Genomic DNA, 144179 nt, shown 5'->3' on the forward strand with positions numbered 1-144179 from the left:
TTTCTTTTTATTTCTTGTTGTTGCATTTTCTAAGTGATGAACTGGCGCTGTGAATGAATCTGTCCTGCAGAGGGCGCCACTTAGTGATTATAAGGCCTGTTAAAAGCCCAGTTCAGGTTAAAATAGAGTGAGGCACATTACATTTCCAAAAGTATCCGCTCGTCTGGCTTCACACGCATATGAACTTGAGTGACATCCCATTCTTAATCCATAGGGTTTAATATGATGTCGGCCCACCCTTTGCAGCTATAACAGCTTCCACTCTTCTGGGAAGGCTTTCCACAAGGGTTAGGAGTGTTTATGGGAATTTTTGACCGTTCTTCCAGAAGCACATTTGTGAGGTGAGACACTGATGTTGGACGAGAAGGCCTGGCTCACAGTCTCCACTCTAATTCATCCCAAAGGTGTTCTATGGGGTTGAGGTCAGGACTCTGTGCAGGCCAGGCCAGTTCTTCAACACCAAACTGGCTCATCCACGTCTTTATGGACCTGCTTTGTGCACTGGTGCTCAGTCATGTTGGAACAGGAAGGGGCCGTCCCCAAACTGTTCCCACAAAGTTGGGAGCGTGAAATTGTCCAAAATCTCTTGGTGCTGAAGCTTTAAGAGTTCCTTTCACTGGAACTAAGGGGCCGAGCCCAACTCCTGAAAAACACCCCCACACCATGATCCCCCCTCCACCAAACTTTACACTCACAATGCAGTCAGACAAGTACCGTCTCCTAGCAACCGCCAAACCCAGACTCGCCCATCAGATTTCCAGACGGAGAAGCGCGATTGGTCACTCCAGAGAACACGTCTCCACTGCTCTAGAGTCCAGTGGCGGCGCTTTACTCCACTGCATTCCACGCTTTGCATTGCGCTTGGTGATGTAAGGCTTGGATGCAGCTGCTCGGCTGTTAAAAGCGATGTATGTAAATGGCCTTTGCTCTGAATGGCTGTCCTGTATTGAAAACGCAGCGTAGAGCTGAGACACTACTTAAACTGTGGTCAGCTCAAGGCACAAAATACTGAGGGTTCCTGGGCCCCTAATTAACCACTTGGAACCCCTGAATGTCTCAATCAAAATTGTCAAGGGTCCCTGAAAATAAACTTATTATGATGCTATGCTGTCATTGTTTTACTGCTTCCCCCCACAATCAGCTTCTGTCTCAGGTGGTCTTAACTAACTAGAGCTTTTTCACTGCTCTATCTCAGGGTGGCGCTGCAGCAGACTGGTTCACCCAGTTGGTCCTTCATAGCCTAGAAACCGCAACTCTGCCCGGATTCCTCTGAAAAACTTTCCAATTTGCTGCAGCAGATCTGAAAACCTGAAAACTCGCCCAGTTTCCTGAGAGTTTGAAGTGAAGAGTGACTGCTCCTCATTCCTCACGCTGAAGGCAGAAGAGGAGATGAGGAAGATCTCAGTTACTGTGAGGAAGAGAGACGTTACAGAAGAACAGATGATAAAGCAGACATTCATTGACGTTGAAGCATCAGCGCCACTATGGTGAGGGAGATAGCAGCCAACATGTGACCCCCGAATACCAGGGGGATTTCACACACTGTGTAGGTTGAATAGGCGGAAATGTAGTATGTTTGCATTTACAGCATTAATCAGGTGCTCTTATCTAGAGTGACTTACCTACAACAGTGCTTTGTTGTCACAAACAGGTCAGAGTCCAAACTGCACTCAGAGCTCAAACACTGCCAGAAAACAAAAGCTGATAACTCGACAGAAAAACTCAGAACTAAGCACAGTACTTACATTAATGCACTGTAAACGAGTGCATGTGGAAATGTGTTTTTGTGACATCACAGATACAGTGTATACAAAACTGGCTGCTAACTGTGTTGAAAGCGTGTAATATATGAACATTCATGTACATTACATATATGTTTCTTTCTATAGCTTTATTGAACTTTATTACTTAGTTTAGACTTTTTAGACCCATCGATATTTATATTATTATGATTATTATGCTGATATATGCATAAAACATACAGATACATTGTGTACACATTTTTCCTCTTTTCTATTTATATACATACATATTTATGTATATATTTACATGTACATAGGCATGCATATGTATATATACATATAGGTACGTACATGTCTGTACAATTCATTTTAAGGTGGACAGACCGGTACATGACAACTTTTTTCCTCTCTTAAGTTATATAATAAGGTATTTATTTATTTTCTTTATTCTTATAATTTTACTTGTTTTACATGTATATATATATATATATACACACACACACACACACATCTTCATCATCATACATCATGATCAGGCGTAACAATTCTGACCACCTCCTCGTTTCTTCGCTCACTGTCCACTTTATCAGCTCCACTGACCGTATAGCTGCTCTCTGTAGTTCTACAGTTACAGACTGTAGTCCATCTGTTTCTCTGATACTCTGTTACCCTGTTCTTCAGTGGTCAGGACCCCCATGGACCCTCACAGAGCAGGTACTGTTTGGGTGGTGGGTCATTCTCAGCACTGCAGTAACACTGATGTGGTGGTGGTGTGTTAGTGTGTGTTGTGCTGGTCAGAGTGGATCAGACACAGCAGTGCTGCTGGAGTACTACATAGTAAGTGGAGCTGATAAAATGGACAATAAAGCGTAGAAACAAGGAGGTGCTCGTAATGTTATGCCTGATTTGTGTGTGTGTGTGTGTGTGTGTGTGTGTGTGTGTGTGTGTATTTTTAAGGTGGACTGAGAGGCACCTGACAGCTCTCCCGAGTATCAAAGCCGTCCCGCCCTGGGCCCCTTTTTGCCCCGCCCCGGGATAGAGCCGCCCAATCATGAAGCGGGCAGCCCAATCTGGCCCCGCCCCCCACTCGTGTGCGCTCGGCCTTCGGTAACTACGTGCTTGGTTGTGAGTTTCCCCGCGGAGAGAGTCAGAGGGAGAGAGACACACAGAGGGAGAGGGAGAGAGAGAGAGAGAGAGAGAGAGAGAGAGAGAGAGAGAGAGAGAGAGAGAGAGAGAGACCCAGTGATACAGAGAGAGAGAGACAACGGCGGAGACTCCAGTGTAAAGGGAAGATGGAGAGCAGAGACTTCAACATATTGTTAGCCACCGACTCTTACAAGGTGAGTGAGCCTCGGGCGGGTGTCGTTGCTCCGGTCTGTGCGGCTCTCTGGGTCTGCCGGTGAGTGAATGATGAAGCGGGCAAGGTGGCTTCATCCTCCGAGGCCGTCGCGTCTGAGTCTGTGCGAGCTGAGCGGTGTAGGCCGGGCAGGGATGGCAGGTCAGTTTTAAAGATTTCAAAGCGCACATTTTATATTTCAGCTCGCATTTTTAGTCAGAACCGCTCTTATATTAGAGCCGGGGCGCTGAATTGCGACGAGGCTGAAGTTGGCTGCCCGTCCGCCCGCGTCCTGTTCGAATCCTCCCGTTCCACCTTAAATGGTGCAGCGGTTACTTCAGGACGCCTGGGTCTCCTGAATGTAACCGCTGCGCTGTTTAAGGTGGAACTGGGGGGATTCGAACAGGACGCGGGCGAATGAGAAGCCGTTGTAATTGTGTGAGGTGGAGCCAAGCCTGAGTGGACCCGGGGGGTGAAAGCCGGCTTACAGCCCCCCTGAAGCCCGGCGGCGGTTTGAAATCCGGCGGGTTGAAGCGTTAGCCGGTCGCGCGGTGTTAGCCGCGGTAGCTAACGATAGCTAACGGCTAACATAACGCCTCAGCATCGGATTCGCCTCGGAACCAAAACCGAAAGCGCCGCCGATTCTCTTCACTCCTCTGTCAGGAAATTGAAAGTTACCTCACAGCTTTGGCTCTGGCGGTGGAAAGAAGCCCGCTTTCCCACCAAAAAGTGGTCAAAAAGTTAAATTTTTTTCTTTATTCCGCCCAGATTAGCCGCCCGCATACACCGCTGTCCAGCCCCAGCCTTGAGTATCTGACCGCGGGCTGCTGGAGCAAATATACAACTATTTAATAACTCATAAATACTAAAAAGCCTTCTATATTTACGACATAGCGCCTCATAATAACGAGATTCTACTTACTACGTCGTAATCATCACTTAATATCTCATAACAGTCACTTACTATGTCAGTTATGCGATAAAAAGCGAGTTATTACGTAGTCAGTATTATGAGATACCAAGTCGTAAGTCTTCAGTATGATATATTAAGTCGTTATTACGTGATAGCAAGTCATATCTGGAGAGATTCGGAGTCGTAATTGCTAAAAGTAAGTCATTACTATTAGATGCGACGTCACACTTGAGATACTAAGTCATAATTATGAGATGTTGAGTCGAAATTATGAGAGAGTAAGTCGTACATATGAGAGGCCAAGTCATGGTTATGAGACACTAATGAAATCTCATTATTATGTGAAAAGAGTTCACTGTTGTGACAAAATAAGTCTTAATTGTGACATAGTGCCTCGTTACTATGAAATGTCAGTTCATAATCGAGATCTCTGTTATGATCACTTAGAGATATGAAGTCATAATTATGAAACTGAATCTTGTTATGAGGTGTAAAGTCATACTGATGAGGCGTTAGGTCCTAATTATGACGTAAGTCATTATGAGGTACTGAGTTATGATTGAGATATGCTGAGTCAGAATAATGACGTTGGAGGTTGCAATTGTGAAAATTGGCCATTATGAGATTATTGTGAGAAATTATGACGTGCCAAGTCATAATTATGAGATTGAATCTCAGTGTCATGAGAAAGTAAGTTATCACTTGGAGATATTAAGTCATAATCGTGAAACTGAATCTTATTATGAGGTACAGTGTCATACTTATGAGGCGCTAAGTCATAATAACGACATAGTAAGTCGTTACTGTGAAATGTTAAGACGTTATGAGATTGAATCTCGTTATTAGGAGATACTAAGCCGTGAAATTATAAGTCATTATGAAATACTAAGTCGTTGAGTGATGCTTATGAGATACTAAGTCACAATTGTAACGTATGGCTGTATGTTCTGAATGGCTGCGTTCCTCCGGTGGTGGAAGTGGGTTCCAGTCGGTAGACGGATCGATCTGATTAAAATATGAAGGGGGTTAATGTATCTGTGAGCTCTACTCGCCCCACGCCCGCCCAGCCGCTCAGCCGGGCTGCTGAGTGCGGGTGTGGCAGCTCCTTCCTCGACTCAAAGCGAAAGTGAATCCCGAACGCCACGTTTGTGCTCTCAGAACTGAACCCTACAGCCTCGTTAACAGCTCAGCGATTAGTCGCCTCCAGCACGTCAGTCATCACTGCGTCTACCTTTGGCCTGAAGTGCCGCCCTGATTGATGGGGGTTTTCCTCCTTGAAGCGGTGTGGAAAGGTGCGGTTAAAGAATCAGAGCTCTTAGATTTGCTCGGTCTGCGCTGCTGAAATCATTTTCATATCAAAACTTCGATTATCATCTTAGAAAGATATACACTCACCGGCCACTTTATTAGGTATAGCTGCTTATTAACACAAATAGCTAATCAGCCAATCACACGGCCACAACTCACTGCATTTAGGCGTGTAGAGGTGGTCAAGACGACTTGCTGAAGTGCAGACCGAGCATCAGAACGGGGAAGAAAGGGGATTTAAGGGAATTTGAACGTGGCGTGGTTGTTGGTGCCAGACGGGCTGGTCTGAGTATTTCAGAAACTGCTGATCTGCTGGGATTTTCACTCACAACCATCTCTAGGGTTTACAGAGAACGGTCCGAAAAAGAGGAAATATCCAGTGAGCGGTCAGTTGTGTGGACGAAAATACCTTGTTGATGTGAGAGGTCAGAGGAGAATGGGCAGACTGGTTCCAGATGATAGAAAGACAGCAGGAACTCAAATAACCAACCAGAATCTCTGAGGAACGTTTCCAGCACCTTGTTGAAAGTCTGACATGAAGAATTAAGACAGTTCTGAAGGAAAAAGGGGGTCCAGCCTTTTATTAGCAAGGGGTACCTAATAAAGTGGCCGGTGAGTGTAAGTGTGGCGGTTTAATGATTCGATCGATTCTCAAAAATCTCTGCATAATTAGGCAGTTAAGATGTAAACAGAGCCGTTCCGACTGGTTTGGTGTGAAACGTTCTGTTCTAGAGAAGCTTTCCCTGTCAGTTATTCAGAATGGCGGTGATGGGAACCAGATTGGGAAATTTTCCCAATATATGATGCGTCACTTTATTTATGTTTTCAGACATCTGATCAGCTGGAATGGAGAAAAAATGACCGAGTAGGGCTACAATTATAATGATACTATCAAAAATTGTGATTTTTATTCAATATTTGGCTCGAAATCCAGTGAATCAGGATCCAGTGCATCATTTTGCTCTCTTTATAATGAAGCATGCTGTTGGTCAGTGTCTACAAGTACTGATGATATACAATGTACATATATATACATATATATATATATATATATATATATATATATATATATATATATATATATATATATCTACACACACGATATACAGCATAATTTATCACGATAGTGATATATATTGTCTTATTGCCCAGCCCTAATATAACTGTCATGTGTTGTGACATCACAACCATGACTAACGGGCAGTCTGGTGCGCTGCGTCCGGCCTCAAGCTGGAAAAAGTGGAAGTGCTGGTGTTCTTGGCCAAAAGAGCCCCACCCACCCCCCCCCCCACACACACACACACTTCCCCCTACCCAAAGACTGTGACATCATCAGAATACACTACTCCGTTGCACGGTATGACTAATCCAGCAGCGCTATTATATCAAGCCCACACGAGCTATATTCTGCTCCCTCGCAGCGCTTCAGGGCTTCAGGGCATCTAAAGTGGGCCGGTTTGGATCTGCGCGCGTTTCACAGGTTAATAATCCTCAAACAAACCTGTTCCAACCGTTCCTTATCTTCTTTTCTGTGGTTTATTTGTTGTCAGTATTAATTGTTTTTATTTATTTTCCTCTGTGTTGAAAAGGTCAGCCGTGCTTTATGTTCTAGGCCCTTCTCGCTTGTCCCGAACCCTCAAGTCCGCACCCAGGACCGGTTCTGGGCTCGTTTGGGGGCGGGACTCGTTATCACTGGTTTGCTTTCATACGCAAGGACTCCATCGGAACTGTGGACGTGGTTCCATACGTCACGTTTCTGTGGTCAGGTTCGCAGGATGGTCAGCAGTTTGTTACGTTGGACACAAACACTCGATTTTTCACGTTCCACCTTAAATGGTGCACCAATTACGTTCTGGCGCTTATGTGGCTCATATGTTCTGCGTCGCCGATCGGCTCTTGTGCTAACTGCAGAACCCATATTTGGGCGGAACATCGTCCAGTCGTCGATACGTGGACGATCAGTCCCTTCATCTCTACTGCAGAACACTGGCATGTCATTTTTGAGTCCTGCTGTCTTACAAAAGGTGGTTCTTCAAAGGGTTCTTCAGTAAAGACAGTGGTTCTGTGTAGAACCATGGATGCTCCAAGAACCCTTTGCACGCGTGAAAGGTTCTTTGCCTGGTGAAGTGGTGAACGTGTTGTAAGGGTTCTGTATAGCATAAAGCTCGTAACAGTACAAGAACCCTTTGTGATGCTGTGTAGAACCATATACAGCACGTTCTGCCTCAGTCTGAAGAACCGTTTCACTTCATTCATGCAGACGTTTCTTTGTGTGATCATGGGTCTATATATAACCACTGTCTTTACTAAGGAACCCTTGAAGAACCGTCTTTTTTAAGAAAGTAGTTTTAACGCTCCTGCTCTGTTGTGTGTGTTGTGCTGACACACATCAGCTTGAGTTCGGCGCGGCTCTTAAAGCGAAGCTCTGTTTCCCGGCTTGTTTATGGAATGACTGGAATGAAGCGTCTCCACACTTTCATTATCTATTTTGACCCTGTTATGTCTTTCTAAAAATGGAAAAGTACAGAATCTTCTTACCGTTCTGCAGTTCAGGCACCACGTCGTCTTCTCCTCTCAATGTTTTTATATGGGTCATTAATGTGGCGTTTATTTCCCCCAGAAATAAATTAATAAATACGTCACATACACTTTATTCCCAAAAGTATTCGCTCGTCTGGCTTCACACGCATATGAACTTGAGTGACCTCCCATTCTTAATCCATAGGGTTTAATATGATGTCGGCCCACCCTTTGCAGCTATAACAGCTTCAGCTCTTCTGGGAAGGCTTTCCACAAGGGTTAGGAGTGTTTATGGGAATTTCTGGCCGTTCTTCCAGAAGCTCATTTGTGAGGTCAGACACTGATGTTGGACGAGAAGGCCTGGCTCACAGTCTCCGCTCTAATTCATCCCAAAGGTGTTCTATGGGGTTGAGGTCAGGACTCTGTGCAGGCCAGTCAAGTTCTTCCACACCAAACTGGCTCATTCATGTCTTTATGGACCTGCTTTGTGCACTGGTACCGTTCTTCTGGCAACCGCCAAACCCAGACTCATCCATCGGATTTCCAGACGGAGAAGCGTGATTGGTCACTCCAGAGAACTCGTCTCCACTGCTCTAGAGTCCAGTGGCGGTGCTTTACTCCACTGCATTCCACGCTTTGCATTGCGCTTGGTGATGTAAGGCTTGGATGCAGCTGCTCGGCCATGGAAACCCATTCCATGAAGCTCTCTACGCTGTTCTTGAGCTGATCTGAAGGCCACATGAAGTTTGGAGGTCTGTAGTGATGGGCTCTGCAGAAAGTCGGTGACCTCTGTGCACTATGCCCCTCAGCATCCGCTGACCGCTCTGTCATTTTACGTGTCCGACCACTTCGTGGCTGAGTTGCTGTCGTTCCCAATCTCTTCCACTTTGTTATAATCCCACTGACAGTGGACTGTGGAATATTTAGTAGTGAGGAAATTTCACGACTGGACTTGCTGCCCAGGTGGCGTCCGATCACGGCACCACGCTGGAATTCACTGAGCTCCTGAGAGCGACCCATTCTTTCACTAATGTCTGTAGAAGCAGTCTGCAGGCCGAGGGGCTCGGCTTTATACACCTGTGGCCACGGAAGAGACTGGAACACCTGAATTCAGTGATTTCGATGATTCATCTAACCCTTATATGTTGATTAAGCAAACTAAAAAAAGGTAATTTAGCTGTGAAATTCTAAATAAAGTAGTTTTTATTTGAAAACTTTAAAAATACAAACCATATTGCAAAATAAGGCAGCTTTAAAAGTGCTCAGTTCCTCAAATTTCAGGCAGCGCAACGAAAAACAAAGGACTTTTGTTTTGACAAGCTTTTACCAAAGAAGGTCTGGGTATTGCATCATAAGGAAGACCTCAAGTGACCTTCATGGTGCAATGCCAAGTTTGCAGATTTAGTAGTGGTTCCATTTATATCAGGTGATCTGACGTCAGGAGAACCACGGAAACATGGAATTACTAGATTTTTTCATTTATTGTGAAAGGTTGAGGGATCAAGGCTTATATGGGTGTCTAGGTAGAGGCCTGTTTGATTTGAAGTTAGTCTGAAAAGTCAGGCGGCGCAATTAGTCAGTCAGTCTGACCAGCACAGTTTAAAAACTGAAACGGGCAGTTAAAAGATTTGATAACACTCAAAATATCGAAGATAGAAAATGCATAGAGATGGAAATGCATATGTGCAGATATAAAAATGCACATTCCCTAAATATTCTAATGAGTTCCGAGGTCCCAGCTTTGGAAGTTTAGCAAGAAATCTTCGTATAATGTCAAAACCATCTGCTGTGTTCAAATCATGTAAATAAAAAGTAAATAAAAATGGAAAAAAGTTTGTTTTTGTGCAAAAGCCATTTAAAAACATTGCCCGCATCAAAGCATCACGTGTTATTAACATGGTTATGTAAGTACTGAATAAATTAATGTTAATATCTGTTTAATAAACAATATGAGGAAAATCATTATTAGAAACAAATAAGACTGGATTAATGGGCAAAGCTCAGATGTGTCACAGAGTTTGGGCACCTTGTGGTTTTTTAAAGGAGAATTCCACCAGAGGGTTTGGTGTGAACTGGTTCAGACGTCTTTACAGTGGTGGTGATGGGAACCAGACGTCGTCATGACTACAACACAGATATAGACACTTTATTTACCATCCAGAACCTCCAGAGAACCCACACGAGTCTTCTGAGTCTGTAACGTTGATGATGGAAAAAAGGGGTTGTTTTCAGCGATGAATGGATTTTAAGGCCACAGTTTTCCTAAAACAGCGTCTCGGTCATCAGGCAGTGAATTCAGAACCAGTTCATGTAGGAAGTTTCTGTGAGGAGCTTTTAGAGGAGGACGTCTGGTTCCCATCACCGCCACTGTGAGCAGCTCTGGCTGTGAGCGAAGCGTTTTGTCATCCTAGCTGTTTACTTGTGGAGAAATTTTGCGAAATCGGTGGAGTTGCCCTGTAACGCGCCAGTCTGATGAAACGTGCAGGGCACTAGAGCTGCTGGTGACTCTCGGAACAGCGAATCGCGATGAGACCTAGACTAAACGCTGCGTGACCTTCACTGCTCTTGTGTGGTCTGCAGCGTTGCGGATGTGCTGCAGCCCCTGCGCTGGGGTAGCGTTGTTGTGCGATGGCGGGTGGCCTTGCAGAGGGACGGCGCAGACGACCTTGTGTCTCGTATTCTCAGTGCGCTTAATGTGAGCCTCATGTTTTGCATCGAGCCGGTCTGATATGAGGATGTTGTCCCTGATCGGCCCTTATCGTCAGATAAGGTTCCTGTTCAAAGCCTTTTATAGGTCGGAGGTTAACCCTCATGACAAATCACTGCTCTCGGACGGCGGGGGATTAAGGACACCGTTAATAATGAGAATAATATGTTTTATTTATATTCCACCTTATATCCATTTAAAATGCAGTGGAGAGGATTCTGTGTGCGGAGATCATAAATCTGCCTGCATTATTGATACAGAAATAACCTTAACCTCCACCCTAAACCTAATCCTAACCTTAACCTCCACCCTAAACCTAATCCTAACCTTAACCTCCACCCTAAACTTAATCCTAACCTTAACCTCCACCCTAAACCTAATCCTAACCTTAACCTCCACCCTAAACCTAATCATAACCTTAACCTCCACCCTAAACCTAATCCTAACCTTAACCTCCACCCTAAACTTAATCCTAACCTTAACCTCCACCCTAAACTTAATCCTAACCTTAACCTCCACCCAAAACCTAATCCTAACCTTAACCTCCACCCTAAACCTAATCCTAACCTTAACCTCCACCCTAAACTTAATCCTAACCTTAACCTCCACCCTAAACTTAATCCTAACCTTAACCTCCACCCTAAACTTAATCCTAACCTTAACCTCCACCCAAAACTTAATCCTAACCTTAACCTCCACCCTAAACTTAATCCTAACCTTAACCTCCACCCAAAACTTAATCCTAACCTTAACCTCCACCCTAAACTTAATCCTAACCTTAACCTCCACCCAAAACTTAATCCTAACCTTAACCTCCACCCTAAACTTAATCCTAACCTTAACCTCCACCCAAAACCTAATAATAACCTTAACCTCCACCCTATACCTAATCCTAACCTTATCCCAAAACCTAATCCTAACCTTAACCTCAACCCAAAACCTAATCCTAACCCTCACCCTGGCCCTAATCCTAATCCCTAACCTTATACAAAATATACCAGATGAATGTTGTTTGATTTAGGTTTGTTCAGTTATTAATCATTGAGGCGTCCGACGCGTTTTGCTTTTGGTTGATCGTGGTTACACCGTGCTCTTAGGTGGTCCGGGACTCTTATTTTGAAGGACTCTGGGGGGCACAGGGTATTGAGCTTTAGTAGCTCAGCTGGCCAGAAGAAAACCGGAGATCCTGAGCCGCCCGTGTGTGGCGTTCCCCCTTTACTGCAGCTGTTTAGAGCTGAATTCCCATTAAAGCTGAGTTATGAGGACATAATAAAGGGGAACTCCCCCAAATTTTCAACATTTCAGTATAACTCCGCAGTTGAGATGTGAACGAAGCCGTTCAGAGTGCTTTGATGTGAAATACTTCACTGTAGAGAAACTTACCAACTCTGATTTCTTCACAGTGGTGCTGAGCTTATACGGAATGTCGATGATGGAAAATAGTGGAAAATCTGGAATAATGAGTTTTCTTTGGGGACTATTTTGCCTCACAGCGCCCTGCATGTCTCCCTCCACCATGAATGCAGTTCTGTTGTTTTGGTTGTTTTGTTGTGGCCTGTCACCCCAAATGAAGGGCGGACAGAGCGAGAGTGAAACAGTAGAAGTGACATTTAGAAGCACCCCGACCCCCCCGACCACCCCCCTGAACCCCCCACCACACACACACACACACACACACACACACACACACACACACACTGACCCTGACATGGACGGAGGGCGTCTCCTGTAGTTGACAGCAGTGACCTGGAGACGTTAAGGTCAGTCAGAGCAGCGTGTTTCTGAGGGCAGCCTCACCTGAGCGCTGCAGCCCCGTGTCCGATCACCACTCGCACCAGTGCGCACACGTGTTTACACGTCCATCTGGCGCTCAGCTGTTCCGCTGAACACACTGATCGGCATCGCCACTGCATTCCTGCGTCGCTGCGTCGTAAAGGTGACCGCTCGGTTCTGTTTAAAACAGCCCAGTGCAGATCTGTTCTTAAAGGGGAACAGACGTCTTTACTGCAGTCTCAGAGAGATGGTTCTTCAAGGGTTCTTCAATAAAGAAAATGCCTCTGGATAGAACCACTGAAAGAACCCATTGCATGACTACAGTGGTCCTTGCATCATGAAAGGGTTCTTCCGATTGTCCGATTGAAGGAGAATGTGCTGTAGATGGTTCTTAGTAGCACCCAAAAAGGGTTCTTCTATTGTATACAAGCTTGACATCCTAACAATAGACAGGTGCTGCACAGAACCAACATATGGACATAAATTGAGGTCTCCAAGGTTCTCCAAGGGTTTTTTTTTTTTTAGTGAAAACGGTGATTCTGCATAGAACCATGAACACTAAAAAAGAACCATTTGCTTGCTCGGTTCTTTGCATGGTGAAACCATGAAAATATTCAGATTGATAGAGAATGTGTTGTATATGGTTCTATATAACACCAAAAAGGGTTCTCGTGATGTGACAATGTCAAGCTTGTAACAGTCGAAGAACCCTTTTTAGTGCTTTATAGAACTTTTCTATAGAGCGGGTTCTATAGAGAGTCATATACATATGGTGAAATATGTGAAAAGGTTCTTTAGATTGACGCAGAACGTGCTGTAGGTGGTTCTATATAGCACCAGAACAGGTTCAAGCTGATATAGAATATAAGAACCTTTTTTTGGTACCCTACAGAACCGTATACAACACATCCGCCATCAGTCTGAAGAAATACTTACACTATGGTTTTATAATGGTTCTAAAGGGTTCTTCTATTGTTAGGATGTCAAGCTTGTAACAGTAGAAGAACCCTTTTGGTGCTGTATAGAAGCCTTTTTAACAAGGTTATATCTAGAACCATCTGTAGCACATTCATGCAAATTTTCCATCAATCTGAAAAGCCCGTTCATGATGCAAAGAACCATTTAATCATGCAAAGGGTCCTTTGAGTGCTCATGGTTCTCATGGCACATGCAGAACCGACTTAAACTTTCCGATAGGGAATGTAATCGGATTTAGGCGTTTACACGGATATTATTCTTCTATTTAACGGATTATTTACAGGATTACCCACATCGATCAGTCGGATAGAAACTGTATTCCGAATGGCCTCAATCGGACTAGACTATTCCGACCGAGGTGTTTACATGAACGTATTCTATTCCGATTGAGCTATTAGTCGGAATATTAACGTGGCTAGTGTTGTGATCCGAATGTGATTAGGACTTGGACTGGGACTTTTCATTATTAGGTTAAATTTTAATTTGAATATTAGGTTAAATAAGCAGCCACTGTGAGGGCTGAAGACGGCTGTGTAAAGATGATTTCTGAATGTTTTTGGTTCATAAAAGCACATGTTGTAAGTGGAGTATGGAAAACGTGGGCTATGAGCCCTTTAATGCAGTGCTGAATACGGGATATAATAAAATGTGATGTGAAAGTTCTACTTCGATATAAAAAGCTTTGGTGCCGTTTGGGTTCAGCTCTCTCCATGTTGTGCCCTTCCTGTGCTGTGCGTGCTCCGGCACCACCGCGCCCTCAGCACGTGGTCTCTCGGCCCCCTTCCTGCGCACAGACGCAGCTGCTGAGCTCACAGAGGAGAAGTTAGGAGGAGAGCGAGAGGAGAACTCCGGCCCGGCGTGTTCCGCAGTCCATCTGTGAGCGGTCAGGAGTAGCAGCTGCTCAGGGAACCGATCCTGCAGTCACAGAACAACCTCAGGCACCCCACCCCCTCCCCCCGGCCCGCCACCACCCCGGAAGAGCGCCTCAGGAGTGCTGCCAAAATGGGAGGTACTAAACACACCCATGGGACGGGAAAGACCACCACGCACTGCGCGAACAGAACCTGACGCTGTTAAAGGAGAACTCCACCAATTTTTCAAAATTCCTGCATAATTGTGGCCAGTCATGGACTGGAGGTTAGGGAACTGGCCCTGTGACCGGAAGGTCTCCGGTTTGATCCCCGTGACTGAGGTGCCCTTCAGCAAGACACCTAACCCCCAACTGCTCCCCGGGCACCCTGGATAGGGCTGCCCACCACTCGGTGGTTGTTCACTAGTGTGGTGTTTCACTGCACGGATGGCTTAAATGTGGAGGTGAAATTTCCCCGTTGTGGAACTAATAAGGGTCTCTTAGAATAATTGAGTGGTTAAGATGTAAACAGAGCGGTTTGGTGTGAAACGCTCTGTTCTAGATAACCTTACAGAGTCAGAGCCGCTCACAGTGGTGGTGATGGGAACCAGACGTCCCTCTAAAAGCTCCTACAGAAAGTTCCTACATGAACTGGTTCTGAATTCACTGCCTGATGACTGAGACGCTGTTTTATGAGAGTTTAGAGAACTTCAACTCCATTCATGGTGGAGGGAGACATGCAGGGCGCTGTGCGGCAAAATAGTCCCCAAAGAAAACTCATTATTCCAGATTTTACACTGTTTTCCATCTTCAACATTCCAGATAAGCTCAGAAGATCTTATCTTTCAAATCTTTGGCCCCGTCCTAGGGCTTCTTTTTACCCCTACCCCTTGTTTTTGAGTGTCACCCTAACCCCTTGTTACTGAGCTGCATTGAGATCTTCCCTCTGAAATGAGCCCCTCTAATAAAAGAGCATCACTTCATTATCAGCTACTAGCGCCGCTCTGTAGGCGATTAGTGATTTTTATGTTTGTTGTGAAGAAAACGACCAAAAAACCCTGAAACGACATTAAATAAAACAGATAAAACGGGTTATTGTGATTTTTTAACAGAGAAAATTCTCACATTTGTGAGTTTCTTTGGTCTCTTGTGCTCCAACTTACCGTTTTTTCTTTATTTCCTATAAATGTAAAAAATTCTCTGTTTGGGGGGTCTCAACACCTCGCCCTGCCCCTCTATCTGCTACCCCTAGACGTGAACGCCCAGCAGAGGGCTGAGGGCCGAGTGGTGAAAGGGGATTGGACCTTAGTGCCACTTGTGTAGCTCGGCACGATTTCTGTCTGATACACCGTCATTAACGTTACTGCGCCCATGTTGGCTGCTAACTCTCTCTCTCCATAGCGGCGCTGATGCTTCAACATCAGTAAACGTTTATCAGCTGTTCTTCTGTAAAGTCTGTTCTAGTGCGGTTCTGCGCTCTTCCTCACATTAACTGAGATCTTCCTCGTCTCCTCTTCTGTCTTCAGTGTGAGAAACGAGTCACTCTTCACTCCAAATTCTCGGGAAACTGGGTGAGTTTTCCGGTTTACAGATCACTGGAAAGTTTTTCAGAGGAATCCGGTCAGAGTTGCGGTTTCTAGGCTATGAAGGACCAACTGGGTGAACCAGTCTTCTACAGCGCCCCCCTGAGGCAGAGCAGAGCTGCAGCTCTAGTTAGTTAAGACCACCAGAGACAGAAGCTGATTGTGGGGGAAGCAGATAAACAGTGAGCTTCACTGAGTCTGGATTTGAGCGTCTTATTTTGCAGACGGCATAACTTCCAAATAAGTTTATTTTGAGGGACTTTTCAGAATTTTGATTTTGAGACAGTCAGGGGGTCCAAGAGGTTAATTAGGGGGTTCTGGATCCCCTGGAACCTCCTGTATTTCGCACCTTGCCCCAGTCCTCTCACTGTGTGCCGAGTTAGCCAGTTCACTGACTACAGCTGCCTAAAATTGTCTGAACAATTGGCTCGACTCGGCTCCGCCTGGTCACGCGATGCTCTGGGCATGCCTGCCCGGTGGACGCATGTAGTGTCTCCCTGCCAAAAACTGTCTGGTCAGGAAAAGGTCAGGAAGATTACTGTACTGGGTGCTTGAAGAGTCAGTACAAGCTCTTATTGCTGATGTTGGAAGAGTAGAAGGTTACAGTGCTGCTTTGGTCGGCGATACAGTGGATGGATTTGCCCATGTGTGTGCTAGATTGGGTAATTCTGAGTTATTCTGGGTAGTTACTGAATAGTTTTGCTCATTTTAGACAAAAGGATCACAATGCAGATGCTAGAGCGCAGATCGTCGCTGTCCAGAGAAAACGTGCATCTCCAAAGCAGTAACTTCACAGAAGTTTCAGTGCGAGTTGATGTAGAGAGTTTTATTCGGTGTGAATTTGGAGCATTCCGATTGGTCCATTCATCATGACATTTTCATATAATGTGAAGCACAGCACCCAATAAAGTGAGTGTAGTTGTATTTTTACTGGAAATCCTGGATTTACCAAAATTAATAGGTCTCAGGATTTCTCTAGTTTTGAGGCTGCTTGTGATTCAGACCTCACTCCTCTCACCGGGCCTTTGGATTAGCGTCTGGGCTTGGTGCATCTCTAATCTTTGTGTGGAGTTAAATCTGGGGGAATTAAGTTTGTGTGGAGTTAAATCTGGGGAATTAAGTTTGTGTGGAGTTAAATCTGGGGAATTAAGTTTGTGTGGAGTTAAATCTGGGGATTTAAGTTTGTGTGGAGTTAAATCTGGGGAATTAAGTTTGTGTGGAGTTAAATCTGGGGAATTAAGTTTGTGTGGAGTTAAATCTGGGGATTTAAGTTTGTGTGGAGTTAAATCTGGGGAATTAAGTTTGTGTGGAGTTAAATCTGGGGAATTAAGTTTGTGTAGCGGTAAATCTGGGGAATTAAGTTTGTGTGGAGTTAAATCTGGGGATTTAAGTTTGTGTGGAGTTAAATCTGGGGATTTAAGTTTGTGTGGAGTTAAATCTGGGGAATTAAGTTTGTGTGGAGTTAAATCTGGGGAATTAAGTTTGCGTGGATTTAAATCTGGGGAATTAAGTTTGTGTGGAGTTAAATCTGGGGAATTAAGTTTGCGTGGATTTAAATCTGGGGAATTAAGTTTGTGTGGAGTTAAATCTGGGGAATTAAGTTTGTGTGGAGTTAAATCTGGGGGAATTAAGTTTGTGTGGAGTTAAATCTGGGGAATTGAACTATGAAGGCCGCTTGGGGTCTTCATGTTGACTTGGTGATGCTCTTTGTTTTATTTAGTGCATTGCGTCCGTCTCTCTTCGTTACTGTCAGCTCAGTTTAACCCACAGGCTCGTTTATCTGCTGATGTTTTCGTATCCGGACTATTATCAGATGAAATATTGCCCTGAACCCACACCCTTCCGTCAGTCTGAGGTGCAGGTGGGGCATCTCCTTCCTCATCCTTGTCCTCATCCGGCTCAGTCTCATTCAAAACGAAAGTGAATCCTAACCAAACCCCTTCCCCCAGACGGCTGAGATTTCCCGCTGTGTCACTAGCGCAACGTCCCAAACCACATACATGCTCACTAAATAGTGTGGAAAAATAGTGCATATTCTATTAGAAGTGCCCTCATTAGTGCAGTAGGTGAAGTGCAGAAGTGTGTGGTTTGGGACGCGACGTTAGATCAGCCAGCGGTGTGTTCGGTGTGTTCTGCACTGTTTGTACGTCGCGTTGTCTGCGGTATAACAATAACGACATAAGGAATACCTTAATTTTAACCCGGAATACCGGATGAACCGATATATCGCAAACCGATCGGTTAGTGTTTATGAGATTTGAAGATTTGGTGGTTTAAAACAAAAGTAGTGCTGTTTTTCTGCACATACACTCTTTAAAAAGATGGTTCCTCAAGGTTTCGGTGAATTAAATTGGTTCTATGTAGAACCATGAACACTCAAAGAACCCTGCGCATGATTAAATGGTTCTTTGCGATTTGTGGTGAGAGAGTCCGTCAGATCGATGTAGATGATTCTGGATGATGTAGATGATGGTTCTTCTATCGTGACAGTGTCAAGCTTGCAAGTTAAATCGAACGTTTTCTGAAAGGCGCCGTGTAGAACCACATACAGCACGTTCTCAGCTGTTCTGAAGAACCCTTTCATGATGCAGAGAACCTTTGAATCACGCAAATGCTTCTTTGCGCTGCAAAAAAAATGATATCAAGTGGAAACATCTTGAACGTAGTTCATAAATCTAGTATTTCTCATGACCAGACTTGGGAATATGGTGATTGTTTAACTCATTTTGACAGTTTTGCCCGTTTTAAATAATTTTATCTCGTCTTACTCGTCTTCCATTTGCACATCATTTGACTTTTTTTAGTCGTTATTTCTTGAAATAAGCTAAATTATCTTCGTTATTTCTCAAAACGAGGTGATCCGCCACTTTTACTGCATAAAATGACTGAAAACGGGTGAAAATGTTGAGAAACAGGTCATATCTTTACAGCACCTCGTCTAGACGTTTGGGTTAATTTTATCTCATAAAATAGGTTTTTGCAGTGTGAGTGTTCACGGCTGTGTATAAAACCATTTCTTTTATTAAGGAACATTTTCAGGAGCATGTTTTTTGTGAGTATGTATGTTTTGTAGTTGCAGCTGTGGTTTGTTTAAGAAGAGGTATGTGCTGTTTTTCCGGGCTGCCGTGCCGCTCGGCTCCGCTGTAATGCCGTGGGACCTGCCGGCTGATCTCTACCCTGTAACTTGTGCACGCTGTACACATAATTTACTCTGTATGTGAATGTGGTGTGTTGTGTCTTGCAGGTCACACATTATAAGCAGTACCCCCCCAACACCAGTAAAGTGTACTCCTACTTCGAGTGTCGCGAGAGGAAGACGGACCCCACCAAGACCCGCAAAGTCAAATATGAGAAGACCGTGTTCTACGGCCTGCAGTACATCCTTCACAAATATTTGAAAGGTATGATCGGACCGATTGATGTATTGGTAGAGCTGGGCAATATTTGTTATGGTTGTGATCAGTTGCGTCTCAATATGTGTAGAAATTCGACCTCCCTAAATGCTCGATGGGCTAGTTATGGATCGCCCTCTCGTATGGAGACATGGTAGTACTTTAAAATGCAAAGGCAGTAATACTTTACGCGGAGTATCTATTGTTGTAAAGTAATATTTAGATTTATTTATTAACTTTTAAGTCTGTGCTCGGGCTGTTCTTCTTCTTCTTTCGGCTGCTCCCTTTAGGGATCATCTGCCTCCATCTTGCCCTGTCCACTGCCTCCTCTACTTTCACACCAACCATCTCCATGTCCACCTTCACTACATCCATAAACCTTCTCTGAGGTCCACCTCTTCTCCTTCTGCCCGGCAGCTCCATCTCCAACATTCTTTGCCCAATATATCCACTATTCCTCCTCAACACATGTCCAAACCATCTCAACCTGGCCTCTCTGGCTTCATCTCCAAACCGCTCCACCTTCACTGTCCCTCTGATCTGCTCATTTCTAATCTTGTCCATCCTGGTCACTCCCAACGAAAATCTCAGCATCTTCATCTCCACCACCTCCAGCTCAGCCTCCTCGGTCTGTTAATATCTGTAAAACGCAATAATGAACACAGACTGAAAAAACCTTTGGTCCTGCATAGACCAACAATGCAGACCTGCTCACCAGCCCTCACATCACCTTTATCGTGTTTAGTGGTCTGAATAATGAGCGTCTTCTCCGTCTTTTTTCCTGGCCTGCAGGGAAAGTCGTCACCCCCGAGAAGATTCAGGAGGCCAAGGAGGTGTACCGAGAACACTTTCAGGATGACGTGTTCAACGAGAAAGGCTGGAACTACATTCTGGAGGTAACGAGAAAATCACCAACCGAGGGCACAGGCTTGCCCCTGGTCCTCACGCCCATGTGGTAGAATCTACACTCTTAAAAAGGTGGTACTTCGAGGGTTCTTTAGTAAAGACAGTAGTTCCATATAGAGTTCCAAAGAATCGCGTGGTGAAATCGTTCTTCAGATTGAAGCACAGCACCAAAAAGGTTCTACTATTGTTACAGTGTCTAGATTGTACCAATAGAATAATCTTTTTTGGTGCTATATAGAACCATTTTCAAAAAGATTCTATAGATCTATTCTACATGCACATTCGTCCTCAGTCTGAAGAACGCTTTGATGATGCCAAGAACCCTTTAAGCATGTTATTCTGATAAAAAAGGAGAACCATCTTATTTAAGAGTGTGGATACCAGGCCCGTCACAGTTGCCTAAAGGCAATTATGTAAGCATCTATTTTCCACAGTCTTTAGAGCTCGGCGATATGGCAAAAATACAATATTGCGAAAGAAATTTTAGAAATTTAAGAAATTTTCATGATGCATGAGATGTCGCTATATTTATCCTTTCAGACGTCAGAGAAGAAGAAGCCAATAGTGCTACATTTTTCAGAAATACTATTAAAAATTGTGAACGCAGTGATTTGTATTCAGTATTTGGCACTTAGTCCAGTTAAACGGTAATTTTGCTCCCTTTATAATGAACATTGTAGTTGTTCAGTGTCTACAAGCACTGACGATGCACATGATATGATCAGAAAAGCATCCTGTGACATAATTTATCAGGAATTTATCATAATTGCCCAGCCTGAACAGTCATGTTATGTCACAACAAGCAAATTGTGAGTGTCTGCGCTGGCTTGACGCTGTTAAATACTAATTATATGAGTTTATACGGAATGTTGATGATGGAAAATCTGGAATGATCAGTTTTCTTTGGGGACTATTTTGTCGCACAGCGCCCTGCATGTCTCCCTCCACCATGAATGGAGTTGAAGTTCTCTAAACTCTCATAAAACAGCGTCTCAGTCATCAGGCAGTGAATTCAGAACCAGTTCATGTAGGAACTTTCTGTGAGGAGCTTTTAGAGGGACGTCTGGTTCCCATCACCACCACTGGGAACGACTCTGACTCTAATTTTCCCTAGAACGGAGCGTTTCACACCAAACCGCTCTGAATTGCCCTCTTTACATCTCAACCGTTTTATTATGCAGGGTTTTGTTTTTAAAAAGTGCTGGAATAATGTTTGAAAGTGGCCAGTGCTGTGTATTATAGTCACGGTTGCTAAGACGAGCTTCCCTCTTCAGCTCCTGTCCGAATTTCTGTGAATCATTCCTATATCCGTGCCTTTTATTGCATTCTGATGCTGATGCGTCTTCTTTATAGAAGTACAACGGCCACCTGCCCATCGAGATCAAGGCTGTGCCAGAGGGAAGCGTGATTCCACGTGGGAACGTCCTCTTCACCGTGGAAAGCACAGATCAGGAATGCTACTGGCTCACTAACTGGGTGGAGGTGAGTGACGGAGTGGCTGGTGATGACTTTTTTTGAAGTTCCGCAGCTAAACAAATACAGCCCCTCGCTTCGGTGTTGGGTCTGGAGCCTCACCCTCAAAACACAGACACGAGTGCCGTCTGGGATGGAGCACCGACTGCTAGTGTATCACAGGTGGACATCAGTATAGCTGATTAGGTGTCTGATGTTAGTTAATACTGAAGCTCCCAAGCCGACGTTACCCTGAGTCACTCTGACAGAGCCCTTCCTGAGAGCTTCAGGTGTCGTGGTGACCTGTCTGGCAGATTGTTTCAGATATGCCATATAAGAGCTTCACAGACTTTGCCACAGGCTACAACTACTGAACATGTTTATTTTTGAATATTATATCAGAATAAGGAAAGTTAAGCGTGTGTATTACTTCAGTGATTACACTGAAAAGGAACCTTATTACATATAAGCTTATTAACCTTAATAACCTTATTACATTCACGTACATAAGTGAATGTTTATTTATACAACATATTTAAGACAAGAACAGTGGACATTATATCATGCTAAATTATATACAGTGCTGTGTGAAAGTCTCAGGCGCACAAGACACATTTTCAAAATCTATTTGTGTAATTTGTGTTTATTTGCTGAGAAAAGTATTAATATTTGAATAAACAAAATTTATAGAATATTAATTAATAATCATTATATATATATAGTGGGCGGCACGGTGGCGCAGTGGGTAGCGCTGTCGCAGTGAGGAGGCCTGGGTTCGATTCCCCGGCCGGGTGACCGGGGTCCTCTCTGTGTGGAGTCTGCATGTTCTCCCCGTGTCTGCGTGGGTTTCCTCCGGGTTCTCCGGTTTCCTCCCACAGTCCAAAGACATGCAGTCAGGCCAATTGGACGTGCAACGTTGCCCCTGGGTGTGAGTGTGTGAGTGTGTGAGTGACTGTCTGTGTCTGTCTGTCTGCCCTGCGATGGACTGGCGACCTGTCCAGGGTGCATCCTGCCTTCCGCCCTAAGACTGCTGGGATAGGCTCCAGCACCCCCCGCGACCCTGACGGAGAAGCGGCTTAGAAAATGGATGGATGGATGGATGGATATATATATATATATGTTAGTGATGTTCTGGATGTGGGTCTGTGTGTTTACCCATCTCCAAGCCTCTCCTCCTCGAGGAAGTCCAGTATTATATGTAGTTAAAAAGCAGCTCCTGGTTTGACCAATCAGTGCTCAGTAAATTGAGCTCATGATGTAATTGATGATATTAACGAGTCTCTGTGAAGGTGTCCAGGAAAAATATGGACCCAAGAAATTCTTGTTACTTTTTATTGTTTCTATGTTTATTTGAATTATATATATATATATATATATCAAAGCTTTAGGACAAAGTGCTGTACATAAACAGAAAACATATCAAAATCTAAAAATACAGGCTAATACAATAAAAAATAACCTGATTAGTTGATCAATAAGAAAACATTAATAATAATATAAAAGTAACAGTAATTATTATATCTATTACATCTAAACTACTATATATGAATATTATATCACGACCAAAGTGCTGTACATAAACAAATATCAAAATCTGAAATTACAGGCTAATGCAGTAAGAAAACCTAAATAGTTGATCAATAAGAAAACATTAATAAGCCTATAAAAAGTAACAATAATTGGTAAGATTTTAAAACGCTAACTGCTGCCCCTTTCAAGGTGGAACCAAAAAATGTAGGGAGAAAAATGGTAAAAGGCTGTGTTGGACTAAAAGTGTTAGAGAATATTAAAATATTAAATATTAAGTTATGTATTCTATATTGTAGAGTGTCATACAAAATGCTGCATTATATACAAATATTATATCACAAAGCCTCGAGACATTTTCCTGTGCCTCAGATAAACTTCCAGTTGGAGGGCCGTGTAGCTCTAATACTTCGCCCCTCTATCTCAACAAGAATCCGGACCCCCTTAACCCAGACGTGAACACGCAACGCGGAAGGTAGGGCTGAGTGTTGGGGCGAGGGGTGAGGCGGGATTGGGCTCAGAGTTATTCGATTTTCCTGGGTTATGGTGACTAAGAGGAAATCCTGCTGAGTCACAGTAGCTGCTCCATTCAGGTGGATTCTGGGCGTCAGGGTGAGTCAGCATGTTTCACACTGAGCCAAGTCACTGTGACAGGTGGGAATATGAGCCTCCGCTCACACGACGCTCCTAACGGTTCCTCGGTTAAAGAGCCCATCACCTGGAAAAACAACACCGTTACGCAAGAGTATGTACCCCTAGTCAAATTCTAGTGAAAATAGGTTTCACGTCCTCTACCGAGACAAACATCTGCACATTTTAACACACAATTACTGTTTATTTGCTGAATTTATCGCATTGAAGAATTTAAATAAAAATAGCTTTTGCAAAAGTTTATATTTAGTTTACCTTAAAGGGCTTGTGTCATGGAAAACAGACTATTTTCTAAAGTAAGAGTGTAAAAGTTTCAAAATATACTGTTCATTCAGCAGCTCATACAGCCCATATATGGAGATGGAAAAATAACACGTTTTTAATTCTAATTTTTTGGTGATGGCCTGAAAAAATTACGCGTTTACAAATATTCCTCTGTTCATCTTACAGCCGTAAAGCTCCGCCTGTTCAACCTGAGGCTATAAGGAGTGTTTCAGCCTGGTCTGCCTTTTGAAAGAGACACAGCCAATCAGAACAGAGCTTGTTTACATATTTTGGTCTTAAAGGCACAGTAATAAAAATAGCCTGTTTCATCCTAAGGGATAAAGAGTGAACACGGAGCACAGCTGTAGGATCAGTGGTGAGTTTTTGGTATTACCAAGCATCATCATGACTTCACTTTATGGCGATGACGTAGGTTGTTTATTAAAGGTGTTCATTAAAATCAAAGTATTTGGAGCAGGAAGCGGCCGTCCCCAAACTGTTCCCACGAAGTTGGGAGCGTGAAATTGTCCAGAATCTCTTGGTGCTGAAGCTTTAAGAGTTCCTTTCACTGGGACTAAGGGGCCGAGCCCAACTCCTGAAAAACACCCACACACCATGATCCCCCCTCCACCAAACTTTACACTCGGCACAATGCAGTCAGACAAGTACCGTCTCCTGGCAACCGCCAAACCCAGACTCATCCATCGGATTTCCATACGGAGAAGCGTGATTGTTCACTCCAGAGAACACGTCTCCACTGCTCTAGAGTCCAGTGGCGGCGCTTTACTCCACTGCATTCCACGCTTTGCATTGCGCTTGGTGATGTAAGGCTTGGATGCAGCTGCTCGGCCATGGAAACCCATTCCATGAAGCTCTCTACGCTGTTCTTGAGCTGATCTGAAGGCCACATGAAGTTTGGAGGTCTGTAGTGATGGACTCTGCAGAAAGTCGGTGACCTCTGCGCACTATGCCCCTCAGCATCCGCTGACCGCCCTGTCATTTTACGTGGCTGACCACTTCGTGGCTGAGTTGCTGTCGTTCCCAATCGCTTCCACTTTGTTATAATCCCACTGACAGTGGACTGTGGAATATTTAGTAGTGAGGAAATTTCACGACTGGACTTGCTGCACAGGTGGCGTCCGATCACGGTACCACGCTGGAATTCACTGAGCTCCTGAGAGCGACCCATTCTTTCACTAATGTCTGTAGAAGCAGTCTGCAGGCCTAGGGGCTCGGCTTTATACACCTGTGGCCACGGAAGAGACTGGAACACCTGAATTCAGTGATTTGGATGGGGGAGTGAAAACCTTTGGAAATATAGTGTAGATTAGGATGAGAAAAGGGGCTAAAAGTTACAAGCATTGAGAGAAGACTACAGTACTGCTCTCGCCTCTCACTTATTTAGAGACCTTTTCCGTCTAGTCAGGATATCAAAGTCTCCAAATACTTATTTGTATAGCAGCTTCGTTTAGGCAGCACTAACATCAAACTCCCGTGTCTCTTTTGTCCAGGTGGATTGTGAAGTAACAGCCTATAAATGCTGGGCATTCAGTTCATACTGGTTTGCTATTATCACCTCTACAGCAGCATTTAAGGTGGAACGGAAAGTTTGAATAAAAAGCCGACTTCAGCTTCATCTAGTTAGCTTTCCAAAGCACTATACTGGCTCTCTGCGTGATAAAGATTTAGCTACATGATTTGCTGTGTATAGTCTAATACAGTGTCATTGTCTGATCAGACAGTGACCAGCAATGATTATTAACCCTAGAGTTTACCAGCATTACCAAGCATGGTCATGACTTCAGTTTCTGGCGATGAGGCGGGCTGGTTACTCAGGGTGCCGTCTTTCTTCATTGTTTAGATATAGATGATGAAAGTATGGCCTCATGCAAACGTTGCTTAAGGGGAGATCAACATACTAGATACAGCCTCAGTAGATCACATAGCTAAAATGACAGTTTCACAGCAAGTGAATACTATCAGCTCGTTCATCTCAGCGTGGCTGTGGTTGCTTTCAGGAAACTCGCTAATAGATATAAGCTTTAAGAGAGGGGCTGACCAGCACTGCTGACAGAGTAGTCATTTATTCTGCTGGGCTAATTATGATGACACAAAATTATATTTCACTAATTCAGAGACACTTTTTGTCTAATCAGGCTGTCCAAGTGTTCTCCAGATACGTGGTGTAGCTGCAGGGTTTGGACACAGCGAGGGTCAAACTCCCTTGTCTCTTTTGTCCGAGTGGGTTGTGAAGTTGCAGCCTGTAAACACCGGCCATTCGGCTCATACCGCTTCATACCGTATTAACAGATGTTTTTGGACACTCCTTTATACTTTATATTCTAGCAACCCCTTAGCAACCACCCAGAATAGCATAGCAACAGCCTAGCAACACCTTATCAACCACCTGGGGTGGGTTGGAATACAATGATCTAGCAACACCTTATTAATCACCTGGGTGGGATTGGAATAGCAATGATCTAGCAACACCTTAGCAACTACCTGGAATAGCATGGCAATGAGCTAGCAACCACCTTGGATAATACAGCAACATCCTAACATTTTAGCAACCACCTGGGATACCGCAGCAATGGCGTAGCAACACTTTAACAAGTACCTGGGATAACATAGCAATGATCCAGTAACACCTTAACCAATGGTATAGCAACCACCTTAGCAACTACCTGGAATAGCATAGCAATGGGCTAGCAACCACCTTAGCAGCTACGATTGAACGAGGATAGAAATCCTTTAAATAATCCGTTAAATAGAAGAAACTGGTCTGCAGAGGAGACGAAGTTCATGCTCTGATCTTTAAAAGACGGCGGTGGGACGGACGTCCAGCTTATGCGTCTCAGAGCACGACGTCTTCCTCTCGGCCTTCTTTAATAAGGACGTGTGAAGGACGTTTTCCTGAGTCTGACGTCATTTTAAAGCAGTTAAAAACACAATCACTGCTCACTGCTGCTCATCTCACTCTGACTGGAGCTCACGTGATGTTCGCTGTCATGGTAACGTCTCCTCTAAGTGGTTCTCCACACATGCGCATCATTTTGGACCTGATTACTTGTTGTGAGCATGTAAACGAACATTTTCCCTCAGATTATTGAATAGAGCGAGAATAAACACCTCAGCCTGAATCTGTAATCGGAATGTGTTCAATTGCTTTAACAAAGCACCTCCTATTATTCCTGTGGTGGTAATTTAGCTCTTGGTGAACAGAGTCTCAGTTTGTCAACATTGCCAAACATTTTATCATCTCAACCCTTCACATCTGAGCCAGTTACTCCTTTAAGAGTTGATTAATTCGCATTAATAATTGAATTAAGTATTTAAGGCATTATTTTTGTGGCGTTCACTGTCTACTGCTGGAAGAGTGAGCGGGCTGAGTCGTTCATCTCCGACGGAAGGGAGGTGGGAATCCCTCATCTGTGGGAGTCACATGATGGCATATTATAGTTGCTGGTTTTACAGGCATGTGACTGCACTGGCCTTCTGCACTAATAGGCTCTGTCAGGCAGCAGCTAATTTCCTGCTGAAGATGCCCAGCTGCACTCAAAAGTCGTGTTTGTTCAGCGGGTTCGTCGGCATCTCGGTCATCCGATCATTATGGCCAGTTATACAGTAGACACTGTTATACGGAATTATATTTTATTAACGACACGTCATACCTGCCTCTGCCATGAACTCTTTATCAGCAGCTCTTCGCAGCTGATAGAGCAGAAGTCTCACCCTGCACCTCCTCATGTTCGCTGCTTGGGCCCGTATATAATGGCTGTTGGCAAACTAAGTGAACAGATGTGACCCAGTTTTAAATCCACACTCACTAGTAGGCATTTCACAACAACAAAGGTTTTATTCTTTAAAAGCATCAAACATCCTATATTTTTATTTTTAGTCCACTGAGGCACTTTTATTAACGTTGTTTTTATGCACCATAAACAGTCAGCATTAATTTTTACATGATCATTTTTCAGCCTCTCTTTGTCTAAATTAAACTCTGTTTTTGTTACTGTACCTTTAAGACAGACGCATATGTAAATAAACACTCCTTAAAACTTCAACATGAATGGTGGGGCTAAACTGCTATAGGCTGAATGGGTGGGGCTAAGCTGCTGTAGGCTGAATGGGCGGGGCTAAACTGCTGTAGGCTGAATGGGCGGGGCTAAACTGCTGTCAGATTGCATGTTTTGTTGATTTCTAAGTAAAACATGTGTTCTGCACACTTAAATGGAAGTGTTAGTGAGTGTTAGTCCTTCATCAGTGCCCACAGGACACTGCCCACAGGACACTGCCCACAGGACACTGCCCACAGGACGCTGATGGCTGGATATTTCTGGTTCTCAGTCCAGCAGCGACACTGAGGCCTTTAAAAACTCCAGCAGCACTGCTGTGTCTGATCCACTCAGACCAGCACAACACACACTAACACACCACCACCGCGTCAGTGTTACTGCAGTTCTGAGAATGACCCACCACCCAAATAGTACCTGCTCTGTGAGGGTCCAGGGGGGTCCTGACCACAGAAGAACAGGCTATAAGGGGACTAACAAAGTATCTGAGAAACGAGTAACTGTAGAACTACAGAGGGAAACTACACGGTCAGTGGAGCTGATTGATGAGATTCCTATTAAAGTGAAGCGGTGGTGATTGTTCTGGGCAGAGGGGGCAGAGCGGGTGAGGGTAGCAGGGGTGAGATGCAGTGTGATAACATTGACCTGACTGGCTGGACTAAAACAAAGCGGCGCTCCGAGCCCCTGGCAGGCGGCCCCCCAAGCCAGGGTCCGGCTCTGGGACTGTAGTTGGGCAGCGGGCACTGTACACACAGCGTGTTGATTCTGCAGCGCTCCTGTGTGCCACGTTCCCAGCTCCCCTTGTCCACTCGAGTCGCCAGTGGGACAAAGCGAGGCTCTGGGGGGGGTCTGAGAGTGCGCTGTGGGGTCTGGACAGAGACTGGACTCCCTGTTAAAGACAACCTGCACTCAGAAATGCGTTTATAACCCTTATAGTTTGGCTTATTAGCCCCCATTCGTCACAGCTGCGGACGTTCAGATGCGATCACATGAACTTGTAATGGACGGTTTTGTTGTCCAGGCCGTAACTATACGATTAAACTCACGTCACTGTGTAAATTTGAACGTAATAGATTAACAGCCTGCTTGGGTTGCGGTTAACTAACCAGAACTATTGTCAATGTCATCTTTAATACCAATAATGAGAATTAAATTAAACATAGCAGTGATGCTCATAATTTGTGCACATGGCATTCCAGTACAAACGTATATGTCCTCGTTTACATGCATGATATATAGAATAAAATATCACTTTTCAGACGAAGAAGAAAACATCTTCCTAATTTGTAATAATTGATAATGTCAGACGATTTTGTGATTTTGAAGTGAATTTTGACCGTTTTTGTTGGTCCGTTCATCATGAAACTCAAAGACAAAGCAAAAAGTAAGTGTAGATTCAAATTGTGCCAGAACGAATGCTGCGATTTGTGCCATGATTCGTTTAAAGATCAACCAACGTGTGGTTGGTTAGTGTAGTGGGTAACAGCTCTGCCTTCTACACTGTAGACTGGGGTTCAATCCCCCACCTGGGTCAGCACCCTATACTATACCAATAAGAGTCCTTGGGCGAGACTCCCAACACCACCTTTGCCTACCTGTGTAAAAAAACGATCAAAACTGTAAGTCGCTCTGGATAAGAGCGTCAGCCAAATGCCATAAAGACGTGTTTTTAAAAAGTGTTATTTCAGCCTCTTATTCTCTGGGGTATGTTTTAGATTTCCATCTGAATTTTCGCGACCAAATTGCAAATTATTCAGTAACTGCATGAAATAAATGTACATTTTTATTTTATTTATTTTTGTTAAAGTTCCCCTCAAATTAATACGCTCGCAATTTAGTGCTGAGAGCCAAAAATCTGCGCCGCTCTTTGTGTTGTTCTCTAAAAGTGATGTTTCCAGAGCAGATCACTGAAGAGACGCCGTCTGTTTATAGTTTAGAGCCCAGATTTGGGGAAAAACGGGTCGACTTTCAGTAGAAAAACTGAGTTCAGCTTCTTTTATTATAAGGGTTTAAAATGACGTCACCGTCTATTAGACTGGAGAGAAGAGCTACAGCCTCACACGACGCCCAGCTTCTGAATGGAGCTTATGGAGTATGAACGTTATGAAGAACATGACCGAGTGCGGTTTGGACCCACCGGTGGTTGTTATCCTCAGAGTAGCTTGTTATGCTGCTTCAGCTCCTGCATGAGGCGACGGAGCTGCTCATGTTGAATCCTCTGCAGAACGGCGAGTCCCCTGTGAGTCCTTTAATTGCAGTGCATGAAAGAGGTGGAACTTCATCTCTGCTACTGAAGGAACACGTTTACTCTGGTGTTTAGAACGAAAACATGACGTCCTACTTGTTACGAAGGTTCCTGTACATTAAAAATCGCGTCTTCTGGGCTCCCAAACGCCGCAAGCGTGTGACCCTCTTATGGTCAGTGATGTCTGTAAATAATGGTGATTATCAGACTCGCTCCAGTGGCTGGACCACCTGCCAGAGTTTTTACTGAACTGGGAAAATCTGCTTTTAGTTCCAGAGCACCAGCGAACTGGACCCTTACTACAGGAACCAGTACAGCTCAGCTCGCTGGGTCACTCGGTCATTTAAGCTCTTACTCTCTGACCACCTCCACTCTGCCTCACACTGTTTTACCTGACTTTTTACCATTATTATCTTTTCATTATTTTATTATTTGTTTATTTATTATTATTCATATCCTCATTCTTGTTTTAATTATTCAGTCATTTTAATAGATTTTAGTGATTTTTACGATTTGGCTACGTTCTAATTATTCTTTTTTTATTGTATTTTTATGTTTTCTTATTATTAATGTTTCATTTTTTTATTCTTGCCTGATTTGAGTTTTTTTATTTATTTGCCTGATTTGAGTTTTTTTATTTATTTGTTGAATTTATTTTTATTATTTGATATGTTTGCACACGTTATCAGTCCCTTGTTCTGTATCAACTCGGCAACATTGTAAATGAGGGTCACTCTCAGTGTTCTCCGAGATTCATTAAAGGTCGATTGATTGAATTATTGATCATTGAGAGATTGAGAGATTGATCCCCGGTGATGCTACAGCCGTCTGTATCCGGGAGTCTCTCTGGGTGGGCAGGGTGGCCCACCGTCTCCAGCACCACTCGGGGCTAAGCGTCTCCTCCAAGCGCGTTCGGCTGTCCGATGACGACAGCAGCTTGAAAAGTTGTGGAGCTTCAGAGAACTTCGGAGGAAGCCTGTGTTTGTCTTTACTCCCCCAGAGCTGGTGGTATCATGTGATTCTGACTAGTGGGTGGAATCGGATACGAGTAATTCGGGGAGTAAATTGGTGAGAAAATTGCATCTTTTTTATTGGGAAAAGTCGTACGTCGTACATTCTGACAAGTGACGACCACCCGTAACCTGATCAGACTGGACTGGATTAGTCTGGAATCTGAGTGCGCTGTGCTTATTGATGTTTATGGGGAAACGATTACGAAGACTAGACTTCCCGTGTCACAGCATCAAGCGGCGGTTTACTTGCGGCAGATCTGTGTTACGTGGGTAAGCTGTGGGTCGACGCCTACGCGATTAAGAAACCTGTCTAACTGCAGTATGAAGTTGCCTCCATTGTGTTTCTATTGTCTTCACGCTGTCTGCACGTTTCCCCAGAATGCCTTCATGCCATTGTCTTCACTCTCTGCGCAGACTATCCTGGTTCAGATCTGGTATCCAATCACGGTTGCGACGAACTCACGCGAGCAGAAGAAGATCCTGGCCAAATATCTCATGCAAACATCTGGAAACTTGGAGGGACTGGAGTACAAGCTGCACGACTTCGGCTACAGGGGGGTTTCTTCACAGGAGGTGAGTAGAAACGTTACAGTGGGGATAGACGATGATGTCAGAGTCGTATCAGTATCGGCAGATTTCTGCTTGAAAAAATATCAGATGTTTAGATGTGATTGATGTTTAATGATGTATTTCGATAGATAGACATACGGATGGATGAATGGATGGATAGACAGGTGGATGGGTGAATAGATAGATAGATAGATAGATAGATAGATAGATAGATAGATAGATAGATAGATAGATAGATAGAGGATGGATGGGTGGGTAGGTAGAGTAGGTAGATAGATGATGGACAGATAGATGGATGAATGGATGGATAGACGGATGGATGGGTGAATAGATCAATGGATGGATAGATAGAGGATGGATAAATAGGTAGATAGATAAATAGATAGACGGATCAATGAATAGATAGATCTATGGATGAATGGATGGGTGGGTAGATAGAGGATGGATAGATAGATAGACAGATGGATGAATGGATGGATAGACGGATGGAAGGATGGGTGAATAGATAGATAGATAGATAGATAGATAGATAGATAGATAGAGGATGGATGGGTGGGTAGGTAGAGTAGGTAGATAGATGATGGACAGATAGATGGATGAATGGATGGATAGACGGATGGATGGGTGAATAGATCAATGGATGGATAGATAGAGGATGGATAAATAGGTAGATAGATAAATAGATAGACGGATCAATGAATAGATAGATCTATGGATGAATGGATGGGTGGGTAGATAGAGGATGGATAGATAGATAGACAGATGGATGAATGGATGGATAGACGGATGGAAGGATGGGTGAATAAATAGATCGATGGATGGATGGATGGATGGGTGGATGAATGGATGGATAGACAGATGGACAGATGGGTGAATAGATAGATAGACAGACAGACAGACAGATGGATGGATAGACGGATGGATGGGTGAATAGATAGATAGATAGACAGACAGACAGATGGATGGATAGACGGATGGATGGGTGAATAGATAGATAGATAGACAGACAGACAGACAGATGGATGGATAGACGGATGGATGGGTGAATAGATAGATAGACAGACAGACAGACAGATGGATGGATAGACGGATGGATGGGTGAATAGATAGATAGATAGATGGACAGACAGATGGATGGATAGACGGATGAATGGGTGAATAGATAGATAGATAGATGGACAGACAGATAAATGGATGATGGATGGATGTGAACAAAGTTGTTTTACGTTTTAAATGGAGAGATTTAACCTAAACACACAGTGTCTGGACGAATTGGACCAATCAGAAGCTGCAAAACCACAGATGTTCTGTATGTGTGACGTCACAACCATCACAGCTAGCTGGTAGTCTGGCACACTCAGCGGTCAGAAAAGTGGACATGATGCTCTTCTTGGCGAAAATCAGGCTTGGAAATTGATTAATAGAAAATGATCTCCTTTCAATTGATCAGAGAAAAAACAGGATTAGATATTTTCCCCCGTTTGTTCAGCCCTGTTTATGAGCCTGAAGAGCCGAATGTTTAGGTGACACTGAGCTGCTGCACTAAAATATTGATTGGTATCTTATAGAAATGTTATGTTTCCGTGACACTTATCCAGATGTTTTCGTCCCAGTTGATTCAGTGTATAACTGTATGTGTATCAGAATGAGCAGATATAGGCATGAAAAATATGACTCATATTCCATATTGGTGCGCTGTATATATTACAATCTGCAAGAGCATATGAGTCATTCTCACTTTGGGTTCTAGACTGCTGGTATTGGAGCTTCTGCACACTTGGTGAACTTCAAAGGAACAGACACAGTTGCTGGGATTGGAGTCATCAAGAAATACTACGGGACCAAAGACCCAGTGCCTGGGTTTTCTGTACCAGCCGCAGAACACAGGTAAGCTTTCAACAGGTAGGCGCAGGCACCATCTCCAACAGGAGGTAATGAAGCTTGAAGGGGAATTCCACCCGTTTTTCCAAATTTCTGCTATGATATAGGCCCTTCACAGTGGTTTGGTGTGAAATGGTTCAGATCTCATTACAGTGGTGATGATAAGAACCAGGCGTCGCCATGACAACAACACAGATATAGACAGTTTATTTACCATCCGGAACCACCAGAGAACCTACACGAGTCTTCTGAGTTTATATGGAGTGTTGATGATGGAAAACAGTGGAAAATCTGGAATAATGAGTTTTCTTTGGGGACTATTTTGCCGCACAGCGCCCTGCATGTCTCCCTCCACCATGAATGGAGTTGAAGTTCTCTAAACTCTCATAAAACAGCGTCTCAGTCATCAGGCAGTGAATTCAGAACCAGTTCATGTAGGAACTTTCTGTAGGAGCTTTTAGAGGGGGACGTCTGGTTCCCATCATCACCACTGTGAGCAGTATGTTTATCTCGGTATGTTTATCTAGAACAGAGCGTTTCACACCAAACCGCTCTGAATGACTTTAATCTTAGCTGTTTACTTATGCAGAGAATTTGAAAAAATGGGTGGAATTCCCCTTTAAATAAGGGCTCTTTGGGTTGTGTACACATAAACTGTGTGTGCTCTTCCTGGACTGATGATGACGCACTGCATTCTGTGGCAATTATTACTGCCCGATTTCACCCTTCACATACCCAAGTGCATTGTGGGTATAGCCCCAGAGCTGGCGGCGCCCTCTTCTGTGCAGTTCTCAGCTTTGCGCAGACTCGGCACTTATGGCTGCTTCCAAAACGTAGAATAACTCCTTACTAAGTATGGTGGAGATTAAAGAACACTTTGCTGTCGTTCTGTTTGATCTCAGTCATTCTGTTTGATCTCAGTCATCTCAGACAGGCGACATCACATCATGGACTGTGGTGCCCTCTAGTGACCGCCTTATGGAAGTTCGGTTCTCCTTTCTGAGAGACAGAAGCTTTTCTAACCGACCACAAACTTCTGCAGCCCACAAGATTTTATTGTACCAGTCCGGATCATTTAAAGTGCAAATGAGTGGCTCCCAGGAAGCCAATCAGAACGGTTAGTTTTGGGCCTGTGCAAAAATAAATACTTTCTGGCATAAGATTTGCACAGAATTTGGGACAGAAATCACTTTTAATTGGGGGGGGACTTCTTTTTGGGCTTCTATATTCAGTGTCTACAGACATTAAAACAAAATACAAATAAGGAATATTAATCCCAGTTCTCCTTTTCACCCCGACCCCTTGTTTTCGAGTGCTGCCCCTTGTTGCTGAGCTACAGGGCAGTGGTTGAGATCTTCCCTCTGAAATGAGCCCCTCTAATAAAAGAGCATCACTTCATTATCAGCTACCAGCGCCGCTCTGTAGGCGACCCTGCCCGTCTGCAGGGACAGCAGAGGAGGGGAAAGTTCAGCTCCTCACTGCTGGGCTTTAGTTACATTTAGGGATCATACGCCTTCAAAGAGGGGGGCAATTATTTATTATCACCCCCCCTAATTCTTCAGTGATATCAAGCTGAAGCTCAAAGATTCTCCAGATTCTCGTTAGAATTTTCCCGTTCCACCTTAAATCGAGCAGCAGTTACATTCTGGCGCTTCAGGCGTCAGAACTGCTGGACTATTTAAGGTGGAACGGGAAAGTTAGCTAGTTAGCTATTGAGACATCAGCATGCTGTTGTAGATTATTTATGCTTGTTATGAAGAAAACGACCAAAATTCACTGAAACGACATTAAACTAAGAGAAAACACTGGTTATTGTAGTTTTTTAACAGAGAAAATTCTCACATTTGTGGGTTTCTTTGGTCTCTTGTGCTGCAACTTACAGGTTTTTCTTTATTTCCTATATCTCTCAGTTTGGAGTCTCTGAAAAACCTCCCTTTGGAGGGTCATGTAGCCCCAACACTTCACCCCACCCCTCTGTCTCAACAGGAATTGGGACCCCTACACTTAGGCGAGAACGCACAAAACAGGGGGCTAAGGGCCTAGTGGTAGGGGCGAGGGGTGAAATGGGGTTGGGCCTTGGTGTAGCTGATAAAAAAGCAAAGGGTGTAAACCAGACACCCCGTCTTCAGAGGACTGGCGTGATATTATTGACAAAATGTTTGGAATGTGAGGAATCACCTCATCCACGAGGCTTCAGGAAAGTGGAGTATCTGTATTTTCTATATATAAATGCCCTTCATTTGTTAAAATATGTTTACTAAGTAATTTTTTCTGCTTATTTCTCTGTAACAATCAGTACTAAAAAAATAACGAAACGTTTTCTAGCTCGCCTAATGAGTTAGCCAGAGTCATTTGGCAGCTTCAGTGCTGGATGAGATGCTGAAGAACTGAAAGCTGTGAAAGGAGATCTGGCTCAGCTCAGGTTTAGATGAATATTGGTTTGGCCTCCAATTGACGGCATAGTTGTTGGGCTTCAAAGCTTCATTTAACCTTTTCTAGATCGCTGTATTGGCACCGGCACGCTTTCGTTGTTCACTTGCAGGTTTTAAAATTCATTTTTATGCATCAAATCGATTCCAGTCTGATCAAATCCAGCAATATGATGATGCAGGATACAGTTAGAAAGCTCAGAATCTCAGGATTTGATTCAGACCCTTTTATGATCCGTTATCTGTTATGATCGTCTCATTTGCAGCATCAGCGCCAGGATGCTGGTTGTGCTGTGGGTCAGTCGTGCGGAAAGTGAAGTAGGCGGAAATAAACTCCTCTATTCCAGCCGCTGTTACACTCTGTCAGTAGTTCATACCAATATTCTGACTGTGGGGGGAAAACGTGAGTGTGTCTCTTTTCCAAGGAGATCAAGGCCATGATGGTAGCTCGACGCATGTAGGAACAGTGCCCCCTTTTGTTCAGGGTATGCCGTTACAGACAAAAACTACCAAACTTGTACAGGTAAGAGGTTTAATAAGGAGCTCTGAGTGTTCAGCACAGAGCAGCTGTTACTGGTTTTCGTCTGAAGCCTGAAGGCTTTCACACACTATTTTAGGACAGCGATAATTTAGTTCAGTCACAGGTGTAACTGATAACGTCCTGCACTCCAGATGTGATTTTGCGAATTACAAAAAAAAAAACTACATTTAATTCGCACTCTGTTTGATATTTGTGAGGATTCGTTTGTCCTCCGCTTCATCACAGAAGCTGTTAGCATCTCCAGAAGTAGCTCAGGCCGAGTTACAAACATCTGATACCCGGTTTTCTTGCTTTTCTCAGTCTGAGATATGGTGGCTGTTTCACCTGTAGGTGGTCCAGCCTGGGGGTCTTTCTTTTCAAGACTCTGTTTGTAACCATTTATAAATGATGGAGAAAATTCATACAAATGAAGGGAGAAATGTTTTACTTGCACTGCAAATGTTAAAATAGCTAAGACTGATGGTTGGTATAGTGCAGTGGGTATATAGTGGTTGGTTAGTGTAGTGGGTATATAGTGGTTGGTTAGTGTAGTGGGTATATAGTGGTTGGTTAGTGTAGTGGGTATATAGTGGTTGGTTAGTGTAGTGGGTATATAGTGGTTGGTTAGTGCAGTGGGTATATAGTGGTTGGTATAATGCAGTGGGTATTTAGTGGTTGGTATAGTGTAGTGGGTATATAGTGGTTGGGATAGTGCAGTGGGTATATAGTGGTTGGGATAGTGCGGTGGGTATATAGTGGTTGGTATAATGCAGTGGGTATATAGTGGTTGGGATAGTACAGTGGGTATATAGTGGTTGGGATAGTGCGGTGGGTATATAGTGGTTGGGATAGTGCAGTGGGTATATAGTGGTTGGGATAGTGCGGTGGGTATATAGTGGTTGGTATAATGCAGTGGGTATATAGTGGTTGGTATAGTGCAGTGGGTATATAGTGGTTGGGATAGTGCGGTGGGTATATAGTGGTTGGCATAATGCAGTGGGTATATAGTGGTTGGTATAGTGCAGTGGGTATATAGTGGTTGGGATAGTGCAGTGGGTATATAGTGGTTGGTATAGTGCAGTGGGTATATAGTGGTTGGCATAGTGCAGTGGGTATATAGTGGTTGGGATAGTGCAGTGGGTATATAGTGGTTGGGATAGTGCAGTGGGTATATAGTGGTTGGTATAGTGCAGTGGGTATATAGTGGTTGGTATAGTGTAGTGGGTATATAGTGGTTGGGATAGTGCAGTGGGTATATAGTGGTTGGTTAGTGTAGTGGGTATAAAGTGGTTGGGATAGTGCAGTGGGTATATAATGGTTGGTTAGTGTAGTGGGTATATAGTGGTTGGGATAGTGTAGTGGGTATATAGTGGTTGGGATAGTGCAGTGGGTATATAGTGGTTGGGATAGTGCAGTGGGTATATAGTGGTTGGGATAGTGCAGTGGGTATATAGTGGTTGGTTAGTGTAGTGGGTATATAGCGGTTGGTATAGTGTAGTGAGTATATAGTGGTTGGTTAGTGTAGTGGGTATATAGCGGTTGGTATAGTGTAGTGAGTATATAGTGGTTGGTATAGTGCAGTGGGTATATAGTGGTTGGGATAGTGCAGTGGGTATATAGTGGTTGGGATAGTGCAGTGGGTATATAGTGGTTGGTTAGTGTAGTGGGTATATAGTGGTTGGGATAGTGTAGTGGGTATATAGTGGTTGGTATAGTGCAGTGGGTATATAGTGGTTGGGATAGTGCAGTGGGTATATAGTGGTTGGGATAGTGCAGTGGGTATATAGTGGTTGGTTAGTGTAGTGGGTTTATAGTGGTTGGGATAGTGTAGTGGGTATATAGTGGTTGGTATAGTGCAGTGGGTATATAGTGGTTGGGATAGTGCAGTGGGTATATAGTGGTTGGTTAGTGTAGTGGGTATATAGTGGTTGGTTAGTGTAGTGGGTATATAGTGGTTGGTTAGTGTAGTGGGTATATAGTGGTTGGTTAGTGTAGTGGGTATATAGTGGTTGGTTAGTGTAGTGGGTATATAGTGGTTGGTTAGTGCAGTGGGTATATAGTGGTTGGGATAGTGCAGTGGGTATATAGTGGTTGGTTAGTGTAGTGGGTATATAGTGGTTGGTTAGTGTAGTGGGTATATAGTGGTTGGTTAGTGTAGTGGGTATATAGTGGTTGGGATAGTGCAGTGGGTATATAGTGGTTGGGATAGTGCAGTGGGTATATAGTGGTTGGGATAGTGCAGTGGGTATATAGTGGTTGGGCTAGTGCAGTGGGTATATAGTGGTTGGGATAGTGCAGTGGGTATATAGTGGTTGGCATAGTGCAGTGGGTATATAGTGGTTGGTTAGTGTAGTGGGTATATAGTGGTTGGTTAGTGTAGTGGGTATATAGTGGTTGGTTAGTGTAGTGGGTATATAGTGGTTGGGATAGTGCAGTGGGTATATAGTGGTTGGGATAGTGCAGTGGGTATATAGTGGTTGGGATAGTGCAGTGGGTATATAGTGGTTGGGATAGTGCAGTGGGTATATAGTGGTTGGTTAGTGCAGTGGGTATATAGTGGTTGGGATAGTGTAGTGGGTATATAGTGGTTGGGATAGTGCAGTGGGTATATAGTGGTTGGGATAGTGCAGTGGGTATATAGTGGTTGGTTAGTGTAGTGGGTATATAGTGGTTGGTTAGTGTAGTGGGTATATAGTGGTTGGTTAGTGTAGTGGGTATATAGTGGTTGGTTAGTGTAGTGGGTATATAGTGGTTGGGATAGTGCAGTGGGTATATAGTGGTTGGGATAGTGCAGTGGGTATATAGTGGTTGGTTAGTGTAGTGGGTATATAGTGGTTGGTTAGTGTAGTGGGTATATAGTGGTTGGGATAGTGCAGTGGGTATATAGTGGTTGGGATAGTGCAGTGGGTATATAGTGGTTGGGATAGTGCAGTGGGTATATAGTGGTTGGGCTAGTGCAGTGGGTATATAGTGGTTGGGATAGTGCAGTGGGTATATAGTGGTTGGCATAGTGCAGTGGGTATATAGTGGTTGGTTAGTGTAGTGGGTATATAGTGGTTGGTTAGTGTAGTGGGTATATAGTGGTTGGTTAGTGTAGTGGGTATATAGTGGTTGGGATAGTGCAGTGGGTATATAGTGGTTGGGATAGTGCAGTGGGTATATAGTGGTTGGGATAGTGCAGTGGGTATATAGTGGTTGGGCTAGTGCAGTGGGTATATAGTGGTTGGGATAGTGCAGTGGGTATATAGTGGTTGGTATAATGCAGTGGGTATATAGTGGTTGGTATAGTGCAGTGGGTATATAGTGGTTGGTATAGTGCAGTGGGTATATAGTGGTTGGCATAGTGCAGTGGGTATATAGTGGTTGGTATAGTGCAGTGAGTATATAGTGGTTGGCATAGTGCAGTGGGTATATAGTGGTTGGCATAGTGCAGTGGGTATATAGTGGTTGGCATAGTGCAGTGGGTATATAGTGGTTGGCATAGTGCAGTGGGTATATAGTGGTTGGCATAGTGCAGTGGGTATATAGTGGTTGGTTAGTGTAGTGGGTATATAGTGGTTGGTTAGTGTAGTGGGTATATAGTGGTTGGCATAGTGCAGTGGGTATATAGTGGTTGGCATAGTGCAGTGGGTATATAGTGGTTGGTTAGTGTAGTGGGTATATAGTGGTTGGTTAGTGTAGTGGGTATATAGTGGTTGGTTAGTGTAGTGGGTATATAGTGGTTGGGATAGTGCAGTGGGTATATAGTGGTTGGGATAGTGCAGTGGGTATATAGTGGTTGGGATAGTGCAGTGGGTATATAGTGGTTGGGCTAGTGCAGTGGGTATATAGTGGTTGGGATAGTGCAGTGGGTATATAGTGGTTGGCATAGTGCAGTGGGTATATAGTGGTTGGTATAGTGCAGTGGGTATATAGTGGTTGGCATAGTGCAGTGGGTATATAGTGGTTGGTATAGTGCAGTGAGTATATAGTGGTTGGCATAGTGCAGTGGGTATATAGTGGTTGGCATAGTGCAGTGGGTATATAGTGGTTGGCATAGTGCAGTGGGTATATAGTGGTTGGTATAGTGCAGTGGGTATATAGTGGTTGGGATAGTGCAGTGGGTATATAGTGGTTGGTTAGTGTAGTGGGTATATAGTGGTTGGGATAGTGTAGTGGGTATATAGTGGTTGGTATAGTGCAGTGGGTATATAGTGGTTGGGATAGTGCAGTGGGTATATAGTGGTTGGGATAGTGCAGTGGGTATATAGTGGTTGGTTAGTGCAGTGGGTATATAGTGGTTGGGATAGTGTAGTGGGTATATAGTGGTTGGGATAGTGCAGTGGGTATATAGTGGTTGGGATAGTGCAGTGGGTATATAGTGGTTGGTTAGTGTAGTGGGTATATAGTGGTTGGTTAGTGTAGTGGGTATATAGTGGTTGGTTAGTGTAGTGGGTATATAGTGGTTGGTTAGTGTAGTGGGTATATAGTGGTTGGGATAGTGCAGTGGGTATATAGTGGTTGGGATAGTGCAGTGGGTATATAGTGGTTGGTTAGTGTAGTGGGTATATAGTGGTTGGTTAGTGTAGTGGGTATATAGTGGTTGGGATAGTGCAGTGGGTATATAGTGGTTGGGATAGTGCAGTGGGTATATAGTGGTTGGGATAGTGCAGTGGGTATATAGTGGTTGGGATAGTGCAGTGGGTATATAGTGGTTGGGATAGTGCAGTGGGTATATAGTGGTTGGCATAGTGCAGTGGGTATATAGTGGTTGGTTAGTGTAGTGGGTATATAGTGGTTGGTTAGTGTAGTGGGTATATAGTGGTTGGTTAGTGTAGTGGGTATATAGTGGTTGGGATAGTGCAGTGGGTATATAGTGGTTGGGATAGTGCAGTGGGTATATAGTGGTTGGGATAGTGCAGTGGGTATATAGTGGTTGGGCTAGTGCAGTGGGTATATAGTGGTTGGGATAGTGCAGTGGGTATATAGTGGTTGGTATAATGCAGTGGGTATATAGTGGTTGGTATAGTGCAGTGGGTATATAGTGGTTGGTATAGTGCAGTGGGTATATAGTGGTTGGCATAGTGCAGTGGGTATATAGTGGTTGGTATAGTGCAGTGAGTATATAGTGGTTGGCATAGTGCAGTGGGTATATAGTGGTTGGCATAGTGCAGTGGGTATATAGTGGTTGGCATAGTGCAGTGGGTATATAGTGGTTGGCATAGTGCAGTGGGTATATAGTGGTTGGCATAGTGCAGTGGGTATATAGTGGTTGGCATAGTGCAGTGGGTATATAGTGGTTGGCATAGTGCAGTGGGTATATAGTGGTTGGTTAGTGTAGTGGGTATATAGTGGTTGGGATAGTGTAGTGGGTATATAGTGGTTGGTGTAGTGTAGTGGGTATATAGCGGTTGGGATAGTGCAGTGGGTATATAGTGGTTGGGATAGTGCAGTGGATATATAGTGGTTGGTTAGTGTAGTGGGTATATAGTGGTTGGTTAGTGTAGTGGGTATATAGTGGTTGGTTAGTGTAGTGGGTATATAGTGGTTGGGATAGTGCAGTGGGTATATAGTGGTTGGGATAGTGCAGTGGGTATATAGTGGTTGGGATAGTGCAGTGGGTATATAGTGGTTGGGATAGTGCAGTGGGTATATAGTGGTTGGGATAGTGCAGTGGGTATATAGTGGTTGGTATAATGCAGTGGGTATATAGTGGTTGGTATAGTGCAGTGGGTATATAGTGGTTGGTATAGTGCAGTGGGTATATAGTGGTTGGCATAGTGCAGTGGGTATATTGTGGTTGGGATAGTGCAGTGGGTATATAGTGGTTGGCATAGTGCAGTGGGTATATAGTGGTTGGCATAGTGCAGTGGGTATATAGTGGTTGGTATAGTGCAGTGGGTATATAGTGGTTGGGATAGTGCAGTGGGTATATAGTGGTTGGCATAGTGCAGTGGGTATATAGTGGTTGGCATAGTGCAGTGGGTATATAGTGGTTGGTATAGTGCAGTGGGTATATAGTGGCTGGGATAGTGTAGTGGGTATATAGTGGTTGGCATAGTGCAGTGGGTATATAGTGCTTGGCATAGTGCAGTGGGTATATAGTGGTTGGTGTAGTGTAGTGTGTAACATCTCTTCTCCTTCTACGCTGTAGACTGGGGTTCAGTGCCCCGCCTGGGTAACCACCCTACACTATACCAATAAGAGTCCTTGGGCAAGACTCCTAACACCACCTTCACCTCCCTGTGTGAGCGTCAGCCAAATGCTGTAAATGTAAATGATAAGTGAGGTCAGTCTAAATATAATGTTATATAAATATAATAAATATAATGATATTTAAAGGAAACCTATTATGCTCATTTTCAGTGTTCATCATTTTCATTTTGGGCTGTATTAGAATAGATATAATAGAGTTTCAATGTTCCAAAAACACACCATTTCCCTCAGACTGTTCATCTCTATTCACCCTCTGTCTGAAACGCTCTGTTAGAGCTCCTGCGTCTTTAAGCTCCGCCTCCTGATGAGCCGAGCGTGCTCTGATTGGTCAGCTCACCCACTCTGTTCTGATCGGTCAGTCTCCAGAGCGGCTCCACCCCTCCAGGTTCTGCCCCTGTCCTGCAGTCTGCAGACAGACCCTTCTCTCCTGAGCAGCTATAACTCCACTGTGGCCGGTTCTCCAGCGGCGTCGGTTCTACCGGTTCAGTTTGATCCAGAGTGCATCCTGAAAGTCCGGTCAGTGTCTCTCCACACGCTACAGCGCTGACCACACTCTTTCTCCTCCCGTAGCCGCTGTGCGCTGTGTGAGGGAGCCGAGCTCACCGGTAGGCAGGCAGCAAGGGCTGTGTTACGAGATGATGTCATCCCATGACAAAGGAAAAGGGCAGGAATTCCAGCAAGGCGCTTCAGGCAGCTGAGAAAAGTGGGTTCTGTGGGAGAGAGTTTCTCCCTCTGGAGGGAACCCTGAGCTTTGGGACTCTGCAGAACCTTTACCTGCACAAAAAGATACAGCACAGTAAAGGAAAGGGAGAGAGTGGGAAAGCCTATTAGGCCCCTATATATATTAAAATAACACTTGTTTAAGTTTCCGTGTAGCAGCACCGCTGACCCTGATATCCACACGGTTCCTTCTTTAACCCCCCACAGCACAATCACTGCCTGGGGCAAAGACCACGAGAAGGACGCCTTTGAGCACATCATAAAGCAGTTTCCCTCCGTGCCTGTGTCCATCGTGAGCGACAGCTACGACATCTACAACGCGTGTGAGAAGATCTGGGGCGAGGACCTGAGGACGCTGGTTGAGAAGCGGAGTGCAGACGCCCCTCTGGTGGTGCGGCCGGACTCGGGGAACCCGCTGGACACCGTGCTGAAGGTAAAGCCGAGCAGTGGCCTTCAGCACTGCATTAGAAGTCATGTTCTGTTATACGATGTGCAAAACTTCCCTGGACAACATGCTGCCTTGTCTACTAGTCAAATACTGGGAAAAAAAGAAGAGAAGAATAGGCAACAACAATAATAGAAATAAAGTGTAAAATCAATAGCAGTAACGTCGTCATATCCATGATATGTGATTTGAAGGCGTACATCACCTTTTTTGTACATTTATTGAAGTGCAAAGTTCTCTGACCTATTTTGGGGTCCATTATCATTCTTTCAGATCAGCTTGATACGTTTACCTTCAAAGGCTGGCGTACTCCTTCAAATCATGTTCATGAATGTGACACATTTTGGCTCAAATCTGACTCCATAGTGTCGAGTAAGTAAAAACACAACTTGTTTCTCACGATCTCGAAAAACGGTTTCTTAAAACGATCTACTGAGGTCGCCTGTGTGATCTCGGCTGGGAAGCTGGCCCCTTTTTGGTTGCACAGAAGCAAAAAAACGACCTCGGCATCCTTTCTCTTTCGATATTTAACCTTTTAATGAGTTTTGCCGTTGCTTTATATTATGTTAATTAAATTTAATGTATAATATTTCATTGAATATGACCATCATAATCACCTCTGCTGCTGTTTTTATTGCCTGACTATAAAGCACTTTTAGCCGCCACGAGTGCTCTGTAAATAATGTTGTTACTATAATTTTTTTTTTTTTTACTTCTTGTTGACCTCTAGTATATTATGCTTTTATGAGCATATGGATTTCATCAGTACTTAAAGAACATTGATTACCGCTCACTACCTTCCATGACACAGTGAGCAGTTTCATTTTTAATGTTTAATTCGATTTAGTGCAGCAGTTTGTAAAACACTGAATAAAAATCATTGTAGATGTTTATTATTATTTTTCATTACTGTATTTTTATACGTGGCTCTTCAGGTGCTGTTCTGTCTGTTCCAACTTATTAAATCTCAGAAAAACTCGATTTCATGATGTGTGTCGTGTATCGAGAAAACGTCTTGATTTATCGTGATATATTTTTGCCATATTGCCCAGCCCTTAGAACAAGGTCAAGTAGGCAATTGGTCCTCACTCAGAAAGAACTGATGTTCTTAGGGTTCTCCGTCTGCTTATCTGGTGCACAAGAGTTCAAGTGTGGGTGTTCTCACTTGTAACGAACCACACTAACAGAGCAATCACAGTAGGGCCTGTGCAGAGTGTATGATTTAGTGGAACCTATTATGAGATATGGACTGTAGTAATAAAGCCATGTTCTCAATCAGCTGTGACTACGTTATCAGAAAACCTGACAGCCATCATAGGTTCTGCTACATGCTTGGAAAGGGAGGGGTGAGGGAGGGTGATTCAGTTGGGCGCAGTCTGCTTCCTCACCAATAGATGTCACTAAATCTTACACTCTTTTAATGGAATCAAGCTTGCTAAGTGTGAACACTCCCTTAAATGACCATCACTGTCTTGCTCCACAGGTCTTGGAGATTTTGGGGAAGAAGTTTCCTCTAATCGAGAACTCTAAGGGCTACAAAGTGCTTCCACCCTACATTCGGGTTATTCAGGGCGACGGGGTCGACATCAACACTTTGCAGGAGGTACGGCTTCATTTTCAAGCTATTATTATTGTGATTATGATAATTATTATGGTTGCACGTTGCTTTATATTATTCTTCTTCTTTTTATTCTTCTTATTTTTCTGCCGTTTCTTTGCCACGTAACTCGCCCCGCAGTTTTCGAGATATCAACACCATTCCAGTTCCATATTGTCCGGTCTGATTGTGTGATGTGTGCTTATATACAGCTTTCAGATCGGATGCACGGATTCCGTGTAGCAATGGAATTATGCAGATTTTTTTCCCTTAGAGAATGAATGGGGTGACAAATTGCATGCCAATCTATGGTACTTCTCCTTGCCCGAACGACACCATTTCACATACACTATCTCAGGGCAGTTCTCCAAGCACGAAATCACGAAGTTCCCTGATCCGCACTCGTCCGTTTGTCGTTTTTTCCAATCCCTTGCTTCTTCCAGAGACTTATTCATTTTGTCACCCCACAAAGTCTATTACTTCTTTATCTGACAGCCACCAAACTACATATCCTCACTCAGGGCAGGACCTCAAACTCTAATTCACAGCCATAGTGACCCACACTCCTCTATGTGTCGTTTTTTTCATCCCTCGTTCCTTCCATAGAGTTCCATTTATTTTCGGCCAAACCGTAGCCCTGTTTTTTCCTTTGAACAACAGCCACCAAATTTCAAGCACTCATTCAGGCCAGATCCCCAAGCTCTAACCCACCGCTTTACTGACCCGCACTCCTCTGTGTGTAGTTTTTTCATCCCTCCTTTCTCCTATAGACTTCCATAGAAACCGCTGCGCAACCATTCAGCGTTTTCTTCAGGAAATGCACATTTTTATTTATTATTATTATTATTGTTATGGGGCTTGATTGTATTATTTATTTGTCTTTTCTGTAGATAGTGGAAGGGATGAAGGAGCACAGATGGAGTATTGAGAACATTGCGTTTGGATCAGGAGGTGCTCTTCTGCAGAAACTAACCCGAGACCTTCTCAACTGCTCCTTCAAGTGCAGCTACGTGGTGACAAACGGACTCGGGGTGAGGCCTCCTTATCTTAGCGAAGCGCCTTATTTCAGTGTTGATTAATGCTTTGGTTGTGGTTAAAACCGGTTTCCATGAATTCAGTGTTGAGTTACAGTGTGGAGCTACATTATGTTGGTGGCCTTTAACCTGAAACTGAACTTCTCCCAGCCTTTTAAACTGAACGTCTGTCATTGTTTACCATCTGTAAAACTATTTATAGCGTTCTCTCCATCATTCAGCTGCATTATTATTCATTTTCAGTGGATTAAAATCCACTCAGCCTGAAAAGGAGCCGTTAGTCGATGGTCACAGTCTTTATTTCCTGCAGGTAAATGTCTTCAAAGATCCTGTAGCAGACCCCAACAAAAGGTCAAAGAAGGGTCGCCTGTCGCTCCACAGGACACAGAGTGGAGACTACGTGACTCTGGAGGAGGGGAAGGGTGAGCTGGAGGAGTATGGAGTGGTACGTGCTTTGTTTTCATCTAAATATTGTCATTTCCATCACTTCATCACACACATGACTAATCATCTGAAGTGTGATGATAGAACCATGTGAAATTTTAACTGGTGATTAAATGTCACTCAAATAATTGCAATTAACTATTTAATTGTCTTTTTTTATTCATTGGTGCAACTCTCACAGTACAAGCCTAAAGTAGTTCAATTAGCTTATTCGCTTTCTAGCTGGTCACTCAAACGTCTACAGTTACGCAGACAGATAGATAGATGGATAGACAGATAGACAGACGGATAGACAGGTAGATAGGTAGATGGATAGATGCACGGATAGACAGACAGACAGACATAGATAGATGGATAGACAGATACGTAGATAGACGGATAGATATACGGGCGGACAGACAGACAGACAGACAGACAGACAGATAGATAGATAGATAGATAGATAGATAGACAGATAAGTAGGTAGATAGACGGATAGATATACATAGATAGATAGATAGATAGATAGATGGATAGACAGATAAGTAGGTAGATAGACGGATAGATATACATAGATAGATAGATGGATAGACAGATAAGTAGGTAGATAGACGGATAGATATACATAGATAGATAGATAGATGGATAGACAGATAAGTAGGTAGATAGACGGATAGGTAGGTAGATAGATAGATGGATAGACAGATAAGTAGGTAGATAGACGGATAGATATACATCAGTATTTTTACATTACATTAAATATCTGTCTGTCTTCTCCTGCAGGACCTGCTTCACACGGTCTTCCTCAACGGGAAGATAGTGAAGACGTACACGTTCGACGAGGTCAGGGACAATGCCAGGCTGAAGGATAGCGAAGTGGAGGAGCTGCTTCACTGAGCTCCTCGTCCTCCTCCACCTTTCTCCTTCATACACTGTCCTCCACAGGGCTGGAGACTATTAGAGACCCCAGCACATTTACTGTCCCGAGCCCCTGCACTGAGAGAGAGAGAGAGAGAGAGAGAGAGAGAGAGAGAGAGAGAGTGAAATGAGTGTAGGAGAGAGAGAGAGAGAGAGAGAGAGAGAGAGAGAGAGAGAGAGAGAGAGAGAAGGAACCCTCACTGTACTCTGCGTTCTGTGTACAGAGCTGTCGTATGTTTGAGTTTGCAGACTCTATAAAGCTTCGATGTCTCTTTTTAATGTCCGATGAAAAAAAAAAACAAAAAACAAGCCTATCATGATATTTAAATCATCTAACTGCGGTAATGTAAGTGTTTATGACCAAGCGTTCGCTCTATGATCCCATCCCGGCCGGAGAGAGGAGATCTCTGTGTGTAAACCAAAAGAAGGTGCAGACTATTTTTCTTTCCTTCATTTTCCTTTCCTTGTTTGACTGTAGGAACGAGAGATAATCGTTAAATGTTGTCGAGTGTGATTGTCGTGTGTACGTTTTCTCTTATTTCTGACGATCGTTAGTGTATTCCTTTATGCAAATGAGATGGCCGATGTGTTGGGCTGGGGGGGGAGGAAAGCACTTTTTCCACTTTGTTGTTGGCCTTGCCTTTTTCTCTGACCAGTGCCCCTTTCCGTAGAGGGAGCGATCCAGCCGGTAGACGCTAAAATCATGTCGTAGACGCCTCTTCCTTAGTGCGCACCGTGTCTGTCCACACAAAACAACTCATCTTTCTTTTTGTACAAGTACGACTTCGTCTCACGCCTGTTTTCTATGATTTAGGGAACAAACGGGGTCGGTTTTATGATGTAACGGGATGGTTTTAGAGTGGTTTTAATATTTTGTATACTCACTTGTCGTCGCTTCAGTCTCCAAAAATCATTATTTTTTATGACAGAGGGTAAAATATTGCCAGAAATCTCACGGTAAATATCCATAGGTCTAAACACGGCGGCCAAAATGCCTTCTCTCTTGTACATAACGTTTGTTTATTTAAAAGAGAGCTGGTGGATTAGTGCACATAGAGATATTCTTCTTATTTTTGTCTAATGCCCATTTTATACCAAACAGAGAACTCATTTATGTTTCATTATGACTGACTTTATTCAGTCAGCCTGTTTGGGGGGAGTGGGGTTTGGGGGCTGAGTGTGAATGTGTGGATGTTTGTGTTGAAGTTCCCCGGACAAAAGAAATGATATTTGGATGCACCATTTCTTCTCTAATATTTATTTATCTATATTTAAGCCAAATTCAGAGAATTCACGCCTCCTTTATTTACCCTTTTCCATTCAGTTCCACTCGATTTTAACCAAGGAAGCACTAGAGCCGTTGATAAAGTGAAAGCGGAGAGTAAACGTTCCCAAAAGTGGAGTTACTAAGGTGAAAATCTGTCGGAGTAATTCAGGCTTAATAGAATGTCTTAATTAAAGTGTTATTAACTAGGTAACTGCACTGTATCAGCTAACTCAGATGCTTTGAGGTCTCGCATTGCTGACACAGCTTTAATCTCCATAGAAGACCATTATGCCCAATGTTCCCAGTGAGGGGTATAAAGCCCCCCCAGCATTGGGCTGTGGAGCAGTGGAACTGTGTTCTCTGGAGTGATGGAGCTCCATCCAGTACCTTTGGGATGAGTTGGAGTGACCCAGAACTGACCATCCAGCATCAGTACCTGACCTCACTAATGCTCAATCAAATCCTCACAGCAATGTTCCAGTGTTCTCAAAGCCTCCCAGAGGAGCAGAGGCTGTTACTGCAGCTCAAACTCACCATGAACGCCTTCACTTCAGAAGAAATCTAGTTTTTGATGTGTAACTTCCATTCGAAGTCGTTTTGATCCTCTTTACACGGTAAAAATATCGTTAATTTTTGCTTTTCTTTTTCTCTCCGTGAACCGATTCCCTGTTTACGATATCCCTAATCAATAAAATCGTTTTCCATGGCGTGAGTTTGGGGTAGGGTAGACGTTTCGAAGGCGTTTTCCATGCATTTAAAGCGTGTTTACGTTAAAGGAAGCAGGGCGGAGTTTTATACTGAGGAGGGTCTCACAGCTGTGTCCAGCACTGTCCCCTGTTCACTGTGAAGTGCACTATTTTAGGGTTCTACCGTTCTGTAGTTGTGCCTCAGGAAACTGAGGGGTTCGGTGTGAAATGGTTCAGAGGTCTTTACAGTGGTGCTGATGGGAACCAGGGGTCAGATACACAAACACGTTCCAAAGAAAAAAGTTCTGAAGGTTCTTAAGGCAAGTTTGTAACACTGGTCCTCGTTCTCCACCGCCTTTGTTCTTAACTGTGTTCTTGTGAAAGGTTCTAAGAAAAAGTCTTCGTCAGATTCGTGTCGTGCTCTGAAAGCGCAGAACTGTTCTCACCTCTGTGCTCTTGAGTGTGTGTGGATTCTGCTCTTACCTAAGAACAATCCCCACGTAAGAGAACATCGGAATCTTTGTGAAAACTGCGCAAGAAGAAAGTCTTTAGAACGGCTGGAGAACGAGAACCGAGGCCCAGTGTTCCTAAATACAGTTCTCATAAAAGCTTAAGAAGTTCTCAAGAAAGTTGTAATTGATTTTGTACTCACACGCTTAAAGATGGTTCTTCAAGGGTTCTTTAGTAAAGAAAATGGTTCTATATAGGACCATGAGCACTCAAAGAACCCTTTGCATGATTGATGGGTTCTTTGCGTGGTGAAATGGTTCTTCAGACTAAAGAACCCTTGAAGAACCTTCTTTTTAAGAGTGGTGGAGGTAGCGTATGTTGTGTAGACCATCACGTTGCTTTTTATTGATAACTGGAATTTTGTATTTATTTATTTGGTTGGGTTTCCCTGTTTATCCGTACAGTCTGAGACTGTCATGAGGGTAAAAAATATTTAAGAAAATGTTTAGTTTTTTTGGGAAAGCTGCGTTATTTTAATATAATTAATATAATTTAATTGTCTGAAACCACCAGGGAACCGTTCTGAGTGTTTATAAGGAATGTTGAGGGTAAAACAGTGGAAAGTGTGAAATGATGTTTGTTTTAGGGACTATTTTGCCTGAACGTATCCCTCCGCCATGCGTGAACAAATGAATACATTTATTTATTTATTTATTTATTTGGACCCTTATTAGTCCCTCAACGGGAAAATTTCACCCCCACCTTTAACCCGTCCGTGCTGTGAAACACCACACACACACTAATGAGCACACACACTCTAGGGGGCAGCGAGCACACTTGCCCGGAGCGGTGGGCAGCCCAATTCGCAGCGTCCGGGGAGCAGTTGGGGGTCAGGTGTCTTGCTCAAGGACACCTCAGTCACGTACTGTTGCCGCTGGGAATCAAACCGGCGACCTTCCGGTCACAGGGCTCCCTACCCTCCAGCCCACGACTGCCCCCCCCCCTATATATGTGTATATTTTGGGCCTAAACCTTTTCAAAACTAAACCAGTCCAGTCCAGGTGACTTATGGACTTGTTTACGTCTTCATTTTCAGCGAATTCAAGGCGAGAGAAGACCGAATATCAGAAAAGAAATGGTGCATCTGTCCGGCGAGCTGACCCACCCCTTCATTATTCATTTTCTGTACATGTTGGACGTCCCCCCAAAAATTTTTGCCTGGATATTTTCGAACTGACTTGTCATCATATTAAAATCTCACCGTCTCTTCCGCCAAGATGTTTTGATTTCTTTCCTTTCACACGTGAAGAGGTTTTAAAGTGGACGGTCAATGCATTCCCTTTTATAGCTGCACTATAATAATAATAACGATAAAACCAATAATAATCACATTTTGAAGAGTTAGGTTGTGTTAGGAACATTTATTTGTGGGACTTAATAATAAAAAAGCAGTATGTTACCTGTTGCCGTTCATTTCTTTTGCTTTTAGAAGTGTTTTTAATTCATAATCATGGACATTGCTTTCATATTTCATTCGAATGGGGCAGCTGCAGCATAAGCTCACCGGCCTTAATAGGCTGAGAGGGTTGGGGTTGGGGGAGCAGAGGAATTTTGAGAATTCTCCTTTAGCTCTGACCCAAATCATATGACTGAAATGCTGAATGGTCTCCAGCTCTGAAGGCCTCCCTGAGCAGCAGGCCTAGCGTGCTTTAAGGGGGTGGGATTAGGTGGTCCTGGGTGTTTTGGTGGGCTTAATCTGGGAGAGAGGACGCAGTGAATGGCTTAGTGAGAAGCTCTGAGGAGCAGCTCTCCCAAGGTTCCTCCTAGCCTCACTGTAGGAGGAGCAGCAGCATCAGTGAGGGGAGAGAGAGAAAAGCACCACGTCACTTCTGCCAAAGTTGGAGAGAGAAAGAGGGGGGAGCAGCTCAGCGCCTTCTTTGGTGAGATCTCGAGAAGATCAGCTTCGTGGAGAAGATGCAGACCGGATTTCGGTTCAACTTGAGCCCCGTGAAGGAGCCGCTGGGGTTCATAAAAGTTGTGGAGTGGGTGAGTCGCGGCGGTGTGGTGGAACTTTCCGTTCCACCTTAAATGGCGCTGCTTTTGCATTCTGGCGCCCAGCGCCAGAATGCAACAGCAGCGCCATTTAAGGTGGAACGGAAAGTTGGAACTAAAACTTAGTGGAAAAAGGCCTTGGATGGATTCATTTCTTTGTTTTCACTCAAATATCCATCAAATCATCTTTACCAGCTGATAAATATGAGGCTTATTTTGAAGGATGCCTAGTTTTCAGTGCTGGTACCAACGCCCACCTCACACTAACACGTCCTAGTTTGGTTTGTTGTGATATTATTGACTGTGCTGCATTAATCCACTGCTTTTCTCAGACGTGTAACGGTCTCTGCCTTCCTTAACCTACTTCAGACATGAAAAGTTCTAGCTGCTTTAATCTGGTTCCCTCCCAGATTTGCTTGCTCAGAGGAATTTGGTGTGTTGGAAGGAATTGAATTACCAGCTCAGCCTTTCATGGCCACAATTGAAAAATGTGCATATGCTCTTAAAAGAGATGGTTCTTCAAGGGTTCTTTATGAAAGTACCTTCTTTGTGTGGTGAATCGGTTCTTCAGTTTGAGGGAGAATTGTTCCATGTAGCACCAGAACACTTCAAAAAAGGGACACTTTCCATAAAGGTTCTGTAAAAAAGGATCTTGAGGGGGTTCTTTGGTAAAGGCAGTGGTTCTCTTTAACCGTTGCATGGTGAAATGGTTCTCCAGATTGATAGGGAATGTGGTATGTTGGTGATTCTATATAGAACCTTTCTGAAATACAGTGGTTCTATTAAGTGGTTCTTTGCGTGGTGAAATGGATGTTCGGATTGATGGTGAATGGTTCTACGTAGCACCAAGAAGGGTTCTGCTATTAATGCAAGCTTGGCAACAATAGGAGAACACTTTTCAAAAAGTTTCTACGAAAATGATGTTCTTCAGTGGTTCTTTAGGAAAGGCAATGGTTCTGTTCAGCCATTGCTTGGTGATATGGTTGATAGGACCAAAAAGGGATCAGCTATTCTAGTCGAGCTTGTATCAATAGCAGAAACCTTTTTGGTGCTATGGAGAACCATTCTCTGTCAATCTGAAGAACAATTTCACCATGCAAAGAACCCTTTAAGCATGCACTGGCTAAACAGAACCAATGCCTTTACTCCTTATTGAAATGTATGTACGTGTGTGTGTGTGTGTGTGTGTGTGTGTGTGTGTGTGTGTGTGTAAATAGAATGAATAATGAATTGCCAAGTTAATGAGTCAGCAAGTCGGATGCATCCTGTGTGGAACTAAAACATCTGGCAGACGTTTTCTCTGCACAGCAGGCCTCAGTTCAGCTCACACAGGCGCTTTAAAACAGCCTACCAGATGTTCAACCTGAGCTCAGCATAGTTTAAACTGAACATTAAACTGAATTATACGCCTTGAGTCGCCTTAAAGGGGAACTCCACTGATTGTTCCAAAATTCCCTCATAATTTACTGGTTAAGATGTAATCAGAGCGGTTCAGGGCGGTTTGGTGTGAAACGCTCCGTTCTAGATAAACTTCCAGAGTCAGAGCCATTCACAGTGGTGGTGATGGGAACCAGACGTCCCTCTAAAAGCTCCTCACAGAAAGTTCCTACATGAACTGGTTCTGAATTCACTGCCTGATGACTGAGACGCTGTTTTATGAGAGTTTAGAGAACTTCAACTCCATTCATGGTGGAGGGAGATATGCAGGGCGCTGTGCGGCAAAATAGTCCCCAAAGAAAACTCATTATTCCAGGTTTTCCACTGTTTTCCATCATCAACATTCCGTATAAGCTCAGAAGACTCGTGTAGGTTCTCTGGTGGTTCTGGATGGTAAATAAAGTGTCTATATCTGTGCTGTCGTCATGGCGACGCCTGGTTCCCATCACCACCACTGTAAAGACGTCTGAACCATTTCACACCAAACCCTCTGGATCTCTCTGATTACACCACAAATACTGAGTTATGGAGGGAATTTTGCAAAATGAATTTCCCTTCGACTCAGTACTTGTAGACCGTTCAAAGGGCAAGTGAACCAGTTGCGGTGCCGTAGGAGTTTGATGTAGGATGTAAACATGGAAACTAAGCTGCCTATTTTTTATTCATCATTTTTGTGACATCACAAGAACCATCACAATTTAGGCAGCTGGGAAGAACCTTTTTCTAAAAAGCTTTTCATCTGGGCTGTTGGTGTTTATTTGTTCATAAACACACACGTTACAATAATATCAATACAGTAAGGAGTGAATTTAAAGTGTTAGTTTGATCGTTTTCAGTACCTGTGTTTATGTTTATCTGCATTCATTGTGATGATAGTATCACTCCCCCAACGTCGGCCGCCCCTCGGTTTCAGCCGCATCGCCGTAGTATGTATTTCCCCTCTCTCTCCTCACAACGTGCTCTGGGAAATTCATAAAATGCGAGGTCTCGCCTTAGTACACTTTCAAAAAATGCAGGTTCCTTAAGGTTCTTTAGTATAGACAGTGGTTATATAGAACCTAAACTCACCGGCTTCAGTTGCTTGTTGACACAAATAGCTGATCAGCCAATCACACGGCCGCAGCTCACTGCATTTAGACATGTAGAGGTGGTCAAGACGACTTGCTGAAGTGCAGACCGAGCATCAGAACGGGGAAGAAAGGGGATTTAAGGGGCTTTGAACGTGGCGTGGTTGTTGGTGCCAGACGGGCTGGTCTGAGTATTTCAGAAACTGCTGATCTGCTGGGATTTTCACGCACAACCATCTCTAGGGTTTACAGAGAACGGTCAGAAAAAGAGGAAATATCCAGTGAGCGGTCAGTTGTGTGGACGAAAATGCCTTGTTGATGTGAGAGGTCAGAGGAGAATGGACAGACTGGTTCCAGATGATAGAAAGGCAACAGGAACTCAAATAACCAACCAGAATCTCTGAGGAACGTTTCCAACACCTTGTTGAAAGTCTGCCATGAAGAATTAAGACAGTTCTGAAGGTGAAAGGGGGTCCAGCCTTTTACTAGGAAGGGGTACCTAATAAACTGGCTGGTGAGTGTATATCTCTGAATCTCATGTTGAAATGGTTCTTCAGACTGATGGAGAATGTGTTCTGCTATTGTAACAAGCTTGACATCATACACAATAGCAGAACACTTTTTAGTGCTATATGGAACCATGTACAACAAATTCTCCATCAATCTGGACGCTGTTAGAAATGAAGGTTCTGTGCAGGTACATTTTTCATTCATCAAGGTAAAAACAGTGTAAATGTTCCCTCAGAGGTTCTACAGTGGGTTTAAGGTCTGATTGTGGAGCTTAAATCAGGTTCTCCAGGTGAAAAGTTGGTATTTGTTCCTTTTCATAACCGAATGTTTTAAAACAGAGCAGTAGAGTAAAAGCCTGGAGGCGAGGCGAGGCGGGGTGTGTGGAGTCAGTCCAGCTTAGAACAGATCATTTCAGTGGATTATGGTTCAGTTATGTTCCCTGACCTAAGGCACTGAGATGGAGCCTTGAGGGTTCCACCCCAGCGACAGGAGGGGTAATGACCCAGAGACAGTCTAGTACCTTTAGTTTCTGAGAATGTAGAACCATTTCACCATTCAGAGAACCAATTAATCATGCAACATGTTCATGGTTGTAGATATAACTGGTATTTATTAAAGAACCCCTGAAAAACCATCTCAGACTGTAAAGCTGGGCAATAGGACAAAATACACAATATTTCCAAAAGTTTTCACTCCCCCATCCAAATCACTGAATTCAGGTGTTCCAGTCACTTCCATGGCCACAGGTGTATAAAGCCGAGCCCCTAGGCCTGCAGACTGCTTCTACAGACATTAGTGAAAGAATGGGTCGCTCTCAGGAGCTCAGTGAATTCCAGCGTGGTGCCGTGATCGGACGCCACCTGTGCAGCAAGTCCAGTCGTGAAATTTCCTCACTACTAAATATTCCACAGTCCACTGTCAGTGGGATTATAACAAAGTGGAAGCGATTGGGAACGACAGCAACTCAGCCACGAAGTGGTCGGCCACGTAAAATGACAGAGCGGTCAGCGGATGCTGAGGGGCATAGTGCGCAGAGGTCACCGACTTTCTGCAGAGTCCATCACTACAGACCTCCAAACTTCATGTGGCCTTCAGATCAGCTCAAGAACAGCGTAGAGAGCTTCATGGAATGGGTTTCCATGGCCGAGCAGCTGCATCCAAGCCTTACATCACCAAGCGCAGTGCAAAGCGTGGAATGCAGTGGAGTAAAGCGCCGCCACTGGACTCTAGAGCAGTGGAGACGAGTTCTCTGGAGTGACCAATCACGCTTCTCCATCTGGAAATCCGATGGATGAGTCTGGGTTTGGCGGTTGCCAGGAGACGGTACTTGTCTGACTGCATTGTGCTGAGTGTAAAGTTTGGTGGAGGGGGGATCATGGTGTGGGGGTGTTTTTCAGGAGTTGGGCTCGGCCCCTTAGTTCCAGTGAAAGGAACTCTTAAAGCTTCAGCTCCAAGAGATTTTGGACAATTTCACGCTCCCAACTCTGTGGGAACAGTTTGGGGACGGCCCCTTCCTGCTCCAACATGACTGCGCTCCAGTGCACAAAGCAGGTCCATAAAGACGTGGATGAGCCAGTTTGGTGTGGAAGAACTTGACTGGCCTGCACAGAGTCCTGACCTCAACCCCATAGAACCCCTTTGGGATGAATTAGAGCGGAGACTGTGAGCCAGGCCTTCTCGTCCAACGTCAGTGTCTGACCTCACAAATGTGCTTCTGGAAGAACGGCCAGAAATTCCCATAAACACTCCTAACCCTTGTGGAAAACCTTCCCAGAAGAGCTGAAGCTGTTATAGCTGCAAAGGGTGGGCCGACATCATATTAAACCCTATGGATTAAGAATGGGACGTCACTCAAGTTCATATGCGTGTGAAGCCAGACGAGCGAATACTTTTGGATATATAGTGTATGTCATTGTGATAAATTATGTTATCATGTAACACAAATCACCTTTACAGTCAGTGCTTGTAGGCACTGACCAACTGCATGTTTCAGTATAAAGAGAGCAAAATTAGTCCTGTTTATCTGGATTTAGAGCCAAAAACTAAATGAAAAGTAGTTTTTAATAGTATTTTTTTAAATGTAGCTCTGCTGGCTCTTTTTTTTTCTCTCTGCTCCAGCTGAAAAATAAATGTTGTGATGTATCTTATATCGTGAAAATTTTTTGAAGTATTATGTTTTTGCCATATTCCCAGCTCAGCACCTTTAGCAGGGCATTAAAACTTTATTTAAGCAGTAGAACCTGAGAGGGAGTGTGTTATCATGAAATACCACCCCGGCTGTGATCTGGTGGCCGTAGATCATCCCAGCCGTGATGTTATTGGTGATCACTCCCTCCTCGAGTGCTCTACTGCTTTAATACAGCAGTTAAATAAATACAGTAAGAAATGAATAAACTGGCCGTGAACGCGGCGTTTAATATGTTTTAATGTTCAGCTCCTTCCTCCTAATTAGAGCTCCTTAACGAGCAGCTCGTTGCTACGTCAGAGTAATGAGCTCCGCCCACTCACTGCTCAGCCGGCAGTTCGTTCTCCAGATCCTTACACTAAATTCCCAAACTGTCGTCACCACTGAGCAGCTTTTCAGTCGGCAGCTGTGACAGAAGAACAGCTGAACAACCTGGAATCAGCCAGAAATGAACCCAACACCATTCACCAGACGCGTCTGATCTTCAGAGTCGGACCAAATCAGACTGAGCCGTAAAACTGACCCAATATCAGGTTCAGCTCAGTTTGGTCAGTTTGTCCAGATCAGTATTAATGTTGTTTTGTTCCAGCCGGTCTGTAAAGCTTCTTACAGCCCGTTTAGTTTGGCGAATGGTGTTGGGTTCATTTCTGGCTGATTCCAGGTTGTTCAGCTGTTCTTCTGTCACAGCTGCCGACTGAAAAGCTGCTCAGTGGTGACGACAGTTTGGGAATTTAGTGTCGTCTCGTCTTCAGAGTCGGACCAAATCGGCTGTCGGTCAGATGTGACCTTAACAGTGTCCGTTTTCTGTTTGTGGCAAAGTAAGAAGTAAAAACATTCAGATGGTTTGAGCGTCTCCTACAGCTGTCAGAGTCGTTGCTTAGCAACGCCGTCTCAGCGGAGTGATAGTGTTTGTGAAAAACCTGTGATGTTATCATGAAATAACATCAGTTAGAACGACTCTCAACCAATCAGCTCGCGTGCCCGGAACTACTTGTTGTATAATCTTGCAAACAATAAATCTTGCAGAATTGAGAGTTACAGAAAGCCCTAGGTGACCGATGGTGGACGTTATTGTGGGCCTTCATTTTAGTAGTATTATCCGCGAAATAACCAAAAACGTTATTATTCAAAAACTATTTTCTTTGAAAAGCTACATGGCGATTTTGCTTAAAATGCTTTTAAATACTGTGCGTAGGCAACTTGCACAGTACTGTATATTAGCCCCGCCCACCTCACGCTGAAGTTATAAGGAGTGTTTCAGCCAGGTCTGCTTTTTGCATGAGACACAGCCTATCAGAAAAGAGCTTATTTGCATATATCAGCCTTAAAGGAACAGTGTGTTTAACTCATGTTTAAAAATGGATTATGACTGTTTTTGCTATGCAAAGCTTCAGAAAAAAACACATGAAAATGTGTGATATGGGTCCTTTAAAGGTGCAGAGTGTAAGATTTAGCGTCATCTAGTGGTGAGGCTGCAGATTGCACCCACCTCCCTCACCCCTCCCTTTCCGAGTGTGTGGTAGATCCTATGGTGGCTGTCAGGTTTTCTGCCGTTGTCTGTCCTGATTTCATTTAGTTTTGCCATGTTTTCTCCTCTTTGACGGTGAGGATTCTCCCTCCCTCGCTTTGTCTTCTGCTAAATAACAAGTCTGATCCTCATTTTGTCAGAATTTGGGTTCTCAAACTTCTCACAGCACAGAACGGTCAGCAGCTCCAAGAGCTCCACTGATTCTTCTTTCTGCGTCCGACTGCCGGAGCTGCAGCGCCAACATATTCAAGCTGCCGTTTCAGTGTGAAAGCGTGAAAGGCGCCCCCTAGAGGCAGAGGTCGGTTTGTCTGCTCTGGGCTGCTGTAGAAACATGCCGGCCTCTGTTGAAGAGGAGCTGCTCACTGTGTAGATATGAAGCCTCATTCTAAGAGAACATAGTTACAGGTCATGATGAGAACATGGCTTTGTTACTATAGTCCATTTCTGCTAATCTTACACACTGCACCTTTAATGAGTGCTGAATGTTGGTCTCGTTCATCTAAGTCCATCTAAAGACTGGGCAGCTGGTTTCTTTCATTCATTTTGACTAGTCAGTGTTGGTCATCGTGTTGGTGTTGGATCTGTGTTTTGTAACTAGCTCACAGCGGTGTTCGCCTTCGGAAGCTGCGGCGGATACTCCGGCCGGAACGTCATTTCCCTGTTCTGCAGTTCCGGCAGCAACGAAACTCTGGAAGCTAAGTTTTCGTACCCGTTCAGGTGGGTTTTCTCAATAACATACATCTTACCTATTCTATATTTTAATATATCAGCCAATCAGCCATATCAGGATCAGTCCACCTCCTCGTTTCTACACTCACTGTCCACTTTATCAGCTCCACTTACTGTATAGCTGCTCTCTGTAGTTCTACAGTTACAGACTGTAGTCCATCTGTTTCTCTGATACTCTGTTACCCTGTTCTTCAGTGGTCAGGACCCCCATGGACCCTCACAGAGCAGGTACTGTTTGGGTGGTGGGTCATTCTCAGCACTGCAGTAACACTGATGTGGTGGTGGTGTGTTAGTGTGTGTTGAGCTGGTCTGAGTGGATCAGACACAGCAGTGCTGCTGGAGTGTTTAAACACCTCAGTGTTGCTGCTGGACTGAGAACCAGAAATATCCAGCCATCAGCGTCCTGTGGGCAGCGTCCTGTGGGCAGCGTCCTGTGGGCAGCGTTCTGTGACCACTGATGAGGGACTAGAGGATGACCAACACAAACCGTCCAGCAGCAGATGAGCTGTCGTCTCTGACTTTACATCTACAAGGTGGACCGACAAGGTAGGAGTGTCTAATAGAGTGGACAGTGAGTGGACACAGTGATTAAAAACTCCAGCAGCACTGCTGTGTCTGATCCACTCAGACCAGCACAACACACACTAACACACCACCACCACGTCAGTGTTACTGCAGTGCTGTGTCTGATCCACTCACACACTTAAATGGACCTTTATGAAATGTTTCTCAGATTAGTTTGATTTATTCTGATGTTTGGTTCTTCAGAATAAATATGAAGTTATTTATAAAATAAAATAACAACAAATTACATCAGTTCGGCATAAAATAATAAAGTAGACAATACAATAAATAAAAGAATAGAAGCAACGCAAAACTAACTCAGCTGTAACTAAAAAGTGGAAGTTGATAGTAATAATAAATGTAATAAATGTAAAACAGTAACTAAAATGGAATAAAACCGGTGCAGGTAAATCTAGAAATCGATGTTTGGTTGTGTTAAACCCCACTGTGCACAAACAAACTGTTAGTTATGCTGGATTGGAATTTGTTACAGGAATTTTTTGGGCGAGCGTCATTCAGTAGTTTAAAAACGTTCTTCAGACAGCGGGACGGGTATCGATACGATTTTATCGATAGCGATACTGATACTAATTAATTAAGTATTAATCAGTTAGTACTGATCTGCTAAAGCCGCCACCACACGCTGAAGCTAAAGCCGTGCTAAAGCTAAAGCCGTGCTAAAGCTAAAGCCATGCTAAAGCCTTGCTAAAGCTAAAGGTGTGCTAAAGGCGTGCTAAATCTGTGCTAAAGCTAAAGTCGTACTAAAGCTAAAGCTGTTCAAATCTGTCGTTCTGTGTGTATAAAAACGTCACATGTCAAAACGAAAGAAGCGCAAAGCCAGAGCACCAATCAGGGCCCAGCGGTCACTTTGTTTAGAGCTGGTTTTGACCTGTTGGTCATACCGACCCAGTGCAGCACGCGGTTCAACGTCAGCGCAGCAGCGTAAAACTTTGGGAGAGTCTGTTCAACATAAATGATGAACTAACCTAACTTTGTGTAAATAGAGCTCAATATAGAAATATGTCCACATATGCAGTCGAGACTGACGCGGCTTTTTTCTGAATTTCTACAAACACCGTTTCATTTTATAGTAAATGAGTTTGGGCTGGTTTATGTTTATGAACAGACGCCTACAGATCAACATAGTAAAGGAGCTCATCTGTGATCCTGAGTTTAAAGCCAGTTTTTATTCAACTTAAACTTGGAACTAAGTTGTAAATAAATCTGAAACTGAAACTTTGCTTGTGTGTAAAAAGTGATTTCAGAGCCACTCGGTTCTCCCTGATGGAAACTGTTTACCTTCAGTGTTTTGTGCTTCTGATCATTTTAATAGACGTCAGCGTCACTAATTAATGACGTTCTATTAAAAGACTGGTTTACCAAGAGAGACGCTGGAGGACTTTCACCTGAAATGAGTTCATGAAGCCAGTCTGGTTATAAAAATGATAACAGGACATCAGAGCCAGAATTCCTCTTTTAGTACTTTTACTTTATACTTAAGTACATTTGAAGGGAAATACTTTAGTACTTTTACTCCAGTGGAGGTCTAAAGGGAGGAACTTCTACTTTTACTGGAGGAATATTTTACCTTGGGGGTCTCGACTTTAACTCAGGTACAGGGTTTGTGTACTTTGTCCACCTCTGGTCTTCAATGCTGCCCCTGCAGTTCTGTAGCTTCTATCAGATTCCGAGTGTTTACTTTCCGGCATGATGACATCATCGTTTCTGCACTGTTATGCAGGTTAAACCAGGTGCGACTGGTCGCAGAAAATGTCACTCTGTGTAACCACACGGTGTCCGAGACGCACCTGGTGGGCGACTCTTCGTCCTCGGCCGAGTTTTTCGTGGCCGTTGCCGTCCTGGCGTTCCTCTACTGCATGGCGGCTCTGCTGGTTTACGTCGGCTACATGCACGTTTACCGGGACTCAGACTTTGGCCCAATGTTCGTGAGTAAACAAGCATTCTGATATTATTATAATATTAATAATAATGGTAATAATAACTATTTTTAATAGTTTTTGATACTTTAACTGTTTTCTTAACTTGCCTGGACCATTACTTTGTATTTGTGCTCCATTTTGCTTTTAACAAAATTGCACAAAAACATGTAAAACGTCACTGGTGTTCTTATATAATAACACGGTATGAATAAACACTTTCTCACAATAATAAACACAATGCTCACAAAGGTGACATTCATAGAAAGTGTTACCGAATAAAGTGTTGGCACCCCGGCCAAATTACTGATTTGGTTCATCTTTGAAGTGAAAGAAAAGGAAACAATGAATTATTTTAAGATACACAAATGTTCTGCAGCCTCTTCAGCTCCTCGGGACCACCAGTGGTTCCGAAACCGCTCTTCATCATGTTCTCCATAACGTTCATACTCCATAAGCTCCATTCAGAAGCTGGGCGTCGTGTGAGGCTGTAGCTCTTCTCTCCAGTCTAATAGACGGTGACGTCATTTTAAACCCTTATAATAAAAGAAGCTGAACTTTGTTTTTCTACTGAAAGTCGACCCGTTTTTCCCCAAATCTGGGCCCTAAACTATAAACAGACGGCGTCTCTTCAGTGATCTGCTCTGGAAACATCACTTTTAGAGAACAACACAAAGAGCGGCGCAGATTTTTGGCTCTCAGCAGTAAATCATGAGCGTATAGTGAAATGTGGAGATCATAAAACACACGTTCTGATAATCTGAGGAGCTTTTACTAAAAATAATTAAATAAAATAAAAATTTACACTTATTTCATGCAGTTAGTGAATAATTTGCCTTACGATTCAGTCACGAAAATTCAGATGGACAAACCAAAACATAGCCTGGAGAATAAGACGTTAATGCAGTTATTTAATATTTGATTCTCATAAAAAAAGCAAGAAAAGGAAATTACTCATCGTTGTTTGTGCAAAAGTTTGGACACCCCTCCAGTTGTAACTGAACTGAAGAAAAACATCCTTTTCACATTCTGCTTATTGTGATATTACATGAAAAATAACTTAAAAAAAAAACAAGCAAACAAATAATAACAACAACACCAAATAATAATAATAATAATGATGATGATGATGATGATGATGATGTCAGATATAGTATTCTCTGTATACTTCAGTGCACCTGAGTACACACTTAAAAAAGATGGTTCTTAAAGGATTCTTTAGTCAAAGCAATGGTTCTATATAGAACCATGAGTTCTTTACATAGTGAAATGGTTCTTCAGATTGATGGAGAATGTGTTGTGGTTCTATGTAGAACCTTTTTGAAAATATTTCTATTATAGCACCAGAAAGGGTTTTGGTATTGTGATGATATCAAGCGATATAGAACCATATACAACACATTCTCCATCCATCTGAAGAACCATTTCATCATGTGAAGAACCATGTAAGCATGCAGATGGTTCAGTATAGAACTCCCGGTTCTGAATTGTGGGTTCTTCTCTTTCAGAAGGCTGTAGTTGTTTTAATACAGTCCATATATTGAATATAATGGGATGTGACTATAATCGGCCACCTCAGCGAAGGTAAATGGCTGTTTTGTGTCTTGGTTTTATTCGGTAGGATTTCGTGGTGACGGCCGCGTTTGCGTTCCTGTGGCTGGTGTGTTCGTCGGCCTGGGCGCGAGGGCTGCAGCTGGTGAAATACGCCACGGGCAATGAGGGCATCGCCTCCACTCTGCTGCCATGCAGGGAAGACACCGTCACCTGTGATGTCACCGAGTTCGCCAGCATGCGCACACTAAACATATCAGTGGTAAGAATGATGACCGATTCTCATCAGTACCGAAGAGTCCTGATATCATTATATTGTTTACAAAAAATATTTCCAAAAAAGTTGGGATGCTGTGCAAAATCTAAATAAAAACAAAATGCAATGATATGCAAATCATTTAAACCCTATTTTTCATTGACAAATGTACAAAGACAACAAACTGAGAAATTTTATTGTTTTTTGAGAAATATTCGCCCATTTTGAATTTGATGCCAACAACATGTTCCAAAAAAGTTGGGATGGGGAACAAAAGGCTGGTAAAGTTGTGTGATGCTAATAAAACACCTGATGGTTGATTGGCAGCAGGTCAGGAACATGTTTGGGTATAAAGAGCATCTCAGAGAGGCGGAGTCTTTCAGAAGTAAAGAGGAGGAGGGTCACCACTCTGTGAAAGACTGGACCATCAAATAGAGCAACAACTCAAGAAGAACGTTCCTCAACATAAAACAGCAAAGAGCTTCTGCTTTTCATCGTCTACGGTGCAGAACATCATTAAAGACTCAGAGAATCTGGAGAAATCTCTGTCTGTGAGGGACGAGGCTGAACACCAGTATCTGCTGGCCGTGATCTTTGGGCCCTCAGGCAGCGCTGCATTAAAAACAGACATGATTCTGTAGTGGAAATCACTGCATGGGCTCAGAAACACTTCTGAAAACCACTGACTGTGAACACAGTTCATCACTGCATCCACAAACGCTGTTAAACTCTAAAACACAAAGAAGAAGCCAAATATAAACAGGATCCAGAAACGCTGCCACCTTCTCTGGGCCTGAGCTCATTTAAAATGGGGGGCATTAGTGCACATGGCATGGGTGTGTCTGTGAAGGCACCATTAAAGCTGAATGATATAAACATCTTTTAGGAAAATCTGCTGCCGTCCAGACGACGTCTTTTTCAGGGAAAGCCTTGATTATTTCAGCAAGACGATGTCAAACCATATTCTGCATGTATTACAGCAGCACTGCTCCGTATTAGAAGAGTCCGGGTACTAAACTGACCTGCCTGCAGTCCAGACCGGTCACTACTGAGAACATTTGGCACATTATGAAATGAAAAACACAACAAATGAGCCCCTGAAACTGACGATCAGCTGAAATCCTGAATCAAACAATAATAGGAGAACTTTTCACTGTCAGAGCTGCAGCAGCGTCTCCTCAGCTCCCAAACACTGACAGAGCTGTTGAAGAAGAGGTGATGAAACACAGCGGTAAACAGACCCCGTCCCAACTTTTTTGGAAATAGGGTTCTATATCGACATTGTTCTAAAGGGGAATTCTGCCAACTTGCCAAAAAATTCCTCCATATTTCAGTGTGTGAGGTGTAATCAGAAAGATTCACAGTGGGTTTGGTGTGAAGTGGTTCAGACATCTTTACAGTGGTGGTGATAGGAATCAGGTGTTGCCATGATTACAACACACACACACACACACACACTCTTAGCCGCTTCTCCCTCAGGGTTGTGGGGGGGGTGCTGGAGCCTATCCCAGCAGTCATCAGGCGGAAGGCTGGATACACCCTGGACAGGTCGCCAGTCCATCGCAGGGCAGACAGACAGACACAGACAGTCACTCACACACTGGCTGCATGTCTTTGGACTGTGGGAAGAAACCGGAGAACCCGGAGGAAACCCACGCAGACACGGGGAGAACATGCAAACTCCACACAGAGAGGACCCCGGTCACCCGGCCGGGGAATCGAACCCAGGCCCTTCTCGCTGTGAGGCGACAGCGCTGCCCATTGCGCTTCCCACCACGCCACCATGCCACCCCTTAACTACAACACAGATATAGACGTTTTATTTACCATCCTGAACCTCCAGAGAACCTACACGAGTTCTGAGCTTATATGGAATGCTGATGATGGAAAACAGTGGAAAATCTGGAATAATGAGTTTTCTTTGGGGACTATTTTGCCGCACAGCGCCCTGCATGTCTCCCTCCACCATGAATGGAGTTGAAGTTCTCTAAACTCTCATAAAACAGCGTCTCAGTCATCAGGCAGTGAATTCAGAACCAGCTCATGTAGGAACTTTCTGTAGGAGCTTTTAGAGGGACGTCTGGTTCCCATCACCACCACTGGGAGCGGTTCTTATTTTTATTTGTAGTATTTGTTGACAGGTGCATGTTTCATCACAAAGAGAGTAAAATGAATCCTGTTTAACTGTATTTAGCAACAAATACTGAATAAAAAGCACAGGTTTTGATAGTGTTTTTTAAAGTGTAGCAGTTTTATTTATTTCTTTATTTCTCTGTTCCAACTGATCAGATGTCTGAATAAATAAATATGGTGATATATCGTGTATCCTGAAAATTTCTAGTATCGCTGTTATATTTTTGCCGTATCGCCCAGCTCTAGCTTTCAACTATTTTAGAACAAGAGCTTTTTTTTTTTGCTCTCCCTGCTTCTTACGTGCCTTGTGTACCTAAAAGCTGGACGTTGATGTTGATCAGCCTGCGTCCATCACTTGCCTGTGAACATTTCTCTACTGTGGCTTGCGGTTCAGAACTGCTTTGCGTAAAAATTGTCCTCTGTTTTATTCACGCTGTATTTTTGTGAATTAGACTTCATTTATAGCTGTGCATGTGTTTTATGTATGAAGACGCATCTGTGTGGATGTTTATGACTTTCAGTCGACTTTGTGCACATCTCAACAGTTTATTATGCATATTCCCGTTTAGTGTCCGGCTCTGGACGTTAACAGGTTCTTGTCCGTGTTCCTGTGCAGGTGTTTGGCTTCTTGAACCTGATTGTGTGGGCTGGTAATGCCTGGTTTGTTTATAAGGAGACACGCTGGCACTCGCAGAAGGTCAACTCTCAACAAGCAGCGAGCCGTGGTCCAGGCCCCGCCCCCATCTAGACGTGTCTCCTAGGCAACCGCTTCACCACTCCCATCCACAACTCCAAGGAAAAGTCTTGTGTTTCCACAGGTGACCTGCGAACTTTTCTGAAGCCATATTCTCTCATTTCCACTTTGCATTAGGGCTGATTTGTTGACCGGCAGATCAGCTGAATGGCTGAATGTGTTTATTATTTTGTTTTAAGGAAACAAAAACGTCAGCTTTATCTGCTCTTTACCCAAAGCTCACACTTTACAGGCTAAATGAACGCACTGACTTAAAACGCGCCAGCCGCTCAGCACAGGTTTCAGGCACCTCTGAAAAAACTGTTTATCTGCTCGGTAAACTTTGATTTGTTCAGAAAAAAAATCAACAGTACAATAAATATGAATAACATTAATACAATGAGTAGTGTGTCAGTGTGATTTAACCATTTCCTGGCCTCACCTTGAGGAAGCCCATTGTGAACATATATAATATATATAAATTAGTCAGACTTGGTTATTATTATTAAATGAAAACAGTAATAATAACATTCTGGTCTGCTCTCAAGGGATGTTTGAACTTTGAAACCAGAAAACATCAACAAACTGTCTGAGCTGTTCAATCGGAGGTCTTTTCTTTCAGAGCTTCATCTGTAACAGTGAATCTGCATCGAAAAACGGTTAATCTGAATCGAAACACGGTGAAACTGAATCGAAACATGGTGAATCTGAATCGAAACACGTGAATCTGAATCGAAACACGTGAATCTCAATCTAAACACCGTGAATCTGAATCTAAACAAGGTGAATACGAATCTAAACAAGGTGAATATGAATCAAAATACGGTGAATCTGAATCTAAACACAATGAATCTGAATCTAAACACAGAGAATCTGCATCGAAATGCGGTGAAACTGAATTGAAACGCGGTGAAACTGAATCGAAACACGGTGAATCTGAATCTAAACACAGTGAATCTGAATCTAAACACAGTGAATCTGAATCTAAACACAGAGAATCTGAATCAAAACACGGTGAAACTGAATCTAAACACGGTGAAACTGAATCTAAACAAGGTGAATACGAATCTAAACACGGTGAATACCACATTTTGTTCTTCAATCTACACTCTTAAAAATTATGCTCCTTCAAGGGTTCTTTAGTAAAGGAAATGGTTCTATATAGAACCATGAACACTCAAAGAACCCTTTGCATGATTAAATGGTTTACATGGAGAATGTCCTGTATATGATTCTGTATAGAACCTTTTTGAAAAGGGTTCTATACAGCATCAAAAAGTTTGCTTGACATCGTAACAATAGAGGAACCTATTTGGGTGCTTTAAAGAACCATCTACAGCATATTATATATCAATCTGAAGAACCCTTTCCCCATGCAAAGAAACATTTAGTCATGCAAAGGGGTCTTCGAGTGTTCTATATAGAACCAGGAGTTTGGATCATAAGATATTTTGAACATAAGAAACTTTTTTTTTTTTCCGTTTTACTGTATTTATGTTTATTAGCTAATATTCTAATGATTATACGGTGAGTCTAAAAGCAGAAACACACTTGCTGGCAAGTTGAATGGGTTTTAAACAGTTTTTAGGTGCCTGAAACTTTTGCTCTGTACTCTGTTTTCACTGTCGGACAAAAACTTTACATCAGAAGGAAAAACGTTCTTAAATTTCCCTGTTAGTGTATAAAGAGACCGTGTAAAGGGCAGCTGGTTGATCTCCAATGAGGTCAAAAAATGAAAAGTGTGAAGATCGAAGATTTTCTTCCTAAAGCGATGATATGATCAAAAAGTAAGAGCAGCCGACGTCACGCAGCTCACTGACTTTATTTCCGTTATAAAACCGCAGCACAAATAAAAATAAACCCCATTTCCAGGTGGTTGTTAGGAGTGAATTTTCTCAGACTCCGTTCTTGCACTGCTATTCCTCGGGCTGGGCGATATGACAGTGTATATATCGTTATCATGATAAATTATGTCACGATACACTTTTCTGAACATGTCCTGTGTATCGTCAGTAGTTGTAGAAACTGACCAACTGTTTCATAACAAAGAGAATGAAATTAGTCCTGTTTAACTCGTTTAGTGCCAAATATTGAATAAAAATAATAGTTTTTGATGATATTTTTTTAAATAGTTGCAATTTTGTTTTTTTGTTTGTTCTCTGTTCCAACTGATCAGATGTCTGAACAAATAAATATGGTGATATATCATGAAAATTTCTATTATCGTGATATATTTTTGCCGTATCGCCCAGCTCTAGCTATTCTACAATATTAAAATTAGAGCAAATGTAAATTTGCCTACTTCTCTTGTGCCTTGTGTGCCTAAAAGCTGGACGCTGATGTCGGTCAGCTTCCGTTCATCACTTTTGTTTGTGAACATTTCTCTAGTGTGAATTGCAGCTTGTAAAATTTTAAATTGTCTTCCGTTTTTATTCACACTGTATTTTTGTGCATCCAACTTCATTTATAGCTGTGCATGTGTTTTATGTATGCTGACCACTTTTACACATCTGTGTGGATGTTTTTGTTCTCCTGTTGATTTTTTTTTTTTTTGGCTATATCTTGAATATTTACTCAGCCTCTCCTTTACACTCTAAAATTAATGTGTTAAATGATCACACACTTACATGTGTTGCCTCTTTTATCACTTTTTGTGTCATATTGTTTTCTGATTTAACACCTTCTGTGTTAAAGCAACACAAAAATGACTGAAAATGTGTCTCCAGCTGAACACACTTGTATGTCTAGTTCAGGGTCGGCAACATGCGACTCTTCTACTGCCCCCTTGTGGCTCCACAGCTGAATCAGATCAGTAGGTAATAATAAAATAATCCTCCTCTACAGTAAAATAAAGCTCTGCTGATCCTTCAACACAGTTTAACAGTAAATGGTCTTAAACGCTGGAGTTAATGTAGAACTGCTGATTCACCCTTTAACCCTGAAGATCAGCGCAGACGGCTGGTCACCATAGCAACACAGACGACAGTCTCGCCCAGCTAGCAGCTACGAAACGGCAAAGAGAGAGATTTAAGACGGACATCGATAATTTGGAGATGAATTGACTGATTAGTGTTTATAGTCACTCCAGCTGGTTTCCTGATACGTTTAATCTGCAACGAGAAACTGAAACACTAAAGTCAAAAAGCTGAAGTCGCTTCTCGTTCACCAGCTTCTTGATCGAATTGTCCTGTTCCACCTTAAATGGTGTAGCAGTTACATTCCACCGTTTAAGGTGGAACAGGGAAATTCGAACACAGAGCTGGTGAATAAGATGCGACTTCAGCCTCGTGAAAAGTTGAACGTTGAGAGACGTTTTACTAGAAACTGATCCACTTTTGAGGAAAAGTTTCCTGCTGGAGATGTGAGAAAAGCGGCTGAGCTAAAGCTCAAAGTAGAGCAAAGTAAAACTGAGTTTGCGTTTATAGTATATTTTTAGCCTACGGCCACTGACAGAACAAAACCTCGTATCTTAAAAATGATAACTTTACAAGAGAAGGAAAAAAAACCTGCTCTACTTTTAATGTAAGTCAATGGAACCAGAATTTTTTCCAAGTCATTCTGGGCTGTTTCTTTTGGTCCGTTTCTTTGCAAAATCTGAACACGATGTAAAGAACAACAGGCGTTTTGAAACTACGTCAAAAACTGAAAAACAACAAAATTAAAGACGCAAGGTTTTGGTCCAACATCACAGACATATTAGCACATCAGCACATACTGAGGCATATTTACAGCCAAGATGGTAAAATGGTTATAAAGTGTTTTGGCTCCCAAAGTGGTTTGATTTTCGTTGAAAGGACAAAAGGCTCTTCTTAACATTTCAATCCCTGATCTGGTTCATTTTAACACATCAGTTTTTAGAGTTTGGTGGTTTTTATGTGAATTATTGTATCTCTTTTGTTTTTTATACCAATATTATTTTTTTTAGTTTGTATTTTTCCTGATCTGATTTGTAACCTTTCATTAGTCCAAACATCAAAACGCTCCGCCCACAAGGTACAAAACCGTTAAGCAGGTGTTTTGTTCTATGATCATGTACAGCTTTTTGAATTCTGTGCAAGATGCAAACGTTCTTAGTCGATTTTAGTTGTTTTTATGTTGTTTTACACGCTTAAAGATGCTTCACGGGTTTTTTAGTAAAGAAAATGGTCCTATAGAAGGGTAAGCTTAAGATTAAGTGACCCTCATTAGTCCCACTACGGGGAATTTTCACCTCCGCATTTAACCCGTCCGTGCAGTGAAACACCACACACACACTAGTGAACACACACACTAGGGGGCAGTGAGCACACTTGCTGGGAGCGGTGGGCAGCCCTATCCACAGCACCCAGGGGACAGTTGGGGGTCAGGTGTCTTGCTCAAGGACACCTCAGTCACGGACTGTCGGCTCTGGGGATCGAACCGGCGACCTTATAGAACCATACACACACAAAGAACCCTTTGCATGAATAAATCACGAAATGGTTCTCGAGACTGTTGGAATGTGCTGTAGATGGTTCTATATAGAACCTTTTGTGACATTGGGTCTATATAGCACCCAAAAGGATTCTTGTGTTGTTTAGATGTCAGTCTTGTGCTACATAGAACCATCTGTAGCACATTCATGCAAGGGGTTCTTTGAGTGTTCTTGGCCCTTTATAGAACCATTTTCTTCAGTACAGAACCCTCGAAGCACCATCTTTTTTTTAAGAGCGTAGCTTGGCTTCTGGAATTTCTACACATCTCATCAGGCGTTTCTCTTTTTTGCACTAAGACGTGTTTTTGCTGTTTGTTTGGAAATAAAGATCAAAGCCTGAAGCACATTTTCTGAGTCGGCTCTGCTGTTTTATCACGTGGTCTCTCTCTCTGCACCCCTGAGAGGAGGAGAGATGTTTCTTCCCCCAAATAAACGTGGACCACCTCTGTGGATAATGCGGCTTTTGTGTGCCCGATCGTCCTGTGACTTCACTGACTGCCGTTTGTCTGGAGAACAAACAAAACATTATGCCGAGGAAAAGGCCCTGATGCTCCAGCGAGAGAGCGGCTTTACAACCGAAACTCTCTCAGCGCTCCGATACTAACCTACACGCCATTTCAGCTCCCGTCATTCTTTAATATGCCTGATCTATTACGAGATATCAATCAATCAATCAATCAATCAATCAGTCTTTATTTAACCTCTGAGGACATGGAGGGTGACCCTCATTCACAAAGTTGCAGAGCTGATACAGCAACAAGCGCAAGAACATATTGAATAATAATATTAATATTAACAATAAAATGCATAAAAACAGTATAAAATATAAAAATATTATTAGATCTTAGTTAATTAATAAAATCAGAAGATACATAAAACAAAAGAAAGATGAGATCAAAGAGTAAACTAAAGTTAATTAAAATGACTGAAATAATAAAATAAACAATTAAAACAACAACAATAATAATAACAATAATAATAAAAATAAATAAATAAATGGGGAAAAAATAATAAAATAGCAAAAATAATGAAAATAAGACAATAATAGTGTAAATCAGGTTGAGGCAGAGTGGAGGTGGCTATAGAGTTGAAAATGACCGAGTGACCCAGTGAGGGTCCAGCTCGCTGGTGGTCTGGAGCTCGAGGCTGATTCTCCCAGTTCAGGGAGAACTCTCGGGACCTGGCGTGTGATCCAGTCACTGGAGCGAGTCTGAATCACCGAATCACTGAAGCTTAGAGAGCTGCACAAACTAAAGGACTGGCCTTTTATACAGCAGAGCCCGATACTTACTGACCAATGAGGACGTTAATAGTGAGTATTCGCTCTCCGGCTGCTGTTTTCCTTATTTATTCATCTATTTTCTTTATTTTTTTAGATTATTTTAGTTGTGTATAATGGTCCAAAAGTATTCGGTCGTCTGGCTTCACACGCATATCGACTTCAGTGACATCCCAACAAATCAAATCACGTTTATTGTCGCATCGCATTTACACAGGAGGTGGAAAGTGAGTGAAAAACGTAGAGTCCTTATAGAATTAAACACAAAATTCATGTCATTTATATTTTATTTCTTTTTTGTTGTTGTTGCATTTTCTAAGTGATGAACTGGCGCTGTGAATGAGTCTGTCCTGCAGAGGGCGCCACATAGTGACTATAAGGCCTGTTAAAAGCCCAGTTCAGTTTAAAATAGAGTGAGGCACATTACATTTCCAAAAGTATTCGGTCGTCTGGCTTCACACGCATATGAACTCGAGTGACATCCCATTCTTAATCCATAGGGTTTAATATGATGTCGGCCCACCCTTTGCAGCTATAACAGCTTCAGCTCTTCTGGGAAGGCTTTCCACAAGGGTTAGGAGTGTTTATGGGAATTTCTGACCGTTCTTCCAGAAGCACATTTGTGAGGTCAGACGCTGATGTTGGACGAGAAGGCCTGGCTCACAGTCTCCGCTCTAATTCATCCCAAAGGTGTTCTATGGGGTTGAGGTCAGGACTCTGTGCAGGCCAGTCAAGTTCTTCCACACCAAACTGGCTCATCCACGTCTTTATGGACCTGCTTTGTGCACTGGTGCCCACTCATGTTGGAACAGGAAGGGGCCGTCCCCAAACTGTTCCCACAAAGTTGGGAGCATGAAATTGTCCAAAATCTCTTGGTGCTGAAGCTTTAAGAGTTCCTTTCACTGGAACTAAGGGGCCGAGCACAACTCCTGAAACACAACCCCACACCATGATCCCCCCTCCACCAAACTTTACACTCGGCACAATGCAGTCAGACAAGTACCGTCTCCTGGCAACCGCCAAGCCCAGACTCGTCCATCAGATTTCCAGACGGAGAAGCGTGATTGGTCACTCCAGAGAACACGTCTCCACTGCTCTAGAGTCCAGTGGCGGCGCTTTACACCACTGCATTCCACGCTTTGCATTGCGCTTGGTGATGTACGGCTTGGATACAGCTGCTCGGCCATGGAAACCCATTCCATGAAGCTCTCTACGCTGTTCTTGAGCTGATCTGAAGGCCACATGAAGTTTGGAGGTCTGTAGTGATTGACTCTGCAGAAAGTCGGTGACCTCTGCGCACTATGCCCCTCAGCATCCGCTGACCGCTCTGTCATTTTATGTGGCCGACCACTTCGTGGCTGAGTTGCTGTCGTTCCCAATCTCTTCCACTTTGTTATAATCCCACTGACAGTGGACTGTGGAATATTTACTAGTGAGGAAATTTCACGACTGGACTTGCTGCACAGGTGGCGTCCGATCACGGTACCACGCTGGAATTCACTGAGCTCCTGAGAGTGACCCATTCTTTCACTAATGTCTGTAGAAGCAGTCTGCAGGCCTAGGGGCTCGGCTTTATACACCTGTGGCCACGGAAGTAACTGGAACACCTGAATTCAGTGGTTTAGATGGGGGAGTTAATATTTCCAAAAGTTTAGTGTATGAACTTCTGCTTTTAAACCAGTAATTAGTAGTCGTGTTGTACATTGAGCTCTGCTGCCACCCAGTGGCCACTTATAAAAGGACACCCAAATTAGATCATAATCAAAAGGCCATTAACTCAGGCTGCCTCGGCCACTGAGAGAAACGATTTACTCTCCGGGCTCCAGAAGATGATGATGATAATAATAATGATAATAATAGTGACCATTATCCGTGATGAGAACTGGTGTTCAATCAAATCTCAATTCTATTTTATTCTGTGACATAATACAGTTAATATTTATATATTTATAGCAGTAACACTATTAATGACAATGAGCATTATGAAAACAGTTATTATTTTTATTAGAAGGGGAAAATGTCCCCTTTAGAACGGACGTTCATTTGCTGTAAATATAAATCACATGTGTGAGTTCATCACTTAATCTGGAACAGGTCTGATTATCTAGCACACCAAAGAACAGCTTTAAAATGGACATCTTACCCCATTATCTGGGAAAAAACACCCTACCTGGGGTAAGAAGTCCCCTTACCTGGGTTAGAGGCCCCCTCACCTGAGGTAAGAATTATTATTGTTATTATTAGTAGTAGTAGTAGTATCAATGTTAGTATTGTCACATTACTGGGTTATTATACTAGTAATAATAACCGAGAAACGTGGTCTTAAACCCTTCTGCTGAAAGAAAGAAACTGAACAACGAAATAAAATGAACAGAATAAAAAAAGAATAATAATAATAATGATAATAATAATAATTATTATTATTATACTGTATGTTATCTTTTCGTAAAGTTATGTCATGTCTCAAATGCAGAATCTGTTCATCCTCCGTCCTTAAAGCGGACCTAGCGACTCTCGATCCCTCCGTCTCTGCACCGCGTGACCAGACTGACCACCTCCGGCCTCGGCTCTCATCTGTCCGCTCGCGTCTCCTCGGCTCTCTCCGGGAAGGAGCCGAAGCCCGCCGAGCCGAGCCGAGCGTGACGTCACTCGCACCCCCGCCCCGCCCACTCCCGTCGCGCTGAAAAAAGCAAATCAACAAGAAGGAAGAGCAATGGCGACACTGGCTCGCCAACAACTCAGCCTGGACAGCGCTACGTTCTCGCCCGGATCGCGGTCTCCTCTCACCGACGCAGCGGAATCACAGCCGGCGGACGGTAAGTGCGCACCGCCGCTTCCATTCGCGCCGTTTCGCGGCCATTTCGCACTTGTTGTCCGCCAGCGTTTCTCCACCGAGATTGCGCTAAACTAGCTAAGGGTGCCCTCCGCGCATCTTTCGGGCTGAAGCGGATCAATAAATCGATCGATAAGGCCGAGGACACCAGGTAGCCCGCCCCCGGCAGCGACCCCGGGGGGATTTTCGGACAACAATCCGCTCGTTTCTGCCCGCGAACGGCTGCGATAGTTGGTTTGTTATCCGCGCCAGCTTCTGGTTCGCAGTTTCCGTTCCACCTTAAACGCTGCAGCAGTTACACGCTGGCGCCCGCACCATTTAAGGTGGAACGGAAAACGAGATGCGAGTAAGAACTTCGGCTCGAGCTGCTGTCGTGCTCTCACTTTCTCAGCCGTGGTGCAAGTCGAGTGACGCGATCTGCGTTAAAGGGGAGCTCCGACAAATTTTCAAAAGTTGTACATGATTAAGTGGCTGAGATGTAAACAGAGCGGTTCGGTGTGAAACGCTGCGTTCTAGATAAACGGACCGAGTCAGGGCTGCTCACAGTGGCGGTGATGGGAACCAGACGTCCCCCTCTAAAAGCTCCTCACAGAAAGTTCCTACACGAGATGGTTCACTGCCTGATGACTGAGACGCTGTTTTATGGCAGTTTTGACAAAATAGTCCCCAAAGAAAATGTATTATTTCAGATTTGTACATTTTTTTAACCATCATCATTACATATAAAAACTCGTGTAGGTTCTCTGGTGGTTCTGGATGGTAAATAAAATCGCTATGTCTGTGTTGTGGTCATGGCGACGTCTGGTTCCTATCACCACCACTGTAAAGACGTCTGAGCCAGTTCACTCCAAACCCTCTGAATGACTTTGTTTACATCTCAAACGAGGTTTTTTGGGAAATCGGTGGAGTTCCCCTTTCACTGTTCGCTACTACTAACCGCAGTTGCTCGTCTCCTGCTACTCCTGTCCTCCCAAGAAAGAACCGAACGGCTCTTATGTTTCTCTTTTTGGTATTTTTGGCTGAAAACGCTGAGAATCCCGGACGCTGGAAGGCGGGCAGGTGCAGGAGCTGGGTCTGCCGTGCTGGTGGGCGTTTCTGCGGCTCCTGTCACGCCGCGATAGCCGTTAGCCGAGCTGCTTCTCCTCGCTGAGGCGAATAAACAGATAGCCGTTAGCATCGGTCCCCAGAAGTTCTCGCAGCGCAGCTCGGGCTCACTTTTCACTTCTGAATCAGATGGAAAGTAACAAAACTCGCGTTCGCCTCGAGCAGAAACTCAAACCAGCCCAGTTTACCTGAAATTTTACCTCAGGTTTCGCGTGGAAAGTGCGTGCGTGCTAACGCGTGAAAAGAAACGGTCGCCCGTCAAAGCTTAAAGGGCAGGTCCACACATTTTCTAATGTTTAGAAAATTAATTCACCGTGATTAAACAGTTAAGACGTGAACGAAGTCGTTCCGAGAGTTTTGGCCTGAGACGCTCCGTTCGGGTCAGAACAGGTGGTGGTGATGGGAACCAGACGTCTGTTGTACGGTAGTTAACTTTTGTTTAATGTTTATTTTCAGATTTACTAAGTTCAGACTGAAGTAAACTCAGAGGACCCGTGTAGGCTCCTTGGTCAAATAGAACAGAAACGTGGGGTCATGATGTCTGTCACACCAGCTATAAAGAAATCTGAGTCTCTGCCATGAGGCATTTCAGACCAAACCACCCTGACCCAGAAAATGTGAAAAAGCGGTGGAGTTGCCCTTTAACGTGACGTAAACACAGTGCACGTTTGCAGAAAGAAAGGAAAAATAAAAGGAAAAGGCAACGAAGGAAAAGAGAGAATGAAACACAAGAGACAGAGAAAGAGGCGAATTAGAATGTAGTAATATTATTATTACCATTATTATTATTACTATTATTAAGACCACATTCAGCCAAACGGGCAGTTTGTTCACATTTTATCATTTGTGTGCAGAAGCTGTTCTCTCTCTTCTGTCATTAAAGGGCAATTTCACCAAATTTTCAAACTTCCTACAGAATTTATGGATTGAGACGTAAACAGAGAGATTAAGAGAAGTGGTTCAGACGCCTTTACAGTGGTGGTGATGGGAACCAGGCGTCGCCATGACTACAACAAAGATATAGACACTTTATTTACCATCCAGAACCACCAGAGAACCTACACGAGTCTTCTGAGCTTATATGGAATGTTGATGATGGAAAACAGTGGAAAATCTGGAATAATCGGTTTTCTTTGGGGACTATTTTGCCGCACAGCGCCCTGCATGTCTCCCTCCACCATGAATGGAGTTGAAGTTCTCTAAACTCTCATAAAACAGCGTCTCAGTCATCAGGCAGTGAATTCAGAACCAGTTCATGTAGGAACTTTCTGAGAGGATGACGTCCTCCAGGCTCTCCTCACTTCGGCTCCCTCCGTTTCCTCTGGCTGTCAGACGGTGAGAAAACGGGCCGCCTCTCGCTCATTCACCGGAGTGATAAGACAGTTTGGGGGAGTTCTGTGTTTCTGGCGCCGGTCCACTCCGTTCTGGCGAGCGGGCGGCTCTGTGAGCTCCTCGCTCTGTAATTTGCCTTGGCAGACGTGGAGGAAATTGCTGGCGTGCTTTTGGAAGCACGGTTTACACTGTTTTCTGCTGGTGGATAAACCGGGGGAGTCCGCTGACTCTGGCGTGACTGGGTGCCCTGGGAGAGTCTGTCCGGGAGACCGTGTTCTGACCAAGGCTGGACGTTCCCTACAGGACTGTCGCACTCTTACCAGGCCTTAAAAACTGAGAGCATCGCAGTCTTGTCGTCAGAGTGCCTTGTTGTCGTGAGGAGCTCAGACGGAACCACAAGGCAAACGGAGAGTTTAGCACACACTGAGTCTGGCCTACGAATAAGAACTCAAACTCCCAGAACTCCTCAGATCCCACGACACACACAGAGCTGAACGTACTGGGCTTGTTTGGGCTTTTATGCGCGGCGAGTTTGTGGTGAGAGGCGCTGATATTCGACTGAGAGCTGGAGGAGTTTTTCTCCACAGCCTGGCAGCTGAGCTGGAACTGTGAAGAGAGAGCTGATCTGGATCAACACTATAAACTTCATATCGGCTCTAATCTGTCCGGGTTTTACACGCAGATCCTCTGAGTCGTAAGTGTTAAACATCTCTGAGGGTCTCTGAGGGTCTTTCCTCATTTCTTGGCCCACAGTACAGATCATCTGCACCGTTGGTCGCTTCCGATCGAGCCCCGACCTGAAGAATCACTTCTGATTGTGTAAACTTGTTGCAAGGGGCAAATCTGGGTTACATTAGAGCAAATCATCTAGCGTGGGCCCAGCTTGATTGTGCTACCTTATCAAAACGTCCTCCTGTAGTGTACACTGATCGGGTATGACGTTAAGGCAACATGTATGATCCACTCGTACCAGCACAACATGCCACCACCACGTCAGTGTTGCTGCAGTGCTGAGAATGACCCACCACCCAAATAGTACCTGCTCTGTGAGGGTCCATGGGGGTCCTGACCACTGAAGAACAGGGTAACAGAGTATCAGAGAAACAGATGGACTACAGTCTGTAACTGTAGAACTACAGAGTGCAGCTATACGGTCAGTGGAGCTGATGAAGTGGACAGTGAGTGTAGAAACGAGGAGGTGGTGATGATGTCACGCCTGACCGGTGAATTTAAAGTCCATGTTAGCACCAGGGTTGAGAAACACTGGCCTAAATCACCTCAACGAAGAATCCCACCAGCATGTAACGACTCAGAGAGCATGAATCTGTATTTCCTTCTGGTCGAGTTAAACCACGTTCACATCACAAGCCTCGTTGCTCAGATCCGGCCTCTCTGACTCAACGGTTCACCCTCGTTTAGGTCAGTGACTCTAATCGGTCATTAATGTGATGAACCGGCCTGAAATGACCCTCATGAGCTCCTCCTACTCAGTGACGTTACGTGACTGAATCGCTGCATCATCAGCACAAACTAACGAGCAGAACGAGCTTCGCTGAGAAGATCATTAACTCTGATCAGCTCTCAGCTTCATTATTAGAGCCAGACGGAGGAGAAGAAGGTTCGTGTCCGCGCAGCCATGAGAACAGCAGATCCGAGTCACGTTAGGTCGAAAAATCGGAATGTGCTGCTCCATAGGACAGAGTTTTAGAACGGCGGCACTAGAGCTGGGCTATACGGATAAGGGTGGGAATCTCTAGGCACCTCACGATTACGTTCGATAAGGAAGAGGCTGCGGTGCCCACGATGCATCATAGGCCACGATTTTTATTTTTTCTGGCCTCTGGGAAACTTTTACCAAAAAAAAAAAAAAAAAAAGTACATTTATTTCATGCAGTTACTGAATAATTTGCCTTAAGATTTGGGCATGTGAATTCAGATGGGAAAACCGAAATATACCCATGAGCATAAGAGGATAAAGGTGAATTTAGGAATGTATGCAAATATCAAGAAAATGCCCTCAGAGCCCAGAGGGTTATTAATTCTGTTCTGAGTTTCTAGATCTCATTAGATTTACTGTTTAATATTTTTGGAGCTTTTATGTTTTGTGTAAATTTTGTTGAATTGCTGGGTTTTTTTTTTTTTTTTTTCTTCACATTAGAAACATGAAGGTCGTACCTGCTCACCATCCGTTTAATTTGGAGTGTGTGCTTTGTTTTGGTGCTTATGTCACAGATCCTCTGTACAGGTGTTCAGTGAGAGACCGTAGCCCATCTGTTGTCAATTTGTCAACCACCCTCCGCCCTGTTCGGCGGTGCCGCTGGGGGTTTCACCCGTGTCTGAGCCACTGCTGGGTTGGGGGTGGTCCAGCACCCAAAAATATCCAGCCAAGAGTGGCTCTGTGGTCAGAAACCTGACGGTTAATCAAGAGACTGGGAAGGGGTAATTGTACTTGGTGGCTGATACGCCAGGACTGTTTCTGATAAAGTGGCCAGTGAATGTATTTCACATGTACAGACTTGCTAACCTACATACGGTACTGTGAAAAGTCATGTTTAACAGTCTGCAACACACAGACAGTGTAACTTACCGATACTCTGCCAGCTTAAACGTCTGGGCTTGTATTACAGAAACTTCCCGAGTTCAAAATCGGATTACAGAAGCAAATCTAACCTTCATTTAGGAATCTTATCTTATCTTGTATCTTACAGTATCTTATTTCCAGTTAGGAAACCTTAACCTACTAGATCAAAGTCAACAATCAGCTGTCATGTCTTTTGCCAGGCAACCGACCACACACACACACACACACACAGCTGAAACGTAAACACCATCAAAATAGTGTTAAAATGTGAGTTAAGATGCTGTTACTGATGTAAAACCTGAAGTGTGATAAACTGTATGTAATGAATGCCTTGTGTTTAACAGAGCAGAGTGCCCCCTGCTGTTTGTCAGACCACCGCCAATCCTCAGTTTCAGTCTCCATTTCCCAAATGCTTTAGCTGAGCACGCTAACATTACTCCTCCTAATAAACACACGTTCAGCTCCCCCTCCTCATTATTCACCACCATCACTGTAATATTTCATCATCAACATTAACACAGGAAGGTGATCAGAGGGGCGATGGAGTTCAAGTCGGCGGCGTCTGAGGTTTTTAAAATGCAGTTAGAAAAGAAAAACATCTCCCAGTGAAAGCACAGTATAAATATATTGTGTACTTTGCTAAATTTCCTTTGGGATCAATAACATATCTATCAGTCTATCTTGATGTATAAAATAAAAATAAAATGGTGAAATTGTAGTGTAAATGTATGCATTCTCCATCAATCGGAGGAACCCTTTCGTGAGACAAACAACTCTCAATCATGCAATGTGTTCTTCGAGTGTTCGTGGTTCTATATAGAGCCTTTTTTAAGCCTTTACTGCCTCAATCAGCCATGTAGTTCAGGATGGAGAGTTAGAGCTCTGTTGTGTAATTGGCTGTTCAGCCTAACGGTTAAGTCACTCGTGAGAGAGCAGCGTTCACTCCCGCCGCAGAGAAGCTCTTGTTAACCTTCTATTGGTCTGTATCGATAACGTAATAACTTTTGATCTGTTATGTGATCTCAGTTCTTACTGACGCAGAAACTCCTATCGCAATAATTATTTCCAAGCTCTAATGTAGTGTTTGCTTCAGCTAACCTGATTCAGCTGATCACTTAATTGATGTTTGTAGTGTTTGTTGCAGTAAACACAATACAGGTTGAGGACTGAACTGAATTGACGTATTGTGTTTTTCTCTCTGTAGATATGAACTTCAACGGCCCGTTCCCATGTGAGGATTTCTCTCTTGTATGCAATGTCTGCACCCAAGTCGTCAAGCCTCAGGGCTTCCTGACCCATTGCGGTGAGTGTACCAGCGAGTCGGCCTCCAGACCCAAGGACTGCAGAGTGTATGACCTCCACGTTCTGTAGAGCTAATGCATCTTAACGAGTTATTGGCTGGCTGGTAGTGGAGACCTACAGTATATCCGTCTTCAGCTGGAAGATTAGAGTACCCTAATTTACTGTGGAATAGAGCCAAATGATTTGGGACAAATATTGAATCTATAGAATAGAACAGATCTGTAAAATTTTAGTCCTTTTTGTGCCAGAATTTGTACGATATTCTGGCGATAGGTCTGGGCTTGTGAAGCATTGAAGAGCTTCTTTTAAGTTCTTCATACATTTACAGCTACACTATGTAGGATCTGGGGATTTGGAGCCCTCTCTGGTGAAAATATGTAACTGCATTCTACTTGTGGAAGAATGTTTTGTAATGTCGATTGTGCTTCGGACCCCCGCAAGCGGATGAATCCGACTATTGCGATGATGATGAAAGAGAATTCGAAGACAACTCGGTGCAGCAAAAAATTCCGATCTGAGATGCCTTCATATGTGATACTGAAATCCGATCTGTATCCGATCTGCGGCAGTGCGATTCAGTCTGAACAGCCAGACCGGAATTCCTGTGACTTTTATGTCAATCCCAACTCGACATTCGTCGTCATTTCGTGCTGCTTTTGTGCCACTTGATACCAGTTTTGGTCACAAAACGCTCTTCTTCTATTAAAAGCACCCCCAACTGAAATGTTCCTTGTCCTGCTGGACGTGGCCCTGACCAGTCTGTGTGCTGTTTGCTCTTTTGAAGGTGCAGGTTGTCTATAAATATCTTTTTAAAAAGGTTCCGTTTCAGTGTGTTCTCACACTGCGAACAGAGAGCCAATTTCCAGAGCCCAGAGCAAGAACAGAACACTGCTCCTCTTCATTAAAGCTGGACGCTGGAGGAGAAACTAGAGCTGGCGGGTTTTTCTGGAGCCGCTGAGTGTCCGGCGCTGGCCAGTTTGGCGAGAACCCGGCTGCATTCCGCTGCTGAGGGGAAATTGGACATCAAGTGATTCTAATGCGGAGAACGTTGAAATGTGGAATAAACAGTGTGCGTGACGTGAGTCGAGAGGTGATCCGATTAAGACTTGGTGGAGAACATGATTAAAAGAAAGACGCACCGTGCCGCTCATGAGAAGCACGGCTCTTTCTCAGCACCCCTGCTGCCTTTTTAGTGTGTGGTTGTATGTGGTTAGCACCACAACCTGGCTTAAGTGTTTCTAAGAACAGTAAACAGTTGTTACACTGCAACGACTGCAGCCTTGAAGGTTTCCTGCGATGAGGTGCTCAGGAAGGGTTTCAGCATTTTGCACACTCAGAAATAAAGGTACTAGACGGTCTCTGGGTCAGTTCCCCTCGTCACTGGGTGGATCCCTCAAGACTCCCATCTCCGCACCTTCAGACAAGGAACATAACTGAACCGTAATCCACTGAGATGATCTGTTCTAAGCTGGACTGACTCCACACACACCGCCTCGCCTCCAGGCTTTTATTCTACTGCTCTGTTTTAAAACATTCTCCACAATCAGACCTTAGAACCACTGTAGAACCTCTGAGGGAACATCTACACTGTTTTTACCTTGATGAATGAAAAATGTACCTGCACAGAACTTTTTTTCGTGGTTGTGGTTGTTTTTGTTAACTGTGCACTTACATATACATACTTGCATATTTGAGACTGCACAACCCTTGCGATTGTGGCATCCTGCTGGTTTCCTCTCTTTCAGTGACTTAAGTGCTAAAAGCTCCTCCTAAACTTGAGTGAGCTACATCTGGGGTCTCACCGATGTGAAGAACTTGAAGGTAATGCAGCAGATATTCAGCTGTTTGATATCTAATAAATTAGAAATGTAATAAATTTGGACCAGGTTATTGTTTTTGGCATAGTGATGAGACGGGATTGGTCGGAGTTATGAATAGTGATCAAATGGTCCCAGATAGTTAGTTAGTTAGTTAGTTAGTTAGTTAGTTAGTTAGTTAGTTTTACCGTTGTAGTTGTTAATTATCATGAGGACTGTGGTCAGTTACACTGCTCAGAAAAAAACCTCAGGTTTTTGTTTCCATGTAAACGTGACGGAAGCCAGTAGTGAATAACAACACCATTCGCCAGACTAAACGGGCTGTAAGAAGCTTTACAGACCGGCTGGAACAAAACAACATTAATACTGATCTGGACAAACTGACCAAACTGAGCTGAACCTGATATTGGCTCAGTTTTCCGGCTCAGTCTGATTCGGTCCGACTCTGAAGATCAGACACGTCTGGCGAATGGTGTTGGGTTCATTTCCGGCTGATTCCAGGTTGTTCAGCTGTTCTTCTGTCACAGCTGCCGACTGAAAAGCTGCTCAGTGGAGACGACAGTTTGGGAATTTAGTGTAAGGAGCTGGAGAACGAACTGCCGGCTGAGCAGCGAGTGGGCGGAGCTCGTTACTCTGACGTAGCAACGAGCTGCTCGTTAAGGAGCTCTAATTAGGAGGAAGGAGCTGAACATCAAAACATATTAAACGCCGCGTTCACGGCCAGTTTATTCATTTCTTACTGTATTTATTTAACTGCTGTATTAAAGCAGTAGAGCACTCGAGGAGGGAGTTATCACCAATAACATCACGGCTGAGATGATCTACGGACACCAGATCACAGCCGGGGTGGTATTTCACCATAACACACTCCGTCTACTCAATCCCTATTTTTGGCTCGACTACACTGCAAATGAGGGTCTCCCTCAATTTACCCCGAGATTAAATCAGGGTTGATTTATTGATTTCTCTTCATACGTCATGCATGCTGTAGTAAACCTGGGTGTGATCGTAGACCCTGAGATCTGTTTTATCTGCATGTAAACGCAGTAAGTAAGTAGCGAAAGTAGCTTTTTTTTCTTTTGTCATCTGAGAAATAAAGTTCAGCTTTTTGATTAATTAAATAATTAAATTGGCTTGGAAAAACAAGTTACAGCCTAATGCGCAGCAATAACAGCACAAATAATGAATTTAATGTAGCACTGAATTGAATGTGGAACTTTTGTTTAAGGTGGCACTGAATTTAACGTAACTAAATTTTAATATTGGCATAGAATTTAAGGTGGTGTGCCATTTAAAGAGGCACGAAATTTAAAGTTGCACTTAAGGTGGAACTGCATTTAAGGTAGCACCTAGCAATACAATACCGTCCACCTTGGATACTGTAGCAACACTTTAACAGCCCTTTAACAACAATCAACAGCCACCATTTCAAGCCAACTTAAACCTTTTCCTTTCTAGTTTAAATTTTGTTTTAATCATGTTTTTTAATGTTTTGTTTTGTTTATTTTTTTAAACTGCTTTTTTTCTCTATTTTCTCATTTGTAAAGGCATTTAAAGGACAGTAGTGTGTGTGAAAGGTGCTCTGTAGACTGAAAAAGGTTGAGAAACACTGCTATATAGGATGATATGTCAGAAGAAAACCTCGTATCTCCAAAATGGTAACTTTACAGGAGACGGAAAAACTTTACTTCTAATGGAAGTCAATGGAACCAGAATTTTTTCCAGGTGATTTTGAGCCGCTTCTTTTGGTCCATTCACCATGAAATTGACACACCCTGTAAAGGGAAACGGGCGTTTTCACATGTTGTCAAAAACTGAAAAATGACAGAAATAATAGGAGGTTTAGTTCCGACAGCAGTGATCTGCTGTATTGTTTGAGTATATGAGCGGGCGCTGGCGTGGCTGGCGTGACGAGCTCGCCTCTGCTGGTTCTCGTGTGCTCCGAGGGCTGCGTGAGGGACGGAGCCCAGCCGGGCCGTGAGAAAGCTCGGCTCTGGCATCGGAACGTGCTTACTTTCGTTTTTGCTCCGGCCCGTTCCACTCTGCTCCGCTTGGCTCGCGCCTGCCTCTGGTCTTGTGCCCTTCCCACGTGTGCTCCTGGCAGAGCGCCCTCGGGCACGCCCCCTGCTGGTTAGAGCTCTAGTCGGTTTTGTTTTGGGGGTGGGGGTGCTAGAAGCGTCCCTCTGCTCTCCTTAATAACACTCTGGCCAAAACCGATTCCAAGAAACTGTAAATCCTCCTGGTATTCCGGGATTCCATGTTATCTGCTCTCTCTCTCTCCATAGCGGTGCTGATGCTTCAATGTCAGTAAACGTTTATCTGTTGAGTCTCTGTTCTAGTGCGGTTCTGCGCTCTTCCTTACTATAACTGAGATCTTCCTCGTCTCCTCTTCTGTCTTCAGTGTGAGAAACGAGGATCGCTCTTCACTCCAAGCTCTTGGGAAACTGGGCCAGTTTTCCGGTTTTCAGATCTGCTGCAGCTCATTGGAAAGTTGTTCAGAGGAATCCGGGCAGAGTTACGGTTTCTAGACTATGGAGGACCAACTGGGTGAGCCAGTCTGCTACAGCGCCACCCTGAGGCAGAGCAAAGCTATAGCTCTAGTTAGTTAAGACCAGCAAAGACAAAAGCTGATTGTGGGGGAAGCGGATAAACAGTGAGCTTCACTGAGCCTGGATTTAAGAACCACCCCCCTCTATATTTCACAGCTTGTCCACAGAAATATTTACAGTTAAGCCCAGAAATATTTGGACAGTGACAAGTTTTAGTATTTTAGCTGTTTACCAAAACACATTCAAGATACAGTTGTATAATCAACATGAGCTTAAAGTGCAGACTCTCAGCTTTAATTTGAGGGTCTTCACATCCTAATTTAGGAAGGGTTTAGGAATTACTGCTCTTAAATATGTGGCTGCCTCTTTTTCAAGGGTCCAAAGGTAATTGGACAATTATCTCAAAAGCTATTTCATGGGCTGCATGGGCCATTCCCTCATTAATCCGTCATCAGTTAGGCAAGTAAAAGGTCTGGAGATGATTCCAGGTGTGGCATCTGCATTTGGAAGCTGTTGCTGTGAACCCACAACATGCGGTCAGAGGAGCTCTCAGTGGAAGTGAAGCAGACTTCAGAAATCCATCAGAGACAGAGCAGAAATGTTAGGAGTGGCCAAATCAACAGTTTGGTACATTCTGGGGGAAAAAGGAGCCACTGGTGAGCTTGGGAACTCAAAAAGGCCCGGACGTCCACAGAAGGCAACAGTGGTAGATGATTGCAGAATCCTTTCCATGGTGAAGAAAAACCCTTCACAACATCCACCCAAGCTAAGAAAACTCTCCAAGAAGCAGGTGTATCAGGATGTAAGTCTACCATGAAGAGAAGACTTCATGAGAACAGATGCAGAGGGTTCACCAAAAGGTGCAAACCACTAATCAGCCTCAGAAATAGAAAGGCCAAAAAAACGACTGAAGAAACCTGGAACTTCTGGAACAGCATTCTTTGGACAGATGTAACTAAGATCAACCTGTACCAGAACGATGGGAAGAAGAAAGTATGGAGAAGGCTTGGAACGGCTCACGATCCAAAGCTCACCACATCGTGGTGGAGGCAGTGTGATGGCATGGGCATGCACGGCTTCCCATGGCACTGGGTCACTAGTGTTTATTGACGATGTGACAGAAGCAGCCGGATGAATTCTGACATACAGGGATAAACTTTCTGCTCAGATTCAACCAAATGCAGCAAGGCTGATTGGACGTCGCTTCACAGTGCAGATGGACAGTGAGCCAAGACTTACTGCGAAAGCAACCCAGGAGTTTTTTAAGGCAAAGAAGTGGAATATTCTGCAATGGCCGAGTCAATCAACAGATCTCGACCCGATCGAACGCATTTCACTTGCTTAAGACAAAACTTAAGGCAGAAGGTCCCACAAACGAGTAACAGTTGAAGACGGCTGCAGTGAAGGCCTGGCAAAGCATCACAAAGGAGGAAACCCAGCGTTTGGTGATGTCCATGGGCTCCAGACTTCAGGCAGTCATTGCCTGCGAAGGATTCTCAACAAAGTATTAAAAATGAACGTTTTATTTATGGTGAAATGAACTTGTCCAATTACTTTTGAGCCCCTGAAATCAGGAGGCTTTGAAGAAAAATGCTTGCAATTCCCAAACGTTTCGTAGGATATTTTTGTGCAACTCCTTGAATTAAACCTAAAAGTCTAAACTTCAGTTGCATCTCAGTTGTTTCATTTCAAATGCAGTGTGGTGGCATGCAGAGCCCAAATCATGAAGATTGTGTCACTGTCCAGATATTTATGGGCCTAACTGTAAATGTCCAGTGGCTTTAGTTGAGCCTTGCTTTATTGGTTGACGTCATTCTCAATTTTCTCAAACTTTAGGCTTATTTTTATTTATTTTGATTTCATTTGTACGTTTGCTGATTAACCAGTGCTTTACTGACTGTGTTCTCAGTTGTCAGGTTCCTTGAAGTTGAACGTAGGGCTCGACCAATGCGAGCGTTTTGTGACCAGTAACGATATTGATTATTCTGGTAATTGATATCTTTACATAAGAGAGATGTAGCCAGTCATCTGACACAATTTAAAACCGTCATAGTTAAAGAGTGTTTTAATTTTAATGACTGTCATTCTCACAAGTCGGCTGTGATGTCCATGCTGGGAATACTGAGCTGCTGCTTCTTGTAGCTGCTGAGTTGTTGGTGAGATGTGGTGCCGTAAAGGCTTGTGCAGTTCTGGTGAGAGGTTCTCGTGCTGCTCCTCCAAAGTTACATAGCGCTATAGCAGGAGTTCCACCAACTGTCCTCACTGTTAGGGGTCAGTGCAGCATCAGAATGATTTCATCACTATTTTAAGGCAACGTTGTTACATAATGATGCTTGAAAGGAGCAGAGAGGATAGATTTCTGTTCACACGGTTAAAAAAGCCCAAAGTTACACCGTTTTAATGATTTTGGTAATTGATCTTATACAGCATCTTATGTCCGTATCGTGTTTCCCTGCCGGACGGTACTGGCCAGCTTTTATGTCTGATATATGGGTCGGTACTCTGTTAGCCTGAGACTGGAGAAGAGGCAGCTGTCAGCCTTGCAGGGGTCAGCTCAGGGGTCAGCGACTTGCAGCTATTCAGCTCCAGAGAGACAGAGAGAGAGAGAGACACAATTTGCAGGAAGCCCTGCTGTTCCCTGTTTTTCCCTGCGTTTCTCTCTCTTGCAGTCCCTCCTGCCCGGCCTGTCAGCCTTTGGCTGGCGACGTTGGTGAATCAGAGGCGAGGCCTGGGGGTCTGCCTTGCTTTCAGTGGCTCTGCTTGTGTGTGTGTGTGTGTGTGTGTGTGTGTGTGTGTGTGTGTGTGTGTGTGTGTGTGTGTGTGTGTGTGTGGGGAGAACATGCGATGGGGCCGGGCTCGGCCGGGCTGGCAGCTGTGTTCCTGCAGTTGCCGACCGGATGTAAACAGAGACAGCTGATCTCTCTCTCTCTCTCTCTCTCTCTCTCTCTCTCTCTCTCTCTCTCTCTCTCTCTCTCTCTCTCTCTCTCTCTCTCTCTCTCTCTCTCTCTCTGCGCTCACATACACTGTTAGAAATAAAGGTTCTGTGCAGGTACAGTGTAAATGTTCCCTCAAAGGTTCTACAGTGGTTCTAAGGTTTGATTGTGGAGCTTAAATCAGGTTCTCCAGGTGAAAAGTTGGTATTTGTTCCTTTTCATAACCGAATGTTTTAAATCAGAGCAGTAGAGTAAAAGCCTGGAGGCGAGGCGAGGCGGGGTGTGTGGAGTCAGTACAGCTTAGAACAGGTCATTTCAGTGGATTATGGTTCAGTTATGTTCCCTGACTAAAGGCACTGAGATGGAGCCTTGAGGGTCCCACCCCAGTGACAGGAGGGGTAATGACCCAGAGACAGTCTAGTACCTTTATTTCTGAGAGTGTAGTCCGATGGGGAAAAATAATCGATGTATGGCTTTAAAAATTCTGCATGACTTCACAAAAACATGGTAATGAGTTTTATTTCCCGTCCTGTGAAGACGAGGCAGGTTTATTATCACAGCACGTTTCGTACCCAAGTGCAGTTCACTGTGCTATAAAAGCATAAAAGCAAAAGAAGTTAGGAAATTGCAGACGAGTGTTATTAGGGTTCAAATAAAAGCTTAAAAATGGAAATGAACCTAATTGAGGCAAAAACAGATGCTGATTAAAGGTGCGTTCTTAAAAATAGCGCAGCAGTAACAATGTACGTCTTAATGCTCGGTTAAAGAGACAAAAAATATTTTTAACCCGAATTTTAAAGAAATCGGACGTTTGAGGCACATATAAGATTTTATGTCGGGTTCTAGGGCTGAGCAAATTATTATTATTATTATTATTATTATTATTATTATGACAATGTCACGGTATGAGTTTCTAATATTATCGTGGGTAACATCAAGTCAATAAAGCAACAGGGTTTGTGACGAGTTTTGAAATATTACATTTGTGCCGTATTGCCCGGTTCTTGATGGTTCCAGTTATATTCAGCATTAAGGCCCAGTGCAGCTTCACTGGGATCCAGTAATACCAGAGCTCAGACTTTACTGGAGTTGGTGCTCAGCTGTGTCATTTAATACCTCACGCTCACCCATAAACCTTTTAGTACGACATTATAATGCTATAATTCTGAGTAAAAGGCCTGTAACCGTAGTAACCACAGACATATATAAGAGCTTTGTTTAACAACGTCGGCCAACAGACCAATCCAGCAGTAATTCTAGGAAAGTTTAAGAATTCCTGACGGTTTGATTGATGCACTGAGACGAAAACGCTTGACCGAGACCGCAGTACAGGATGCACCAACCCCAAATCCTCAAAACTGACAAAAGTAAAAATGATTTTACGTAAAATAAAGTTTCTAATGTGCAACGAGATTCAGTGTCCCGGTCAGTAGAGTGGTTGGTCATCCAAGGCAGTGAATTCCGTAATTCGTTAATTATTCTTTGCACTTTGACTCTGCAGATGGTGTCGGCTCGCAGGGACTTCCCAGCCGAAAACCGAAAGAAAGGGCTCTTTTATAGACAATTTTACGGAATGTCCTCAGGAAAATGGGAATACCAGAGCATCTCATCATTGGACACTCCCGCCACTGTTCCTCTGTTGCTTTTGGGGACCCTCAAGGGGGACCTGGGTTTTCCAGTGGAGCTGCTTTGGGAAGACGCCTGTATAAATAAACTTTGACTTGACGCTGGTCAACAAGCCAGTCAGACAAGGACAGACCAACTGTTTTGAATTGGACATCTCCACACCTGTTCAGCGTAGACGTGTATATAAAAGCGAATATATTATTATGACGCTCTCTCATGATGGGAGTTCCATGGATATAATGTGACCTGATGAGCCCAAACACGGTCGGCCACAAACGGCGCCACCCAGAGACAAAAACAAGCTTGAGCAGCGTAAATAACTCTTTTATCCTGAGTGCCACTTGCCGCCACCACACACACACACACACACACACACACACACACACACACACACACACACACACCTAAGCCACTTATCCTTCTGGGTCACGAGGGGAGCTGCTGCCTATCCCAGCAGTTGTCGGGCGGAAGGCAGGATACGCTCTGGAGAGGTCGCCAGTCCATCGCAGGGCAGACAGACAGGCATACACACTCACACCAAGTCTAATTAGTGATTAGTCTAATTAGCCTGATTTGCATGTCTTTGGACTGTGGGAGGAAACCCACACAGAGAGGACCCTGGTCGCCCGGCCGGGGAATCGAACCCAGGCCCTCCTTGCTGTGAGGCGACAGCGCTAGATTTGCAGTTTAATGCAGTTTAAATTGCGATTTTTATTTATTTCTTCATTTATTTAAGTTGAGATTCAGGCCTGATTTGTTTTGGCCAAGACGACCAGAACATCCACCTTTTTTTGCCTTGAGGCTTGAGCCCAGCCCATAAGTTGTGGTTGTGATATCACAGCACGTGGAGGTGTGGCTGCCTCTGATTGGTCTAACTCACCTACAGGTTTGCACAAGCTCTTATGAGGTTCCCTCTTAAAACTTACAACGTTTTTGCTAACGTGTGTGGTCAGTGGTTCTTTGCATTGATGGAGAATGCGTTTCTATATAGAACCTTTTTGCAACAAAGTGACAATAGCAGAACCCTTTGAGATGCTGTACAGAACCACGTACAGCACATTCTCCAATCTGTTTCTTCATTGGCGATGCCCGCTGTACCCACTCTGTCCCGCAGGGCTGTGTGGAGACGTTGGAAAAGAGCGGCTCACGTGCGGCGACTCCTGCCTTCCTTCTAACCAAAGAGCCAGTTCACTGCGACTGAGCAGCTGTAACTCCGCTGTGGCTGTTTCTCCAGCAGTGTCGGTTCAGTTTGATCCAGAGTGGATCCTGAAAGTCCAGGCAGCATCTTCTCCACACGGCTACAGCACTGACCACACTGTTCCTCCTGCAGTAGCCGCTGTGTGAGGGAGCAGAGCTTGCCGGTAGGTGGGCAGTAAGGGCTGTGTTACGAGATGATGTCATACTGTAAAAAAGGAAAAGGGCTGTAATGTTTGCAGAACGTTTACATTCACAAAAGCTACAACAAAATAAAGAGAAGAGAAAAAACAGGAAAGCGTAGTGATATTAAAACTTGTAAAATTACTTAAAACGTCCTCTTTTTCCCCAAAATTCAGTTCCGCACTGCACCCGTTATAATGACTGGAACTCCTGTCCGGCAGTGTAACGCTTCTCCAGCAGGTGGCGTATTTCGAGCGCATCATTTAGAGAAGAAACAGCTGTGAACCCACACCAGCAGGATCTAACCAACGCATGTTCTCACAATAAGACCTAGCGTATCGCTGCTGTTGGAACAAAACCTTGTATCTCCAAAATGGTAGCTTTAGGCTTTTCTCTTCTCCTTTATTCTATTTTTACTGTAAGTCAGTGGAACCGGACTTTTCTCCCCCAAGTCGTTTTGGGCCGGTTCTTTTGGTCCATCCATCGTGAAATTCGTAAAGGACTACAGACGTTTTCAGATCAAGTCAAAAACTGAAAAATGACAAACGGAGATAAGAGGTTTTGTTCTGACGCCAGCGGCAGTTTATCCTCAAAAGACTTGGAGTTGCTCGGTTTTGCTATTTCTTAAGTAAAGAGGAAACATGAGTCTCCTTTCACTTTATTCCCTGTTCCCGTGGCAGCTGTGTGGGTTCGGAGTAGTGAAATGAGTGGACTTTGGCCGCTGCAGCTGCTGCCCAGCACCTACAGACCTATTTGCACACCTGCCGCGCCGTCCCGCAGACTAATTGCAGTGGAGGTCAGAGGGCTCTGTTGTTTGTGCCGCAGCTCTGCTGCGAGACACGGTTTCCTCAGCAGAATGTGGTTCTCTCTGGTCTCTGTGGCGGAACAGAAGCCAGTGCAGCCGTTGCTCTGGAGCCTGGGATTTGGCCGAGGTGTGCCGGCAGGCTGCGAACGATGCCGAGGCTGGCACCGTTTGGGCCAGCTGCCAAGACCGGGCAGAGGGCCGTTAATATCGTTCATGTTGAAAATAAACGTATCTGCTTCCCTGTGTTGGTGTTCGTCCGTGTTGATGTGTATTGACTGCGTTTTCTGCCGCGCAGCAGCAGCTCAGCTCGTGTGTTTCTGATGAAGCCCTGTTTGATTGCAGGTAGTTGGGGAATAGTTTCACACTGAGCAGAGAGGACAGCCTCCCCACCACAGACCCCTCAAAGCCATGCACAGCAAGAACCGTAAGTGCTCTCGTCTTGTCCTTTGTTCTCTCTCTCTCTCTCTCTCTCTCTCTCTCTCTCTCTCTCTCTCTCTCTCTCTCATATTCTTGTTTAAATAACAACTGTAACAAAGTACTTTTAAAAAATGTTATGCACATTAATCTAAAACACTCACACTTTATTTCCAAAAGTATTCGCTCGTCTGGCTTCACACACACATGAACTTGAGTGACATCCCGTTCTTAATCCATAGGGTTTAATATGATGTCGGCCCACCCTTTGCAGCTATAACAGCTTCAGCTCTTCTGGGAAGGCTTTCCACAAGGGTTAGGAGTGTTTATGGGAATTTTTGGCCGTTCTTCCAGAAGCACATTTGTGAGGTCAGACACTGATGTTGGACGAGAAGGCCTGGCTCACAGTCTCCGCTCTAATTCATCCCAAAGGTGTTCTATCGGCCTGAGGTCAGGACTCTGTGCAGGCCAGTCAAGTTCTTCCACACCAAACTGACTCATCCACGTCTTTATGGACCTGCTTTGTGCACTGGTGTGCAGTCATGTTGGAACAGGAAGGGGCCGTCCCCAAACTGTTCCCACAAAGTTGGGAGCGTGAAATTGTCCAGAATCTCTTGGTGCTGAAGCTTTAAGAGTTCCTTTCACTGGAACTAAGGGGCCGAGCCCAACTCCTGAAAAACAACCCCACACCATGATCCCCCCTCCACCAAACTTTACACTCGGCACAATGCAGTCAGACAAGTACCGTCTCCTGGCAACCGCCAAACCCAGACTCATCCATCAGATTTCCAGATGGAGAAGCGTGATTGGTCACTCCAGAGAACACGTCTCCACTGCTCTAGAGTCCAGTGGCGGCGCTTTACTCCACTGCATTCCACGCTTTGCATTGCGCTTGGTGATGTAAGGCTTGGATGCAGCTGCTCGGCCATGGAAACCCATTCCATGAAGCTCTCTACGCTGTTCTTGAGCTGATCTGAAGGCCACATGAAGTTTGGAGGTCTGTAGTGAATGACTGCAGAAAGTCGGCCTCAGAAGACTTTGTGGGGAGACGATGTTCGCCTGGCTTCAACGAAAGAGGGCCATAATTGCGGAGAAAACGAACAACCGTGTACGTCGTGCGGAGGCTTCATTCACCGTCTTGTGCATGTGGCAGCTGGACGAACACTCTATGCGACAGAGCCTGTGGTGTGGTCAGTAAAACGGAGGCATGACACAGCATCACATGGAGCATCCATGACAACACGAAGCTGCAGAAAAGTATGCGAGCGTATAAACGCTCTAAGGCGCTTTCGACTTCACACAACCCTCAAATTTCGTTTCTTAAGAAGTACAGAGGCCTTAATGTTCCCGGCCGCACTGAAGTCTCACCTTTTTCATCGTGTTGTTTCACTCATTGCTCCCATTCCACTGGGTGTTTGTGTCGAGGAGCTGGAACAAATACTGCTACATTCGGTTTCGGCACAACTTGCTCTTCAAATTCAAACCGGTTCCCTACCACTGAACTGATGCCTCCACCTTTCTTTGGTACGAACTCGTCCTCTGCAAAGCGCCGCCTCCTCAATCTGTACCGTGCGGCTGAGGTCAGCGCACAGACCTGAGAGGAGTTTTAATTTAAGTTAAGTTATTTTAATTGAAGTAGAAGCAACGCGAACATCGAATTAATCGTTAAAATCGCCCAGCACTAGTTGGTCATCCTCTAGTCCTTCATCGGTGCCCACAGGACGGTGCCGGCTGGATATTTTTGGTTGGTGGACTATTCTCAGTCCAGCAGCGACACTGAGGTGTTTAAAAACTCCAGCAGCTCTGCTGTGTCTGATCCACTCAGACCAGCACAACACACACTAACACACCACCACCACATCAGTGTTACTGCAGCGCTGAGAATGACCCACCACCCAAACAGTACCTGCTCTGTGAGGGTCCATGGGGGTCCTGACCACTGAAGAACAGGGTAACAGAGTATGCTGTAAATGTTCTAAATGTTTTCCTCTGTTCTGTCTGTGTGTCCTGTTCTGTAGAGAGGAGACACGGTTCTCCCAGCAGCTCTCGAGCACCTCTGGTTCCCATGAAGGCGAAGATGTCCCTCAGCCAGAGTGAGGTGGAGTCTCTGCCGTTCCGCGTGCCTCGCGACTACCCACACTCGCGCTTCAGCAAAGCGCCGCTGGCCGTTTACCCGCCCAAAGGAGGACGCACCAAAGCCTGGTGGGTGTCTAACCCCTCCCCCCAAAACACACACACACACACACACACACACACTCCCCACCCAGCTGACCTCACCTCCACTCCCCCTGACTGACAGGTCGTCACCTGTTCAGCCTTTCGCTGCTGCAAAAATCTTAATATTGCTCATCACACTGAGCAGGTACAGCAGGACCTCGACTGGCTGATCTCGGCAAATTTATTGGTATTGGCAACAATCGAGGACTGTCAATTAGTCAAAGTCAGCAACATGTATGATGTGTGTCTCTCTCACTCTCTGTCTCTCTTTTCTCTCGTCTTTTTCTCCATCCCTCTCTTTTGCTCTTTCCCTTTCTCACATCTGTGCTCTCTCTCTCTCTCTCTCTCTCTCTCTCTCTCTCTCTCTCTCTCTCTCTCTCTCTCTCTCTCTCTCTGTGTCTCTCTCTCCAGTGTGTCGTTACCTGTGGTGACTCTGGAAAAGATGCCATGTTTCAGCAGATCAGAGGGAGCTCATGTTAAAGTGAACTCCTCCTCTTCCTCATCCTCGTCCTCCTCCCTCTCCATCATCTCTTCCCCCCCTGCGTCTTCCTCGACCTCTGCCTCTCTGAAGTCCACTCTCGCGTCACCAGCGTCCCACAAAAATCAGGAGAAGCTCTTGAACGGACGGGGCCCCATCACCCCGCGCTCCACCACGCCCCCGCTGCTGATCGACAGACGGCCCAGTCCCTCCCGCTCCCCACTGGACAAACGCCCCGCCCCCTCACCCTCCGCGCAGGACAGGAGACCCGCTGCTTCTCCGTCGCCGTCCTCAGCGGACAAGAGAACCGGAGTTCCTCCCTCGCCCTCAGACCGGAAACACCCCAACGGAGCCAAAGGCAACAGGCATAGGAGAGTTTCAGGTGAGAGTCTGCGTGATGTTCGGTCTGTCTGTCTATATATCGGTCTGTCTGTCTGTCTGCCTGTCTATACATTGCCTTGTTGGAATACCAGCCCTTTTCCTTTGTTATGGGATGACATCATATTGTAACACAGGCCTTACTGCCCGCCTACTGGCGAGCTCCACATCCTCACACAGCGCCTAGCGGCTACTGGAGGAGGAAGTGACCGGACTTTCAGGATCCGGTTGACCAATCCAAAAAGAGTGAATGAGCTGACCAGTCAGAGCGCACTAGGCTCAGTGGGAGGCGTGGCTTAAGTCTCTCACTGCAGCAGAAATGTAGAAAACTGTGCAGATACTGCTGGATATTGGAGCCTCACTCATGTTGACATGAACTTGAGATTTTGATGTAAATAAACTGAAATAACTAAACTTATTATTTTACGGTCCAAACGCTGAAAGTGAACATTGTCCGTGCAGATGGAGCGGAGGTGATGACCGGTGTTTTTGCATGATGATTGGTCAGGGTGAGGGGGTGATTGATTGATTGATTGATTGATTGATTAGTAATATTGATAAGTAAATGCCGCAGGCGGAACTGACACAACGTCAGAAGGCCTTCAGGCCACGTTCACATTACCAGGTTGAAGTGACACGCATCCGATTTTTTTTTTTTTTGTCTTAATGTGACTCAGATCTGATGTTTTCAGGGCTTGTGGGGACACAAATCTGATCTTTCCAAATCTAACGTGAGCCACTTTCATATTTGGTCCTCGATCGGACACGTGTCCAATTCATGGCCATGTGACCCTAATGTGACTCTCAGATGGGAATTCATGTGCTTTGTTCCCGCTGAACATGCTCCATCATTCATCGTTGCCATGAACAGACGTCAAAGCCTTTAAACGGTGGAAAAGCAGCTCGTCTCACCTTTTCCTCCTCCGTCTGGCTCTAATAATGAAGCTGAGAGCTGATCAGAGTTAATGATCTTCTCAGCGAAGCTCGTTCTGCTCGTTAGTTTGTGCTGATGATGCAGTGATTCAGTCACGTGACGTTATTGAGTAGGAGGAGCTCATGAGGGTCAGTTCAGGAGCCGGTTCATCACATTAATGACCAATTAGAGTCACTGACCTAAACGAGGGTGAACCATCGAGTGAGATCGGATTTGAGCAGCGAGGCTTGTGATGTGAACGTAGTTTGGAGGTGGCAGAAATCATTACACTTCTATAAAATATTACACAGAGACAAGAATTTTGTCTTTTGAATGATACGACACAAAGGACTGATTTCAGGTTGACTTTAAATATCTTTTTATTCGATTTATTGATATCTGAGCTGATCCCGCGACCCTGACGGAGAAGCGGCTTGGAAAATGGATGGATGGATGGATGGATGGATGGATGGATGGATGGATGGATGGATGGATGGATGGATATCTGAGTTTGAGTTCAGTACATGGACATATTGGACCTCATTCACCAGCCCTTTATAAGAAGAAGAATTTCCTCTTCAAACCCACTCTGAAGAGTCCTCAACCTCAGAGTCCTCAAACGAAGACTCTGATTCACCAGTGTTTTCATATTTGGGATTTGTTCTTGGCTAAGAACAGAATCTACACACAGTCAAGAGCTCAAGGGTGAGGACAGTTCTGTGCTTTAAGAACACAACATGAATCTGACGGAGACTTTTTCTTAGGACCTTCATCAAAAACGCACTGAAGAACAAACGTAAGAAGATGTTGGAGCGTGAGGGCCACTGTCCTGTGGAAGATTATGTTGAAGAATCGTGACCTCAGATCGGAGCTAAAAAATTGTAGTTCCCGTTTAGTTAATAATCAAACAGCCTGCTCCACTGTGTCTGGCTGAACTTGGCCGGGTCGGGGAGCATGCATTTTGTGGGTTATGAGTCATCTGAGAGAGTTCAGCAGAGGTAGCAGAGCTCCAGCTGATGACCCTGTGGAGGAGGAAGCTCTTCTACTCCATATGTTATTTTTGCAGTGCCTGGATGCTCTCCAGCGCCGATTTACACCGTGTTGTTTACTGGCTCCAGCTGCTCGGTCCTTATAAAAACCCACAACTGCTTCCTCTCGCTGTCTCTCACAGCCAGCCTGACCCTCACCTCTCCGCTATGGCGGTGGGATATCACAGTAGCCAGTTCGTGGGGTGATAAGAGAGAAGTCCATCTTGAGAACTTGATAAAAGCCTTGTGGTTTCTGAATGCGGCCTGACCAATATACACCAATCAGAACTCTAGAACTTTTAGACTGTTTTTGGATTGATCTCCTGTTGTAGAAGCCAAACTCTCTTCAGCTACAGTAGAATCCATTCTTCCCTGTGCCCATGCAGTGTGTCCGGAGCCACTGGCTGCCACACAACCCCAAACCATAACAGATCCACAACCATACTTAACAGTCAGCACGGTGTTCCTTTCATCAGATGCTGCTCCTTTTTTATCCAAACATTTCTTTGGTGAACCAAAGTTAAATTTTTACTTCAGTACTTGTTTCCAAAATGCCTTTGTCTTCTAAGCTTGGCCTTTTGTGATGAGGTCTCAGGTAAGTTTTCCTTCTGAAGACTCTTCGATTTAGAGAGCAAAGAATCCCAGAAGACCTTGTCCCCCACCACTTCCTCCAGCTCATTCCCGCCTACCCCCCTAATGACTCGGCTCCCTCTTCACCACTACAGTTCGTTGCAGTGACCGCATTACTGCTGCCACCTGTCTCATGATCCCTCTTCCCATCACTCGTGAACAAGACCCCGAAATACTTAAAACTCCTCCACCTGGGACACCTTCCACTTACCTGGAGTGGGCATGGTATCCTTTTCCGGGCTAGGACCATGGACTTAATACAGAGTATACAAACACAGCTCTCACTCCGGGAGTACAGAGATTGAATGGCCCCGGAGTAGTAGCCACGGCACCCCATAATCCAGGAGGACCTTCTTCAAGATATCTCAGGGAACACTGTCGGAAGCCATAAGGAGTCCACAAAACACATGTAGACTGGGTCTCATCCACCCCCAGTGCCTTGCCACTGAAGAGTTTGACAACTAACTCTGTGACCTCCAACAGGGAAATGGAGCTTGATATGCCAAAAGCCTCTGGCCCTGACTCCCGTGAGGGAGGCACATCTCTCAGCTTAAGTAGTTCCTCAAAGTGCTCCTTCCACCGACCGACAATATCCTCATTTTTAAATCAGTTTCTCCACTCTTGCCGAATACAGCTTGGGCGCAGCCACCATGACCTCCTCGAGGCCGACCGAAAGTCTTTTTACCTTGGCTTCGCCAAACTCCTCCCACGCCCTCGATGTTGCTTCCGTGTTCAGTTGACAGCTCGGCACCTCTCTTCACCTGAGTGTCCAGAAAAGATGGTTCCAAGTCAGATGAAACAACAACAACAACAAAGTCGATCATTGACCTTTGACCCAAGGAGCTCTGGTACACTTATGAACATCCTTGTGTTTGACTATGGTGTTCGTTATGGACAATCCATGCCTGGCACAGAAGTCCAGACTATGGAGTCTGTAGGCGGGGCCCTTTCCAGAACCCCACCCACTCGCTCCAAGAAGGCCGCATACTCCGGTCTGTTGCACAGACAACAGTCAAAGTTTTCCTCTCTGAGATTTTAATTCCAGAGTCGACACTGTGGGTGGAGGTGAGCCCAACTGTATCTAGTCGGTACCTCCTGAACCTCCCGCACAAACTCCGGCTCCTTCCCCCCCAATGAGGTTACGTTCCACGTACCAAGATCCAGGTTCTGCTGCAGGAGCCTCCCTGCCATCTCCCACTGCCTATATGGCTTGAGCATAATACAAAACTCATTTCCATTACAAGAATTTACCCCAGATTTAGTCGAGACATGTTTGATGTCCGAATGTTGTAATATTGTGTCCGAATGTTGTATTGATGTCTACTAAGTATTCTTGGAAGCTCATCTGTATTACAATATTTGTGTTGACATTATTTGAGAGTCTTGACTCTACTACTGGAGTCTGGACTTCTCTGGATTTCTGACTATATTAAATTTATTTTTTTATTTTTATACCCCCCCCCCCCCCCCCCCCCCCCCCCCCCAATTGATGATTGATGCGACTGTCAGTTATCTCATCTAAAACTTTAACATTAAACAACAGAAGCTCACAGTAATATATCGTAGCCGATAATACCGATAACATTGGCTGATATTATGATATTTGTGATGATATATCGGTCGTCCCTTAGCTGCACAATTTGCGTGTCTATTGGGATGTCCGTCCATCTATCACAGTGTTGAGTCAAGATGCCATGCCCCTGCTGCACCATTTAAGGTGGTATATGAAGATATGAAGTGTTTCCAAACTATTGAAAAATGCACATTTTTAAAATGGGTAGTTCCAGTCTTAAAATCTGATTGGCTGAGCCGTACTTGAAGCTGCTGTAATTGATATTGATATTGATAATGATATTTGCTCACTTACAGCATCACAACAGCTGAACTCTGTATAACTGCACTATTAGTTTGATGCTGAAAAAGACAGGGAATCATGTAAAGACACCGCTTTAGCATTAGAAATTTGGTGGAAGGCTTTTGCATTAAAAAGTGCTTTATGTTCATGACAAAGTTAAAAGGTTCATGACTGGCTGCATGATGAATTGCATTTTTATCGCTGTCGCTATATGAGTTTTTGTATTCCACCAGTCATTAAGACGTCATATGATTTGCCACACAAAAACCGTAAGAAGCCTAATGAGTTCCTCTGTACCAGAGTTGAGCCACTCTCCTATGCGAGAGATGAGTAACTTAACCACTAGGCTAAACAGCCAATTATTTGTTCACACCCAGTATTGTGGTGCAAGTGTGCGAGGCAACTATGACAACAGTATATATTTATTAACTAAACCAAGAAATACATTAATGAGCAAAAATATTTTTGTTCTTATGTGCCTACATAATTCTTTATTTTCAAAGCATATTTACTGAAAGTTTGTGTTTTTTGTCATATTTTATGTGGTCTGCTATTTTATGAAAACCAAAAACCACTCGAGGCCACACGTTACAGTTAATTCATCACAGGTGCCACCCTTTTTCGTGATATCCCTGTAATGCACCTCTCCTGGCTTTGGAAATATTTTGGCCACAGGTGGTTTACCCACCTGAGAGGTTTGAGTTTTGAGGAGTGCTGACATCACAACAAGGGAAACACTCGAGTGGGGTTTTAATTGCGAAAGAGATACTGTCTGTCAGCTTTCTGATTACTTTTATTACTGTTAAGTTATTGATTAATAACATTTTGAAGTGCTGGATGTCTCTAGACAGTGGATGAGCATTTAAGGTGGAATGTTTTATCCATAAGTATTCATGCGCTCACTGGATTAATGGAGTCTTTGTTGCACTGTTGTTCAGGAAGAGTCTTCGATCCGAATAAACACTGTGGAGTTCTGGACCCGGAGAGCAAGCGGCCCTGCACTCGATCTCTCACCTGCAAGGTGTGTAACGAACCTCTGCCTAAATGGATCCATATATCAGTTATATACTGTATATATTCATAGTTATCAGTCATTTGGAAGGTGCGTTAGATTATTTACTACCTAAAAGTCTCGATGTGTGTGTTCGGCAGACCCACTCTCTGACCCATCGCCGAGCCGTCCCAGGGCGGAAAAAGGACTTTGATATTCTTCTGGCAGAGCATAAGGGGCGGGCTAAGGAGAAGGAGGCAGGGCAAAAGAGGGATGCAGCGAGCAGCCAATCAGCTCAGTCGGTCCAGTCACTCGACACCTCATCCAGCAGCATACCCTCAAGCTGTCATAATGGCAAGACCACTCCGACTCTCAAACTGAGGCTTTCCAACGCGCACATAAACAGGTATGGACCCTGTGTGTGTGTTCATATATAACATATACACACTATATTTCCAAAAGTATTCGCTCGTCTGGCTTCACTCACATATGAACTTGAGTGACGTCCCATTCTTAATCTATAGGGTTTAATATGATGTCGGCCCACCCTTTGCAGCTATAACAGCTTCAGCTCTTCTGGGAAGGCTTTCCACAAGGGTTAGGAGTGTTTATGGGAATTTCTGACCGTTCTTCCAGAAGCACATTTGTGAGGTCAGACACTGATGTTGGACGAGAAGGCCTGGCTCACAGTCTCCGCTGGAGTGGCGGCGCTTTCCACCACTGCATTCCACGCTTTGCATTGCGCTTGGTGATGTAAGGCTTGGATGCAGCTGCTCGGCCATGGAAACCCATTCCATGAAGCTCTCTACGCTGTTCTTGAGCTGATCTGAAGGCCACATGAAGTTTGGAGGTCTGTAGTGATTGACTCTGCAGAAAGTCGGTGACCTCTGCGCACTATGCCCCTCAGCATCCGCTGACCGCTCTGTCATTTTACGTGGCCGACCACTTCGTGGCTGAGCTGCTGTCATTCCCAATCGCTTCCACTTTGTTATAATCCCACTGACAGTGGACTGTGGAATATTTAGTAGTGAGGAAATTTCATGACTGGACTTGCTGCACAGGTGGCGTCCGATCACGGCACCACGCTGGAACTCACTGAGCTCCTGAGAGCGACCCATTCTTTCACTAATGTCTGTAGAAGCAGTCTGCAGGCCGAGGGGCTCGGCTTTACACACCTGTGGCCATGGAATGATTGGAATACCTGGGTGAGTGAAAACTTTTGGAAATATAATGTATGTTTGTGTGAACTATATCACTACTGTTATTTCACCAGAAAATGCTTTACTATTAATGTAAGTCAGTATAACCAGAAATTTTGTCATGTTGAGCTGTTTATTTTGGTCCATTCATCATGAAATTTACATACAGGGTAAGAGACAGTGGGCGTGTTTAAATCATCGAAATATGAGGCAACACAAATAGTGCGGTTAGCACGTTTTTCGTACTTTACTCTGTTCCCTGAGATCTTATGCCTCTTTTTACATTTAACATTTATGGAATTTTGACAGATGCTTTTATCCGGAGCGACTTACAATTTGACGTCCCTTTCCAAGGACTGTTATTGGTATAGTGTAGGGTGCTGACCCAGGAAGGGGACTGACCCCCAGTCTACAGCGTAGAAGGCAGAGGTGTTACCCACTACACTCTAGCAAGCATGTGTGGTTTTTAGGTGTTAAACATCAAAACAATCAGGGCTTTTATAATTTCTTAGCCTTGGCATGTATCGTGTGTGTGTGTGTGTGTGTGTGTGTGTGTGTGTGTGTGTGTGTGTGTGTAGGGGTTCTGGTGGTGGGGGTGCGGTGGTGCTCAGCTCCACGCCGGTGCCCGTGCCAGCTCCTGACCCGGTTCTGCCCAGCTGGCAGAAGTGTGGCGGGGACGCCCGTGTGTCCAGTGATGAAGGAGAAGCTGAGCTCCCTGAAGACACGGAGAAGCCTTCATGTCATTACTCTCCTTACCACCCACGTCCCATCAGCGTAAGAACAGCATCAGCTCTAACGTCGGTGTTCAAACATCACGAGCCTTTAAAAAGCCTGTATTTACTTACCGATGCCGTCAGTTAACCTGATGGGTGCAAATTTTAATAAATGTAAGGAGGCCACGCCGTGGATGAGCTGTTCTCTTTTGATGTTTGAACGGCGTTTGATGTAGTATATTGGGATAAACGTCATGCTTTATACTTTACCGAAGTTCATACATCTCCAAAAACAAATCTTTATTGTTGTGATGTCACTAAGCCTGTACCTTAGCCTCACCTATTTACACTGAAGCTACAAGTTGATGCTTTTTGAATAAGAGCTCATTTGCATACATCTCTTAAAAACACAATCAGCCTGTGTAATTAAAGCTACAAATGTAATATTTTATTTTTTCATAAATATTAAAAATATATAAAAATGTGTAGCGAAAATTATGTGACACCAAAAAAAAATATACAAAATATACAAAAAACCTTTTTCCAACCTCTCATGATTAGAATTAAACAGGATGTTTTTGTCACTGTGCTTTTAAGACGTATAAGAAATATGTAAATAAGCTCCATTATCATTGGTTGTTCTTTGTGGAGCCTCGTTTAAAAAGCAGTCTGGGCTGAAACTCTCCTTAGAACTTCAGCATGAATGGTTGGGGTGGGTGGAGCTAGGCTGCTGTAAGCCAGGGTGGGTGGGGCTAGGCTGCTGTAAGCCTGGGTGGGTGGGGCTAGGCTGCTGTAAACCAGGGTGGGTGGGGCTAGGCTGCTGTAAGACCGGGTGGGTGGGGCTAGGCTGCTGTAAAGCCGGGTGGGTGGGGCTAGGCTGCTGTAAACCAGGGTGGGTGGGGCTAGGCTGCTGTAAGACCGGGTGGGTGGGGCTAGGCTGCTGTAAAGCCGGGTGGGTGGGGCTAGGCTGCCGTAAGGCCGGGTGGGTGGGGCTAGGCTGCCGTAAGGCCGGGTCGGGTGGGGCTAGGCTGCCGTAATCCCAGGTGGGTGGGGCTAGGTTGCCGTAAAGCCGGATGGGTGGGGCTAGGCTGCCGTAATCCCGGGTGGGTGGGGCTAGCTGCCGTAATCCCGGGTGGGTGGGGCTAGCTGCCATAAGTGGAACCTCAGAAAACAAAATAGCAGCAGATGCTTTTGTTCAGTGTGTAAAATAAGCTGCAGTCGCGCCAAACGACACAACGCCAATGAACTTGGGTGCAGTAACTGGTTACCATAATTTTGTCATATTGTCAACATATTACTGTCTGAGAAACATTATTATGGAGCAATAATAACAGCAGTAACATAACAGTCATAACATTACCTGATGGAGGGGAACTCCATCGAATTCCTGCATAATTAACTGATTTAAAATGTAATCAGGGCGGTTCGGTGTGAAACGCTCTGTTCTAGATAAACTGACCGAGTCAGAACCGTTCCCAGTGGTGGTGATGGGAACCAGACGTCCCCCTCTAAAAGCTCCTACAGAAAGTTCCTACATGAGCTGGTTCTGAATTCACTGCCTGATGACTGAGACGCTGTTTTATGAGAGTTTAGAGAACTTCAACTCCATTCATGGTGGAGGGAGACATGCAGGGCGCTGTGCGGCAAAATAGTCCCCAAAGAAAACTCATTATTCCAGATTTTCCAAGCTATTGTTTTTACATTTTTTGCTTCTTTATTATTTCGTTAATTATATATTTTATATATCCTTATTTTATTCTATTTATTAAGTTATTATATTGTAGTAATATTAATGATTTCTGTTATTTACTACTGTGGTTTTATTGCTTTTTAGCATTTGTTTTTACTATTTAACTTCTTAATCCTTGATCTTTGTATTGACTTGGCTACATTGTGTATTGTTTCAATATCGGTTGATTGATTTTTATTTATTTATTTATTTATTTCCACTATTTTCCATCATTTAACATTCCATATAAGCTCAGAAGACTCGTGTAGGTGCTCCGGTGGTTCCGGATGGTAAATTAAATTGTCTATCTGTGTCGTAGTCATGGCGACTCCTGGTTCCTAGCACCACCACTGTGAAGACATCTATAAATTCTACACAAATTCTACATGAAGTCTATAAATTTCTACACATGTGAATTATTTTGGATTAATAACTCTCGTTTGACTTGATTTGTATCTTAACCACTGAATTAATTTTCCTTTAAGTATAAGCAGGCTGCATGACAAAGTTAATAATTGTCCATCTTCCTGTCGATCTCCCGTCCCGTCCTGTCCTCTGCTGGTCAGTGCTGTGCGTTCAGCAGCCGGCTGATGGGCCGCGGCCACTACGTCTTCGACAGGCGCTGGGACAGGATGAGGCTGGCGCTGCACTGCATGGTGGAGAAGCACGTCAATGCTCAGATGTGGAGGTGAGTCCACGTAGACCTGCTCTCAGTGTTTACCTGTAACGTCCTCATATAAAACACAGGTTACTGTATCGTCTGATTCAGCGCCAGCTCAGCTTTTCAGTAATTCTGCACTGAAAAAGATGACTGTGCCACAACAACAGGCTGATTGCATGCAACCACAATTGCTTCGGTGCACAAACCACTTTATTCAGAGCAGCTTCCTGCCACAGGCCGATGACGTCGTGTCCTCTGTGTTGTAGAAAAGTCCCCCTGGTGGCAGACTCTGTGGTCAGCTCGTCCCCGAGCCCATCTGAGGCGTCTCCTCTGAGCTCCCCTCCTCTCTCCACCGTCGCTTCTGCCCTCCCTGACGGGGTCTCCATGGTCTCCTACTCCACCCCCTTCTCCCACAACGGCGCGGGGGTCTTCTGCATCCGGGATCCGGAGCCCAGCCCAAAGCTGCCGCAGACTAAAGCATCCAAGCCTGTGAGGACCTCGGGGGAAGGGGTGGCGGTCAGACGGCGGAAGCCCCCTCCCATCTCAGACGCTGCCGCCTATCGGAAGAACGGCAACGGCTACCACCCGCCTCCGGGCCCCGCCCACATCAGCAACGGCACGGCGGCCCTGACCGTCCGGGCTAAGCCGCGGACGGGGGGGCCGGGGCCCCGGGACTCTGACAGGTACACCAGCGTCGAGCTTTCCCTGCCTCAGGCGCTGACAGGGGACCACGGGGGCGTCTCGTCTCACAGCCCGCTGCCCTGCAGCTCTGCCGAGGCACGCAAACGCAAGACATCCAGCTCCGCCGACCGACCCGGCAAGATCACCAAAACGACGGCGCTTGATGGAATCTTCCGCAAATCCAGCGCCGGCCTTCTGTCCTCGGTGGCCGAGGCATCTCAGAGTGCCCTCTCCAGACTGGTGAGGAGAGAGTGAGGAGAGAGTGAGGAGAGAGTGAGGAGAGAGTGAGGAGAGAGTGAGGAGAGAGTGAGGAGAGAGCGAGAGATATTCTGACAGTGAATCTGACTCCTACGGTTCTTTAAAGGGGCCGTTAAACGGAAAAGCCAAGTCCTTGGTGTTTTGATCTGCTGTGTAAACAATGTTAGTTCAGAGTAAGGATTTTCTGCTGGGAGTAACAAATGTGATCCATATAAATCGCAGCAGATATGCAAAATAATAGGTCCTAGAGCAAACAGCTGACGGGTTGCAGCCCACTCAGGACACAAAAAATGTGGAAACAAAAAGTATTTGTAGATGCTTCCTCAGCTCTCAATGGTCCACAGGAATGAGGTTGTTTTTTTTTTTTTTGTTTTTTTTTCTAGATATTAATTTCCAACAAAAATAGTGGGAGCTGATTTGTCTTATTTAAATGTAAATGTAGTTTACAAATATTAACATTTTGCATCCATGATCTGAAAGTTTTTCGAGGGGTTTTTATTTAAAAAGGAACAAACTTCAATGATCACAAGAAAGTGCTTTCTTTTCACGTTTCGGAATCTGTAAGCAACATTAGCTCACTTCCGTTTGAGAATCTGGCAACTTGACATCAGCAAAGTTTTGTTTTATGTCTCCTAAGTTTATATGACGGCTCACTGCCAGATCAGGCTGTTGCTGTAAAATCAGGCAAGGTGGAAAACCAGGTCCAGCGCCTGATTCAGATATCTTCAGGAAAATGCTGCAGATCTCAGCTCTGCCAGCAAAAACTGAAGAATCCAAACCAGCCAGACACCAGGGAGCAGCCGCATGTCTGAGGAACTGGCGGTTATTTCATTTGCGCAGGTATCAGACGTTCAGCCAGCCCGTCAAACAGTGGATGGTCACGATTATACAGGTTGGACTGATGCCAGGATTAGGCCCAGTCTATTCATGACAAGTGATGTTTTAATGTTGGTAATTCCTTCCTCCTAATTACAGCTCCTTAACGAGCATAAATTCCACTCGCCAGACGTGTCTGATCTTCAGAGTCGGACCAAATCAGACTGAGCCGTAAAACTGACCCAATATCAGGTTCAGCTCAGTTTGGTCAGTTTGTCCAGATCAGTATTAATGTTGTTTTGTTCCAGCCGGTCTGTGAAGCTTCTTACAGCCCGTTTAGTTTGGCGAATGGTGTTGGGTTCATTTCTGGCTGATTCCAGGTTGTTCAGCTGTTCTTCTGTCACAGCTGCCAACTGAAAAGCTGCTCAGTGGAGATGACAGTTTGGGAATTTAGCGTCGTCTCGTCTTCAGAGTCGGACCAAATCGGCTGTCGGTCAGATGTGGTCTTAACAGTGTCCGTTTTGTGTTTGTGGCAAAATAAGAAGTAAAAACGTTCAGATGGCTCGAGCGTCTCCTACAGCTGTCAGAGTCGTTGCTTAGCAACGGCGTCTCAGCGGAGTGACGGTGTTTGGTTGAGAAGCGTTCTAATCTTTTTCACAATCAGCCGGAACTGTTTTTATAAAATCACGTCACATATATAGTACAACACACGCAGCACTGACTATAATGACATACAGCACTGAACACGTTACACAGCAGTGCAGTCCTTCAAAATAAAGCACTTTCTGCTGGTCACTCTGTTAGAATGTTCCTGTAATCTGAATACCGTTTTCCTTGATGACGCCGTTTACACACGTTCCCTTACAACCCTTCCCTCTGATTATAATGTACTGGCACCTTTAATTTGGCCACAAATAAAAGCGTTAGATAATCACACAGCTTACAACGTTCCTGAGATCCAGCGTCTCAAAGCCTGTTCAGAAGACAGTTACACAGACATAAGAGGTCAGAAATGCAGTTGCGATTGTACTCGAGTGATTTTTCCACCGCTTGCTCGGCTGAACAGCAGCTGGAACTGAACACTGTCTTACACCAGCCTCTAAACTGATGAGCAGTCCTTAGGAAGAGTTTAGGCTTAGGGAAATATTTAGATGTCAAAAATTCAGGAGCTTAAAAGCAAATAACTAATAAAAAAAAAAACTAAAAGAAATGAAAATAGTGGCAAGATAAATCACACGCTGAGACTTAGACCCTCAGGAAGGCTTTTTTACAAAGATTTAATTTTAAAAAAGGAATAAAATGCTTAGACAATAGTGAAAGACAATAAAGTGCAATGAAAATTTTATTTAAAAAGCTATAAATAAAAGCAAGTGAAATAAATTAGTTATTAAACAAAGACAAAAAATTAAGTTTTCAGTCTGGGTAGATTTTACGGTCCGAGAGTTTATATTGCTCACGGAATTTTTGTTTTTGTTTTAACTTGTGGTCAAGTATTGACCATCACTGAGAGCTTTTACTGTGATAACGCTGTTAACCATCTCTGGACACAAAGATGCAGTGTGAGAGAATTACGGCTGTTTTTGTTGCATCACACATGCATTTCAAGTGGGCTGTATAATTGTGGACTATGGCCCCTTTAAATGAGCGGAGTCTGATCACAGTTGAACACTTAAAAGGGGGGAGTTTGCCAACGTTTCTGTATAATTGAGGGGTCGTTCAGAGTGGTTCGATGTGAAATTAATAAGTTAAGTTAAGTTAAGTTAAGTGATACTTTTTTGATCCCACAACTGGGGAAATTCCACCTCCGCATTTAACCCATCTGGGCAGTGAAACCCCAGATACACACTAGTGAACACACACACTAGGGGGCAGTGAGCACACATGCCCGGAGCGGTGGGCAGCCCTATCCACGGCGCCCGGGGAGCAGTTGGGGGTTAGGGGTCTTGCTCAAGGACACCTCAGTCATGGACTGTCGGCCCTGGGGATCGAACCGGTAACCTTCCGGTCACAGGGCTGGTTCCCTAACCTCCAGCCCTTGACTGCCCCATGAAAATTCCCCAAATTCCCAAATTCACCATTTCACACCAAACCGCTCTGATTACTCTGATCTCAAGCACCAAATTATGGGGGGTTTTCTTTCTGAGCACTTTAACGATGTATGCTTACCAATGCAACTCTTGCTTGTGTTTCCAGCCCAAGGTGCACCACTAACGGCGTGTGAGGTGGAGGGAGTCGAGCAGCTTCGCGGTGGTCTCCTTTAGCCCCTCTTCCACACGTGGTGGTGACCCCCGAACCTCTGTCCTTCTGCATGCGGCGCCGTCTCTGTGGAGAGAGTCCATCACACTGTGCGTCCTGCCTGTTCACTCGACTCTCTGCGCTCTGTGACGGGGGGGGGGGGGGGGGGGGGGGCGGGGGTCTCCCGGCCTCTGGTCACGGAGGGGGTCCGTCAGGTACCCCTCGCTGCACCCCCACCATAACAGAACTACTCCTTTAAAAGTGCGGCACCCCTCCGAACAGAGGCGGCCGTGGTGAAAGCAGGATGTGGGAAAGCGTTGTAAATTTTAAGTGTCCTGTCAGGAGCCATGCACAAAGCTAGACGTCTCAGACTTTTAGGAATCAGTGTGGCTTTTTATTTCATTGGGTTTTTTTTTTTTCCCGTACATCAGCGGTTTGGAGTTTCGTGTGCCGCAGCAGAGAGGCGGAGCGCCGACCGCGCCGATCTAAAGTGCACTTAGTGTCCTATCATGCCTGGACTGCACGACAGGCAGCTGAGGGGAAAAAAAAACAAGTTTCACCAAGGGAATATTTTATAGAGTACTTTTTGGCAAGCTGTATTTTTCTAAAGAGGATGAATTCAGGTTTTTGAGTATTTTTGTTGTTGCAAGCGTTTCTGAGGAATACAAACACAAACGTCAGGACTTGCACCCGAGTTGTAAAGCAGCCTAGCATAGTGTTGAATTTTGTATAATAATTTATCGTTCTTTATTAATTTTCTAACTGACGTGAGTAGGGCTTAAGGCATCGCGTGAAAGTATATTTGTACGTCCTTATAAAAGTTTAATAATTATTATTATTATTATTATTATTATAGAGATATTGTTGGAAATATGAGTACATATCTTTTTTTTGTTTTGTTGTTGTTTTGTATTTATTATCCGTATCTCTCAGAGCTGAAGGAATCTAGAGGTTTCTATCTTCCCTGATCATTTGTACATTCAGAGCTTCACCTGGTTTGTCCTGACGGAGATCCCGGGACTCCTGCGTGATCCCCCACGGTCACAAGATCAAACGGACGAAGAGGGCTCTCGGCTTTCGACGGCCGAACACCTCCCGAGACTGTCGCCGGATAAAGGAAACGAGCTCGAGCTGTGAGGAGTCGGCGCGGCTGCCTTTGTGGCGGAGAAGCCACGTAGGATCTGGAGCAGAGTGTGTAGCATCATCAGTGAAGTTCTCCTCACGGGCTCAGCTGGAGATCCTCAACTGTGACGTCTCTTCGTCTCTTTTCTAGCAGTTAAAGTTACAATCAGTACATTTTGCCACTTATTTCGTTTGCTTTTTCTTTTCTTTCGCTTTATTTCGTTGCTGTGATGGAACAAAGCCTCATATCTCCAAAACGGTGACGTTACAGGAGAAGGAGAAAGGTTCTGCGTTTTTAATGCGAGACAATGGAACCAGAGGTTTTTTGGAACCGAAAAGGCGTTTATTTTGGTCCTTCCATCATGAAATTTACACAAATTGTAAAGAACAGCAGGCATTTTCAAATTATGTCAAAAACTGAAAAACAGCAGAAGTTGGAGATGCAAGGTTTTGTTCCAAAAGCAGTGATCGAGTCTGTGATGGTGCAGATTGCCTTTAAAGTGGCCGCTCTTCATTTTTCTTTCCTTTCTTTTCTGGTTTTATCTGTAGTTTGCGTCTGAATTTGTGCTGATTGTGGCTTTAAAGGTGTGTTTTTCCACCTTTTTCAACTTTCGGCATAATTGACGGATGTAAACTGAGCGGTTCAGAGTGGTTTGGTGTGAAACGCTCGATTCTAGGTTCAGAACTGTTCACAGTGATGGTGATGGGAACCAGACGTCCACCTCTAACCTCTTCAACACAAAGCGGTTTCGTTTTGAGGTTTTTCCCCATTCAGGGTTGTGACCATGAGGCAAGATCGCCCTTAAAGAAGACTTTAAATGGGCAGGGAATCTAGAGCTGATGAGAGTCTCACTCTTCCCCACATTATTTGTCCGGCTTATTTGTCTACAATGCAGAAATAGCCCATTTTTATTACAGATTTTTTTTAACGTCTTTTCTATTGAAACTTGTGTTCAGACGATCTACGGAGGCTTTTGTGCAAACCTGTGGGGGTCCATGCCCACTCGAGTGCCAGCTGGCGTTAAAACATGATGTGGGAAATTCTGAAATTCAGGTTAAAATTTCAAAGATTAATTTCAATTTTAATGCGCTTAACAGAATTTGTAGTGAAAAGGTTTGGATTAAATTAGAAATAGAAAAAATATAAATATTTTTACTAGTGATCTCAGACTTTAGGACCCCACTGTATTTCACTGTATGTATATAAATATTATTATTATTATTTCTTTTTTTTTTTTTTTTTTTTTTTTTTTTACACAATTGCTCTCCAGATTAAAATAATCTGGGGCAGGATCCACAAAATTGTCTTCTTAACTTCTTAATAATTCTCTTTATTTTCTTTGCTTGGCTCATTTCTTAAGAATAATTCTAAGGGCGATTGATGTTCCTGAAAACATTGTTCTTAAAAGTGCTCTTAAACTTTCCCACCGAACCACCGAACCACTCGGTTTACGTCTTACACGGTTAATTACGCTGAAAGTTTGAAAGGAATCGGTGAAATTTCTCTTTTAAGGTCCTGATTTTATTTTATGGATGGAAACTTCTACGTGGAGCGCGACGTCTGTCTTTGGCTTTATGTGGTGAGTCTTCCACGCAGCTGGCTGCAGGTCGAACGCTTCGTTTCTGTGCCACCCGACAGTCGAATGAAACGGGTGGACAGTCGTCGAAGTTTCATGCAGCAGATTATTCCACTAGCACCTTTACTGTGATCACGCGGCTCCAGGAAGTCAGAGTGAATCAGGTAAAGACGTGTGAAGGCTTCACCAGGTTCAGCCAGGCTTGGCGTCGCCTTGCAGAGTAGAACGTTTATAAACCCACCGACTTAAACGTCTTGAAGACGTTCCTAAGGACGTCAGTCCTGCGATGCCAGCTTGGTTCTCCCTGTCTCGGAGAGGATCTTCATTACTGTGCGCTTTGTGGATGGTTTTGTAAAGAACCCCTTTTTTTGCACGTTTGTTCTTTGATGGGGATTTAATGTTTCTATTTATATAAATATATAAGAAAGCAAGCGTATTGGATAGATGATAAGAAATGGAGAGATATTTGTACAGTTTTGTCAGCAGCAGTATAAACTGTGCAAAGACGAGAACTCTGTGAACCCGATTCCCGCACAGTGCGTGTCAGCGTCGCCCCGTAGACGTGTCGTTTCTACCGTGTTGCCTTGCCGCTATGCAAAACTAGCCGTAGGTCAACTACCAGAGCTAAAAATAAATAAATAATCCATAAATTAAAAAAAGAAAAACTCGCCCCAGCAAGGTCTTCACCTGCGGCCCGTCCAGGTGATCGTGTACAGTGCTTCCATAGAAGGACTCGGGCGCTGGTAGAGGGAGATGGGAAGGAGTAAAGCTCAGTCTCAGCCTGTAAATCCGCCAACGAGAGAACCGACAGAGTGGAGGACACTTGGATTTTTGGTTTGTTGTCTTTTTAATTTTAATTCAGTTTTTAATTTGTTCCTCCACTCAGCAGCTCCTGAGGTCTGAGATCACACGGAAAGTCTGGGTCTTTTTCACTTAGAGCTGGAAAAACAACGGAATGTTTGAAGATGTTGACCGATTTTAGCTGAGAGGCGTCAAATGAAGAAGGTTCTGCAGGATTTTTAGGGGGCTGTTTAGATTGAAGCAGATTTGTAACCACGTTAAGGCCTTTGAACGTGAAGGGCAGATCGCCGCCCCCCCGTCTTCTCTAATGAAGCTCGTGTTCAGACGATTCTCAGGTGGATTTCAGAGATTCGCTTCAGTCTATGCTCATTATAAAATTTGTAGTTTAAAAAAAAATGTTAAATTAGAAAAGAGTGCAAAATAGAAATATTTTTACCAGTGGTCTCAGACGTTAGGACCCCTCTGTATTACATTCATACGTTTATTTTATTTTATTTTTTTACAGAATTGCTGTCAGGATTTAAATAATCTGGGGCCAGATGCACAAAATCTTTTTTTTTTTTTTCTTTACATCATTCTTAAGAAAAAAGTTACGAGAAATTGTAATTCTTCAGATAGCTTAAGAATTTTCATATTTTTTAAAAAACTGTTTTCCTACGAATAATTCTAAGAACGAGTGTTCCTCTTGGAAACATTCTGTTCGTAAACGTTTCTTAATCTTACGACAGCCTGTCACTCGTCTTGAGCTTTATTGATGAGTTGATCATCTAAGCTGATCAGACTCGGCGCTGCCTCTGCTGCTGCTCGTCCTCGACTCTCTCTCTCCGTCGTCGCTCCACAGTTATCGTGCTTTCTAAGGTTTGGATTAAACGGAGTATGTGGATTAATAATAGTAATAATAGTAATGTGAATTAAAATGCGATGAAGTCAACATAAGAAAAGTGAAGATTTTCTTAACCTCTTAAACTCCGTGGGACCACCGGTGGGTCCAAACCGCTCTTCATCATGTTCTTCATAACGTTCATACTCCATAAGCTCCATTCAGAAGCTGGGCGTCGTGTGAGGCTGTAGCTCTTCTCTCCAGTCTAATAGACGGTGACGTCATTTTAAACCCTTATAATAAAAGAAGCTGAACTCAGTTTGTTTTTCTACTGAAAGTCGAGCCGTTTTTCCCCAAATCTGGGCTCTAAACTATAAACAGACGGCGTCTCTTCAGTGATCTGCTCTGGAAACATCACTTTTAGAGAACAACACAAAGAGCGGCGCAGATTTTTGGCCTTCAGCAGTAAATTGTAAGCATCTAGTGACGTGGAGATCATAAAACACAGGTTCTGTTCATTTGAGTGGCTTTTACTAAAAATAAAATAAAAATGTACTTTTATTTCATGCAGTTACTCAATAATTTGCCTTCCGATTTGAGCCCAAAAAATTCAGATGGACGAACCAAAATCTACCCTGGAGAATAAGAGGTTAAGAAAATACTAAGAATACAATTCAGATTTTCTTAAGATTACATTTGAGAACTTAAGTGTTTTTCAAGAATTGCATTTAAGAGCTTTGGGCCTCGTCCACCAAACAGTCTTATGAAGAAATTTCTTCTTACGCAGTTCTGACGAAGACTCTGGCTCGCCGATGTTCTCATGTGGGTTTGTTCTTGGGTAAGAACAGAATCTACACCAGAGCACAAAGGTGAGGACGGTTCACATCATGAATCTGACGGACTTTTTCTCAGAGCCTTCATCAAGAACACACTTAAGAACCTTCAAGTTTTTTTCTTTAATCCGGCCCCTGATCCAATCAGGCGCGTCGGATTCCTGTCTGTCCGAATTGCAGCAGTGACCAAACATCTGTCTGGTCTGAATCTCCAGTCTGGGCCCTCACAGGCTTTCGAGTGACGTTCCGTAACGTTCACTGAGGAGCTCATCGTCTCCACGCTAACGCTACCGAGAGGGAACCACAGCTCGAGCCACTTTAACGGCTGATGTTCATTTGCATCTTCTGTAAAAAACACGTCCTTCGTTTGTAGAGCTGAATGATTTGGTCCACTGTTTTTTAGACAGTCATGGTTGTGATGTCACAGCACTTGAATGTTTTAGTTGCCTCTGATTGGTCTAACTCGTCTCAGACAGCTCTTCTAGAAGAACCGTTTGCATGGAGATTAGTTCTATATAGCACCAAGCAGGGTTCTTCAACTGTATGCAAGCTTGACATCGTGACAATAGAAGAACACTTTTTGGTTCTATGTATCAGTCAGTCTGAAGGACCATGTAACATGCCATGATTCTTTGAGTGGTTCTATATAGAACAATGTCTTCATGAAGAACCCTTGAAGAACTGTGCAGGCTATAATCGACATTGCTGCTCTTGTGATTTGAACATGAGTCTCTTAAGTTGAAAAACTTTATATAAAGATATTTTCACCTGTATTTCTTTTTATGTCAGATATTTTATAAGTTATTTGTGTTTTAGAACTTGATTGTGTCAAAACTCATTGGCGTGAAAGTAACCTTGATTTAAGCAGAACCCTGTGAGAGGTTCTGCTGAAATCACATTTGGAAATCTGCATTCTCCCTCTTAAAGTCTACACTCTTAAAGATGGTTCTTCAAGGGTTCTTTAGTAAAGAAAGTGACTCATGTATAGAACCATGAACACTCAAAGAACCCTTTGCATCGTGAAAGGGTTCTTCAGAATGATGGAGAAAGTGCTGTAGATGGTTCTATATAGAACCCTTTTGAAAAGATGTATGTTATTGTTACAAAGTCCAGCTTGTGCCAGTAGAAGAACCCTTTTTCGTGTTGGGTAGAACCATTCTTCAACAATCTGAAGGCCGGTTTCAGCATTTAAGCGTGGAAATGGTTCTTTTGAGTGTTCTTGGTTGTATATTAACCTTTTGTTTTTTTTTTAAACTGAAGAACCCATGAAGAACCATCTTGAAGTGTGTAGATGACCAGCAGGCTTCGCGCTGTGGACTTTCTCAGTGATGTGGATGATGGCTCTCCGAGTCTGGAGACGTTTGGAGATTCAGATCAGGCCTTTTAATTCGTTCACTTCCAGCAAAAAGAGTTCGAAGTGTCTCTTAGAACCGCCTAGAACCAGCGAGTCGTTTTCTTTGGGAGATTTCGGGTTTAAGTGACGACGTTAAAACAGAACACCAGCGTTTTCCAGCCCAGTGTCCGATACACTGTATGTCCGCCACGCCGGCGTTCCCTCTCAAATCGAGTGTTTAAGGCTGAACGATTTGGAGATTCTTTTCTCTTTATGGCCAATTTTGTGACTATTTTAAATCATGAGCCGCTGTCCAAAGAAAAACCTGCGTCCCCGCTTTTATTCGTCTACATCGTTTGAAGGTGACTGTCCTTTACACTGTGTAAAAATTTCATGATGAATGGACCAACAGAGACGTCCAAAATCACATGGAATAAAGCCTCTTTACATGAACGCGCCTTAAACTTTTTGCCTTTGCATGTTTTCCTTTGGACAGTAACGGGGATGGCTGGTTATTTCTATATTACAGGTGACGCGATGTTGTTTGTTCTGACATCTAATAATTCAGAACAGATAAAGTGGAGCCACGTGTGAAAAATACTATCAAAAACTGTTAATCCAGCGACTCTTCAGCAGATCACAGTCTGCGCTGCACTAAATCCAATTAAACTAATTACGCCCTCCTTTTCATTAACGAAGCAGTTTGGAAGTGTTTTTTTTAAGCGCTGATCAAATCCACAATGCGCTCAGAAAAGCATGTTGTGATGTAATTTATCACCGTAATCAATACTGTCATATTGCCCAGCTTTAATATGTCATTTATTTTTATGTTAAATGTCTGAGTGGTCATTGTAAAGCTGTGGTCACCAGCTGTCCTCCTGGAGATCTGCTTTCCTGTTCACTTCCAAACCCGACACGGACACGCCTCGTTCAGCTAATCGAGGTTTTCTGAGATCAATAATTAGATCAGGTGGGGTTGATCAGGATTGGAGGGTAAAGCCTGCAGGAGACACGCTTGTGACCACTGATTTAAAGCTGTACATTTACAAGTGGACAAGCGCTGAAAGTGAAGATTATCGATTATTTATTTATCTTTATTTTTACCCCCCCCCCCAAATATCCTCTTTTCTGGAAGTTTAATGGTCCTCGCTTAATTTTGGGGATAAAATTAAGGCCAGAATCCAAGTGCACGTGATCTCTGGCCTATTTCTTTTTTTTTTTTCCAAGAGCTTTAGTGAGGTCAGGTACTGGTGTTGGATGGTCAGTTCTGGATCAATAATCATCTCAGAGGTACTGGATGGAGCTCCATCACTCCACAGAACTCAGTTCCACTGCTCCACAGCCCAGTGCTGGGGGGCTTTATACCCCTCTAGCCCACGCGTTGGGAATGATGACCTTAGGATCATGTGCAGCTTCTCCAGAGTGTCTCATTTGAGCTATTAGTCACTGCTTTTCTATGGGATACTTTCGGAAATAGAGTGTAGAAGTATTCCTTTAAAGGGAAACTTTCCCCCATAAGTCCATGTCTGAGGTGGTAATCAGAGAGATTCAGAGGGTTTGGTGTGAAATTGTTCCAATGTATTTACAGTGGTGGTGATGGGAACCAGGCATCGCCATGGCTACAACACAGATATAGACACTTTATTTACCATCCAGAACCACCAGAGAACCTACACGAGTCTTCTGAGCTTATATGGAGTGTTGATGATGGAAAACAGTGGAAAATCTGGAATAATGAGTTTTCTTTGGGGACTATTTTGCCGCACAGCGCCCTGCATGTCTCCCTCCACCATGAATGGAGTTGAAGTTCTCTAAACTCTCATAAAACAGCGTCTCAGTCATCAGGCAGTGAATTCAGAACCATTTCATGTAGGAACCTTCTGTGAGGAGCTTTTAGAGGGGGACGTCTGGTTCCTATCACCACGGCTCTGAACCACTCTGTGCTCCCTTGAACCATTTGCTTGCTTTAAGGGTTCTGCTGTTGTGTACAGTGTCAGCTTGCAGCTATAAAAAGAACCTTTAGAACCACATATAACTCGCCGTCCAATGATCTGAAGAATATTTTTGCCATGTAAAGAACCCTTTAAGCATTCAGATGGTTCAGATATTTGTGGAATATAACACCAATGTGTTTGTTGGAGAACCATTGGAGAACCATGTTTTTTTTTAAGCATATAAGTTACAGCTTAACTGTTTGCAGGAATTATGAAAATTCTCTTTAACCCTTTAAAAAGGAAGGTTTTTTTTTTTTTTTTTTGTTATTTACTGGTCTGGGGGCTAGGGGGCGCTCTAACAGACCTTCTGAAGAGTTTTTGTATGTATTTCTGACACCGTTAAGCTTTCAGAGGTCTCAGCTGTCAGGTGCACATTAGTCCGTGTTGGCTGAGTGTTGGTCTTCCGGCGGCTGTGAATCTCTGACCGCGTCGCTTTGTTTATTCGTTCTGTTTGCGTCTCACTGAACTGACGCTGCTCTTGTTGCCGTGTGTGTGGCAGCGTTTGCTGTTGCGTATTTAAAGTGTGAGGTTTGAGTTTCTGGAACTCCAGGGGCTGAATTCACAAAAGTGTCTTACGCTTTCAGAAATAAAGGTACTTAACAGTCGCTGGGTCAGTTCCCCTCCTGTCGCTGGGTCAGTTCCCCTCCTGTCGCTGGGTCAGTTCCCCTCCTGTCGCTGGGTCAGTTCCCCTCCTGTCATTGGGTCAGTTCCCCTCCTGTCGCTGGGTCAGTTCCCCTCCTGTCGCGGAGTCAGTTCCCTTCCTGTCGCGGAGTCAGTTCCCCTCCTGTCGCTGGGTCAGTTCCCTTCCTGTCGCTGGGTCAGTTCCCTTCCTGTCGCTGGGTCAGTTCCCCTCCTGTCGCTGGGTCAGTTCCCCTCCTGTCGCTGGGTCAGTTCCCCTCCTGTCATTGGGTCAGTTCCCCTCCTGTCGCTGGGTCAGTTCCCCTCCTGTCGCGGAGTCAGTTCCCTTCCTGTCGCGGAGTCAGTTCCCCTCCTGTCGCTGGGTCAGTTCCCTTCCTGTCGCTGGGTCAGTTCCCTTCCTGTCGCTGGGTCAGTTCCCCTCCTGTCGCTGGGTCAGTTCCCCTCCTGTCGCTGGGTCAGTTCCCTTCCTGTCGCTGGGTCAGTTCCCCTCCTGTCGCTGGGTCAGTTCCCTTCCTGTCGCTGGGTCAGTTCCCTTCCTGTCGCTGGGTCAGTTCCCTTCCTGTCGCTGGGTCAGTTCCCCTCCTGTCGCTGGGTCAGTTCGCTGGGTCAGTTCCCCTCCTGTCGCTGGGTCAGTTCCCTTCCTGTCGCTGGGTCAGTTCCCCTCCTGTCGCTGGGTCAGTTCCCCTCCTGTCGCTGGGTCAGTTCCCTTCCTGTCGCTGGGTCAGTTCCCCTCCTGTCGCTGGGTCAGTTCCCCTCCTGTCGCTGGGTCAGTTCCCTTCCTGTCGCTGGGTCAGTTCCCTTCCTGTCGCTGGGTCAGTTCCCCTCCTGTCGCTGGGTCAGTTCGCTGGGTCAGTTCCCCTCCTGTCGCTGGGTCAGTTCCCTTCCTGTCGCTGGGTCAGTTTCCCTCCTGTCGCTGGGTCAGTTCCCTTCCGTAAACCCACTGTAGAACCTTTTGAGGGAACATCTACACTGTTTGTACCTTGATGAACAAAAAGCGTACCTGCGCAGAACCTTTATTTCTAACAGTGTAAGAAAGAACTTCTGAAGGTTCTTAAGACAAACACTAAGAAGTTTTTAAGATTGTTCTTAAAAGCAATTCTCAAAAAATAATTAAGTTCTGAGAGATTCTTCTGCCATAATCTTAATTATTTCCTTTATGTTATTTTCTTTATGTATTTCTCAGCTGATCATAAACATGGGATTTATTCAGAATCTGTGTTGACTGTTTTTATTCTGTTATTTAGTTTGGAGGAAGAAACGGCCAACAGGAAACGGTCCTCCTTAGAAAGTGCGATAACTGGAGCGACGACGGAAATAGAGAGTCGAGGATGAGGAACAGCAGAGGCAGCGCCGAGTCCGATCAAATCTTGCTGACTCTTACAGGAGAAGACAAATCTGAGGTTTCTGTTAGGTTAACTAAGAACTTTGGGCCTCGTTCTCCGACTGTGCTTAAGAAGAAATTTCTTCTTACGCAGTTCTGACAAAGATTCTGACTCACTGATGTTCTCTTATGAGGAGTTTGTTCTTAGGTAAGAACAGAATCTACACCAGAGCACAAAGGTGAGGACAGTTCTGCGCTTTAAGAACACGTCATGTAGACCTTTTCTTAGGACCTTCATCGAGAACGGACTTGAGAAGATGCTGGAAAACGAGGACCAACGTTTTTTAAGAAACACTTTTTCTTAGAATTATTCTTTAAGAAAAAAAATCTTAGTTATTTGAAGAATAACAAGTTTTTTTTCTTAAGAACGAAGTCGAGACGAAACTCATTTAAGCATATTTTCTTTCTTAAGACCCTCAAGATTCACAGATTCTTTGACTCAGTTCATCTGAATGTATGAGACGTTTTCACGATCTGGAGCCGGATTCACCAAAGTGTGTTAACCCTTTAATGACCTCGCCAAGAAAAAGTAATGGATTTTTTATTTTTTAAGTGTTTGGGGCAATAATAAAAACTATTTGTTTGTTTTGTTTGTTTGTTTGTTTGTTTGTTTTTGACACCCACAATTTAAAAAATAATCCCGTCTACCAAATGGTCGAGACGGCGCTTTGTGGCACGTATAGTGACTCAGACTGTGCTCCACCAAACGGCTGAGCAGAATATTAGAAGGTTAAGAAAGAAAATCTGCTTAAATGTGTTTTTTTCTGAACTTCTTTCTTAAAACAGAAAAGTTCGCGGGGGTGATGCCGTGATCACGAAGGTGGTTCACCCAGGGCGAGGTTCTGCCATTGTGCTTCGGTGGCGCTGACCCTTGCCAATTCCCCAAATGTGAGAATCTCGACTGCATAATTTCCGGCCGTGGGGGACTGTGTTTGCAGGGGCAGTCGTGGGCTGGAGGTCAGGGAACCAACCCTGTAACCGGAAGGTCGCCGGTTCGATCCCCAGAGCCAACAGTACGTGATTGAGGTGTCCTTGAGCAAGACACCTAACCCCCAACTGCTCCCCGGGCGCTGCGGATAGGGCTGCCCACCGCTCCGGTCAAGTGTGCTCACTGCCCCCTAGTGTGTGTCTTCACTAGTGTGTATGTGGTGTTTCACTGCGGAGGTGAAATTTCCCCGTGGTGGGACTAATAAGGGTCACTCAATCTTAATCTTAAAATACAAAGTTACGAAAAACGATTCTTAACACAAATTTAAGAATTCTTACATCTTTTTTTTGCCGAAGAATAATTCTAGGAATGTGTTTATTCTTCTAACGTTCTGTTCTCAGATGTTGTCTTAACCGTACAGAAGCCTCAGATTTGCCTTCTCCTGTAAGAGTCGACCAGATTTGATCCAAGTCGGTGATCAGACTCGGCGCTGCCTCTTCTGCTCCTCATGCTCGACTCCTGTTTTCCGCCGTCGCTCCACAGTTATCATACTTTTCTTTGGAGGATTGTTTCTTCCTCCATCAGCTCCAGGTCTTGTTAGGATTTTTTTTTATTGCATGTTTCATTGTTTTACAACAAGGGTAGGGAAAGGTGGGGGGGGCAAGACGGTGACATACACATTGTTTGCTAATTTTTTTAAAACACTTGGTTTGATGTTTTTCCTCCGTTTTTCTCCTCTGAGTGGATTTAAGCTAAATAATGAAGAAAAAAGGGTAAAAAAAATATAAAATAAATCTCATGATGTTTATGGTTCATGATAAAAGTCCACAGAAGCAAAGGGTGATTGTCTTAAGAAAATCGTGAGAAAATAGTTGAGATTTTCTTACGAGAATATTTGAGAACTTTTTCTTTTTTAGGAACATTGCCTTTCAGCACGTTCTCAAGGACTTATTAGTGTTCGTCTTAAGAACCTTCACAAATTTTACTAAAGGTTTTCGTGGATCCGGCCCCTGATTAGCTGGACAGAATTCTCCCGACTCCTCCGTGTAAAGTGGACGCAGTTCTGGTCAGACGGCAGCGTGAAGCTCCGTCCGTGGTTTCGGTCGTTGCTCAGTGATGAGACTCGCAGCCATATCGCACCCTAAGCTGTCGGGGCGAGTGACCATCAGAGTGAACACTCTCTCTAATCCTGAGATCTGATGCTGTTGGGAAGATTGACCCCCAATGTGTCCACTTAAATGGCGTCTACTGTTGAGGACAAACAGCACTGAGCTGAGTCTTTACGCACTTAAGCGCGCTGTTTAAAAGCCTTTTATCTCTGCAGCGTTTCTGCTGCTAAAAACACCAAAAAACCATTAGAACCAATTGTAAATCAACTTAAATACAGTACAAAGTAACACAGATTTCTTACGTAGTGGACATGAGCTACACTCAGGTTCTTCATGGATTCTTTAGTCAAGAACCCATGGTTTTGTGCAGTACTATGATCACTCGGAACCCTTTGCATGCTTTAATGATTCTTTGCGTGTTGAAATTATTCTTCAGATTGATGGAGAACGTGCTGTATATTGTTCTATGTGTCCCCAAAAAGGGTTCCACTTTATATTGTGACGATACAAGAACCCTTTTTAAAAAAAGGTGCTATATAGAACACACTCTCCATCCATCTGAATAACCAGTTCAGCATTCAAAGAACCCTTTAAGCATGCAAATGGATCCACATAGAACTCATGGTTCTAAGTAGAACCATTGCCTTTACTAAAGAACCATCTTTTTAAGTGTAAATAACCTTTTTGATGCTATTTAGAACCATTAACAACACATTTGCCATTGCAGAGAACCATTTCAGCATGCAAATGTATCTATGTAGAACTCATGGTTCCAAATAGAGCCACTGCCTTTACTAAAGAACCATCTTTTTTCAAATGCGAATAACCTTTTTGGTGCTATTTAGAACCGTTAACAGCACTCTCGCCATCAATCTGAAGAACAGTTTCACCATGCAAAGAACCCTTTACACACGAGTGTTCAAGGTTCTGTGGAAAACCTTTTTTTTTTTTTACAAAAGAACCCTTGAAGAACTTTTTGTAGTGTAGATTAAAGAACATAGCTTGGCTCCAGTATCGCATGGATTTATTAAACTCCTCCAGCAGCTCCTGGTTTACAATAATGCAGTGTTGATTAGATAAAGCAGGTATTGGTGATTGATTACTGGTAATACAGGCCTGAACGGCAGAGAGGGCAGTAAATGGTGGATTAAACACACTGAAATACATAAAATCCACCCTTATTGTGTAGAATTTAGTCGTGTTTGTTCTAATATCGGTGTTTTTCTGCGCTGATCAACACTTAAGCAGCAGATAAAGAGCTTTTAAGTCAGATGTTCTGGCATTTGCTCAGTGCTGTGTTGACGTATGTGTGCGTACGACTACTTGGCTGTGATTTGTGAGCGTCGAAGGTTAAAGAAAAAGAAAGGGGCTGATTCTGGACCCTGAAATCCCCCCAGACTGGGACTAACACTGAGCTCTCTGATGGGGGCGCTATAGGAGACAGTCTCTGTGCTGACTGAGTCACAAACGATTAGCAAGGCCTTATTTTAAATTTTTATACTCGAGTCCTCATCAAGAGCGATCTGATGCCTAAATCCGGAGGGGGGGGGGGGGGGCGCAACCTTTGACCTTTCTCTGCTCTGTGGGCCTGTGCATCTCTACACTTAAATATAGATGTGTATTTTCAGGTTTGACTATGTTTTGAACTTCAACTGTTACATAAATACATTTTTTACCTGCTCAACTCTGCGTCCTGTTATGTCTTTTTTCTCGTTTGTGTGTTTAAAGGGTCTCAGCAGTGAGTGATGTGAGGAGGGCATGCTGCTGCCTTCTGAACAGGACTGGGCGATGTGACGATAAATATTGGTATCGTGATAAATTGTTAAAATATGCTTTTCTGATCATATCATGTATATTGTCAGTGCCTGTAGACACTGACTAACTGCACGTTTCATTATAGAGTAAAATTAGTCCCATTTAACTTGATAAAAATTAATAAAAATTCATTTTTTAATGTTATTTTTTAGTTTGTGGTAATTCTGGCTTTTTTTTCCCCCCACATATCAAAGTATCGCAATATTGTATTTTTGCCATATCGCCCAGCTCTGCTTTTGATTGAGAGGAATGTCCCAGGATCCTTTCATCATTGAAGTCCACCAGCTCTTCAGATTTTCTCCATCATTAAACAGTTGAGATGTAAACAGAGATTCAGAGGGTTTGGTGTGAAGTGGCTCAGATGTCTTTACGGTGGTGGTGATGGGAACCAGGCGTCGCCATGACTACAACACAGATATAGACACTTTATTTACCATCCAGAACCACCAGAGAACCTACACGAGTCTTCTGAGCTTATACGGAATGTTGATGATGGAAAACAGTGGAAAATCTGGAATAATGAGTTTTCTTTGGGGACTATTTTGCCGCACAGCGCCCTGCATGTCTCCCTCCACCATGAATGGAGTTGAAGTTCTCTAAACTCTCATAAAACAGCGTCTCAGTCATCAGGCAGTGAATTCAGAACCAGTTCATGTAGGAACTTTCTGTAGGAGCTTTTAGAGGGACGTCTGGTTCCCTTCACCACCACTGTGAGCAGCTCTGACTCTGTAAGATTATCTAGAACAGAGCGTTTCACACCAAACCGCTCAGAACCACTCAGTTTACGTCTAAACCTCTTTATTCATAAATTCTGCATAATTATGTAAATGGAATTCCCTTTAAGCAGATTCTACACAGTGGGGTCCAAAAGGTGAAAATGTATATATATTTTACATTATTTTCCAATTTAAGTTTTTCACGATTTTCAGAATTTCATAGTATTTGGTGGTGTGCCCTCTGGTCAGTAGATCAAATACACCTGAGCATGAGATTCACTGGAGAAATTCTAAAATAAATTCTAAAAAATGACTTCTTTGTATAAAGGCCTTAACGTTGTCAGTCACACGTGTTTAAATTTCAATTAAGGATATAGAAACAATGCTAGATTTCTTTTTATTGTTAATAAAAAAAAGATTTTTATTTTGGTCTTAGACTTTCGGGCCCCCTTATATACACCAGTCAACCGCTTTAAGTCCACCTCCTTGTTTCTACGCTCACTGTCCACTTTATCAGCTCCACTTACTGTATAGCTGCACTCTGTAGTTCTACAGTTACAGACTGTAGTCCATCTGTTTCTCTGATACTCTGTTACCCTGTTCTTCAGTGGTCAGGACCCCCATGGACCCTCACAGAGCAGGTACTGTTTGGGTGGTGGATCATTCTCAGCACTGCAGTAACACTGACGTGGTGGTGGTGTGTTAGTGTGTGTTGCGCTGGTATGAGTAGATCAGACACAGCAGTGCTGCTGGACTGAGAATAGTCCACCAACCAAAAATATCCAGCCAGCAGCGTCCTGTGACCACTGATGAAGGACTAGAGGATGACCAGCACAAACTGTGCAGCAGCAGATGAGCTGTCGTCTCTGACTTTACATCTACAAGGTGGATTAACAGGGTAGGAGTGTCTAACAGAGTGGACAGTGAGTGGACACAGTGTTTAAAAACTCCAGCAGCACTGCTGTGTCTGATCCACTCAGACCAGCACAACACACACTAACACACCACCACCACATTTCTTGAAATAAATAAAATGATCTTAATTATTTCTAAAAACAACAAATGATCTGATGTTATTACTACATACAATTACGTAAAACAAAAAACGTGTAGAAACAGGTGGAATAATCTGATAATATTCTTAACAGACTTAAAATGAGAGATATTAGATATTTTAACTACAGTGGAGATGTTTTTTTTTGCTGTGTTGAAGTAAGGATGCAACTTAGTTTTATTACATATAAACCTTCATGTCCCTGGACAGAATTCTGTATTTTATTGGTTTATTTCTGTGTTTTTGTCAATGTTCTCACAACGATACCCAACATGCAAGTACATCACTGGGATTTCCTGCTGCTCTCAACAAACCCTGACTGTGGATTTAAGCTACTGGACTCTTTGTCTCTTAATAACTCATTCAAAATAAAATGGGTGAAAATGTTTTTGTAAAAGCCATTTTCCATCTGGAACATTATACCAAATCAATTCAATCTTAATTATTTAAATCTCTTGGTAGATTTACTTTTCTGCTTCACTGTGACTGTAACATAATGAAGGGAAAGGGAGCTGGTCCCCCTTTGCAGCCATAACAGCTTCAGCTCTTCTGGGAAGGCTTTCCACAAGGGTTAGGAGTGTTTATGGGAATTTCTGGCCGTTCTTCCAGAAGCACATTTGTGAGGTCAGACACTGATGTTGGACGAGAAGGCCTGGCTCTCAGTCTCCACTCTAATTCATCCCAAAGGTGTTCTATGGGGTTGAGGTCAGGACTCTGTGCAGGCCAGTCAAGTTCTTCCACACCAAACTGGCTCATCCACGTCTTTATGGACCTGCTTTGTGCACTGGTGGGCAGTCATGTTGGAACAGGAAGGGGCCGTCCCCAAACTGTTCCCACAAAGTTGGGAGCGTGAAATTGTCCAGAATCTCTTGGTGCTGAAGTTTTAAGAGTTCCTTTCACTGGAACTAAGGGGCCGAGCCCAACTCCTGAAAAACAGCCCCACACCATGATCCCCCCTCCACCAAACTTTACACTCGGCACAATGCAGTCAGACAAGTACCGTCTCCTGGCAACCACCAAACCCAGACTCATCCATCGGATCTCCAGATGGAGAAGCGTGATTGGTCACTCCAGAGAACTCGTCTCCACTGCTCTAGAGTCCAGTGGCGACGCTTTACTCCACTGCTTTCCACGCTTTGCGTTCCGCTTGGTGATGTAAGGCTTGGATGCAGCTGTTCGGCCATGGAAACCCATTCCATGAAGCTCTCTACGCTGTTCTTGAGCTGATCTGAAGGCCACATCAAGTTTGGAGGTCTGTAGTGATTGACTCTGCAGAAAGTGTGTGTGTGTGTGTGTGTGTGTATGTATATACCCCTCATGTTTCTGCAAATATTAATAAATAAGTTATTCTATCTTCTGACTGGACGTCACTGTAGAACTGAAACTCTGATATAAGTTAAAGTGGTCAGTGTGCAGCTTGTACAGCAGAGCAGATTCACTGTCCTCTGAAAAGAACAACACACAGACATTAATGTCTAAATAGCTGGCAGCACTAGTGAGTCCACCTCACAGTGGACGTGTCCAGATTGTGCCCAGTCGTGTCGTCGTCCCTCTCTGGTGTTGTGTGACTCGTTAGAGTTCCAGGGTTCCAGGTGTGAATGGAGAGCTGGGCTGTTAAATTTGGCGTTTTGGGTACAGTTCACTCACACTGACCACTGGATATTCAACATGGCACCTCATGGTAAAGAATCTCTGAGGATGTGAGGAATAGAACTGCTGCTGTCCACAAAGACGCCTGGGCTATAAGAAGACTAACACCCTGAAACTGAGCTGCAGCACGGTGGCCAAGGTCATGCAGCGGTTTTCCAGGACAGGTTCCACTCAGAACAGGCCTCGCCAGGGTCGACCAAAGAAGTTGAGTCCACGTGTTCAGCATCATGTCCAGAGGTTGGCTTCAAAAAATAGATGCATGAGTGCTGCCAGCATTGCTGCAGAGGTTGAAGAAGTGGGAGGTCAGCATGTCAGTGCTCAGACCACACGCCACACAATGCGTCAACTCGGTCTGCGTGGCCGTCGTCCCAGAAGGAAGCCTCTTCTGACACTGACGCACAAGAAAGCCCAGAAACAGTTTGCTGAAAACAAGCAGTCCAAGAACATGGATGACTGGAACCATGTCCTGTGTTCTGACGAGACCAAGATAGACTTGCTTGGCTCAGATGGTGTCCAGCATGTGCGGTGGTGCCCTGGTGAGGAGCACCAAGACAACTGTTTCTTGCCACCAGTCAAGCATGGTGGCGGTAGCATCATGGTCTGTAGCTGCATGAGTGCTGCCGGCACTGGGGAGCTGCGGTTCATTGAGGGAAACATGAATTCCAACATGTACTGTGATGTTCTGAAGCAGAGCGCGATCCCCTCCCTTTGGAAACTTCACCGCATGGCAGTTTTCCAACTCGATAACGACCCCAAACACACCTCCAAGCTGACAACAGCCTTGCTGAAGGTGAAGATGATGAACTGGTCAAGTGTGTCTCCAGAACTAGACCCAGTTAAGCACCTGTGGGGCTTCCTCAAGCAGAAGGAGGAGGAGCGCAAGGTGACCAACATCCACCAGCTCCGTGACGTCATCATGGAGGAGTGGAAGAGGATTCCAGCGGCAGCCTGTGCAGCTCTGGTGAATTCCATGCCCAAGAGGGTTCATGCGGTGCTAGATAATAATGGTGGTCACACAAAATATTGACTCTTTGAGCCCAATCTGGACACGTCCACTGTGAGGTGGACTCACTTGTGCTGCCAGCTATTTAGACATTAATGTCTGTGTGTTGTTCTTTTCAGAGGACAGTGAATCTGCTCTGCTGGACAAGCTGCACACTGACCACTTTAACTTATATCAGAGTTTCAGTTCTACAGTGACGTCCCATCAGAAGACAGAATAACATATTTACAGAAATGTGAGGGGTGCACTCAGTTTGTGAGATACTGTACATGTATATAAAAATATAGTATGCTAGATATACTTCATAACCAAATATACTATATTTTACATGTATAGAATAATTTGTAAAGGAACCATGTTTAAAAACTTAAATGTCTCTGGCTCAAAAACAGCTCTAAATTTCTCAAGTCGTTTGTCTCATGTATGCATGTTGTTGAAAGTGTCTTATTCCGTTGACAAATCAGTTTCTTGTTTTAATCATTATTTCCTGAAATGAGCAAAATTCTTCATTATTCCTCCAAACAAGAAAGGATTTGCCACTTTCACGACATACAATTACTGAAATTAATGAAAGACAAAAACCTTCCCCCCTGTTGTGAACCATAGGCTACAGTCTTGTAAATAAGCTGATGGGATGCGTGTTCCGTGATATTTGGGAGAAAAGATGACGATGAGTGGACTCAGCGGTTACATAACCCACTCAGAGCGTGATGGAAAAGCCACACAGGACAAAAAATAGAAGTGGTCCTTCATTTCCGGTTGATTTTCCCTCTGTGAGCACCAGGCCGGCGCATAATCATACAGCTGAACACTTTTCTAGCTGTAGCTCTCTCACTTAACGTATTGGTGAAAGAAGACGTGTGTGGGTGAAAAGAGTGAAGAACAGTTTTCCATTCCGGATTTTGAATGGAACAAATGACAATTACATGAGCTTTTCAATGCCATACACTGGAATATGATCGGTTTGTACATTCAAAGGGGAATTCCACCAAAATTCCCCCCATAACTGAGCGTTTTAGATGTAAACAAGTCATTCCGAGTGGTTTGGTGTGAAATGGTTGGTTGTAGAGACCAAGACAATGCGCAACACTGGATTTTCGCCCTCTAACTCATCCTGTAGTTCGCGGGATACCGCCTCTGGAATGTTCAGCCTGATCGGGAATGATGTGTCTGTATACAGCTTTTTGATTGAGCGAACAGTTTTTGTATTATCATCGTTAATTGACTTTTTTTCCCTATATTAATGAATTGGCGTGCAAAAGTTTGTGTAACCTCTGTATTTGTGATATTATAGCAACCACCTAGCAACTACCTACAATACCATAGCAACCACCTGAGATACCATAACAACCACCTAGCAACTACCTAGAATACCATAGCAACTGCATAGTAACCACCAAGATACCATAGCACCCACTGAACAACACAATAGCAACTACCTAGAACACCGTAGCAATTACCTCGGATACCATAACAACCACCTAGCAACACCCTAGCAACTACCTAGAATACCATAGCAACTGCCTAGTAACCACCAAGATACCATAGCACCCACTGAACAACAGCAACTACCTAGGATACCATAGCAATCACCTAACAACACCCTAGCAACTGCCTAGAAACCACCTGGGATACCATTGCAACTAACTATAAACGAGCAACTGCCTATCAACTCTTTAAGCTGCGCAATCACGCTACATACCTTTTCATCAGGAAATCCACGTTTCTTGCTTTATTTATCATCCAGAACCACCAGAGAGGCTACACGAGTCTTCTGAGCTTATATGGAATGTTGAAGATGGAAAACAGTGGAAAATCTGGAATAATGAGTTTTCTTTGGGGACTATTTTGCCGCACAGCGCCCTGCATGTCTCCCTCCACCATGAATGGAGTTGAAGTTCTCTAAACTCTCATAAAACAGAATTCAGAACCAGCTCATGTAGGAACTTTCTGTGAGGAGCTTTTAGAAGCTGGGATGGTCTTGTGAGACCACTGCGCATAAGTGCTCATGCCCCCCCAACTCTATTTATAATATATACATTAAATAAATAACATCTTAAAGGGTTCATATCATGTAGAACTGAATTCATTTAGGTTTTATTTTTAAATTCTAGATGTCTGATGTATGTAAACAGTTACAGTTTCAGAACATAGCGCTCACTCCTCGGTCCAAACAGTCCGTATATGGAAACTGTGGTGCAGAAACAGAGATTGATTCTTAAATTGGGCAACCAATTAGAATAAAGCTCATTTACATATACCTGTCTGAAAAGTACAGTAACTGAAACAGCCTCTGTAATTGCTAAATGGATGAAGAGAAGTTGTATAAAATGAATTATGACCGTTTTTGGTACTTTGAAACTGCACAAACATCGTAAGTGGATCAGGGTGAAATAATATCACGCAGGAAAGCTGCAGGATACGATCCTTTTAATATAGAAATGACATTAAAGAGCGTTCACTTTGATGTTTATGTGGCCTCTGAGCAAATTTGTCTTTTTCTGTTTTAAAAATAAAGAAAATTAGCCGGATTACGTGCAGCATAGATATTTTGTTCACACAGTAGCAGTTTGTGCCTGTTGTGTTAGGTTGCAGGCAAACTTCAGTTTTTTATTAGCTTTTATTATTTTATTTTTTTATTATTATAGCTTTTAATTTATTTGTATATACATCCCATTTTCAAAAAAGTTGGGACGCTGTGCAAAATGTAAATAAAAACAATATGCAGCCATGACCAAATCATTTAAACCCTATATTCCATTGACAAAAGTACAAAGACAACAAATCAAATGTTGAAACTGAGAAATGTTATTTTTTATTGAAAAATATTTGAATTTGATGCCAATAACTTGTTCCAAAAAAGTTGGGACGGGGGAACAAACAGCTGGTGAAGTTGTGTACTGCTAATAAAACAGCTGCTGGTTGATTGGCAGCAGGTCAGTAACATGACTGGGTATAAAGACCGTCTCAGAGAGGCGGAGTCTTTCAGAAGTAAAGAGGAGGAGGGGTCACCACTCTGTGAAAGACTGGACCATCAAATAGAGCAACAGCTCAAGAAGAACGTTCCTCAACATAAAACAGCAAAGAGCTTCTGCTTTCCATCGTCTACGGTGCAGAATATCATTAAAGACTCAGAGAATCTGGAGAAATCTCTGTCTGTGAGGGACGAGGCTGAACACCAGTATCTGCTGGCCGTGATCTTTGGGCCCTCAGGCAGCGCTGCATTAAAAACAGACATGATTCTGTAGTGGAAATCACTGCATGGGCTCAGAAACACTTCTGAAAACCACTGTCTGTGAACACAGTTCATCACTGCATCCACAAACGCTGTTAAACTCTAAAACACAATGAAGAACCCAAATATAAACAGGATCCAGAAACGCTGCCACCTTCTCTGGGCCTGAGCTCATTTAAAATGGACTGAGGGGAAGTGGAAAAGTGTCCAGCGGTCCGACGGATCAACATTTGAAATTCTTTCTGGAAATCATGGACACTGTGTCCTCCAGGCTGAAGACCACTCAGCTTGTTATCAGTGCCCAGTTCTAAAGCCAGTATTCATGATGGTTTAGGGGACATTAGTGCTCATGGCCTGGGTGACCTGCTCATCTGTGAAGACTCCATTAAAGCTGAATGGTATAAACATGTTTTATCAACATCTGCTGCCGTCCAGACGACGTCTTTTTCAGGGAAGGCCTTGATTATTTCAGCAAGACGATGTTAAACCACATTCTGACTGTATTACAGCAGCACTGCTCCGTATTAGAAGAGTCTGGGCGCTAAACTGACCTGCCTGCAGTCCAGACCGGTCACCACTGAGAACATTTGGCACATTATGAAATGAAAAATACGACAAATGAGCCCCTGAAACTGACGATCAGCTGAAATCCTGAATCAAACCAGAACAGAAAACATTTCACTGTCAGAGCTGCAGCAGCGTCTCCTCAGTTCCCAAACACTGACAGAGCTGTTGAAGAAGAGGTGATGGACTCAGCGGTGAACAGACCCGTCCCGACTTTACTGGAACATGTTGTTGGCATCAAAATTCTCAGTTTCAACATTTGATTTGTTGTCTTTGTAGTGTTGTGAATATAATAGAGTTTAAATGATTTGCACATGATTGAATTTAGTTTTTACTTACATGTTGCACAAGGTCCAGTTTCTTGTTTATGACCAAAACCACCTGAACACAAACCAGGCCTTGGTGGCGCCCTATGTAGTATTAAGGGAAATTCCACCAACTGTCCAAAATTTCCCCATAACTCAGTGTGTGATGTACAATCAGAGTGATTCAGAGGGTTTAGTGTGAACTGGCTCAGACGTCTTTACAGTGGTGGTGATGGGAACCAGGCGTCGCCATGGCTACCACAGATATAGACGTTTCATTTACCATCCAGAACCACCAGAGAACCTACACGAGTCTTCTGAGCTTATATGGAATGTCGATGATGGAAAACAGTGGAAAATCTGGAATAATGAGTTTTCTTTGGGGACTATTTTGCCGCACAGCGCCCTGCATGTCTCCCTCCACCATGAATGGAGTTGAAGTTCTCTAAACTCTCATAAAACAGCGTCTCAGTCATCAGGCAGTGAATTCAGAACCAGTTCATGTAGGAACTTTCTGTAGGAGCTTTTAGAGGGACGTCTGGTTCCCATCACCACCACTGTGAACGGCTCTGAACCGACTCTGAGTGAACTCACGTCGGTTGAATTACGCACGCATTCTGAAAAATCGGTGGAGTTCCCCTTTAAGTAGGAACTTCCGAGGAGGACTTGAAGGCAGCGTATTTACCCACCCCCCTCCCCCCACCTCCTCGCGCGCTTTCTCCACAAGGCAGCACACGCTCAATAGCGAGAGAGAGAGAGAGAGAGCGAGAGAGAGAGAAGCTGGACGCGGTGGCCATGCGCGCGCACAGCGAGAGCCCGTCGCTGGGCCTTTGGGAAGAAGCAGCAGCAGCTTGTTACTGAGCAGCTCGCGCTTTTCGCTCCGCACGAGGAGGGAACCGTTCCGGAGGAGCCGCGCGAGCGAGCCGGACTCGAACTCCAGCACGGCGCAGAGCAGCGGGTACGCGCACGCCGAGCGACGGAGCCAGCCTCGCGGGTTCGGACCGAGGTAAGGGTGCACTTCGCTGGGGCTCGAGCTGTTCGCTCTGGAGCGCGCGCGCTTGGCCTCGGCGAGCGTGCAGAAAGATGGCGTCACCGCTCTTGTGCCTGAGCGTGGCGGCGGTGGTGGGAGAAGGAGAAGCAGCAGCAGGAGGAGGAGGAGGGCTCGCTCGCCTTCAGGGTGTCTCGGTGTCGGTTCTGGTTGAGGTTCGGGCGGCTGAGCGCGCTCAGCGGCTCCGTGCGTCTCTGCGCCGGCCTGCGGCCACGAGGGAGGCGCGCAAAGCCGGAAGGGTCGCCGGCGCTGTGCGCCAAAGCGGCGACGGCTTGGAAGTCTTGGAAAGGGTGGCACCGACCCGCGCTCGCGTGCGCCGCTGCGTCCAGAGCCGCACACACTCCACACACCCCGCAGTGTTTGGCGCCTGTCTGACGGGGTTGTGCGCTTCAGTGTGTCCGTGTGCGGGTCTGGATGTGGTGTGTGTGTGCGCGCGGAACGCATTCGAGGCTGTGGCGCCGTGTCGTCGTTTCTTTTCCCAGCCTGCGTGCGGAGCGGAGCGAGGGAGGAGGAGGAGGAGGAGGGGAGGGGGGCGAGGGCGCTGCTGCTATTCTGTTTCTTTCCCGCTTTGAAAGGTGCGCTTTGTTTTCTCGACGTTTCCTTTGATCGACTTAAGCTGGACCCTTTCGTGGCTCCGACCGGCCGGCCGGACAGTGTGACCGGTTCTGGTGCGGGGGGCTGATTAGCGTCGCCCCCCGAGCCTGGAGAGTGGAGACGCCTCTGCGCTCACGTTGCGAGAGTGAGCGTGAACGGAGCTCCCAGGCTCGTGAGGCTGCGCGCGGTGTCGTCCCCTGCCCGCGAGGCGGCTCGCGTGCACTTGTCTGGGGTCGCGCGTCACCGAGATCTTTGGATTTGGAGGGGCTTCTCGGACCACTGGCGCCTGCGTCCTGCGTCACAGTGCGCCCTGGACACCGCACTCATAAAGAGGATGGTTCTCCGAGGGTTCTCCAGTAAAGGGAAGGGTTCTCCGTCAGTCTGAAGAGTTGTTTCACCATGAAAACGAACATTTAGGCCTTAGAACCGTCTTTTTAAAGGAGTGTTTAAACGACATTCAGCGCTTCACAGGACGGTAAACATGACTTTACAGCGCTGCTGGACTGTAAACAACCATCACTGACCTGGTCCAGATGTCTTTACAGTGGTGGTGATGGGAACCAGGCGTCGCCATGACTACAACACAGATATAGACACTTTATTTACCATCCAGAACCACCAGAGAACCTACACGAGTCTTCTGAGCTTATATGGAATGTTGATGATGGAAAACAGTGGAAAATCTGGAATAATGAGTTTTCTTTGGGGACTATTTTGCCGCACAGCGCCCTGCATGTCTCCCTCCACCATGAATGGAGTTGAAGTTCTCTAAACTCTCATAAAACAGCGTCTCAGTCATCAGGCAGTGAATTCAGAACCAGTTCATGTAGGAACTTTCTGTAGGAGCTTTTAGAGGGACGTCTGGTTCCCATCACCACCACTGTGAACGGCTCTGACTCGGGGAGTTTATCTAGAACAGAGCGTTTCACATCATCTCATTTAATTAGGCAGGAATTTTGGAAATTCGGTGGATTTCCCCTTTAACGCGTGGTACCACGTAGGAACAGATGCCCAAGTCGCTCACGTGACTCCGACGCGTTTGTTGACATGACTATACCGCACGTGGGGCCACGTTTCACGCCTGTGTCACGAGCCACGGTGGCTTGTTTTGGTCGATGGTCTGGTTGCTCAGACGAGAATTTATCCGTTCCACCTTAAATCGCGCCGCAGCAGTTACACGTAACATGTAAAGTAAGGTGCATGCAGTTTAAGGTGGAACGGGACTCGCACCAGAAGCTGGCGCGTCCTTCAGCCATTCATACGGTCTGTGTTTGCGTGCGAGCTGCGTGCTGCTTCCCCTCGGCGGTCACGTGACCCCGGTGACGTCACGGGCGGCCTAATGAACGACGTCACGAAGCGTGTTTGTTTCACAGTTGCGGTAACCACACGTTTGGGGGAAAAAAAGATGGTTCTTCAAAGGTTCTTCAGTTTATTTATATTTTTTCCTCGGTGAAGTGGTTCTTCAGACTGATGGAGAATGTGCTGTACATGGTTCTGTACAGAACCTTTCTGAAAATTGTTCTTTTGTGGCACCAAAAAGGGTTCTGCTAAACAAAGGAGTGCTTCCTGTGCTGTACAGAACCGCTCCCCGTCAATCCGAAGAACCGCTTCACCATGCAAAGAACCATTTAAGCGTGCAGATGCTTCTTTTCAGTGTTCATTGTTCTATATAGAACCGTTTTCTTTGCTGAAGAACCCTTGAAGAACCATCTTTAAGAGTGTATGGTTTCATCATGGACCGCTGTGGAGTGAACAGCATTTTCTCGTGTTATCTGGTGCCCGTTTGTTCCAAGTTTCCGTTTCTGAAGTGCATGTTCTAGATAACAAGTAAATGATGGTGCAAAGCAGTGTAATGGCACTTGGAGTAGTACTCGCTTAAAGATTTTGCTTGGTGAAATGGTTCCTCAGACTGATGGAGAATGTGTTGTATATGGTTCTATGTAGCACCAAGAAAGGTTCCTCATAGTTACAAGCTTGACATTGTAGCAATAGAAAAACCCTTTCTGGTGCTATATAGAACTTTTTTCAAAAAGGTGCTGCATAGAACCATATGCAACACTTCAATCTGAAGACCCGATTCACTGTGCAGAAACCATTTAAGCATGGAATGGTTCTATATAGAACCGTTGCTTTTATTAAGGAACCCTTGGAGAACGACCTTTGAGTGTGTAGAGCTGTGCAATATTAAGCTATTCTTTGTTATTGTGATGAATTATGTCACGGTATCTTTATCGGAGTATATTGTAGATACAATAATTAGATACAATACTTAAAGAACTGTATTTTTATTTTAAAGATTGTGTGTGTATATATGTAAATATATGTAAATATACACACTATTTCCAAAAGTATTCGCTCGTCTGGCTTCACACGCATATGAACTTGAGTAACATCCCATTCTTAATCCATAGGGTTTAATATGATGTCGGCCCACCCTTTGCAGCTATAACAGCTTCAGCTCTTCTGGGAAGGCTTTCCACAAGGGTTAGGAGTGTTTATGGGAATTTCTGACCGTTCTTCTAGAAGCACATTTGTGAGGTCAGACACTGATGTTGGACGAGAAGGCCTGGCTCACAGTCTCTGCTCTAATTCATCCCAAAGGTGTTCTATGGGGTTGAGGTCAGGACTCTGTGCAGGCCAGTCAAGTTCTTCCACACCAAACTGGCTCATCCACGTCTTTATGGACCTGCTTTGTGCACTGGTGCTCAGTCATGTTGGAACAGGAAGGGGCCGTCCCCAAACTGTTCCCACAAAGTTGGGAGCGTGAAATTGTCCAGAATCTCTTGGTGCTGAAGCTTTAAGAGTTCCTTTCACTGGAACTAAGGGGCCGAGCCCAACTCCTGAAAAACACCCCCACACCATGATCCCCCCTCCACCAAACTTTACACTCGGCACAATGCAGTCAGACAAGTACCGTCTCCTGGCAACCGCCAAACCCAGACTCGTCCATCAGATTCCCAGATGGAGAAGCGTGATTGGTCACTCCAGAGAACTCGTCTCCACTGCTCTAGAGTCCAGTGGCGGCGCTTTACACCACTGCATTCCACGCTTTGCATTGCGCTTGGTGATGTGAGGCTTGGATGCAGCTGCTCGGCCATGGAAACCCATTCCATGAAGCTCTCTACGCTGTTCTTGAGCTGATCTGAAGGCCACATGAAGTTTGGAGGTCTGTAGTGATGGACTCTGCAGAAAGTCGGTGACCTCTGCGCACTATGCCCCTCAGCATCCGCTGACCGCCCTGTCATTTTACGTGGCTGACCACTTCGTGGCTGAGTTGCTGTCGTTCCCAATCACTTCCACTTTGTTATAATCCCACTGACAGTCGACTGTGGAATATTTAGGAAAATTTAGGAATATTGAGGAAATTTCACGACTGGACTTGCTGCACAGGTGGCGTCCGATCACGGCACCACGCTGGAACTCTCTGAGCTCCTGAGAGCGACCCATTCTTTCACTAATGTCTGTAGAAGCAGTCTGCAGGCCGAGGGGCTCGGCTTTACACACCTGTGGCCATGGAAGTGACTGGAACTCCTGAATTCAGTGATTTGGATTGAGGAGTGAAAACTGTCAAAAGTTTAGTGTAGTTGATGTGAGTGGTGTGGTAGAATTGTGGTGTAGCTGCTGTCCCACAGTGTGTTTATTGGGGGGAGGGGTGGGCATGCACGCTATGTTTCAGTGCATTCTGGGGATTGTAGTGCTGCACATTGGGAAACGGGCTAATATTTATATAATATTAAAATAATTAGGACTGTTTGGCCAGCAGGTCTTGTAATTGAAAACATGTAACCAGCTTAAATTCCAAGCGTATTTAGAGGTACTCTGAGTGAAATCGTGAACAAATGAATTATAATCAGTACACCCTCATGCTTCCCATATATGCAGGTTTGTGTGACTGTGACCGCACAGTGACGTTAAAAGGAAAGCTAGAACTTACTGAGAACCCTACTACCCCTACAAAAATTGGTGGTTGTCTGGTTTTTATAGAACCGTTTTCTTTACTATTGCTGTACATTAAAGACCATTTTCTCTCAGAGTAGCAAACTAAGTGTCATTGGCAGAATTTCTCAAGATCAAGAAAAGCTTGAGCTGGTGTGGTTATTATTTGAGGGGAATTCCACCAATTTTTCAAAATTCCCTCATAATTGAGTGCAAGGTGTTAACAGAGATTCAAGATTTGGTGTGAAGACGTTTTTACAGTGGTGGTGATGGGAACCAGGGGTCGCCATGACCACAGCACAAATATAGCCATTTTATTTACGATCTAGAACCCTCATGCTGTAACTTTCTGCAAGGGAGCTTTTAGAGGTGGACGTCTGGTTACCATCACTACCACTGTGAAGAGTTCTGACTCAGTAAGTTTCTCTAGAACAGAGCGTTTCACACCAAACCGCTGTGTTTACATTTCAACCATTTAATTATGCAGAAATTTCTGAAAAATGGTGGAGTTCCCATTATTGTAGTTGCCTAAAAGAACACTAAGAACACTTATTAGGATTGCTTTGTTTGTTTTTGTGTGTTCTCCGGCACTTCAGTTGAATCTGTGCTTTTGTCTCCATCTAGTGTTCAGTTAGTGCTGGTGCTGAGAGCAGAGAAGAACCCGGTACTGATTATCTTTATTTTTTTAAAGGCTGCTGCATGAGGTTTCCACCGTGTTTGATCCATGAACTCATGCAAAATTTGTGTTTTTGTTTGTTTATTTAAAGTAAGCAAGCAAGAAGGTGCCTTAGTGCACTCATACAGAATTGGTCTATAAGTTCTCCTTATCTAGAACGGTTAAGTCTTACACTGTAGTGGTAATAAGTGTTAAAAGGGAATCAGTGCTTTTACTTTAGGAAGCAGGCAGTCTAATTGAGTGGTTTGGATGAAGGTGCTGGTGAAGACCCCGCACCCCCACCACCCCCACCCACTGAGTGATCACACTGTCGATTGCAGTTTCATTTGAATAACAGTGTCTCGGTCAGTGGTGTGAATGGGGTTTGGTTTGATGCCCCCTTTTATTTTCTTTGTTGTCTGTCTGATAGTCACACTGGTGATTGCCTAACAGCAGATATTGCTTGATTTCTGTCTTCTGTGACGAAAGGGGAGCCGAGAGAAGACAGGAAAAGAGAAGGAAAGAGAAAAGAACAGGCATTTAGAAAATAGGGGTGGGAATCACTTGAGGCCCCGTGGTACGATATTATCACAATACTTATCTCCAGATATCGCTGCTGTTGGAACAAAGCCTCGTATCTCTTGAACGGTAAAAAATAAATAAAACATGCATTACTTTTCATGTTAGTCAGTGGAACCAGAATTTTTTCCAAGTCATTTTGGACTGTTCATATGGGTCCATTCATCATGGAATTCACACACAATGTAAAGGGAAAGAGGCATTTTCAAATAATGTAAAGAAAAATGACAAAAATGGAGATATGTGGTTTTGTTCTGACGTCAGCTATATGATGGTGATTTGAACCATTGTGATGTGTGAATTTTGCAGTAACACTTTAATTTATTACCTTTTTCAATTGCAAATACAAGCACCAGTTTCTGTTGAAGGTGAAATGGTTGCTATGCTATAAGAATTGGTTGCTATGGCATCACCAGGTGGCTGCTATTGTATAAGAGTTGTTTACTAAGGTGATTTGGGCAGTTGCTGTGGTATAAGAGTTGGTTACTAAGGTGATTTGGGCGGTTGCTATGGTATAAGAGTTGGTTACTAAGGTATCGCTAGAAGGTTGCTCTAGTATGAGAGCTGGTTGCTGTGGTGTCTCTAGGAGGTTGCTATAATATGAGAGCCGGTTGCTATGGTATGAGTTGGTTGCTAAGGTGTTCTTAGGCGGTTGCTATGGTATAAGAGTTGGTTACTAAGGTGTTGCTAGGAGGTTGCTAAAATATGAGGGCTGGGTGCTATGGTATGAGTTGGTTGCTAAGGTGTTTTGAGGCAGTTGCTATGGTATAAGGTCATTATACCATAAGTTGGTATGGAGTGCAGGTCAGTACGGCGGTAGATTAGAGCTCGGGGATCTGCCCTGAGCGAGTACATGCAGTTTGGTGGCTGTCGGACAAAGGAAATAATAGGAATTCAGTAGGAGAGAAAATAAATGGGTGTCTATGGGAGGAATGAGGGATAAATGGCAAACAGATGAGTGCGAGTCAGGACAACATTAAATAAGTGCTTGGGGGCCTGTCCAGAGATGGTATATGTGAATCTGTGTTTTTCAGTGAGCAGAAATACAGTAGCGTAGTGCAACAGTAGATTATTGCAACATTTACACCCCATTCGTTCCTATTAAGGGAAAAAAATGTAATTTAATGATGATGAAAACCGAATGACTGATGAAAACGCTGTATACGCCGTACCTGTAAGACCAGTTCATTAGGTCAGTCTCTCTCTGTGACTTTATTAAAACTCTTGGTTGTTGGAGTTTGGGGATGCAGTGTATTGATCTGTTTTTTTTTTCTCATTTCAGAGTCCTACCGTGGTTGTGATGGAGATGGAGGGTCTTTCAGCAGGAGCGCAGTGGACCCCTCTCAATGAGAAGTCCTGTCAGACAGACGATCTCTGCCATGAGGCCACGGTACCTGGGCCGGACCAGGCCAGCAAGACGCCAGGTAAGCTGGTGGACGTTGGAAATCGCTCAACTGAAGAACTTTTGGTGGTAAAAACAAAAAAAAAATAGTTTAATTGGACTCTGTGAGAATCGGCCTTAAGGGTGGGGATTTTGAATTGAATTTGTTTATCAAATCAGATCCTTTGAGTGTCCCGACATCACCAGTCTGTCTGCTTGCGTTGCCAGTTTGAACTTTGACTGGTTTGATGTGTTTGTGTTCACACGGTATCTGGGGCTTTAAACACACTTCACTGCGTCACTGTTATCTGCCAGCACGCGTCAGCTTGAGGGGTCAAAAGGGATTACAGGGCATTCCTTTGCTAGCTTTTATTGTTCCCCACACTGCAGGAGCCCTGGGGAGTTCATGACCCTTAAAGAGGATAGTTTTCACCCCTCAGCCTACCTACATCTGTTTCCATTGAGACACTTAAATACCATGGCTGTGTGACAAGACAGCGTTTAGTTCTCCTAGTTAAGGTCCTGATGAGGTGGGATGGGGGGCAGAGTGAGCATCCCAGACTAACAAGACATTAAGGGCTGAAACGATTATTTGTGTAACTCGAATAATTTCGATTACAAAAAATGTTTAATTCATGTCACCAAAGTCCATCTATTTTAAACATCTGCTATCGTATCGTATCACTCCCGCTTCGTAGTCTACTGCGCAGCTCCCGTATCATTGTTTTACACGGACTGACGCACTTTTCAAAGATTTATAAGGCGGCGCGATTTGATTTGCTCTGTATGGCAATGGTGGGAAATAAAGATACCGGTGTGCGTAAAAGGTTGAAAACGTCTAAAGTGTGGGACCAATTTACACTGCGCAAGGCGAACCGTGTAGTGCAGTGTATACACTGTAAAACGGACCCGGCCCACCAGAACAGCACTTCGTCAGTGCTGCAGCAACTGAACCCAAAGCATCCTCAAATGAGCTGCACTTCTCCAGGTCTCCACACTGTGACCTTCAAATGTCCCGTAACTCGGCTTTAATGGAGATTCAACTACAAAAGACACACTGAGACCTTCAAATGTCCCGTAACTCTGCTTTAATGGAGATTCAACTACAAAAGACACACTGAGACCTTCAAATGTCCCGTAACTCGGCTTTAATGGAGATTCAACTACAAAAGACACACTGAGACCTTCAAATGTCCCGTAACTCGGCTTTAATGGAGATTCAACTACAAAAGACACACTGAGACCTTCAAATGTCCCCGTAACTCGGCTTTAATGGAGATTCAACTACAAAACACACACTGAGACCTTCAAATGTCCCCGTAACTCGGCTTTAATGGAGATTCAACTACAAAACACACACTGAGACCTTCAAATGTCCCCGTAACTCGGCTTTAATGGAGATTCAACTACAAAACACACACTGAGACCTTCAAATGTCCCCGTAACTCGGCTTTAATGGAGATTCAACTACAAAACACACACTGAGACCTTCAAATGTCCCCGTAACTCGGCTTTAATGGAGATTCAACTACAAAAGACACACTGAGACCTTCAAATGTCCCCGTAACTCGGCTTTAATGGAGATTCAACTACAAAAGACACACTGAGACCTTCAAATGTCCCCGTAACTCGGCTTTAATGGAGATTCAACTACAAAAGACACACTGAGACCTTCAAATGTCCCCGTAACTCGGCTTTAATGGAGATTCAACTACAAAAGACACACTGAGACCTTCAAATGTCCCCGTAACTCGGCTTTAATGGAGATTCAACTACAAAAGACACACTGAGACCTTCAAATGTCCCCGTAACTCGGCTTTAATGGAGATTCAACTACAAAAGACACACTGAGACCTTCAAATGTCCCCGTAACTCGGCTTTAATGGAAATTCAACTACAAAACACACACTGAGACCTTCAAATGTCCCCGTAACTCGGCTTTAAGGGAAAGGCAGCTGCAGATCAACTGCAGTAAAGAGCAAACACAGGTGGCTCATGTTTTTCTGCTGACCAGTGAAGGTGTGAAGCTTGCTACCATACGCCCCCCAGAGTCCTTCAAAATAAAAGACCTTGATCATCTAAGAATTTTAAACTAACTACAATCTGCATGTCTGACGCCATAATATTTAATAACTAAACAAAAAATAAAGTGAAATAAAAATATGTATGTTTTGTGTGTGTGTGTGTGTGTGTGTGTGTGTGTGTGTGTGTGTATAAAAACAAATGTATATTTGGGTTTGAGGCCTTTATAGAAAAAGCTGTTGAGGTAATGACAGTTTCTCGGTCCTTCAGTGCACGAAAATCTGCAGTTCTGATGTAAGCAGCTGTTAGTGTATAACTTCTATTTATTTTGCAGAATAGTAAATGGCGCTTTTGTGATTTAGTATTTTGCTATTTGTTTAAAGAGTAGATAGTTAGATTTCTGTTTAAACCTTCCAAAAAACATCCAGCCAGAGAGACATTTTAACAGCAATTTATTTCTTTTCATATCATTAGCCACATTTGCATTCTAATAATCCGTTAATAATCTGACTAATGGCTCAATCGGAAGAGAATATATCCGTAGAAACGCCTCAGTTGGAGTAGTCTAGTCCGATTTGAGGCCATTCTGGAATACAATTTCTGTCCAGTTGAATGAGGTGGCTAAATTTCTAAATAATCCGTTAAATAGAAGAATAATATCCGTGTAAACGCCTGAATCTGATTACATTCCCTACCGGAACGTGTAAGTACGTTCTGCGCATGTGCGTCACGTCATGGCGGAGCAGAAACTGGTCTGCAGAGGAGACGAAGTTCATGCTCTGATCTTTAAAAGACGGCGGCGGGACGGACGTCCAGCTTATGCGTCTCAGAGCACGACGTCTTCCTCT

At 44.2% G+C, this 144179-nt stretch overlaps 4 protein-coding genes and 1 non-coding gene across 9 annotated transcripts in view; all 5 read left to right on the top strand.

Moving 5' to 3' along the window:
• Positions 1-2927: 2927 nt before the first annotated feature.
• On the top strand, positions 2928-48479 carry nampt1 (nicotinamide phosphoribosyltransferase 1). The gene is made up of 11 exons (XM_017686568.2): positions 2928-3082; positions 18955-19111; positions 19895-19998; positions 21362-21490; positions 31648-31806; positions 33554-33690; positions 43756-43981; positions 45477-45596; positions 46481-46621; positions 46935-47069; positions 47831-48479. Exons 1-11 carry the CDS (start codon positions 3035-3037, stop codon positions 47942-47944), a joined length of 1470 nt encoding a protein of 489 aa, XP_017542057.1. The 5' UTR covers positions 2928-3034; the 3' UTR covers positions 47945-48479.
• A 3657-nt stretch (positions 48480-52136) lies between these two features.
• On the top strand, positions 52137-69928 carry sypl1 (synaptophysin-like 1). The gene is made up of 5 exons (XM_017686567.2): positions 52137-52414; positions 59746-59864; positions 62182-62386; positions 63999-64190; positions 66934-69928. The coding sequence occupies exons 1-5, from the start codon at positions 52343-52345 to the stop codon at positions 67063-67065; spliced, it is 720 nt and encodes a 239-aa protein (XP_017542056.1). The 5' UTR covers positions 52137-52342; the 3' UTR covers positions 67066-69928.
• A 5549-nt stretch (positions 69929-75477) lies between these two features.
• atxn7l1 (ataxin 7-like 1) lies at positions 75478-110383 on the top strand. Its single transcript, XM_037543348.1, has 11 exons — positions 75478-75598; positions 81837-81935; positions 93384-93465; positions 95474-95657; positions 96084-96532; positions 101893-101975; positions 102107-102351; positions 103723-103918; positions 106153-106274; positions 106514-107168; positions 110196-110383. Exons 3-11 carry the CDS (start codon positions 93450-93452, stop codon positions 110211-110213), a joined length of 1968 nt encoding a protein of 655 aa, XP_037399245.1. The 5' UTR covers positions 75478-75598; positions 81837-81935; positions 93384-93449; the 3' UTR covers positions 110214-110383.
• An 11141-nt stretch (positions 110384-121524) lies between these two features.
• Positions 121525-121684, top strand: LOC119264433. The gene has a single exon (XR_005131020.1). It is a non-coding gene; the product is annotated as a U1 spliceosomal RNA (small nuclear RNA).
• A 12172-nt stretch (positions 121685-133856) lies between these two features.
• The window catches only part of znf800b (zinc finger protein 800b), a 20636-nt gene continuing 10313 nt past the window's right edge, over positions 133857-144179 (top strand). For 2 of the 5 annotated variants that reach the window (XM_037544008.1, XM_017684250.2), the window contains exons 1-2: positions 133857-134122; positions 141211-141352. In XM_037544008.1, coding sequence (XP_037399905.1) covers positions 141229-141352 — 124 coding nt within the window. In that variant the 5' untranslated portion in view covers positions 133857-134122; positions 141211-141228. Of the gene's footprint in view, positions 134123-135016; positions 135234-139350; positions 139359-141210; positions 141353-144179 lie in introns of those variants that run through there. The other 3 variants (XM_017684248.2, XM_037543940.1, XM_037543962.1) reach the window with 3 other exon arrangements.

The sequence above is a fragment of the Pygocentrus nattereri genome, chromosome 1, assembly GCF_015220715.1.
Source record: "Pygocentrus nattereri isolate fPygNat1 chromosome 1, fPygNat1.pri, whole genome shotgun sequence".
In the NCBI taxonomy this organism is placed as follows: Eukaryota; Metazoa; Chordata; class Actinopteri; order Characiformes; family Serrasalmidae; genus Pygocentrus; species Pygocentrus nattereri.

What these genes read in the sequence shown, in the direction of transcription:
- nampt1 (XM_017686568.2), top strand. Translation starts at nt 3,035, where the DNA reads ATGGAGAGCAGAGACTTCAACATATTGTTAGCCACCGACTCTTACAAG. An exon ending in CCTTCACAAATATTTGAAAG is followed by an intron (nt 19,112 to 19,894) that starts GTATGATCGGAC and finishes CCTGGCCTGCAG; the next exon opens with GGAAAGTCGTCACCCCCGAG. An exon ending in GTACCAGCCGCAGAACACAG is followed by an intron (nt 33,691 to 43,755) that starts GTAAGCTTTCAA and finishes AACCCCCCACAG; the next exon opens with CACAATCACTGCCTGGGGCA.
- sypl1 (XM_017686567.2), top strand. Translation starts at nt 52,343, where the DNA reads ATGCAGACCGGATTTCGGTTCAACTTGAGCCCCGTGAAGGAGCCGCTG. An exon ending in TCATAAAAGTTGTGGAGTGG is followed by an intron (nt 52,415 to 59,745) that starts GTGAGTCGCGGC and finishes TTTTGTAACTAG; the next exon opens with CTCACAGCGGTGTTCGCCTT. An exon ending in GCACACTAAACATATCAGTG is followed by an intron (nt 64,191 to 66,933) that starts GTAAGAATGATG and finishes GTTCCTGTGCAG; the next exon opens with GTGTTTGGCTTCTTGAACCT.
- atxn7l1 (XM_037543348.1), top strand. An exon ending in GGAGGACGCACCAAAGCCTG is followed by an intron (nt 95,658 to 96,083) that starts GTGGGTGTCTAA and finishes CTCTCTCTCCAG; the next exon opens with TGTGTCGTTACCTGTGGTGA. An exon ending in GTCAATGCTCAGATGTGGAG is followed by an intron (nt 106,275 to 106,513) that starts GTGAGTCCACGT and finishes TCTGTGTTGTAG; the next exon opens with AAAAGTCCCCCTGGTGGCAG.